Source organism: Hippopotamus amphibius, chromosome 11, assembly GCF_030028045.1.
Source record: "Hippopotamus amphibius kiboko isolate mHipAmp2 chromosome 11, mHipAmp2.hap2, whole genome shotgun sequence".
Taxonomy (NCBI): domain Eukaryota; kingdom Metazoa; phylum Chordata; class Mammalia; order Artiodactyla; family Hippopotamidae; genus Hippopotamus; species Hippopotamus amphibius.
The window spans coordinates 104,693,962-104,838,140 of record NC_080196.1 but is presented as its reverse complement, the minus strand read 5'-3'; positions in this window follow the sequence as shown (position 1 = coordinate 104,838,140).

Here is a 144,179-nt window from a genome sequence, read left to right as displayed (position 1 = left end):
TGTGTGAAAGAGCAGATTTCTATCTCCTGCCTGTCTCTTAAGAGACTTGCATGAGTTGTATCCAGTCCATGAATGAAATGACGGGGGGGGGGGGCAAACTCCTCGATCTATACGTTTTCCTCCCCTTTCTCACTGCTGCAGCTGCTGCTACTTACTCTTTAGCCCAAGTACCAATACTTGAATCCCTATAAGTAAATGCAAATTTAGTGTGCTTCCTTCCATTGAAGTTTTCAAGACTAAAACTTTATTTTTCCTTTAGAAAGAATTTTGAGATATAATTGACATACAATAAAGTGCATATATTTAAAATGTACAATTTTATATTTTTTTCTGGTTAGTTATCTATTTTATACATATTAATGTGTATATGGCAATCCCAGTCTCCCAATTCATTCCTCCCCCGCCCCCCTGCTTTCCCTCCTTGGTGTCCATGTTTGTTCTCTACGTCAGTTTCTTTCTGCCTTGCAAGCTAGTTGATCTGTACCATTTTTCTAGATTCCAATATATGCGTTAATATACAATATTTGTTTCTCTTTCTGACTTCACTCTGTATGGCAGATTCTAGGTCCATCCATGTCTCTACAAATGACCCAATTTCATTCCTTTTTTATGGCTAATATTCCATTGTATATATGTACCACATCTTTATCCATTTGTCTGTCAATGGACATTTAGGTTGCTTCCATGACCTGGCTATTGCAAATAGTACTGCAATGAACTTTGGGGTGCATGTGTCTTTTTGAATTATGGTTTTCTCTGAGTATATGCCCAGTAGTGGGATTACTGGGTTATATGGTAATTCCATTTTTAGTTTTATAAGGAACCTCCATACTGTTCTCCATAGTGGCTGTATCATTTTACATTCCCACCAACAGTGCAAGAGGGTTCCCTTCTCTCCACACCCTCTCCAGCATTTATTGTTTGTAGATTTTCTGATGATGCCCATTCTCACCGGTGTGAGGTGATACCTCGTTGTAGTTTTGATTTGCATTTTTTTTTAGTGATGTTGAGCAGTTTTTCATGTGTCTCTTGGCCATCTGTATATCTTCTTTGGAGAAATGCCTATTTAGGTCTTCTACTCATTTTTTGATTGGGTTTTTTTTTTTTTTTTTTTTTTGATAGTGAGGTGGATGAACTGTTTATATATTTTGGAGATTAATCCTTTGTCTTTTGATTCCTTGACAAATATTTTCTCTGATTCTGAGGACTGTCTTTTCACCTTGTTTATAGATTCCTTTGTTGTGCAAAAGCTTTTAAGTTTCATTGGGTCCCACTTATTTTTGTTCTTATCTCCATTACTTTAAAAACTAAAACTTTTGATGTAGGAGTTAACAAGAAATGATCCTTAACCATTTTTTTTTTTTCATTTTATCTCATCTTGTAGATACAATCCAAATTTTTTAAACCACTTCATTGAGATGTGATTGACATGTAAAAAACTGTATATGTACTGTATACAGCTCGAGTGTGGGGATAAACTCATGAAACCATGAAACCATTGTCACCATAAAGTTGCCTTTCAAAGTCTCCTCCTACCCCCTTTATTACTTATTAAATTATTTTGTGATAAGAACACTTAATGAAAGGTCTACCCTTTGAGGAAATTTTCAGCAAATAATAACGCATTGTTAATTATACGCACTGTGCTCCACAGTAGATTTCTAGAACTTAATTATCTCGCAAAGCTGAAGCTTTGTACCTTTTTACTGTCACCTCCAGATTTAAAAATAGCTATCCTGATCTGTCTGGGCTGCAATAACAAAATACACATGCTGATTAGCTTATAAGCAACAGGAGTGTATTTCTCACAGTTCTAGAAGCTGGAATTCCAAATCAAGGTGCCAGCACGGTTGGGTGAGGGCCCTCTTCCAAAATACAGACTTCTTGTATCCTCACATGGGGGAAGGGACTAAGGAACCCTGGGGGGAGTCTCTTTTAGAAGAACACTAATCACATTCATGAGGGCTTCACCCTCATGACCTGAGCACCCCCTGAAGCCCCCACTTCCTAATACCATTACGTTGGGTATTAAGATCTCAACATATGAATTTTGAGGGGACACAAACATTTAGATCAGAGCAACAGTTGACTCTATTATTCAAATTATCATAAAAATAGTATTTTAAATTAACAATTTGGATGGATTAAAGACCATAGTAATGTAGTCTTGTCCATGCATTTATATAACACTTTTGTGCTTTTTAACTTCAGGACAATCTTTGAGATTATGTATGATTTGATGGGAAATCAAGCTACAAAGAAGTTAATTCATCCAAGCTTACAGTGAATTCTGGTTTTGTTGTTTTCCTAATATTGTACTAAGTTCCTTGTGTCAGATACCTATGGTGTTATTTTTTAACTCTTAATTTTGTTCTGCAGTGTGAAAATAGAAAAATGCAATGGATGCTCCATGTTACCTTTAAAAATTTTTACTATTGACAATAATCTTTGGGAATAATTTAAAGTTTTCGGCTATAATTCTGGATTGTACAATGCAATTTCATGAACAATAACCATTATAAAACAAGTATTCCAGTAAAATCATTAAAATTGTAGTAAAACTGATAGAATATCAATCTGTACTCCAAGTAGGTTATTTAATTTTTTTTTGCTCTAGCTAGAGTGTGAATACATAGAATCCAAATTTTCTAGTAGTCTGATTAACAAAAACTGATGTTCTCTAACCTATAGAAGAGAGTGTAAAATAGCAAAAAAAAAAATTGCTAAGATGCAGAAAGAAGAGAAATCCAAATTATTGAAAAATTTATTCAATAAATAATAAACACATACTATGCCAAATTCTACGCAAGAGGGTAGAGTCATGATGTTGAAGGAAACAAATTTATCTTTTTTTATTAAGGAAAAAAAAGTCTAGCCAAGGCCATTAAGTTACAAGAGGCTTTCTGAGACATGATATTTAATTTGAGGTCAGAAAAATGTTAGTGTTCATTTTACTACTACAAATCAGGGAATAAACACTTATTAGCAGGAGTAACATTTTTTGACCCAGTGTTTCAAAACAGTAAGAATTAAAGGTGCTTGTTTTTTTTCCCCTTGTAAATCTTTGAACAATTGCATAAACTAGAACTGGAATAATATTTATGCTACTTTATTAGAATGAATATATTTATAATGCATGAATATATAAATTCAAAATAATGCTGAGATTTAAAACATGAAAATTCAACATTTCTGTAGAATGTCCTCCCAACTCAACACTATTCATTTCTTCATCGTAAGCTAAGATCTTAGAAAAGTAGATACTACCAATAACAAACAATTAAGTCAATTTTTCTTTAAGATCCTGTCAATATTAAGTTCTTTTTGCAGGAACCAAAAATTACCAAACATTTTCAAATAAGTGGAATGTTACAAGCAAATGAAAATTAAAAATTTAATGACAAATACAGCGAAATGAAGATGTTCTTGTTCTCCTTAAAATCTAAAGGAAAGTTTGAAGTAATTTTATTAATGCAATAGGTTATCATTTTTCTTTAAGACGTTCTATCTGCAATTGAGCCAAATTCTTCATCTGGGTCCTTAATGTCCTCCTTTTTTGTTTTTTATCAGGAGCTGTGTTGCCACTTAAGTTTTATAAACATAGCTGAAAACTTGCAGTAAACAAGTTAGCTTCTAGGTGACATTTATTCACTCAAGAAGTATGTGTTGAGCATCTATTATGTTCTGGGCACATTCTATGCAGTAGAGGGATAAACTACCCAACAAAGACACTCATTTACCTCCTATAGTTTTTACCTTCGTCAGATAATGCAACATCTCAGTCATCTTGGTGTTGGCATGTATTATTTTTTTTAATTTAGTTTGAGATTTTCCTAGTTCTTGATATAAAACTGATTTTCAAGTGAAACTGGGTATTTTCCTATAATGAGACTCCAGATCTTATTTCAATGTTCTGTTTTAGCTGGCTTGTTCTGCCAGATACAGGGGGAGAGGGTAAGGGGAGATGCTGCAGCACTTACTGTCAGGTTTTCCCACCTGAACTCCATTGACACCTAAAGGAGAAGGCACCTTATTACTGTTGAGTGGAGATGTATGTTCTGACTTACATATGGTGCCCATTATCAGTTTGAGGGTGGGTATTATTGGCCAATGATGATAGAAGTCCTGGCTCCTTATTTGACCTTCACTGACAAGAACTAGGCAGGGGCCTTATTACATCTTCATGAGGTTGGACGTTGGTTCCCTAATTGGCCTTAACTGGCATGGGGTTAGAGCCGCAGTTCTCTTCTGTAGTACTTGTCTGAATTAGAGCAGTTATTTTCTGAAAGTTTTCTGCCTTTAAAAGCATATTGTTCAAAAGGCTGCCTCTTTATTCCTCATTTAGCTAGAGAGAGCAGGCTTTTATTGCTTGTGGTTTTTGTCTGTGCACATTGGCATTTCTGGGTTGACAGTTTCTTCAGCTCTAAATCTGGAAAATAAGAGAAAAAAGACAACCCAAGGAACACATCACCACATTTTCCCTGGGTTTTTGATGTCCCTATCTGGTTTGCTGCCTTCTCTCACCTTTAAAAGTCTTTTATTTGTTTTAGTTAAAATGTACAGAGTTTTTAGTTCTACTTAATAGCCGGAATGGGGAAGCATGTCTACTCCTTAGAAGCACTGACTATTCTCAACACAGAGAAGAGCCAATATTTTTTTTCCACTATATCACCCTGTGCTCCAAAAAATATTTTCCAGAAGGGGGAAAAAAAAAAGTTGCACTTCAAAAGCAATCTTATACTTTTGAAAAATCTTCCATAACACACGTATTAGTTTCCGGTAACTGCTAGGTGGGATCAGTTTGGCAATTATGGAATAAAGACATTTTATTTAAGAGCAGAATGAAACATGAGTAATCCCCAACGCATTTCTTCTCTCTAATATATAATTGCCTCACTGCTCTAGACATACTTTGATATATATGAAAAACTCCTTGAAATTTATTTTACATGGACTATCGCATTGTAGTTGATAATTTCGATGTCAATTTGTTTTACTTTTTATGATTCATTTCAATCATTGGAATAGCAGAAGACACCCAGTGAAAAATTGTGATAAATCCAATAAATATAGCAACTGTGACAAGATAAGTGTATTTTTATCCCCCCAAGATTGCTGCGATGTAAAAGAAATGTAATATGTTTAAAAACCAGTAGAATCATCTCCTAAGATAAATGAAGTTCAGGGCATGATACCTTGTGATATGCATGAACATTCCATATACCAGTAATGATGCTCACTGCTAATACTCTTCTTCGCCTCCCCTTTGCTACACCATGAGGCTTATTAGTGTATCTTTCATCAGTTTTCAATGTATATTTTATGTTTGAAAGGTGGTTTTAACTCTTCAAAATTTGTAATTGAAATACTGTACATGTACTTTTCTTGATTCCTGAATATTTTTACACAATTTTAAACAGACACTAAATCTGTAAAATTACTCAATTTGTCATTTGGGACATGTTGTTTAACCTCTGAGTCTCAGTTATGCTTTTTGTAAATTGAAAAAATCAGAACTGAGTCATGTTTTTGTTTTGCTGTTTGCATCTGCTAATGTATTCTAAAACTCCTCGTCAAAAGAGAAATAGTTATATTTGAGAAACTTATTTTCAAATTAATATACTTGTGAAAATCTTATTTCAGTTTTTAGATTTTTTATACTTGCTGGCAAGATTGTTTCCTTATTTTTTTCAGATAAATAACATTGTAATTTGGTTTCCCTACATCACTCTTGGTTATTCCTTTGCTTTCTGTGTTTTGAAGTAAACTTATGACTCTTCCAATCTGTTTTGTAACAACAAAAACAGAGTAATGTTGATATGTTTGTTGACTCAGGGTATATGTGTGTTTGTATATAAAGAGACAGTGTTCAAAGGGAAAAAGAACTACTAGACTTAAGAAAAAACAGATAAAACTTCACTTAACTTCACTTAACTGTAACAAAGCCAATAGAGCAATGAATGGTAGAATCTGCTCCAAACGTGGTAGAAGTAGGGTTGTGCTACATGAATGGAAGTGGGGGAAAATAGCACTTTATGCTCATTTATTCATCTATCTTGTAGTCAAAAATCTGGCAAGATGGTTTATATTTAAAGGATAAACCAGGTATAAGGGTGGCAGCAGATAATTACATCCAGTCTTGCCCTTTCGAATGTGAGCTACTGGGCTGAGACTGTTCTCTGGCTAAGTACTCAGGTGAATATATGAAAGTGTGTGCATGTTTTCAAAAAATTAAGTTTCTCACTGAGTAGAAAAATCTGATAAAAGTCAGGTACTTGACCAATTATGCAGAGTGGGCACTCAGTAAAGACTTGTCGAATGAATGAATGAGTACCCAATTCCTAACAGCTTGGTCAGACCACATTTTTTTTTTTTTTTTTAGTTTCAGATGTACATGTATGACTACATTTTTAGAGCAGTTTTAGGTTCATAGCAACATTGAAAAGAAGGTACAGAGATTTCACATATACCCCCTGCCTCCCACACATACATAGCCTCCCCCATTATCATCTTTTTTTGTATTTTTTGAATGTATTTTATTGAAATGTAGCTGATTTACTATGTTGTGTCAGTTCCTATTGTACAGCAAAATGATTGTTATACATTCTTTTTCATATTCTTTCCTTGTGGTTTATCACAAGATACAGAGTATAATTCCCTGTGCTATACAGTAGGACCTTGTTGCTTACCAATCTACATATAATAGTTTGCATCTGCTAACCCCATACTCCCAACCCATCCCTCCCCCCATCCTCCTCTCCCTTGGCAACAATAGACTACATAATTTTACTGTATATAGATGAAAATCCATGCTAAAAAAGGAACATATTGCAAGCTTCCAAGCACACAGTCATAATGCAGAGCACATTAAAGTTGAAGCTGACAGCTTCTGAAATTAGCCACCATTTGAAGTGCATTGAGTCCATGTTAGAACATTGAAAAAAATCCCTATTTTTATTCAAGGAAGCTTTTGATCTCACATTGATTTTTCTGGAAAAATGACATTCTAGATCTAGAATCATGAGATTTTTTGATACACGGTCATTCATACTTCCTAATATAAATGCCTTGTAAATTTGCCATAATTGTCAAATCACTTTATCCAAGGTAAATTATTCGGTTGAAAGGACCAAGGCTGGAGCAGGGTTCTCTCTGCTATTGGGGAGAATCATCGTACTAAAAAGCATGTGATGATTACAGAAAAATGAGAAGGAGGCTAATGATAGCATGTCAAAAATTGGTGTTCAATCTCAATAAATACACACACAACTAAGATAAAATCTTATGGAATGTACAAAATGCTATTATGACTAAGCGAGTTTAGCGAAATTGCTGGACACAAGATCAATATATAAAAATAAATGCAAGTCTGTATACTAGCAATGAAGAATAAAAAAGAGATTAAGAAAAGTTCTATTTTCATTAGCAATAAAAGTGTAAAATACCTAGTACTAAATATGCAAAGAGAAATGTACAATACCTATGTACTGAAAACTACAAAACATTACTAAGAAACTAGAGTATCTAAATAAGTAAAGAGATATACTCTGGTCACAAATCAGAACACAATATTAAGATGTTGATTCTACCCAATTTCATCTACAAATTTAAGGCACTCAAAGTCAAAATCCCTGCAGGCTTTATTAATGCAGCTGAGCTAGCTTAAAGCTCGTATGGAAATGCAAAGGACCTAGAATAGCCACAGCAACTTTGAACAGGAAGAACAAAGTAGATTGACACACCCTGATCTCAAGTACTGATACTACTCAGGCATGGATATTGCACAGTCCAAATAAAATTTCTTGGTTATTGTAATGAGTCAAGAAGTTTCCACTAAATTATGTTTCATTTACCTGCCTCATTGATGCAGGTAAGGTTTAAGTCATCTTGAAGTTTCAGTTTCTGGGATATTTTTTTCCCCTCAATTTTCTGTTATATCCTTTCTCTCATTTTCTCATTAACCTAAGGCATGTTTTAGAGCACAAAGCATAGATCTTCGGTATAGAGTTTGAACTTTGACAAATGTATATACTTATTGAAACCAACTGCAGAAATTATCAAGGCAAAGAATATTTTACCGCTCTAAATATTTCCTCCAAGTTTGTTCTTTCTCCAGATTTTTTGGGGGATGTTGTAGAGATTATTTTACATTACCATGTATTTCAGAATAAAATTGTGAGTCTATAAAAGCAAACAAATTTGGGAATATACAGTATACAGATTGCACTGAAATTATAGATCAAGTTAAAAACATGACAGGTTAATATAGTCAAATCCATGAGCATGGTATATATCTATATTTAAATGGGGAGTTTGCAAATGTTTTGTTTAAAAGGCAAGATATTAAATATTTAGGCTTTGTGGGACAACATATTGTCTCGGTCACAAGATATGTGTGTGTGTCACATTATATGACAGAGACTGTGTGTATCTTAAAAATATTTTAAAAAGTGTTGGCTTTGGCACCATACACAAACAGACAATGGGCCAGACTGATCTGCAAGCTATACTTTAACAACTCTTGATTTAGATCATTTTAAATTACACTTTACAATATTTGTACTTTTTGGGAAAAAGTCTTGCACATAATTTGCAAACGTATTTCTAAAATTGCAATTTTGGCATTAGTACTAAAGGCATTGTTTTGCACTTAATTTTTAGTTTTTGTTGCTGGTAAATACAGTAACTATCATATTGATCTTGTGTTCCATGCTTTGCTCAATCACTTATTTATGGTAAATTTTTTTAAGTTTCCTTACAAAATTATCTGTATACAGAATTAAGTTTTCTATGAATAGTGGCAATTTTAATTCTACCTTTGTGCCTTTTATTTCTTACTATATTGAGTGCCATTTGTTTTACTAGCAGTAGGTTTTTTCATAGATGATATTTATCATGTTGAAAATGATTGGTTCTTGAGTTCAGAGTTTTTATCATAGATGATGTTTTTTGCTTAAGTCTTTTGAGTGTAATCAGGTGAATATGTAATCTTTATTCTGTTAGTGGTGAATTGTCTAGACAGGTACCTTGCATTGCTGTGATAAGACTCATTTAGTCTTTATATGGAGATGGGTTTGGCCTCTAAGTTCAGCAATTTTTTATGTTGATAAAAAAGGAGTTAACAAATGTTAAGTGCCTTTGTTTTTTAAAACAGTATAACTTTTTTTTTTTTTTGCCATAATGTGAAATGCAATTAATCATTGGTGGCATCTGGGCCTTGGATTTTTAAGGTTTTGTGGTTACAAATTATATTTTTAAACATACAAAACTAGCCTGACTTTCATTTTCTTCTTATTTTCCAAGTTCTGTTTTTACACAAAAGTGCCTTGTCAGCTAGGTTGTCTTGTCAGTAGTATAACGTCATTCCTAATAGTTCTTTATTAAGCATTTTAGAAAATCTCTTGATGTCCTCTGTCATTCCTGGTATTTGTAATTTATATTCCCATTTTCCTGGACTAGTTTACTTATGGGTTTATCAATTTCATTAATTTTTTTAAAGAATCAGCTTTGAGATTTGCTGGTGTTATCACTGTTGCCTTTTTTTAAATGTTATTGTTTCTGCTGGGTTTAAAGTACTGTACATTTTTCTGTAAATACTTAAGGTGGAACATTAATTTTAGATATTTCTTTATTAAATGTTTTTAACGGTATAAATACAGCTGTACACAGTATTTTAATGCATCTCAAACATTTGTGCTATATTTTCATTACTCATTTTGAAATAATTCCTTTTTTCTTGTCTTCTATTTGAATTGCTCAATTATTTTGAAGTTATTTTGCTTAATTTTTAAATATAGGGGGATTTTCTAAATGTATGGTCAATATTTTTCAAAACATTTTTTTAATTGAAACAGTTGATTTACTATGTGATGTTAGTTTTAGCTATACAACAAAGTGATTTGATATTTTTATAGATAATACATCATTTAAAGTTAATATAAAATAATTACCAGTTTTTAATGTTTTTCTGAAATATATTATCTCCATACTTTGAAGGCTATTCAGATATTTTCATAACTTGTTCATGTACACTTAAGAAAATATGTATACTCAGCAGCTGCTGGGTATAGTCTTTTAAACATGCTAGTTAGGTTTAGGTAGTTGATAGCATTTTCAATATCCTATGTTAATTTTACCATTTGTTCATTTACTTAGAGAAAAGTGTTAAACACACAGAGCTAGATCATTTATCTCCTAAACATACCTAATTTTGTTCATTAATTACAAACTATTAGTATTTACATATAGGATTGTTGTGTCTTCTTGATGAATGAGCTTTTCTATTACGAAATGTCCCTTTTTACCCATTGATACTCCTCTTGAAGTCCACTTGACATGCTGTTAAGCCACATCTGCCATGATTAGTGTTTGCATGTTATTTTTTCTCTTGCATTTTTTTCATGTCTTTATATGGAGTTTAATATGTATAAACACTGTATTGTATCTTTTCGTCTAATTTGATGATTTCTGCTTTAAAAAGCAAGAATTTAATTTATATTTAATGCGATATGATATGGGTTGTATTTGTTTTTTTGGAATTTTATGTTGATTAATCAGTTATTTTTAGTATTACATCTACTTTATTGGCTTTTTAGAAATGTCTCCTTATTTTATACTTAATAAATTATCAATTAATTACATTGTATGTTAGAAAAGTTACATCCACTTCACTTTCAGTGTGGGACACCTACAGTCATAAAATTCCATTTACTCCATCAGGAATTTTTTGTATTGTCAAATATTTTCAAAATTATTATTCCTACTATACATTATTTTTGCTATGTATAAACAATTGTCATTTGAACCATTAGCCTAAGAAATTATAAAATATCTGAATCTGGAAAACATTTAATATTACTAAGGAATTATGCTTAATGTACAATGGAGTAGCCTTTTGGTTTCATGTCCCTTCATCCTGAAGAACTTTTAGCATTTCAGGTAGTGCAGATCTACTGGCAGTGAATCCTTTCAGCTTTCATTACTCTGAAAATATCTTTTTTTTGTCTCACTTTTAAATGCTGTATTGCCAGGTATAGAATTCTACCTTTACCATTGTATTATTTTCCTTCTCTATTTTAGACATTTTCCCCCACATGTCTTTGCTTTTATTGAAGTTTCTTAGATCTGTGATTTCATTTAAAAATACAAGTTGGAAAAGTTTAGCCATTCTTCTTCAATCTTGTATAATTTTCCCTTTTTTCATCTGATTTTTTTGGAATCCCAACTGCCCAGATATGAGAGGATTTAATATTACCCCAGTCAGTCATGTTAATGCTGCATTTAAAAAAAAAACAAAAACAAAAACTTTTTTTTCTATAATTTAGGTTTTTTAAATTAACTTCTCCTCAAGGCATCAGTGATCTTTATTTCCCTAATAGCATCCAATCTTTTCTTAAGCCAATTTGATGAAATTTTAAATTTGGCATTTGAATTTTTCAGCTGCATAATTTCACTTTAAGTTTTCACTTTGACGTTCTCTCCAGAATGTCTTATATTTTCATCCATTATTGTAATCATATCCTCTAAATTATACATTTATAATAGTTATTTTAAAGGTACTACTTTTTCCACAAATTTTAATATCTGTATAGTCAATAGATATTCTTCTATTGACCTATTTTTTCCCTCCTGATTTTGGGTCAAGATTTTCTACTCTCCACATTGTGAAAGTTGATCTTATGTTTTGAACACTCGTAAAAGATCAGAGGAGATACCTATTTTTTAACGGCCTTATTGAGGTATTCAGCACCATACAATTCACCCATTTCATGTGTTTAGTTCAATGGTCCTTGTTATATTCACAAATATGTGCATCATCTCCAGGCAGTCTTAGAGATTTCCATCACCTCAAAAGGAAAGTTCATACCTTTTAGGTACCCTATGTCACATATACTCACGGAGTTTTTAGCAAACACATGTACTTTGTCTCTATAGACCCTCTTTTTAAAAGACAGTTCAGGGCTTCCTAGGTGGCGCAGTGGTTAAGAATCTGCCTGCCAATGCAGAGGTCACGGGTTCGATCTCAGCTCCAGGAAGATCCCACATGCCACGGAGCAACTAAGCCCGTGTGCCCAAAAAAAAAAAAAAAAAAAAAAAAAAGACAGTTCATAGAAATGGCATCACTTAGTACGTGGTCTTTGATTGCTTTCATACAGCTTGCTTTGTTCAGTATTCATCCATGTTGTATCATGTACTTCATTCCTTTTATGACTGAGTAATATTGCACTGTATGGTCCTGCCAATTTTGTTCATCCATTTGGAAACGCAGCACCATGTAATGTGGAAGACTGGAGATTTCTCTTTACCAACACTGTTCCGCTCTGGTTTCCTCATGAAAATTCTGGGGTTGGAGGAGAGTGTTGATTGAGGAATTTTTTTTACGTTGAGCAATGCGTTTTTACATGTTAGTCTTTCCAGAGCCTGATTCTTTAAATCTATCCACGGTATTCATTAAAGTCCGGTTACTCTCTTCTTGATCCAGCAGACCCTCCTTCCACTTCCACTTGCCCTTAAGTATCGATGGTTCTATGGCTTTTTACTCCACTGTAAGAGATTGTTGGCTTTTTTTTTTTTTTTTTCTAAAATTCAGTTCATCAAGTCTTTAACTTTTTGTTCAATATTTTCATAGGAAATTATGACGTATCTGTTTATTTAAAGCAAATCAAAGGTCTTGCATGCTCTACATCCTTATTGGAAACAAATTCCAACCTTATGAAAACTTCTGTACCGTGATTTTGGGGAGCAAGCTAAATGGTTTCTAAGCAGAGTGTTAATCATGCTGAACCCCAGTCATGATTCCTGTGCAGACAGTTCCTTACCCTTCTTCTAAAGTGGTCTCCTAGAGGGTAGATAGAAGTTTCATTAACTTCCATTTCAAGGTGGTTTCAACATACAACTACTGGGATTTAATTCCATGTTCAATGAGTCAGTATGTTATTAAAATCAGCAGGTGGATGTCAGTTATTTTCCATGTATTTTTCTGCACACCCTCTTTTGGAAGGTAGGGGTGGTGCTGTGTTGCAGAAGCAGGAAACGCAAGCAGGTAAGCTTTTAACCTAACAGAAACTCATGAGTTGATAAAATGGTAACTTGAAGGGCACTGGATGTGGCAGAGAGTTCATCACTCAACATTTCTTCTTCTTTCCCCCTAAATCAGGCTTATTTCTAAGCTCATTCTATTTTTGTACTGGAATCAAAAATGAAAGTATATATTTTGTCACTGCCACATCTTCCTGACAGCCAGTGATTTCCAAATTTGATCCCAAGTTGACAAATTTCTCAATTCTATTCTAAAGGAGGTCAAGGAAAACTCTGTATTTTTTGTTTTGGTTGTTGGAATAGAGAAACATGTTGTTATGTTTCCCCTGTAATAGTACCTACCATTCGAATTGAGGGTGTATGTGCATCTGGCAGTAGGAGAAAAGTGCAGGTTAATGGGAGCCTAGTGAGTTTTACTTCCACTAGAAATAGTAACTATAGCCAGTGAGAATGTGAATTTGCCATTAGTTAATCCACAGTAGATGAGTCCAGGCACTAGAAGCTGCACAGGGATCACTGTCCTTTAGATTTGCAGTTTATGGAGCATGGCCTTTCTGTCACCCCTTTCCTTAGTTGAGATACACAAACATAGAGATTCTGCTTCAGAGGGATCTCACAGGGCAGAGATTATCAGTGCCTGTTGGACCAGAATATGATATGAAGATCAAAATATTTGGGAAGATAATGAATTGAATAGAGTGGCAGAGTTTTGTAATGTAGATAACAGAATCTGAATAAGTGACTTAAACAAGCAAGAGGGGCAGAAGGCAATGTAAAAAGCCAGAGTACAAAGTCAACTTTGGAAAACTCCCAAGGAAAGAGAAACAGAATGACAGTTCAGATAGGCAAATGGAGAGGCAATGTTGGATGGATGTATAAGACTGTCTACTGACTCTGGTAAGACTTCTCTGCGTTATTTTGTGTGATGTGTTGCCAAGCCAGCTCTGATGAAAGAACTAGGGAGAGGACGTGCAGAAATGAGTTGACACTGCAATAAATAGCGTTAAAATATTTCCTTGCTATACTTGCTGGACAAATTTGTTGCACATAATTAAATTATACTAGGCCATCATGAATTGATTCCAACAACTTATGTAGTGCCAAGAATTGATTAAGGACTTTTGATGTGAATCTAAGCTGGAAGCATTTAAAAGCATGAACATTTTTCCATGCTTTTGTTCTAGGACTTAGAAAAATCTGAAATCTGAAAACAGAAGAGGACCATAAACAGAGGGGTTTGTTTTCTGTAGAATAGCTTTCCTAATGCCTTTATCCCTGGGCATCGTATATTCATTGACAGATCTGAGAGCAGTAGAAAAAAGATTATTTCAGAGCCCTCAGAAATGAAACCAAGGTATCACTGAGACAAACAAATTAGTGTGTTGTGAATGTTTTATATTTTTTTAAGTTTTTATTTTAAATTGGAGTATAGTTGATTAACAATGTTGGGTTAGTTTCAGAGGTACAGCAAAGTGATTCAGTTATACATATATCTATGTACATATACATGTATTTTATTCAGTTTGTGTCCCCATCTATATTTTCCTTCGCTTTTATTTCCTTCCTCTTTATATTTCAAGTGAAAGTGGAGACAGGAATCAAATATGCAAAGAGAGAAAGGTGGATACCCTGAAGGATGCAGAGGTGGGACTGTGAGCACAACCCACTGTTAGTCTATAAGGCGTTTCAGTGGGCTCTTTGGAACACAATTTGAGAATCATTGCATTTGAAGACTGTCATAACTATAATCTTGGCTTAGGTGACTAGACAACTAAAAATAAAGCATGTTCTTGAGATCAGATATAAAACCAACACAAGAAAAATAAGGGACACTAAGAACAACACAGCCTAATACAATGCAATACAGTTGTTTAAGTTACCAGGCAGTTGTTATAGCAGTAACAAATGCTTTCACTGTGCTAACTGAATACTAAGCAAATCCAGATTCAATCTGGTAGTTCTTATGTAGCTTTTAGTATGAACATGACTAGAGAAGAACAGAAAGAGATCCTGTGAATTCAGAGAAACAACTCTAATGACTGAGTGCACATTATATAAGGGCACATCAGTATAGATATATGAAATGAGTTGTGCTCTATGTCTAAATGAATCTTTGTAATATAATGGTATTTCACTTGCCTATAGTATTGTTTTATATTTTCTGTACCGTGTCTTAGCATTTTCTACCTATCTGGGAAGAGCAAAATTTCTTGTTTTTATTTCTATGAGGTTTTTCTTAAGTTTTATTTTTTCTTTTTTTATAAAGGTGTCTGAACTGGAGGAGAAAAAATTTAGGTAACAAAGTTGTCCTTACTCCTACACAGTGCTTATACAACTCCTACATTGACAAGATTTGATATCCATACAAGTTTTGACACAGATTACTAAGCTTAAATAGATAGGTGAAGCAAAATAAAAAATCTCTGATTTTTCAAGTGGAAAAAGCAAATTAAGCAAGATGTAATATTTTCTTTGGTCTTAAAATGTTTACAATTCTGTACTGGTCTCTGCATTGTCAATTTCAAAAAACAAATTTAAGAATGCAGAAAGCAGTATTTTTCAAAGTAACTTCCAACATGCAGTTTGTTTCTTGAATAATTATGCTTCATAATTACTTTAAATGACCCATTTAATATTTCAGTAATATATTCTCCAAAAGACAGTCAGTTTATGAATTGGCAAATCACTTTTTTTACAGGGAATAATAAAATTCTTTTCCTTCAACTGTAGCACTTGGGCTTTTATATTAAATAATTGAATATAATGTACATTATAATGTTTAGTGCTAGTCATATACATATCCTTCCTATACATTTTCTTTGCTTTATTAAAATATTAGCGTTTATTTTTTAATTTCAGAGAGGTAAAAGGATAATTAGATTATCCTCCCCACTTGTTTGTATTTCAAAATTATCTGCAGAGGAAGTTAAATGACTTTGGGTAGAAAATATGGCCTTTCCTCTTAATATGAAATTGGGCTGTATATGAAATAATGTGCCTGCAAAATGAGGCTTTAGTTTGGAGAATCAATGTATGTATAAAATATCTTGTGGCTCAAAGGCCAAACCAAAATTAGGAAAGATGATGGTGAGAAGTAATTTTAAATTACTTAATAGACATAAGTGTCTCAGGGAAAAAATTAGTGGCCTTTTGCAAATAGTTTAAAATGGAAGGCTAGGGTGGCACATTGGGGACTGTAGAATGAGGACATCCATAAACCTATTCTCCATTTTAAAAAAAGGAAAAAAACAACATTGATAAAATGGTCAAAATTACCATTTGCAAAAATCTGAAAAGATGTTAGGGATCTAACACTGTAGGAAATAATTTTTGTAGATTTAGTGTATATAGGTCTCCAGATGATTGGACAGTAGCAACAACGAACAGAGAAACAGCAATGAAAAAAGCCCTGAAAGAAGGGGAAGAAATGATTTCCAGAGTTGCTGCATTGTATAATAAAAAAGTCCAGTTTTTGTTTAAAATTATTAAACATAGACAAATAATGTATGACCATACTCAAGGGGGAAAAAAAGCAGTCAACAGAAAATGTCTGTGAGAGAGTTCATATATTTATAAATAACAGCTACTTATAAATCATCTATTTATAAATATCACTAGAGAACTAAAGAAAATTATAATCTAAAGTATGAGAACCCTGTCTTACTAGATAAATGTCATCAATAAAGGGATAAAAATTATTTTTAAAAATTAGAATCTCTAGAAATTCTAGAGTTAAGTAAAATAACTGAAATTTAAAATCACTAGAGGATCTCAACAGAAGATTTGAGTTAGCAGAAAAAAAATCAGCAAACCTAATATATCAATTGAGATTATTTAGTTTGATAAAAAGAAAAAAAAATAGGGCCTCAAACCTGTGGGTCACCATCGAGAATTAAACATGCATAATAGAATCTCCCCAAAAGAGAAGGGATAGAAGAGGTAAGAATTTCCTAAGTATGATGAATAGTTTTAATCATATACACAAGAAGCTCAAATAACTCCATATATAGGTATATCATAGTCAAATTTTTAAAAGTCACAAAGGAAGTATTTTGAAAGAAGTGAGAGAACATTAGAAAAAAAAAAAGACCCTCAAAAACGTTAACAGTTGAGTTCTCATCAGAAATCATGTAGTCCAGAAGGTAGAGGGATGATATATTTAAAATGCTAAAAGTAAAATAACATCCACCCATAATTTTATATCCAGTATCATTTTGCTTCAAAAGTGAGATATTTAGACAATTCCAGATAAACAAAAACTGAGTTCATCAGTAGCAGACCTGCCCTGCAAGAAATACTAGTTTTTCTGTATTAATAAAGAGACGAGAGGGTAACTCAGTACCACACAAAGAAAATTGAGCACCAGTAAAGGCAATAGCATAGGTAAATATATCTTTCATAACACTTTTACCTTATTTGATTTGAACAAGTGCATAAAGCAATAATTACAAAACTTTTTTTGGTTTACATAAATCTATAAATGAATGGCAATGGGATCACAAAGGAGAGGGGTAGGAAGGAAGCTATCAAGATTTCTGTATACTATTGAAATTAGTATTAATTTGAACAAGATTGTTTTAGATTACGATAACTTAGAAAACTATTATAAGAAAGTAATTTGTGTTATTTGACTAAGAAAATAGCTCAGGAGAATGTAGTAAAAATACTAAGGAATTAATATAATAGAAGATATTTAGTTAACATAAGGAGAGGCCATAATTGAGTAATAAAGTAACAAATATATAAGCCAATTGAAAACAAATTTTGTGTGTGTGTGTAAAATCTTTATTTTCTACCTATAAAACCTGGTCATCTAGAGAGATAATCTTCTTCCTTTCCAATTTAGGTGTCTTTCATTACTTTTTCTTGCCTAATTGCTCTAGCTAGGATTTCCAATATTGTGTTGAATGTAAGTGGCAAGAGTGGGTGTCCTTGTAGTTTTGATATTAGAAGAAAACATTAGGTGTTTTACCATTGAGTATGATATTAGTTATGAACTTTTCACAAATGGCCTTTTTTATGTCAAGTTACTTTCAATTTCTAGTGTGTTGAGTGTTTTTGTCATGAAACAGTAGTGAATCTTGTCTTTCTTTTGAAGTCTGAAATTTAATCTTTTCATGCATCAATTCAGGTGATCATGTTTTCATCCTTCATTCTGTTAATGTGATGTATTACATTTATTGAATTTTAGTATGTTGAACCATTCTTGCATTCCAGGAATAAATCCTACTTGGTCATGTTGTATAATCCTTTTAACATGTTTAATTTGTTTTTGCATCAATATTTATCAGGACTATTGGTCTGTACTTTTCTTGGAATGTCTGGTTTGGGTATCAGGGTAATGCTGACCTCACAGAATGAACTGGGCAGTATTTCTTTTTAATTTTTTGGAAGCATTTCAGGAGAATTTGTGTTAATTATTATTTAAGTGCCTGATAAAATTCCCCAGTGAGACTATCTGGTCTGGCCCATTATTTGGGTATTTTGATTGATTCAATATTTTCACTCACTATTGGTTTGTTCAGAATCTCTCTTTCTTCATGAATCTTAGTAGGCCCTATGTTTCTAGAAATGCATCCATTTATTCTAGGTTATCCAACTTGTTGGGGTTAAATTGTTCACAGTATTCTTTTTACAATCTTTTTTTTTCTGAGGCTTCATTTATAATGTCCCCTCCATTTCTTTTTTTAAGAACTTTTATTGAGATATAGTTAACATACAATAAACTGCATATATTTAGAGTGTACAATTTGGCATTTTTTTTCTTGTTAGTAATGTATATATGGCAATCCCAATCTCCCAATTGATTCCCCCCACCCCCCCTTCATTTCTGATTTCAGTTGAGGCTTTTACTCTAGCTAAGCATTGGTCAATTTTAGTTTTTCAAAAATCCAACTCTTAGTGTCAATTTTTCCATTGTTTTTCTCTTCTCTATTTTATTTCTGCTCCGATCTTTATTTCTTTCTTCTTCTAGCTTTGGGTTTAGTTTATTGTACTTTTTCTAGTTTCTCGAAGTGAAAGTTAAGCTGTTAGAAGATTTCTTTGTATTAATGGTATGCATTTGTAGCCATATACTACTTTCTTTTTTTTTTTTTTTTTTTGGGGGGGGTGGTACACCAGGTTCAATCATCTGTTTTTATACACATATCCCTGTATTCCCTCCCTTCCTTGACGCCCCCCCCGCGAGTCCCCCCCCACCCTCCCCACCCTAGTCCTCTAAGGCATCTTCCATCTTCAAGTTGGACTCCCTTTGTTATACAACAACTTCCCACTGACTGTTTTACAGTTGGTAGTATATATATGTCTGTGCTACTCTCTCACTTCATCTCAGTTTCCCCTTCACCCCCCGCCCCCTCCCATACCTCGAGTTCTCCAGTCCATTCTCTGTATCTGCATCCTTGTTCTTGTCACTGAGTTCATCAGTACCATTTTTAGATTCTGTATGTGTGAGTTAGCATACAATACTTGTCCTCTTTCTGACTGACTTCACTCTGTATGACAGATTGTAGTTCTATCCACCTCATTACATATAGCTCCATCTCATCCCTTTTTATAGCTGAGTAATATTCCCATTGTATATATATGCCACATCTTCTGTATCCATTCATTTGTTGATGGGCATTGAGGTTGCTTCCATGTCCTGGCTATTGTAAATAGTGCTGCAATAAACATTATGGTACAAGTTTCTTTGGGTATATGCCCAGGAGTTGGATGACTGGATCATATGGTAGTTCTATTTGTAGTTTTTGAAGGAACCTCCAAATTGTTTTCCATAGTGGCTGTAACAACTTACATTCCCACCAACAGTGCAGGAGAGTTCCCTTTTCTCCACACCCTCTCCAACATTTGTGGTTTCCAGACTTTGTGATGATGGCCATTCTGACTGGTGTGAGGTGATACCTCATTGTGGCTTTGGCTTGCATTTCTCTGATGATGAGTGATGTTGAGCATCTTTTCATGTGTCTGTTGGCCATCTGTATGTCTTCTTTGGAGAAATGTCTATTTAGGTCTTCTGCCCATTTGTGGATTGGGTTATTTGCTTTTTTGGTATTAAGCTTCATAAACTGCTTGTATATTTTGGAGGTTAATCCTTTGTCCGTTGTTTCATAGGCAATTATTTTTTCCCTTTCTGAGGGTTGCCTTTTAGTCTTATTTATGGTTTCCTTTGCTGTGCAAAAGCTTTTAAGTTTCATGAGGTCCCATTTGTTTATTCTTGATTTTATTTCCATGATTCTAGGAGGTGGGTCCAAAAGGATCTTGCTTTGATGTATGTCAAAGAGTGTTCTGCCTATGTTTTCCTCTAGGAGTTTTATAGTGTCTGGCCTTACCTGTAGGTCTTTAATCCATTTGGAGTTTATTTTTGTGTATGGTGTTAGGAAGTGTTCTAATTTCATTCTTTTACATGTTGCTGTCCAGTTTTCCCAGCACCACTTATTGAAGAGGCTGTCTTTTTTCCATTGCATACTCATGCCTCCTTTGTCAAAGATAAGGTGCCCATATGTGTTTGGGCTTACTTCTGAGTTCTCTATTCTATTCCATTGATCGTCCTTTCTGTTTTTGTGCCAGTACCATACTGTCTTGATCACTATGGCCTTGTAGTATAGTTTGAAGTCAGGAAGCCTGATTCCACCAACTCCATTTTTCCTTCTCAAGATTGCTTTGGCTATTCGGGGTCTTTTGCGTTTCCATACAAATCGTAAGATTTCTTGCTCTAGTTCTGTGAAAAATGCCATTGGTAATTTGATCGGGATTGCATTGAATCTGTAAATTGCTTTGGGTAGTACAGACATTTTCACGATGTTAATTCTTCCAATCCAAGAACATGGTATGTCTCTCCATCTGTTTGTGTCATCTTTGATTTCTTTCATCAATGGAATAAACCTGCCTAAGGAGGCAAAAGATCAGTATGCAGAAAACTTTATGCCATATACTTTCATCTCAGCACTGTGCTTACTACATCTCATAAGACTTGATATATTGTTTTCATTTTGATTTGTCTCAAGGTATTTTCTGACTTGGTGATTTCTTCCACTCATTGGTTGTTTAAAAGTGTGCTTAATTTTCATAGATCTGCAGATATCCCAGTTTTCCTTGTACTATTTATTTCTAGTTTCACGGCTCTTTGATTGGAAAAAATACTTTGCATTATTGTAATCTTATTTAATTTGTTAGGACATGATTTGTGGCCTAACATGTAGCCTTATCTTTGAGAATTTTCCATGTATCTTCTGCTTTTATTGGTTCGAATACTCTGTGTCTATTTTAGGACTTAGATGCTTAATAAATACACAATTGTAGGTTTCTGAAGCAGTGGATATAGAGATCTGGGATTCAAAGGAGTGATCGGAATCTGATATATAAATTTGAGCGTCTCCAGAATATAAAAAGTATTTAATGCCAGAAATCTAAATGCAAATAGAAAAGAGAAGTGGTCCAAAGACATGGTGTCCTGTCATATTCAGAATTGGGGATAGTGAAGAGGAATTACAAAAGGAGAGTGAGTAGTAGGAAAAATGGTAGGAGAAAAACCAGATGGAAAATGACATCATAAAACCCAAGAAAGTATCTTAAAGAGAAACGAGTTATGAAGTGCTTTTAATCAGGTAAGACATCATTTATAAGCTTGAGAAGGCTAATTTCAGCTGGACAGTGTGGGTAGAACTGATTGGAGATAGTTGGAGAAATGAGAGTAAATAATTTTAAGTAACCAGAAAATATTAAATTTTGCTATGAGAAAATTATGGGGATAACTGGAGAGTAATTTTTTTTTAAAACTCATTCTACCTGACATGGTAAACCACATTCATTTAAATTTTAGTCTTTTGGAGACAATAGTTTTGTCTTCAAACTTGAACCAAAGGAGTAATTGTGGTGTTAGAAACTACTAGGCAAGCAAGTAGAGAAATCTGCTCTATGAGAAGGCAGCAAAGGCAGTGTTTAAAACTTTGCCACATAATAGTTAGATAAGTGCTTACGGGACACTGTGTGTAACTCTGTACAGTACTAGAAAGATGTGTTTTCAACATTTCTTATTTTGATAAGTAGACTGTTACTTAACTGCCTTGGCAAATTTCTAAAGCATACAATTTTTTATTTTGAACTTAAATTATCAAGACATCAGTGTTTTGTGAAGCAAATGTATATTCATCCTAATGCAATCTTAATAATATATTAATACTTAAAGAAGTGGTGGATATTGAGTACTTTTTGAGTTGACCAATGATATAGGTTACACTCTGCCAAGTGTCCATTTTGTACACTAACTCTGGAGATTATGATAAAATTACTGTGGATTTCCTGAACCACTCTTACTATTACATGTGTATATAACATGTTCTCTTCCCTGTGTAACGAGTAGACTGAGTACCCTTTATATTCTTAATTGATAAGATAATCTGTGTAGAAAATTGTCATTTATTTTTTACAGAATGGTAGAATCTTTATTTTTTAAGAACGTTTAAATACAAAGTTTGAGGGAAAAGAGTAACAGTAAGGATAACAATCTATAATATGATGAAATTTGTTGTTTTTATATCTTTTTAGTAATCTTTGTATATGTGGTATTCTAACAGAAAAATTATTTCACCAACCCTGCAACAAATCAATGAAAAGTTTGTCAACGACAGGGGAACAATTATCCTTTACATCATGGGAGAACTGCAAGCCAGGTGTCAAACTAAGATTTATGGTTTTAGTAGTTGAAAGACATGTTTTCTTCCTATCCAGGAGATACACCCTCTTCATATAAACTGGTATTATTTGAATGAACTCATGCTCTAATTCTGTCAAGTTGCATTGTATTTCTGAGCTAGTGTTTGAATTGTATATTACTTTGACTTAAAAATATTAATATACAAGGATAAAAGTAACTTTTATGTATGCCATCCTTTGTCTATAATGTCCTATTTAGCTGTAGAACTAAAAACTATAATAAAATTTCAAAAAAAGGGCAAATAATTTCAAAATAATTTCATAGAATTAAGAAAAGCAAGCAGATTTATGAAACAACTGCCCAATGTAACAGTTCAGAGTCTGTTCATCTCAGGTGATGTAAGAAGCATGGCCAAAGGTTGAGCATTAGTCTATAGCTGGAGTGGGGATCCTTTTTGACTCACCCTCACATGTGTTCTATCATGTAAGATTCATGAATTTCTCTTGGTAGCTTCAGATTTTTCTTGCCAGATTCTTTGTTCTTTTTGGTTAGAGTAGATTAGGGCAGCAAGATGTGTAGGCTGATACAATATAAGGAACAAAAATACATTTTTTGCCTTTAGCAACTGTTTTTTTAGTTAGCTGACATGGAAGTTCTGGAAATCGTTTGGTAGTTATCCACAGCTAGACTAACTGCAACCCGTTAAAAACAGAGTGTTTGTTCACACCAAGACAGTTGAACAAAGCTGTTTAAAAACATGTTCCATTTCACCACTGCTCTTTTGTATTTTCTATTAGTAATTCCTACTTTCTTCCTTTTTTCCATTCATTGAAAATCAATTTTATATCCTTCGAGGAATTACATGACAATCTGATGAGAAATACATATTTTTAGTGTTATGATTTCTTAAAATCATACACACATTTGAAGAAGACTTTTTACTACTCAAAGTGCCTACTTTTTTCACAGCATCCCTCTAAGGGAGATAGAACACTATACCTAATATGCATATGCAAGAATAGAATTGAAAACACTTTAGACTCTGAAGTTCTGTACCAAGCTTCAGTGTTGTTTCCTGCTGTTTCAAATGCTGAAATAAAATCTATCAGAAATTAAATAATTTTTTTAAAATATACAAAGGTATGGCTAGGAGAGTCTGATCTACTCAAAACCAATATTTTTGACTCCTAATCCCTAGGCTGTCTTAAAACAGGGAATGAAACATATAAGGCCTGGACTTTTCTTCCCTCCATGTACAAAATATAAAATAGGTAAAAAGCACACTCACTATTTTATTTCCTTAGTATTTTACTTAGTATAAGACAACTTTTAGGAAAACAATATAGTAAGACGGTACACGTCACTTAGAATGTATTGTATGCTAGTCTCCTAGAACTATTTGAATATTACTTCATGTCTAATTTGGGAATAAAATATTTCATTGCCTCAGAACAGTATTTTGATTAATTAAATGCAATTATTCAATTAAATGAACACTGAATGGGAGGCTTCCTATGGAAATTACAGTTCTGGGGAGTGTTGAAGATTCAGCAGAGGGAACACACTGTATGGTGGGGATCATAGTTCTCTTTATTGAGACTCTTCAAGCTCTATCAGGAGAACTTCAGTAGCCCCTAACTGCACCCTCCGTGAAGTTCTGGCTAAATCACATGAGAGACACAAGTCTCTCTCCTGAGCCTATTTATGCAAAACTACTAAGACTTTAACTGGTTGATTCCATCTTCTTAGTGTTTAGGTTTTCCATATTTTTTGCATGTATAAAACAAGATTGTCTAATATATCTGTAGTCATACTTTGCTTTTAATAATGAGCATGATTTGTAATCTCTTAATATTCCAGGGCAGAATATGGCAAATTATGCATCCTTTGCTAAATGATAGGAGCCTGTGCTTCTCAGATACTACACGTCACAGTCACTTTTCATGGAGAAAAGAAACTCTTTAATGAGTGATCATTTCCCAGTGACTCACACAGAGCCTGGTACTTTACTGACGCTCACAACTACTTGTTAACATTGAACATACAAACAAATAAGGGAACAAGCAAATAAATGCAGGAATGGCAGTGTCAATCAGAAAGTTCCAGCTCAAGTGACAAATGGCATAGAGGTCATAACAGGAAAAAAGTACTGGCAATATGATAGGATATTAATTTCACAACCCTCCCCTTGTTAAAAGGGGCGATAATATATTAGCAGAACATGTTTTCATCTTTTATTTGATAAGGACTGATGCTACACATGGAAAGACGTGAGCAAACATGTATGAATATGTAGTATTATATACAATAGGAGTCCGTAGCAGCATTAAAAGTATTGTTTCCTCAATACCTATGTAACCAAAAACTTCAACCAGACCTTTTCTGATCTCCATTTCCAGGTAGACAAATGATGACCGGTCACCTCCAATATCCCACAGGTGCCTGAAATATACAAAAAGTTTTGGTTTGTCAGAGGAGATCTTGACATGAGGGTTTGTGTTAATTTATTAACAGCTGTGTTCAGGAAAGACTAGCAACTGTGTTTATGAAAAAAAAGTACCAGAAAAGTATGGAGGCTAAGAAAGGGTGAAATATCAAGTATGATAGGTAATAACTTTGGCTTAATCCAGCAGGAAAGATCTGGAGACAGTGCAGGCCACACGTCAGCATTGCCCTGCTTAGATGCAAGGGAGCTAGAATATGCTCTCTCGTCCCTGGCAGTTATTGGTTGAAGCCCACCTCAGCTCGAGTGTAAATTCCCTGGCAATCTGACTATGCATGAGTGCCAGCAAGCAGACTCCCAGAGACAGAGGGGATGATTCTAGAAGAGACCCAGGGGCTCACTGTTGAGAGTCAGTGCACTCAAAATGCCAAGGGATCCAAAGGGTTATGGGTGAGCCCCAAAAGCATCTGCTACATGACTCAGTCCAAAAATGTTCATTATTTTCAACTTTACTTTTCTTCACCCCATTATGTTCAGTAACCAAGAAGTCATTTTAATATATTCTCCCAGTTATACTCAGATGCAGACACTCTTTTCTTTACCTGTTCACACTGCCATAATCCAGACTTCCTGTTTGCTTGCCTATTCGCAGTGAAGCCCTAACCTTACCTATAGGCTGTCTCCAATTCTTTCTCCACACCACAGCAGATGTGCATTTCTCGACCAAAAATCTGAACAAATCACATGCTCACAAAAGTGATCGCTGTTTATTCCCTCCCATCACCAAAGGGGTTCTGTTTGCCCAGTTTCCCGGAAAGGCTTCAGTGTCTATATGATCTAGCACTGACAACAAGCTGCATTCTTTCTCAATCCCCCTGCAGACTGTACAACAAGGAATCAGTAATCCCCATGCTGATTCAGGTCTTCCTATTTCACATGCCTTCTCCTCCCTCTCCTGGCCTCACCTCATCCTGGCTGACTTGGACACTACCCTAGTTGTAGTTCAGGAAGCTGTTCAGAGAACATGCTCTATTCCACAGAGACAACTCTGAGGGCTCATTTTACTTACAGCCCCTGCCTCACAATACACACCAGGGTTAATCACTTAGTAGTGTGGTTACATTTCTATACACTTCTATTTTTGCATTTAATAACTTGAGCAAATGATTCTCAAATTAGGGGTGTTTTTTGTCCCTCGGGGACACTTGCTAATATCTTGAGAAATTTGGGGTTGTCTTAATGAGGGGAGTATAGATACTGGAATCGAACAAATAGATGCTAGGGCTGCTGCTGAAAATCCTGCAATGCACAGAGTAGACCTCACAACAAAACATCTGGCTCCGAATGCTGACAGTACTGAGCTTGAGAAACTCTGCCCTAAAATGACATTATTTATGTATGTTTGCTTGTCTCTATTAGTCTTTAGACCTCTTTAGAAAAGAGTTATGTCCTTCTCATCTTTAAGTGCTTAGTACCTAATATACTTCCTGGATCATTGGCTTCTTATAAGAGTTTAGTACAATTGATATTAAAACTATCATAAATGAGAAAATTACATTAGTGGAGAAATATATACTAAGATTACAACCCTAACAATGACAATTTTTTCCCAAGTTTTTGTTATCAAAGTCATTGGATTGGACAAATTTAGAACCTAAGCTCTAATCACAATTTGTCTTGTATCCAATGGGTCTGTTTATAAGCTAATAGTCCCTCTTAGCGCTATTTAGATTGTGCAACTGGAAATACATGCAGATTTATAATCACTATTGGCTTTCAAATAAGTACAATTGAGGAGATCAATTACATTTGCTGTCTGTTTTTGCAAATGTGGAGATCAGGTGTTCTGAAACATGTACGTCTCCTCATGGGGTGGCTGCCCTGCCGGTTGGGGTATAAACCAGCTGTGAATTTCATCATGTGGCTTTCACAGTGGAAAAAGGAGTCCCCAAAATGTCATCTGTACAATTGCTTTATCTTCAAAGAGAAAGCACATATGTTTCACAAATATATAAAAGGGCCAACTATACATAGTCTAATACTTTTTTTTAGCCTTTTCTGAATTTAAATGTACTGTACCTCCTGTATTCAGCAAGTTCAGCAAGTTACCAATGTTATAATGGAAGCAATTAATTTACTACAAGAGATGTGAGACTGCAAAAAGTTGAGCTGACAAAAATAGAAAACATCAGCCAGACATATTTTATGATAGCAATGCAAAGTTGTAACCTACTCACAGTGTGTAAATCTTCCCCCCCAAACTGTATGTAGGATAAATGCAAATTTTGGTAATCAACCTAATGTCAGGTAGGTTGAAGGTTACACATTAAATGTATTAAGGACTATTCTAAGGATTAATTTAGCTAAGAATTTCCTTAACTTCTGAATTTATGTCCACTATGAGAAAGGAAACAATCTAGCATTGAATCAGTCATAATTGTTTTTCTTTTCCTGAGAATGAGAACCAGTATACAAAATGTTTATTATTCCATATTTAAATTTGAGACCACATTACAATATTTAGAATACTCTTTATAACCGGAAGTATCTTCCTTCTTCCTAGCATGATATACCCAGGTTCAGTGGATGCCGGCAAACATAATTATTAATAGATCAGAGAAAACTTCCCCAGTTTGCTCAGTACTTAATTATTTTAATATTTAAATTCTGGTCTTATAAAAAGTCTCAGGTGGTGCAGTCAAATTTTATATTAAAATGCAAATGGGAAGTTAAATAATTGAAGTTATTTAAATAATGTGTTCTTTTTTCATACCTGCCTGAATATAATGTGAAGACAGACAATTTATCCTAAAAAAAAATTGAGACGTTTTGTTAAAAATGTTATTCTCACACAGACATTAATCATCTTTCCTCACATTCTTAATTTTGGACCAATTTATAATTTTCTTTTTATGAAAGATCTTTCTCTGTCAATAACCAGAGTGAATTTTCATTTGAAGTTTTTCACTTGAAAATTGACTCAAATTATGAATGTATGCAAATAAGCTGTGACAAGCATCTATATTTGTCTAAAATAAGAACTATCTGTAAAATGATGGGTGTGTGAATATGTATCATATTAATGTGATGCCTTGAACTCTCTCCTATGCAATAAACAGCTTATAGTCCCCCTATGGTTAACTAAAACATCCTTAAATTGTAGCATATAAATTATGTTGCCATTTTTATCAGCATGATGTTTGATGTCTCCATTAATAAAAAGAAAGATGACTTTTGCTTTAATGAAGGTAAATGAAAACTTTCATTTCTTTAAAAATAATTTTAATATGTATAAGTTGGTAATGTGCTTATGCTTCACTTTGTGAAAACAGAAAATGAGTCTTCTTACAGTATTTTTTGGTATTGTATTTTGTCTAAAATAATTGTGAAACTATGTAATGCCATTATGCTCTTAAAATGGGTAATTTCCTTCTTTTCCCAGAACCTGTGGCCATAGCAAATACAGCAAACACTGCTTAGCAAATTACAGGACTATTGATCTATCTTTTTCTTCAGGGGAGGCACTGACACCTGAATTTTTTTTTTAAGTATCTGCCAGTTCATGAACGTGAGTTTATATTTTCCCATCACTCTTCCAAGAGCCAAAAGATAAGAAAAACATCTCAGGTATCACTGCTGTCAGTCACACATGCTAGACTGTAAGATTGTGCTTGGAAGGGCATATTTTCTGTATGGTAACTACTGCCTCTTCCTTTTGATGAACATTCATGGAAAAACAATGTGATAGCTAAATCCTTGATCACCCCGTAGATAATCAATCACAGTTATACAGCTGGAAAATGATAACAGGGAGGGGGCTGGGGCAAGACATCAACGGTACTTTCTTCCTGTTTAAAATATTCCTTAGGAATTGTTGTTTGTTTCATGGGAGTGCAATTCTCAATGTGGGAGGCAAATATGAATGAAAGAACCCAGATTTCTTCCTCCACGTAGATTTTTAGATGCTATCTTTTGATAAAACAGTGACCCAGAGGAAGAGATTTTCTTGTGTCTGATTAAAGTAGTGAAATTCATGTAAGTGGATTGTAAGTAAACTAACCTAAAACATCTTTGTTAATGACACAAAAGCACAGCTCTCAGACTTTTATTTTGTACACAAAAACTATCAGGTGCCTGTTTTGGACACTTGAGGAAACCCAGAGTCGCGCTCTGCTTCTCACCTGCCATCCTGGCTATCCCATTCAAATCCCCAGGAACAAGTCTGACTCCTAATAATAATGGTCTGGTTTTGAAAAGGTTTTTGTGAATTTAAGAGAGGTGTTACTCAAATACCATATGCTAACACATATATATGGAATCTTAAAAAAAAAAAAATTGGTATTGATGAATCCAGTGGCAGGGCAAGAATAAAGACGCAGATGTAGAGAAGGATTTGAGAACACAGCAAGGGCCGGGAGTGGGGAGAGGGGAAGCTGGATGAAGTGAGAGAGTAGCATTGACATCTATACGCTACCATTAATAGATAGCTAGTGGGAAGATGCTGCATAACACAGGGAGATCAACTCGATGATTAGTGATGACCTAGAGGAGTGGGATAGGGAGGGAGGCTCAAGAGGAAGCAGATATGGGGATATATGTATAAATACAGCTGATTCACTTTGTTGTACAATGGAAACTGGCATAACAGTGTAAAGCAATTATACTCAATAAAGATCTGAAAAAAAAAAGGTGTTACTGAGCTTAGGTGAAGATGCACATGTACTATAGGGATCTTTTCCATGAACTGGTGTTAGGAGCCTGTAAGATTGCAGGGAGCATCCAGTTCTTGGCCATCCTGAGAAGATCCAGTCGAAAAAGATTTCTGAATTGGACAGAGCTGGGTTTAAATACCAAGCTTAGCTATTCACAAGCTTTAAGTGACCTTGGATAAGTTATCAATAACTCTAAGTTCTAACATTCACACTTATAAAATAGGGAAATGACAACACTTGCTGTAATTAAATGGGGTACTCTGTGTAAAGTGTCCAGCATATAGAAGGTTCACAAGTAATATTAGTTTTCATTCTCTCCATTTCCTCCCTTTCCTCTATGAATGAGAAATGCTGCTAAAATGTTTCAGGAGCACTCTAAGTTAAATGACTTTCTCTTTTGGGGGGGATTATTGATCCAGGCTGCACCTCACCAATCTTATCCACAGTCTCTCTGACATGGATTACATTCTAGACAATTGCTGACCAGGCATCTGGAACATAGTCTATAAACCAGTGACTTCCTCTATTTTCTGATACAAGTTGCCCAGTGGAAACAAAAAGTCCCTGTATGAAATTTTTCTATCGTGATTGGAAGTGGAGTAATTTAAATGACTTTTATCACTATGTGCACATCATAACGCAGGAACACACACAAGAAGCTGAAGATGGTACTATTCTAGTCAATGACAAAAAGGAAGGAATAGATGAAGATTGTCGTTATCCTCAAGGCTGTACAATGATTTGTGCTTCTGTGGTGATATCACCCTTCTCCCTGCCTTCCCAGTTGCATTGTCTGCTTTGTATAAGGAGAAAAGAGAAGCACCATGCTAGCCATGAGTCATTCTTTCCTGGGACAGAAGGAGATTCCTTCTATTCGGTGGGCACTCGGGGCTCAGCACGGGCAGGGAGGCACAGCAGTGGGCAGTAATTAGCTCCTCTTCCCCATTCAGCTGTCCTTTTCAGCCTTTCATTGTTGTTCCATGCAGGGGCATTACGCAGGATTCTTTTTCTTCCTAAATAAACATTTATGGGCATCAGTACATTTAAACTAGAATGAAATAGTCACTACATACCTCCTGGTAGATAAATATTTTAAGCAAAAGGTACAGATACATAGGTTCCAATTCTCCTTGGCTCAGTTCACAAGAGATGTCAATGCAAAGAGAAAATTTGTTTCTCCTTTCTGCTTCTTGCAGAGTTTGCGAACTGCGCCGGTAAGGATATCTTCCCTGCTGTAAGGACTGTGCAAGGCTGAACCCATGCTAGGGCTCAAATTAAGAGACGAATCCCACAGATGATGTCTCTGCTTGTCTAATTCTGCTTGTGCAGCTCCCTAAGTCTCTGAGGAGAAGCAGCCTCAACCTTCCCCTGGTGATGCTGAGCCATTGCTCTTAGCCAAGCCTCCCGTGTCCAGAAATCTGCGGTCAGGCCGACTCTCCAAATAAGTGCAGGTCCATTGTACAAAAACTGTTCTGGGCGGGAAGAATGGGTAGCTAACCTCCATTGGAAGAATCCTGTCCATCTGTTTTAAACACTTCCCCCCTGATAGGGCATTCTGTCTGGTTGTCATGGAAAAGAGACACAGAGACAGCTACTCTTTGTGCCCACTCCCAGAGACCCACCTACTTTGCCCCTTTCTCAAGCCTCTTTGGCTGCAATACTCTAACCTTGCTTCTTCCTGGTTCCTAACTAAACCTCTAAACCATTTGTTCAGGAATCCATGTCTATCTGTACCTCAGGCATCCCAGCACATAAAGTGAGTTACTAAGTACACAGCTAACTGCTCTTCTCAGTGGAAACATTTCCCTTGACCATTGCCTGCAAAACCACCCTTGGTAGGCCTGTTGTGTAGCAGAGTAAATAAAACGTACGATCACTGCAATGCATGATGGTAACACAATGAATTTGTGAACAAGGCTGTTCTCCTTTATGAAGTTATTATGGAAAAGTCCCTAAAAAGCTACATACGTGAATTGAGCATTGATGGAGTAGAGGGACGTGACCAAGGAATTGAAGTCACCTAGTCAGCATGTTTTTGCCTTCCGGACTTTCTTAAGGTCAAATCCACAGTGCGTTATTGTCAGTGCTCAACGGTGATTGCTGCCTCAGCTGCCCTACGCTGCCTGATGGACCTCAGGTCAGAATGGGCTGCTCTGGCTGTGTAGCCTGTTATCCCAAGGTCAGATGTTCAGCCCTAATAGAGGCCAGTGCTGCACTGACAGCTGCTTTTTAAAACAATGAGTAGTTCCTCAACAGAGGAGGCAAGACCTGGCTTCAGTGCCTGAGAAGTCTGCTCTGTGACTCTCCTTTTAGGCTTACTAGAGATGCCACACAGTACTTTCTCTCCTGGGGTACCTCTAGCAGTGCCAGATCTGTGGGGTCCCACGCATGAGTGGAGAGGCAGCTTGTACTGCAGAACTGTTTCTTGCTGAGGGACATCTAAATCAACAGGCAAATGCATCGGCAAGCATTCCAGGTGTGATATATGCCACCTCAGGAGTCCAAAGAGGCCCAGCAGGCTTAAAGTGAGGTGATACCAAAATGCAGGAATTATACTATCAGAACCTGAAAGCGGTTGTGGCAGCTCCCTTAGCCTTTGTGGGCCCTAGTTCCCGTCCTCTGCAATGTACATGACTTACTAAGGTACCTAAAGTACCACTTCCTGGTTAGTATGATTGCAATGAATGTAATGGCATCAGCATCATGACCAGTGTGATCTGCAGGATAACAGGGTAGCAAAAACCCCTGCTGACTATATTGAAGCAGGAACAGAGGAAGGAACACAGCCTGGGGCAAGGCAGTGCATGTGTGCGGCTGTCCTTTCCACAGAAGGAAACGAAGTATAAAATAGAAGAAAGTAAACAAATCGGAAGTTTGTACACTGATAAATGTTCAGAGTGGACATGTGCTGATAACCAGCACGAGGGTCAGAAGAAATCAGCTGTTTTCAAGGGCGGGTAACCACAGTCGTGCCTTCTGATACCGTGGACTGGTTTTGCCTTCTTAAGTACTTTTTCGTATCTGTTGTCTTTTGTTCAGCATTACCTTTGTGAGATCCATCCGTGTCACTGTAGGTAGTTGTGAATTATTTATTCTTACTGCTCCATAGGATTCCATTTATGAATATATTACGGTTTATTCAGCCAACTGTTTATACACATTTGGGTCTTCAATTTGAGGCTGTTACACATAGTGCCTCTAAAAGACTATTGTGCATGTCTTTTGTTAAATATTTATAGGAATTTTTCTTTTCTATGAACCTAGGAGAGAAATCATTAGGTGATAAGGTTTGCAGATGTACAGCTTTAGTCTATGCTGCCAAGCAGTCCTCAAATGCAATTGCCCCAGTTTACACCTCACTAAGACATATATATGAGAATTTCATTTGATGCACAGCCCTCCAACACTATTCTTTTTCATTTTTGGCAATGTTGATGGGTGTTTAGAAGTATCCCATTGTGATCTTATTTTTACTTCTTAGATAACAAATGAATTTAAGTGTATTTTTGTATTTATTGTCAATTGGATGTCCTATTTTTTGTGAAGAAACTGCCCAATTAGTTTTGTCCATCTTCCAATTGAATAGCCTGCATTTTTGATAGTCTTTTTGTGTTTGAATAGGAATAATGTGTTGCTGGTAATTATTGCAACAATCATCTCTCTAGGGCTTGACTTTTTAACCTTCTCATTGACGTCTTCTCCTGGAAGTTCTTAACTTTGATCAGTAGCCACACAGCCAGTGCCAGAGGCTGCATTAAGTTACTGTACTTGTATATCAATACCATATGTTGACGTACCAGCTGCAACTGAAGTGCCATCTAAGTTTATGATATTCTGAAATTATTTGGCATAACTTGATTTTTTTTTTTTCAGTGCCCAGCCTGGGAACTAAGTGTTGATTTTTAGGGCACACTGCTGCTGCATCTTTTGTTTCTTTGATGGAGGCATTAATCTTTTTAATTTGTTCTATTTGACTTTGCTTGTGTGATGGAGGGGAGAGGCGGATTTAGGCACTTCCACTGGCCCTTCCCCATCTTAAGCGGCTCTTAATTCACAAGTAAGAAAATGTTTACAGCATTCTTCTCTGGTTATAATGTATCCATCCCAATTATACAATGAAGCCTTCATACACTTTCACTCTCAACATCACAGTGCTTTGATTCTGCTGTGTCAGAATCAGTTCAAACCTGAGACCCAACAGCTTGTCGGTGGCCTGGGTATTCCAATTTCTTCATTAAATATATCCGTAAGTATATGTTTAAGAGGCCTGGATTCTCCTTCAATTAAACCATTTTAGGTCCGATAATTGACTTAGATCTGGAAAGTGAGTGATGGATCATTGTTTCCAATTGCTGTGGCTGACCTCTTCATTTTGCTTATCAGTTCTGTCTTTACTTTCTGCTTCTCTAAGCCAAGTTATATCCCAGCTGGTTTGCCTTCTATCTTAACCCTAAGGTCACTTAGCCACAGTCAAAGATCCTTGCAGGTCAAAGCATCCTGTCTCCAGTCTTGCCTTTATGGTGATTACCTGCACTTTGCCTTGATCAGTTAATTAGCACACGTAGCCTCTGATCTAAAATCCTGTTATATATACTGATATTAGAGAGCCTAGTTTCACAGCAGCATAGCCTTCTATCAACATCAGCATAGAAAAGCAAGTTATTACTTCTCAAAGGTGTTACTGTCTAACTTAACTAATAACCTACTTTACGTATGGCTTTAGCAAAGAAAGTGGTCTTGTATCACTCCTAGAGAACATAGTCAGGTAATGCATCTCCTAGTCTTACATTAAATTTATTGTAACATCCCACATCCACATCTGTGAAACTTTTTTATCTTTTAAGTTTTCTATCAATTACGGCAGCCCCCACTGTGTCCATCACAAAACTATTCTAGCAGAATATTAGGCATAGCTTGGGTATCATTGACAGGATGTTCAGTTTCAGAGCACAAGAATATATATCCATGTCAATAAACTCTCCCTCATCCACCCTGACAGGTCTTCCTCTCTGATCCAACATCTTCAAGACTTAGTACAGCATGTGCTCACCTGTTTTTAGATCCCAAACCCCTTTAGTAAATGAGTGGTGTCTTTTCATAGCAGAGAAAGTACTTATCAGCTTAGGCCCTGCTTAGATGCTACCCAAGGTTTTCATCTAGAGATGATACATAACTAGATAGATGAGGGGAGATTTTTAGAAGCACAAATACCATCTTGGAAAGCACTCATCTCATGCAGGATAATCTGAGGTTTCAGGTTTATTCACCCAAATATCACTGTCCCAGGACTCACCATCCCATTCTTTATCAAAGTCCTGACTTTGGCAAAGGACACCTCCTGAGGCTGAACATTGAGTTTCCTTTGTAGTTTATAAGTTATAATCAACAGGTAACCAATCTGAACTATTGATGATTACAGTTTCCTCGTTTCATTCAAGTACCACCACTAACCAACTAATGCTTCACTTTCCACTTGTACTTTATCAAGTTCACTATCAGTGAAACAAATGGTGATTGTAGAACTACACATCAGAGTTATCACCTCCACACCACTCCTAGTCATAGGGTCCTTAATGACTCTGGTACAAATCAGGGGACCTAGTTATAGAATTTCCCTTTTATGATATTCTTGGTAGGGCCACATCTATAACTAATTTCATAACCTGGGTTCCCTCAAATGTGGAGCCTAAGAAAATACCCTGAACGCAAGGACTTTAATTTTGGAAGTGTTCCTAAGTGAAGGAAAGCAGTTGTGAGGAGCATGAGAGGGAAGGAGGGACAGTTAGTGCAGAGCTGAAATGTTGAGCTGACCACTGCTGTGGATAAATGGATTTCATCCTGCTGGCAACTTTCTAAAAAGCTTTGTAGAATGCACCTCAGGGTTCTCCACCATAATGACAGATTACAAGTGCATTTATTCATCAGATAACTAGATAACGCTTTTGGCAAGTGTTGCCCAAAAAGGTTAACTCAGTCCCACTTCCATGCCTGTGCAAGTTCATGAGAACTGAGAGAGCACCTGCAGAGATGTTCCGATTGGCATCCATGTTGCTCTGAAGCAGACGCTGGTCAGTTGGTTGCATCAGTAATAGCCTGAGTAGATAGTGGGCTGAGAAAATTAACGTGGCGTACGGATGTTACAATTTTTATTTCAAATTGTATTCAATTCCCTGGTCTCAAGTACTGACTGTGGCTTTTTTTTTTCCTTGTTGTGATTCTTATTTTTTTTTGATTCACATTTTCCAAAGACTTTGTGTTATAGAAATCTTTTCATAAAAATGTTTATTGCAAATTGTGTTACCAGAGTTTCATTACAATGATATATTAATATGAGTGATGTAGAATATTATGGAAATTAGACTGTACTCGGTTTAGGTAGCTAGTAAAGTGTATGTAAGACTTTTCCATCTGGTCAACAAGGCTGATGGTAGGGAGGAGAGCTGAATGTGAAGTGGAGGAGAATAAGGGCAAACTAGACTCTGCAGGAGTAAATAGGGACACATGAGAACAAAATGGAAATGAGGGATGGTTCCTGTCATGTTGTCTGACGTACGATAGAACAGGTACCCTTCAACCCACACTTGGGTCAGGGCTCAGAGAAACCAAAAAAGGACCCGTGGCCTTCTGTGCACCCCCTGCCAACCAGGTGGAGAGGCCAAGCCTTGACAACGTGTGTGAGCCAACACTCCACCTGGCACCTCCTCTAAACTTGAAACTATATGAAACGACTTCTTCTTGTCTTTCTTCTAAATCTCATGTATATTTCTCTCGTGACCAGTTCCAATCTAGAATCAGAGGAAATGGAATTTATGAAAAAGTATTTCCAGTTTAACTAAGGTGACCCATAACAGGCACCACCCACTTACTGTCCACTTGGCATCCATACACATCTCCTTTAACACTAAGTAACTTCCAAACAGACCATAACAGGACTGTGCTTGCATCTAATAGGATGCAACTCTACCTGGTAGAGCTGAGAGGAAAATAATCTTCCCCAAAAGAGGGTGCAGAGTGCCTAATACATTTGGGGGCATTGTGCATTTCTTTCCTAATTGAATCACAGTTGCCTTTTGCTTTATTGTTGCTTAAATACAGAGCAGAGATAGGAGGTTTCTGTGAACACATCTTCCACATTCCAGACATTCTTCTCTTTATGACTGTTTTGTACCAACAGTAGCAACCTAGTTTCCCTTCCATGTGAGAACTGATCACCTGGCCAGCACATTAGCACCTGTTGAATCACTGGCACAAGGAACCCAAAATGGACATGTAGTGGTCTCAGCTTCCAGTTGAAAGGATTCACTGTGGTGTCCTTTGATAGAAGCATCCTGCCCTGGAAACGAACATTGCCAGATAAGTAGAAACAAAAGTCATGGGATTAGGAAGCAAACAGTTCACTAGTGGATCACTAGGAGCAGTAATGAGAGAATCTATTCCTATTTTCATCCTCTTAATTCCCAGACCTGTGAATCCTGTCTATGACAGAAACAACAACACACATAAATCACAGGTGCAGAACAGAGACTGCATCCTGGAGGGCGTTATGCTGCCCTTCAGAGGCTGACACACAGTTGGTATAAGAAAGGCATCTTCGAAAGACAGTTCCATTGTTCTATCAGACCAGCTGCTTCGGGATTATGGATAACTTAATAACAGTGATTTCCAAGAGCTGGAGCCCATTGCCACACTTCTGTAAAATGTCTTGTCAGAGGCAACGCTGAGTGGAATATCATTGTGGTAAATAAGGCATTTGTAATTCTACAGCAGAAGATTTTAGCAGAAGCGTTGCACGCAGGGTAGGCAAAACCATGAAGCTACCACCCATTGTAAATATTCAATTTGACCCTAACAGGATTTCTAAGGCATATCAAGAAGTCAATTATTAAAAGCCAACATCACTTCCTTAGTTCGGTGATAGAATTGAAATTAGAAAAAGCCACATATTTCATCGTTAGCCTATTATAAGAATATATTTAATAATGTCTCATAAATTATTGCTTATTTAAATACATATGGGTAAGTGGCTAGACACTTATCCAGTGCCACTCAGGTGTGCCAAATGTGTTTACAATACATTACCTTCTTGAATATTTTCCCTATTAAGAAATTTACTATGTGAATTATTTCAGGTTGATGTTTTTCCATTTACTTTTTTACTGTTGATTCTTTCGCTGTTCAGAGATAATACCTTCATGACTCTACCTCAAGTCATTACTGTATCTTTCCTAATCTACACATTTGTTTTGCTTTCCCCTACTTTATGGCAAACAGAGGGAAGCCATCACCAGTGGGTAACTGATTTCTCTGGAGATCCAGGATAAGGTGAAGATGTAGGGTTGGAAATGATGTCTTTTCTAGCTCTGTGGCAAGTTAGTATTTAAAACAAACTTTGCAAATTATTAGGCTGATTTTTTTTTTCTCCTGAGGGATTTCTGGGATGTTAGAAAATGTGTGATATATTTTTGAATACTCAAGAATTGTTTTTCACCCTGAGCATAAAACTATGATCAATAATGTAAGCTGCACCAATTGAACAGGACCAAATCACCATGTGGTTGCTATGATTCACTGAAACAACAACCCTCAGGTATTTTTCTTAGAACTCTTGAATTTCAGTTTTCGTCTTTTTTGTCCCCCAGTGGACCTTCAAAAGAAGAGGATGCACAGGGAATTGTGTTGTTGGATATTGTGAACATACAGACAAACGATGCTTGCAGTTTGTAACTATTCCCAATTTTCTGCCTTAAGTTATGTGCTTTAAAGAGAAGTGAATGCCACCCGTGACCACTGTCAATGATTACTTATTTCACAATAAAATGATTAACAATAGGGTCAAAAATTCAAAGACCATAGGCAAGTTGTTGCTTCAGTTCTAACTCATGGATGTTTCTGTTCCGGAACACTCTGTAGAAAATGATGGGATTTTGTGTCTAGACGGATGATTTTCCTACTGTATGGATTCAGATTCCCATGAAAACTCAAGCAGTACCTGCCCTGTGCTTTCCAAGTTCAGAGCTCACTGCTCAGCCTGGTGTGTTTGAATCTTTGACCATCTGGCTCATAAAATTTTTCCATTATATCCTATTACTCTCCTCAAAACTCAACCATTGTCAGACTAAGTTTCTCCTTTTTCCATTATTATATCTGAATTTTCTTCATCTTTTACATATTTTCCTTATTTCAAAATATTCTACTTGCATGCCCAGTCACTCTTTATAGAAATGCTGCCTATCATTGAACATCTGTTTCCAAAGCATCTCCTTCATAGAAAGTTTCCTGATCCTTTCTACTGGATATAACCTCTTAAGCTTTTAAATACTCACTCTTTCTCTTACCATGCCCTCCCCAGTCTTCACCTTTATTGTCACTCTATGATTTTTTAAAAATTGTAATTTTCAAATTTAATACTTAAACCAGTTTAGTTTCTTCACATATAATTACCTAAATTGTATGACCCCATATAACTACCAGAATCAGTTCAAGTGTCTGCATTGTATATTAAAAATATAAATCTGAGACAAGTACTATGCACATAAATGGGCATGATGTGGTTAAACTCTAAAATCTCAGTTTTCAGGCTCATATTTGAGAATGTAAACTTGGAAGCAAAGATTTTTTTTTAACTGTGGGGACTTTTTGTGAAATAGTGTTCATCAGCGGTTTTCTTTTCCTGGAAAACTCAAGTCAATTCGTAAACCTCATCCATCAGCTCCTCCTTTGCTATCATTCTAACAGGAAAAAAAAAAAGACATTCATACATATTAGGAGGGAATTGAGGCTATTTAAAAGTGAAGGGAAAGAACCCCAACCTCTTATCTTAGTGTTTGCATGGATATATGCAAGATATAGTAGGAACAGTCACAGTTATAGATGTTTTGCTGACAAAGCCACTGTTCCTCAGTACGAACTGTTGTAAATATACTACAGAAAAATGTAAATTTTTCTATAAAAAATGTACCAATCCTGAGGAAAAGAAGCAAAATGGAGACCAGTGGGTGGTGGATGGGGAAGCTCCCAAGAGCACATTAGAGTTTAAGTAAAGAGAAGAACAGTTTTTTAACCCACACTTATCATGGTTTCAAAATTTCTGCACTTTCTTGGCATTCATAGGGTGTGGATGTATGTCTAAGGTGACTGCTTAATTATTGATATATCATTAATTCCATGTGAAAATTCTTGTTTTAAATTTTGTGTTCTTTTTAAAGTTCCGTAATAAAATATTCTCTCAATATCATTTTCAGGAGATTTTTTAAAGACAAAACCAATATCCCAAAGGCTTCAAAAGACTTGAATCCATTGTAAATGAGCTGGGTAAACACAACAGTTATTACAAAGGTATCTAAGCAAGGCAAATACTTGATGAAGTCACAATGATGGAAACATAATTCTTCATGTTCATCCTATGAAAATATTCATATCTTCGGGAAGATTAAACAAACACTATAATAAGAAATATTAGGCTACAAAATGTATCAATTATCAAGAAACTGAAGAACTTCACACTTAGCAAAATAGGCTATGATTAACAGTGGGAGATAGAGGCGTGTGTCTTACTGCCTTAAAGTGGCTGCTTATTTTGATATAATCAATGGAGAAGTGTATTATTTGTGGAACTTAATGACAAGATAGGCTACTAGTATTCAGGAAAAGAAAGTAAAAGATGAATTAAATAAATGTTTACCTATGACAAAAATCCATTCCCCCACTTCACTGCCCCCCCCCCCACCTTGGAGCTGGTCTATGATATGATGATCATCCTTGTTATTCAAACTGAAAAGGGAATTTATTTGCTTAAAATATTACCACAGTGGCTACGGTTTCATGGCTTCTATTTTTTAGTCATGAATATAAGAGAATAAGTATGAAATTAAGTATGGTAAGATTGCTAATTACATTGCATTTTTGTCTCGCATGCGAAGATCACACCCACATTATGGACGACAGTTGAAAATCATGCTGCCAAATGATGAATATGCCTTTCTCCTTTTTCTAAAGTTAACAACGATATTCTGAGCCATGTATATGTCAAACACTACTTCAGGAATAAAATAATTAGGAATGTGCATCCATTACTTTTGGGGACCGATGAATGTACCCTGATTTTCAAACTTGAGCTAATGTTAAAAATGAACATTTTCCATGTTTGCATTTCTTTGCACTTCTGAGAAGCAGCTGAGGCCAGAAACAAAAATGCTAATACTCCATGAGAACAGCTGTTGTTATGGTATTTCTGGACTAGCTGCTTGCAGAAAGATTAAATCTCGCTGTAAAGCTTGCATTTTCTACTAGAACTCTCAGCTCAATTTCACAAACTCGAAAGGTTGGAGTAGGTGAGATGCAATTGCGATCAGCAACCCCAGGAAGGTTATTTTTCTGAGCTAAAACAAGCCTTTAAGCCTCTTTCAGCTGTAATGCATCTCCATTAATAGTGTTAAAGGCATGAATTACAGTAGAAGCCACAAATATCTAACCTGCAGAAAATAAAGAATTCCAAAATTGTAAAAGGAAATCTGGAGTCAGGGGGAAAAACCCTAGAACTTGCTGTTATTTTTTAGTCTCTGGATGTGTATGTTTATGTTGTATATGTGTGTGTGTACGTGTATGTATATCCGAAATATATTGACAATGAAGATTACTTTAACGTCATCAAAAGATTTGGTCCACAGCCAAAGAGAACCAGCACCAAACAGTGAGATAATGAGTAGCAAACCAGTTCACTGTCACCACCAGCTACAACTGTGTATTTTAACATAATTTCAGTGAACTGGTTGCTGCCTAGCATATACATGGTTTTACTCCCGAAACAAAATTGGCTTGAAGAATCTGTGAATATCATATTCACTCATTCAAGACATAGGGGTAACTTTTATGTCTTAGAAATAGCTATATTACTTTTACATAAACTCTGGTCTAATTTGAAACCTTTTTTTTTTTTTTTTTTCAATGTAAAAGACAGCATTAAGGAGAAAAGGCATTCACAATAGTGATATATTGATATATACATATATATCAATTATATATTGACTGATATAATCACAAATACTTTTAAATATTAATTTTTAACAAATATTTCAAAAAAATAATTGGTGAGGAATGCCAATCAATCAACAAATCTGCAAATGTTAATTACCTGCTGTGTATTTTGGGTTTCCTAATGACTTTGAGTAAAAAAAAAAAAAATACTATTTTAAAGAAGCATTTAATCAATTTAGGGGAGAAAAAGATTTAGGTCTCCCAATTACTCAGCATACTGAGAATTGCTCTCCTGAATTGTTCTCTGTAAACAAAAGTCCACCAGTTCATAAATAGGAATGTCTAATCTGGTTTATAATTGCTAAGAAGAAAGATTTCACAAACAGAAGGTAAGTGCTTGGACTGAAAGTATTAAAATAAGCTGAAGGAAGAGAATTCTGCTAGGATGACTGCATTATTAAAGTGGACAGAGTGACTGATCTCAAATGTGAAGAATGGGTATATCTTGACAAGAATTTGATATATATGTCATTGGATAACAGATTAATAATAACTTATGAAGCAACTATTACTGAATTTCCATATTACATATACCTATATACTTGTTAGGTAATTTATCCAGGCATTATTGTTGTTTACACTGGTAATAACTGTCAGTGCAGAGAGAGGAGAATGATTCAGGGAAGGGTAAGATTGAGTTAGCCCATCAGCGATCTGTTGCCATGAGGTAAGGAAGTACTTGTGACAGGTAGATGGAACAGGGTATTGGAAGCAAAAGAATACATAGGAATTGCTTTCAGGTTATTCTGAATTCTACAGCTACTCTCATTATGCCCAGCATCTATTAGGTGCTCAGTAATAATTATTTCATTTGTGCAACCAAAAGATTGTCACTTCATCTTGAGCTTCTTAATCCAGTTCTTAGAACAAACAAGCACAGGTTCACGTTACAGGGAACAAATTACTCCATAATATGACTTGGAACATCCATCCTGAGTTCAAAATAAACAGTCTTGACCCCAGATTAGAAGGGGACAGCTTTTTCAGTAGAACAAAAGGAAAAAATTACAAGTGTCTGTGTGATTTTGAAATCAAAGAAGAGCAGGCTTTAAGAAGTAGGAAAATGGTCGAAAGGGGCAAGAACTTTTTAAAGACAAAAGATAAACTCATTAGCTAAAATAAATGGCTGTATTTGATTGTTCCTCTCATTTTCATTCCTCTTAAATTATTGAAGGAAAGAAATGAAGTAGATTTGCCTGTAAATTGATCAAACTTAATTGCTTCCCCATCAGGCTTTTACTATAGTCACTCTATTGAAACTTGTTTCAGAAAGGTCATCAATGACATAATATTGATCAATTACATTGTCATGTTTGACTTTTCATCTTCCAATATTTTTCACCCTTTCAGTCTTTGCATCTAAATTAAAGTGGTTCTTTAATCACATATTTATTCATTCATCCAACCATCCATCCATTCATCTATATATAACATTGATGATTCTAGGAATTAAGCACTTGTGATTTCATAATCACTTACCTTTGAAGTCTCACAACTTCAGAAGTTACTCAAATCTTCTTCTTCCTAATTTACCATTTAAAATTATTTTCCAGTGTTTTTAAACTCTCCGCCACTGAGACCTACATGTTTATCCTTTACTCACCATGCTAACATAAATTCTCAATCTTTATTATAAAGATTTATTATAATAAATTCCTAAACTTTTATTATAATAAATTCCTCAGATTTCTCGATAATGGTAATTGTCTTCTAAGAATGAAATAAACTGCTTTCAAAGAATTAAAGAACTAAGAAAGCATTATGGATGAGTTTGTCACCTGAAGACAGTGAGTTCTGAGACTAAACTGTGTTCCCAATTACATATACAAAAGCTCTGCTACAATAGAAAATCCTTGTTTCTAGATAGAAACATGACACATTTCAACTGTATTCTCTATCTCATAATAATTTTTATCTCAGCACAGCGATTATATTTCAGTAAGCTATTTCAAGTTTTCAGTTGAAGGAGTGTCCTTTAATGCATGTGGGAACCGATTTATAATCTATAAAACACATCATTCTAACATTTAAATGTGTAGAAGAGAGATGTTATTATATTGATTTGTAATATCCTGTAAGAGTTTTTAAATCTTTACTGGTATTAATGAGTAAGATTCTAGGGGGAAGAGGCAGTGCACGTCCTGCACTGCTTTGTAAAATCCTGACTGTGCGTGTTTCTGGGCAAAGTGACTTTCTGTCTCGTTAGGTATTGAAAGTGGTTTATAGCACCGCAAGGTCTGAGAACCATCTGTATCATGTGTGCTGACAGCAACATAGTGGATTTCCAGGCCATGAAATAATGTCTGTACTTATAGTTAGGCAAGGTATTTCAGCAATATACATTGTTACATTTTAAATATTTAAAAAAAAAACACAAAGAAACTTCTAGGTGCTTCAGTTGGATTGAAACTTCCAATCTGAGAAATTGCGATCATATTCTCAAGTTTATAACTCCTTATCAAGCAGTACACACTGACTTGTTGATTGATTGGGGTGATAGTATAAAGCTTTTCCCCTACGTTCTGCATTTTTAAGGTTTCTACAAAATAGCTTGTTCTTACATAAAAATACAAAAGGGCACTCAAACCTCATAAGGAAAATATTCAGGACACTGTATACAGTGCCTACACTCTAGAAACTTTGATTCCAGAGAAATAAAAATGCCAAAACTTTTATGTTTGAGGATAATGTGTATTGAATGAAGTAAACTTTTCTTTTAATTTACTAGCTCATAGATTTAAAATATTTTCTAGATAATTGAAATTAAAAATGTAGATAGGGTGGTGCCTAAACAAAAGTAAAAATAACTCAGAAACAAACAGAAATGAAAAAATATTTTTACTTTACAGGTGAAAATAATTCAAATCAATTCCTCATTTTCTTTCCGTAATGAATTTTAAAGTGCTTCTTTCTTTTGATAAGAGGTTATGTAACTCACAATTCCTCTGGTATAAATCTGTTTGAATTTGTATATGTTATTTTCATATCAGGATTATTAAGGTTTACTTTTACATGGTTAACGATAAATACAAAGATATTCTGAGTGAGTGATCAGAAATATGTTCTCAAGTGAAAGGAAAAAATTAAAACCATTTCAAGAACAAAGTATCAAAATTAAATGTTTATGGAATCTGTGGTAGCATGCTGAAGATTTTATGTTCAGAACACAGTGGTCTGTGGAGAACATTAACAAATTTATTTACGTATTCTGGAGACTACATGAGGATGATTCAAAAAAAGAGAAAAAAAATTGGATTTTTTTTTTTTACTATGTTTTTCTCTTTTTTTAGTGAAGTGTAACTTACAGCACAGTGTGTAATCGTGTACAGCTATCTTAAGTGTAAGCTCCATTAACTATTACATCAGTTTTGTCTAAAGAACTATATTTTCAGGTCTTTGGCCATTTTTTAGGTTAGTTTACCTCTCTTTATTTGTAGTTATTCTTCATGTGTTCTGGATATGAGCCTGTGGCTGGCATTTTCAGTATCTATCTTAATACTATCTTTTAAGAAACAAGTTTGTAATTTTAATAAATTCATTTAATCCTATCTGTATGGTTAATATTTGTAAATTTTTGGTATATAAAGTCAAATATTTTCTAATATTTCCCTCTAGAAGTTTTATTGACTTACCATTCAGTTTTATGCTTGGATCCCATTGAAATGAATTTTACAAGGTTCTCTCTAAAGTTTCAGGATCATTTTTCCATGTAAATACCCAGTTTACTTGGCCCAAGTTCTTCAAATGATCATCTTTTCCCATTGAATTTTAGCGGTGCTTTTATGAGCATCAGGTAATCATGCATACCTGTGTCTCTTTCTGTCCTTTCTATTCTGTTCCATCAATTTATTTGTCGAACTTAGTACCAATAATACACTGTGTTAGTGACAATTTTTACATTTACTATCTGGTAGTGTAAGTCATCCGTATTTGAACATATTGAACATATTTTCTTCCAACTTGCCAGGGCTAATCTAGGCCCTTTGCTTCTCCATTTACATTTTGAAAAAAACAGGTCAATTTCTACCAAGAAGATTCTCCTGTGATATTTTTATTGGAGTTGAATGGAATATATAGATAACTTCAATATCGAGCATTCTGTCATTAACATAGTATATCTCTTCATTTGTTAAGATATTTAGTCTGTATTAGGAAGCTGTTTTTAGAGAAGTTGTCCTGAGTATCTTTCCATAGCTGTTCTGAGATACTTGGTTGTTGCTAGTGGTGTATTTTTTATTTTTATTTTTATTTACTAATTGGATGTTGGTAATATATAAAAATACATGATTTTTACATATTTTCTATGAACTCAGAAACTTTAATTTTATGAATTAACTGTTCATAAATTCTTCTGGATTTATACAGACATAATTTTATGCTTTGCAAAATAATAAATTATGTGTTTTGTTTAATCTTTATACCTTATGTTTCTTTTCCTTGATTAATTTCATTAGATCTATTTATAGAAGTGGTGATGGTGGACATCCCTGTCTTATTGCTGCCTGAACATAGAGGAAAGCATTCACTATTTGCTCATTAAGTATGATTTTAACTATAGGTTTTCAGATACTGTTTATAGTTCCATTCCATCCCTAATTTGTTACTGTTTCGGGGTTTTGTCAGATGCATTTTCAGCATCTAATGTGATGTTAGAGAAACCGAAGAATAAGGGAAGCATGATATAAATGAGGTCTGAGAGGCAGTGGGGACCAGCAGATAAGACTAAGAAAGTTGGCTTTACTCAGACAGAAACAAGGAGTCGCAGGGTTTAATCAGAGACATGAAATGATTTTATTAACTATTAGCATTTGATTCTACTTTGAGAATCATTTAGGCAAGATTATTTAGAGACAAGATAACCATTTAGAAGTCATTATCAATAATCCAGGCAAAATACAATGGTGACTTGGAAAGTAGTAGTAGCAGTGGAACTGGTGAAGAATAAACTCTGGATATGCCTAGAAAAAAATAAAATAAATAAATAAAAGACAATAGGATTTTCTGAAGAAAGGGATGAACTCTGAGAAGAAAGGGTAACTTCAAGAATTTAGGTTTGTGCAACTAGAAGGATCATATTGCCAGGAAATGATATGGGGAAATAGTTGGTAGACCAAGTTTTGAAGAAACATTAGAATTTTAGTTTAGGGTATGTTCAGTGAAATATATCTATTAAACACTAAGTGAAGCTACTGAACATGATTTTGGAGTTCAAAAGAGAATTTTTCTGGAGACATAATTTGTTGATTATCAGGAAGTCAGTGTTGCTGTGTAAATGCATTATATCACTACAAGATTGAGTGCAAATAAATAAGAAAATAATTTTACTCTAAACAATTTTGACTCTAAACAATCCAAAATTAAGAAAGGATCAGCAAAGTAAGCTGAGAATGAACAACCAGAATGGATGGAAAAAAAAGATGTTATTTAAATCACGTGGAACAGGAGTTTCGGGTGGAGAGAATAATGGGTCATATCACAGTGAGGTTGATAAGACAAGAACTGAGAATCGCCTGTTGGGTTTCACAGTCAGAAGAGTGCTAGTGATCACAACATGATTAATTTCTGTAATTCTGGTGGCTTGTGTTTGTGTGAAAGTGGATGGGAGGAAAGAAAGTGTAGAAGATTAGCTAAAAGGGGAAAAGAATCAGATGGTGTTTGAAAGCACACATAAGGTGAACAAATTCTTTTGACAAGTCTTAAGAAATAAAAGCACATATTAGCTCAGATGGAAACAACTGAATGGTGAAGAAAAAATTTATGATGAGAGGAGAAAAGGGGAATTGACATAGTATTGTTCTCAAAAGGGTAAAAGGGGAGAGGGAACAGATCCTAAAGAGTTTGACATAAAAAGTAACAGATTATCACTTACACGCGGAAGCAATGTATAGAGGTTTGTGGATATATGAAGAAGTGAAAACCTGGCAAAGTTACTATTTCATTTTGGGTTTTTTTGAGTGAAAAAGGAAATAAACTTATCAGCTGAGAGAGGTTAAAGAGGTATTGGGGCTTGGTTAGAGAAGGTGTGAAATAATTATCCGAAGAAGAGAAGATAAATACATTTGGAAAAGTAGAGTAGAATTGCATGTCATCATTAAGGATTCACTTTGTTTTATGGTCATGATTTTCAGGTTAGGCCAGTCTATTCTGTATACTAATTTTTTCTAGCTATCTTCAAAGTTAACATTTCTTTTTTTACTTTCCCAAATAAGTATAAAGAAAGACTGAAGATCTCTGCAATAAAGTTACAATAATTTATCATGGGTTTTTCATTGAGAAGGAGGAAAGATAAGAGATGAGAGGAATTTAATAGATCCAATGGATTGGGTTTCTTTTAGGTCAAAGGATTATTGAAGTCATGACACCAAAGGAGTGAACTGGAAAGCTAAGAGGTGGTGATCCCAAACTGTCTTGGGTGAAATGAGATTATAAGGGGATGAGGCCTTACAAGGTCAGGAGTATGAAAAAAAAAAAAAAAAAAGAATTACTTAGGTGGGATGAAGAATAAGATCACTGAAAGAAAAGAGACAGAGTAGTGTTGGAGAAAAGGAGAGTAAGTTATGAGCCAAAGCCATAAACGTGAGGAACTAACGTATTGGTTGGTAAAGGATAGCCATGATGGGTCATGGGTGATATGGTTTGATGACATGCGGTACAGAGGTGGGGATTTTAGAGAGGGGGGTAGGAGCATAGTCTGGAAGCAACAATAAAGAGTTAGCAGTCCTTCTTCCCTTTTTTCTCCAAAGGTACAAGTGTTATGAGCAACAAAGAGTAGACACTAAGGGCTGTAGGCAAAGCAGAGATTATGAGAGCCAGTTATCAGTTATAATAATAACAGAACTGTTTAAGAAAATATTTAACATAAGAAAAGTTTGGCCAATAATGGGCCATTAGATACCTTAAGGTGATAGTGAACGTGTTTCAGAAATTAAGAATGGATCAGAAAAAAAAAAATGGATGAGAAACTAGGGTTCAAATGAGGATATGCAGAATTGAAAGTAACAGAGTGAGAGAGAAGGAAATCTTTTATTTTTTTTATTTTTTTATTTTTTTGGGGGGTACACCAGGTTCAATCATCTGTTTTTATACACATATTCCCGTATTCCCTCCCTTCCTTGACTCCCCCCCCTCGAGTCCCCCCCACCCTCCCTGCCCTACTCCTCTAAGGCATCTTCCATCCTCGAGTTGGACTCCCTTTGTTATACAGCAACTTCCCACTGACTGTTTTACAGTTGGTAGTATATATATGTCTGTGCTACTCTCTCGCTTCTTCTCAGTTTCCCCTTCACCCCCTGCCCCCTCCCATACCTCGAGTTCTCCAGTCCATTCTCTGTATCTGCATCCTTGTTCTTGTCACTGAGTTCATCAGTACCATTTTTAGATTCCGTATATGTGAGTTAGCATACAATATTTGTCCTTCTCTTTCTGACTTACTTCACTATGTATGACAGATTGTAGCTCTATCCACCTCATTACATATAGCTCCATCTCATCCCTTTTTATAGCTGAATAATATTCCATTGTATATATATGCCACATCTTCTGTATCCATTCATTTGTTGATGGGCATTTCGGTTGCTTCCATGTCCTGGCTATTGTAAATAGTGCTACAATAAACATTATGGTACAAGTTTCTTTTGGGATTATGGTTTTCTTTGGGTATATGCCCAGGAGTGGGATGACTGGATCATATGGTAGTTCTATTTGTAGTTTTTTAAGGAACCCCCAAATTGTTTTCCATAGTGGCTGTACCAACTTACAGTCCCACCAACAGTGCAGGAGAGTTCCCTTTTCTCCACACCCTCTCCAACATTTGTGGTTTTCAGACTTTGTGATGCTGGCCATTCTGATTGGTGTGAGGTGATCCCTCATTGTGGCTTTGACTTGCATTTCTCTGATGATGAGTGATGTTGAGCATCTTTTCATGTGTGTGTTGGCCATCTGTATGTCTTCTTTGGAGAAATGTCTATTTAGGTCTTCTGCCCATTTGTGGATTGGGTTATTTGTTTTTTTGGTGTTAAGCTTCATGAGCTGCTTGTATATTTTGGAGGTTAATCCTTTGTCCGTTGTTTCATAGGCAATTATTTTTTCCCATTCTGAGGGTTGCCTTTTAGTCTTGTTTATGGTTTCCTTTGCTGTGCAAAAGCTTTTAAGTTTCATGAGGTCCCATTCGTTTATTCTTGATTTTATTTCCATTATTCTAGGAGGTGGGTCCAAATGGACCTTGCTTTGATGGATGTCATAGAGTGTTCTGCCTATGTTTTCCTCTAGGAGTTTGATAGTGTCTGGCCTTACATGTAGGTCTTTAATCCACTTGGAGTTTATTTTTGTGTATGGTGTTAGGAAGTGTTCTAATTTCATTCTTTTGCATGTTGCTGCCCAGTTCTCCCAGCACCACTTATGGAAGAGGCTGTCTTTTTTCCATTGTATATTCTTGCCTCCTTTGTCAAAGATAAGGTGCCCATATGTGTTTGGGCTTACTTCTGAGTTCTCTATTCTATTCCATTGATCTTTCTATTTTTGTGCCAGTACCATACTGTCTTGATCACTATGGCCTTGTAGTATAGTTTGAAGTCAGGAAGCCTGATTCCACCAACTCCATTTTTCCTTGAGAGAAGGAAATCTTGCTATTCAGTCTTTATGTGGTAACTAGAAGTACACAAAGATAAAGAACATGATGGGATGAGCTCCACTAGACTCATGGCAGATAGTGACGGTGAGAATTTGGTGGAGAAGAGGAAGAAGGTAGGTGACGGTGGCTCCCTACATGTTTGACACTGTAATTCTTATTAGTATAACTGTCAGAGGACACCTGGTAAATTTTCTAGGATGGAATAAATTAAAGAAAATCTTGAAGACAAGCAGGAAACCAATAGTTGGTGATGGTCATAAACACAATAGCTTCTCTTCATGTTTTTTTGTGTCAAACACTTCATAATCTTATTTCCTTCCCCTGCACTGTATACTCTCTCATTCTTTCCCTGTGCTCAATAGGTTAGTGTGGTTCCCATGAGAAAAGTATGGAAAGTGTTATGAGTTTTCTACATCAAAGTTAAGTGTATCTTATATTCTGCAATGTCATTTTTACTTCTTGGAAATCAGTATGGTAATAAGAGTTGGTAAATCATAGTTGTTGCTTTTGTATGTTTTTCAAGTCTTGATTTGGCAAAATAAACCTGTATATTGGTTCCTATTTTATTGTTTCCTTGTTTAAACGTTATTACTTGTGAGATACATAAATCCTGGAGGCAGTGACATTCTTAACAAAGTCCAAATGGTACACATTGTCTAAAAGACACTCCATTTTTACCTCTCCCTGTATCTCCTCATTTAATTTCTACCATTCCTGCTTTATATTCTATGGCCCAGCCAAACCAAATTCCTGTTTCCTAATATGCCTAGCAGTTCAAATTCTCTGTAAGTTCTGACACTGGTGCTTCGCTTTACAAAATTGTTCTCCAAGTCCCTGCCTGATAATTCTTGGTTGTCCATCCATGGTGGTGGATTATTTTATCTCAGGTGTTCGATCCTTTAGTTCTTAAAGTACTTCATATTAACTAGAAAGACATAGAAACTGTCAATTCCAATTCTCACTCCTTATTAAAATGCAAAAATAATCATGCCAACAAAATTAGAGTTCATGAGATCTTCCATCTCAAGGGCAAAGTGACAACATCCATTTTACGTCATTAAAATGCATCCCACTGAAGCATTCATGTTTTGGAGCTTAATAAATAATTTGACAGTGATAGTGAAAGCAACTACACATCTTTCAAACTTGATGCACTATCTTTACAGAGTTCCAAGTGCTCTACATTTATTTAGGTAATTTAGTTGTAACCACAGTAACAATATGAACTAGAGTAAATATTTGCCTAGTCTGAATAATGTAAGCATTCAATTGAGGTAAACTAGTTTCCCTGTTTGAAATAGGTAATAATTTTGTCCTTTTGCCTATTTCTTCCTATCACTTTAATTATAGTGTGGTTTGTCAAGGCAATTTTTTGTCTGGGAACAACCCAAACGATATGGGTTACTTAATCTCTATCACAGTAGTTGCTTGAAAAGAAAAAAAAAAAAAAGTATATATGGTTCTCTAAAATGTATTTTTTGAAATAAATTTTTGCTTCAGATAGCCAGAGGAACTATCAGAAAGCACATGAACATTCTTGAACAGTCACCATTTTGGATGAAGGCAGTGTCTGCTCCCAAACAACCCAAGCAAACAATGAATCCACCACAAAAGTTTCAAAAAAAACCCAAATAATAAAACTAGCCAGTTTAAAATATGTGCTACTTTCATCTCAGAACACTCTTATAAGAACATTTTCTGTAATACTTTAACATGTACATTTATTTTTATATTTTCTTCTCTTTATAAAAGTTTTCATTTTCAATTCTCTTGACTATATGCTTATATTTAAAATCATATAGTATACATAATTATTTTTCAATATTTTTGCTTTATCATTTTTCATTAATTTATATCATTTTCATAAATACAAATTTAGTAACTGAAAAATAGGTAATTATGTAAATATATCAACATATTAGATTATTCTATTCATATTAAATATGTGTTTATTCCTTTTGAGTTAAAACAAATATGTTAATATATTAGACTGTTAAGTGATTTTGATTTTGTGGTTTATTCCTATAGGATAAATGTTTAAGTCAATGGTTGTTTGTGTCAAAGTGCATAACATCTTAATGGCTCCTGCTGCTAAGCTTTACATCCTAAGTAGGTTGTACTAAATTACATTACCATCAGCAGTGGATTAGAATACCAATTTCATTGCACTTTCACCTGTTTTAACACTTCAGTTTAAGCCAATGATTAATCACTCCATAAATACTGAAACCCTACAGTATTCTGAAATCCATGCCGCATACTGTGGGAGGAAACATGGGCAACAAATAGAGCCCTGAGTATCCAGGTGATTGTGATCCCTATGGACTAGGAAAAATATTAATATTTCCTCAAAATATCAATTTTGGGGGGCAAGACATGGTTTCTTTTCAAGAAAGAGTTCAATGCGTCCCCTTTGGGGTTCATTGCCGTGTATTTTTATAGCTTCAAATCAAGTTACAAATCAGCTATGACTACTAGGGATGGAGTAGGAAAATAAAATATCACAGCTAAGCAATATTTCACATAATTAAAAATAAAACATCTGTGTGGGTACTGTAGCTCCATAAATACAAGTTTCTCTAGGCTTTCCTTAAATGCTAGATGTTGTTTTCATGACAGTTCACAATGATACAAGAAAACCAGCCTAAGAGAGACTCTCAGATCCTTGTACCTTTACTATGTAAAGAGAATGGAAAGGTTAAATGTCCTCCACTAGAGAGTTCCCTCCTCCACAGAATTAAATGGTTCAAAAATACTTTTGTATTACTTTACATTAAAAAAAAAAACTCCGCTACCAAAAATCACATAGTTTAAAATCTAAATTCCAAGTTATATCTTTATGCAGAATTATTTACATAGAATTAATGTTTCCAACCAAAATATTTTATGTATTTCAAGTGGTATTGAATACATGTTTATAAGGGTCAACCACTACTCAGTATGATCTAGTTGTAGTAAAAAGAAAAAAAGGTAAATATGAGTGAGGTTAAATTCATTCCTTATAGAAATTGATGCTTTCAAATGTATAGTAACAACCTTTCACCTTTGGAATTTTCTTCTTTCTAGAGAAGAAAGGTTGTCACTAAAGAAGGCTTTAAAGTGAAAAACAACTTCAAGCAATACATTTTCCTTTTTCCCCTTGTCAGTCTGAAATCCCATCTGGAAGTTATAGAGTCTCTAAAAGGAAAGGAGATTGGAAAGAGGGTTAGGGGTTGGGGAGGATGAGTGAAGTGGGGAGTGAAAAGAATGAGGTGGCGGAAGGGTCTCATTTACCTGTGCCACTGTTGCCAGCTTCTAGAAGGCGAAAATAAAAACCTTAGAGATTCTAAGGAGTGTTTGGACTTTGAAAAAAATGAGTAAAACATTGCATTTGAAATCCCTTTGTGCACTACAATAAAAAGATGTTTTATCATAAAATAAAGATTTGACAACCTCAGCAGAAGTGTCTAAGGAAACTGAATTTACAAAGAATAGTAAATAAAATTAACCAAAACAAAAAAATGCTGAAAGTTTGCCATGTGTTTGAAGGTTGATAGTATGTTCTTTAAAAGATGTTTTTCATTTAATGATCATGTAGACTTGGATTAATAATTCCTTAAGTAATTTAATCTATGTAAATAAGAAATTACATGCCCTGTAGCAGGTTCAGTTTGATCACTGCAGATTTGTGAGATAATTGATCTTAGGAGACAGTTTGAGGTAGTTTATGTCTTTCAAATATAACTATTTATGGCTTTCCCTCAAAAAAAAAAAAAAAAAAAAACCACAAGTCAAATAGTTCACCAGTTAAAAATTCACCATTAGCCTGGTTAGGTTAGCACCCACATCAGTAATGCATGTTTATAATCTGTGTTATATTCATAATTTCATTTTTGTTTTTTGGGGTTTTTTTTGTAGATAATATTAAATGGACTGAAAGCCTGCCTTTTTTTTTTTTATACTATTGCTGTTATAACTTTAGTTTGTATTGGGTAGGACTGTTTTCCTTAAGATTTTTTTTTAAGAATAAGATAAAGTGCTATAATCTGAGTTTTTGTGTGGTTGAAACTCTGTTCGTGGTTTGTAATACATGAATTATATTTTGGCATTACATGAATGGTTAATACTTTCTTTGACTCAGGTATTCTTCCATTATCATATGTTCAAGAGGGTTTATGGAGATGAGATTGAAACCTGCCTGACTTTATCTTGTTTCGAAGTAAAGCTTTGATACATTTCAGCTGATTTGATTTTTCTGACTGATTATTCATGAGATTCTTTTTTATCTACTGGAGCTCAGTAGTTTATCAGGCATGTCTTATTGTTCATTCTGTATCAGTTTTTCTTGGACACTATTTTCTTTTGATCCACCAAGTCTAAGCCTTCTCTATGTCAAGAAAGTATTTATAATTGAAATATAGTTGATCTGTAACATTTTGTGTCAGGAGTACAGCATAATGATCCAGTATTTTTGCAGATTATATTCCATTATAGGCTATTACAATATAAAGTGTATAATTCCTGGTGCTATACATTATATCCTTTCTTATATATTCTGTTTTATGTATGGTAGTTTGTATCTGTTAATCCCATACCCCTAATTTGTTCCTCCTCCCTTCCTGCTCCCCTTTGGTAACCACAAGTTTGTTTTCTGAGTTTGTTTCTCTTTTGTTTACACATATTTGTATAATTTTTTAGTTTCCACGTATGAGTGATATAAGTCTTTGTCTTTCTCTTATTTCACTTATTTTTCTAGGTCCATCTACATTGCTGCAGATGGCAGTATTTCATTCTTTTTGATGGCTGAGTAATATTTCATTGTGTGTATACACCACATCTTCTTTATCCATTCATCTGTTGATGGACACTTGGATAGAAAGTTTGAAATAGTCTGTTGTCCTCTTTCTCCTTTTATAAATATTAAGTATATGTATTAGAGTTTCTCACCTATCTTTAATCATTTTCACAGAGTTTTATTTATACAATCTCCTCAAACCTGTCTACTGTACCCCCATTGATGATTTTATTCTTTTTCTTGGCTGGTTCCAGTGGGGGCATTATATCTATGATGTTTCCATTTTTGTCTTCTATATCTTTCCAGTTCCAAATTCATCTCTGAATTTGATGTGCTATTTGCTGAATAACAATGTGGTATATGCAGTATGATCTCAATAAATTTAGGTTCAGGTTTTTTGACTTTGGAGCTTGAAGAGCAAATGTTTCTGCTCTATGAGTCCATCTCCTTTGTTTCCCGTCTTTAGCAGGTCAGCGTGGTTCACAGTAAAGTGTTTCAAATAACAGTCTTCCAGTGTTGTGATGTGGCAAAGGTGGCTTCCACTTTCTCCTGTAGCCACAGTCATTTATAGCAATCTTCCCGAGGCTGAGTGCCAGGTTTTACAGTCTGAAAATATTTGAGAGTGCCTGCTCCTTAAGCTCTGCTTTGCCTTGTGTTCTGTGTTCTTTCCCTTCTTTCTTGGCTGGCACAGAGCATTGAAACTAATCACTGTAATCCAAGAATCATCTGGTGTCTCTTTCAGAACTGTGACATTCACTTTCAGGAATATTTGTATTCATCTGACATGCAAAGAATTATGAGGGGATTCTCGCATTATCACTACATCTTGGTCCAAATTTTCTCAGAATTCTTCACACTTCTGATTTCATGTCCAGACTGTTAGTGTTGTCATTTTTTTAAAACTTGAGTTTTATACATCCAATTTGTTTTTATCCTGTTCTTCCACTTTGATTCAGAGGAGCTGGTGGAGTAGAACTATCTTGACTCGGGCATCAGAAACCAGTAAAATTTGAGTTTCCTATTTTTTAAATTAAGGAGAGAGTGTTGGGAACTCTGGTATTGCTTTCATAATATCGCTAGAATATTCTCTGCCCTTGATTTGTTGTTTTAAATAAATCAGAAAGCTTTTTAAGAATTTTTGTGAGTTCCTGAGAGCCAGAGAAGATGGGCTCAGGGCTGAAGGGCCAAGAAGAGAGTTTAGGAGCACTGCATCCCAAAGAGAGACGTAGTGGCAGCCCAGCTCTGCACTGCAAGGTAGTCCCATTTTCCATTTGTGGCCAATGATTGGGTCATGTATTCACTTTATTATTTATGGCCTCTATTGATTTTAACCTTATTATGCGAACACGGGAATCAAACCAATAAGAGTAAAAGCATTTTATATTCATTCATGTAGTTTATATTCATTGGCTGTACCATGGCAAAAATTCCAGGCGTTGCGTTGCATTCCCAAAGAGTTGGAATTATTTAGTTATATATTAAATCCAGTATCACAAAGACTTAAAAAAGAATTCAGTACAGTAACTCTGTATTTCCAGTGTATTTATTTCACAGGAAAAAAATGTTTTATTGTTTCTGCATTCAGTACTGTCAGTGATGCTGTGTTGGATTTTGTCCTGTCATTGGTAAAAGTTGATATGTTATTACTTTATTACATTAAGCCTTTGATATGTAAGGTCTGTACATAGTCAAATAACCTGAATCTAAACAGCAAACTCACTCAGAATGGCTTATCACTTTCTTGGCAATAGATCTTAACTGTCATGTGCTTAATGCCTGACCATTATAGATGAAATACGCTGCCTTCCTGAGGCATACCGCAGGGGAGTACTATGTCTTGAAATAGTGTTTTGGTCTGATATAGGCCTGTCGTCTGATGCCAAAATGGGTCTGAAATAATTTATACATCTCCCAGGTGATATACAAAAAGCACATTGGGAAATAGCTTGCTCACTCATGGTATCTGAAAATGTACTTGATTTATTAAAATGTGCTTTAAGGAAAACTTACCAAAGCTGGAAAATGAAGTTTAAACAGCTCCAAGACTCCTTGCTTTATCTCTGCATCCTTTAATTCTCTCTATGACTCATTCACACTGCTTCTGTCTCAAACTATATCACGCTGTGTGTTTTAATGCCAGTGCTTTGGCAAACTGTTCTGTACAGTCATCACATTTTGAATGAAATAATTCAGTGTATAGAGAGTTCGTGTGTGTGTTTTCTAACATGAGGGAATGCTGAAGTCATGGTGCCGTGTGGATCCACACCATAGCTACCCCAGCCAGTTTTAACTCACATCGTCAGGGTTTTTAATATCATATTTCTGAGTCAGATTTGGAAAGTCATCCTGAGTTTTTCCAGTAACTTTTAAGAATGCCTCACAAGGTACTAATTTGGGCTGATACAGTCTTCTTTCATCCTTACTGAGTTAAAATATGATTAATTTTGGAAAAAAAAACATATGAAATTAAAAAAGATAAAATTTAACGTTTAGTGTCTGCACTATGCCCTCCCTATACTTTAAAATGTTATTTTACTTGAACATTGAAACAGTTAAAGAGCTTATTACTGACCTATTTTTCAGAAACTATAACTGAGGCCAAGAAAAGTTTTAAAAAATTTTACTCAAGGACATGAAGATACTTTATATTATTTTGTATTTCTTTCAAAAAGTAGCATGTGTTCTTAGTTCTAATGGGTTGAATTTCCTTCCATTTTTAAAAAACAAAGTAAGATTTCAAAATAATGGTTATAAGCATTTTCAGTTTGTAAATTAATACATCAACTGAAGCAAATATATCAGTGTGTTTGTAGTACCATATAATTTGTTCCTCTTATATTCCTGCTTCATTTTTATAATTGACTATTTCTAAACTGAGGTATTTTTGTATTTATTAGCCAACTCAAATTATACTTCTGTGGAAATGTCTCCCCAAGTGATTCCCAATTCCCATCTTTCCCTTAATTTTATTTAGATCATCTACTCAGTACTATACAGCTATCACATATTCATTGTCCTAGTTCTAATTTTTGATGTTACAGAATTTAGCCTTTTGTTGAGAATCAATATTTGATTATACGTACAAAAGTCTTATGATGATAACTTCCACTTGTCTGGCCCTCCCAAATAGGTTATAAGTTGTTTGTGGGTAAGGGAACACCACATAAAGATTTATTAAAGCTTTGTTAGTAATTACCTCACTTTAAGGACGTATGAGGAAGAGAATAGCCAGTAAATGGAAGTGTATACCAAATAATTTAAGAATTAATTTGTTTTGAGTAAGAAAAGAAAGTCATGCTGTTTAGATATGCAAAGTGACTAAGTTCCAGTTTTCAATATATTATTAATAATTGTTCTTGTCAAGGAATCATAAAATCACTTAAATGTGATTTTTAAAAATTAATTTTTCTCTCCCCAAGATTGACCCAACAGGCCAAAAAATATTAATTAGATCCTCCCTCTGTCCTCTGAATGGGTCTCAAGAAGTGGTAGAGCCACATAAACAAGTTTTGGCTTCTGCCAGAACAGCCTTTCAGCAGTTAGACCTCCAGGTGAGATGAAAGAAGGAATGGAGTAAATATGGAAATACAGAAAATGCTTTGCCGTAAAGCAGTGGGCAGGGTGCAGACATTGGAATCACATGAAAGTCAGGGTCATGTTACAATGGACACATTGGCCAATATTCCAGTTGTTACTGAGGAAAAAAAGGTGGAGGCAATTGGTTTGTTTGATGTAAAGTAAGTAGATGTATTATCCCAAAAAAGTGCTGAACTAAAAAAATTCCAAATTTTCACAAAGTAGTGAAAATCCTCCCTTACCCTCCTAGTTTCTTCCTCTTACCCAAAGTGTTCACCTCCTTCCTTTAACTGCCACAATATCTGAGTTAGTTATCCATCTGCTCTCAGGTATCTGAAAGTATTGTGGTCTTTTCTCTTTCTTGACATTTTGTCCTCCCCTTTTGCATTATTTTCAAGGACTTTAAGGATAAAATACAGGAAGCACTTTTCATATTCTATGTTTTCTCCTGGTGAAGGCACCTATATGGGGATGAAGAAAGCTGAATATTTGGACCTTCTGTATAAGTCTCCTATAAAAGCACATCCCATCTACTTTTATCTGAACTATATATTGGATTGTTATGGTGTCTTACCAAAATAAAAAAAATAAAAGCTTATGGTATAGCTACCCTGATTATAAATGATAATACAAAAAATGCAGATGCTTAGAAATTACTTGTTTATTGGTCATTAATTAATCACACAGCACTGTCTCTAGCCTATCCAGAAGTGACTAATGGAGATTAAATTTGTTAATAACACATGCATGTAAATAAGAGTATAGCTGTTGAAACCCCCAGAGCACAAGAGTTTGGCTAAACAATTTTTAGCCTATCATTTGAACACAGTCATATGAATTAATAACTTTATTTCTTGTCAAAATATGTAGCTTAATGTATGGTTTAAAAATCACAAAATTTAAAAAAATTAAAATTCAGTAGCAACTAAAACTCATATATAGATTGATATTATCATGTACATGTATGCAATTTAGCAAATATGCTGAAATAAGTGGTGGTACATATGAGAGTCTTTTTCTCTGATTACTCCTTCAATCATGTTTTGTTAAATCTTTTCCATTTTTTAATGATTTCTCAGGTTAAGTCCATGTATCTCCAGTCACTTTCAACCAAAAGTTATATAAAATGTGGTCCTTTCTAATTTATGTAACTTATAACCCCTTTCTACCAGCCACCTTCAACATCAATGTCTAGGGTTTGCTCTGATTACTCAGCAGAGGTGAGCACAGCAAGCTTTTATAATGTTACCACATCTCTTCTCTCTTACTCCTTTAATGTAATGGAAAGGGTGAAGGGCTGGGATTATCTTATTTAACTAATTACTGGTCAGTGTTGTGGGGACAGCGCATGTTCTTCTGGGGCTGCTTAGCGATTTCACCTGCTGCTGGCCTCTGCTTCTATGGTGATCTGCACACTCTGTGCATGATTATCTTGCAAATCTTCAGCTTCCCCCTAGCATACATTGCCAATGATGACCTCCTCCCACAAGGGCCACTCATGTATACTTTGCACCTCTAGATCTTTGTTTGCCCCTGATTTCCACTCTGAGAAGGAGGTTAAGTTACATGGCCTGCAGATGGCTGTGCAAAACCATCCCTTCTGCTTTGTCCTCAGATCTCCATGTAGAACCACAGAAAGGTCTCTGTCCATGTCCTTCAGGGGCACAGGAAACAAGGTGGAAGGAAAAGGCATTCTCTTCCCAAGCATTTTGCAACAAAGTTGTTTCTTTGTCCTGTTAACCTAATGATTAAGAAATATCCAGGGGAGAAGCTTGCAGCCTGGAGGATACTTGTCAGGCTCCGGTAGGGTGTCCTTAGCCAAGCTGCTGTAGCAACAAAAAAGGGGAGGGCCAGAAGGTTAGCGGTTCTGCATGTATTTATCTAGAGAGAGTGTCATCCTCTTATCCTGTAAATGTCCCTGTACTTGGGTATCCCCGGAGGTGGGGAATGCCCTCATCCATGATGCGGAGGGGAAAACTACAGCATTCCTCACTTCCCCACTAGACCAATGGCAATGTTACAACGAATGTTTAACCACTTTCATTATAACCTTTGAGGCTTGTGTAGCCTTTTCTCCTCACTTTAGAATGTGGGGATACTTGGTAACGGTTTGCCTTTGCGTTCGGATGCTCTTCTCCAACTCTACAGTAGAAATCATGTTCAATATCTTCCTAAAGATTAGCCCATGTATATTTTGTTTAAACCAGCATAATAGCAAAGCTGGAGTTCTTGAAAAGCTGTGTTGTCCAAGACATTTTTTGAAAACATATTTTCAAACATCTACCTAAATGTGTATTAAAGCTATGTACTAGGCATTTCTAGGCAGAAATAAAGCAGGTCCTTGGTCTTTAATGAGTTGGGAAAGCAAAAACATTAAGTATAATACCATCAATTTTACAAAAGGGGTGTGAAGGGACATTTGATTACCTGTAGGTGAGCAGATCTTAAGGACACACAGCAGATAAGAGAAAGGGAGTGAATAGAATAACCTGAAGAATCTTCTGTACCACACTTGGAGCTTGAACTTGGTGTTACAGTGCATGAATGTGCCATTCCAGGTTTATTAAGCAGGACAGTTCAGTAATTAGAGGTGCTGTGTAAAACGTCCAGCCATGTCTTATTTTGATACTTTCATGGTTCCATTTCTTAAGACATTGATCTACCTGGAACTCTGTAAATGTTATAATACATATTACAAAGCAAAACTACATAAATTCAAAACATCAGCTCTTTAACACAAACCTCTCATAAAGAAATTTAAAGCTGTGAATAATCAAGATTAATTTCTAGAGCTCTTAAATTCTTTTAAAGTTCTTTTTAGGAATATATCAGAACATATGTTCTCACTTGTAAGACTAGAAATAGTTTGAATTGTGACATAGTCATGAGGTGTAAGGTAGACTAAGGGGACAGAAACCAAAGTCATATGGTTTTGCTTTTCAAGATAGTAGGAAAACTGTAAATTACTATTTGAGTACCTTACTGTGTTCTTTTTTGCCTACTTCTCATTCAGAATATTATAAAATGGCAGGTTCAACAAACTATTATATGCAGAGAGCAATCCTATTCTGATCCTTTGTCTGAATATCCCCATGGAAAATAGACAACTAATGACAACCTACTATATAGCACAGGGAACTCTACTCAATGCTCTGTGGTGACCTAAATGGGAAGGAAATCCAAAAAGAAGGGGGGATATATATATATGCATATAGCTCATTCACTTTGCTGTATAGCAGAAACTAACAACATTGTAAAGCAACTATATTCCAATAAATAAAAACAAAAATAAAAGAATTACTGCCCTGAGCTCAAGCAAGCATGCTGTGGTACAATGTACATATGAATCCTTCCTTGCCCTATAGGCTTCTCTCATAACTAATTTCACATGGAAGAAGTAGTTCTTATTTAACTAGGTGCTTTTTTTCCTCTCTGTTATATTGAATACAATACCCACAGTTGTTCCCATGTCCTCCAGTAACCAACCTCCCTCCTCTTTCAGAGGACTTCTGGGAAGGAAGATGAAAGGCTATATATGTAGCAATATGAGGACCTGAACCACATGTGTCTAGTTGACCTGTAAACTGAATGATTGAAAAAACTTTCTTTTCAGTAAACTCCCATTTGGACCTCAGAGGGTCATAGTAACTACCTGTCAGATAAACTCAGAAAGATTTACATGAGTTAAAACATGAGAGGAGAACAAAATGATTAAACAAGGGAGAACAAGCAGCAACAAAATGCAACTACACGGCAAAATGAGATCTTTAATTCCTACATCTGAAATCCCACACCAGAGTTCAAGGCACAAGATGGGGAGAGAAGGAAAATGCCCAGGACCTCATGAAAGCCATGATGGGAGGAGCAGCCACACTGGGTAGAAAGCGTTTCCAGACATGCTACATATGTTCTTTAATCTTTGAAATTGCCCTGATTAATTTTAAAGGTGAACCAACTAAAGTTCAGCCATTTTTGAGTATATTGCCCAAGTTCACATGGCAATTACATGGTGAGATCCGGATTCAGCCCCTAATTTTCAAAAGCATTCTATCCACCACCAGCTTTCACTCTCAATGAATCATCATTAAAACATACGTATGGCTGATCTTAAATGTCAGAAATGTTTTCTTGGCTATAAAATTAAATAGTTATCAAGGTCTATTGAAAAAGCTACATTATTAATTTTTAGTGAGAGAGCATTATATCCCCACCTTTGCCTGTATCGTTATTTTAATACCTACTCCATGGTGAAGTTTTTGAGTTTTGTTTTGGTTTTCTTTTTTTAATCCCATTATATTTTTTTAATTTATTTTTAATTTATTTTATTTTTGGCTGCATTAGGTCTTCATTGCTGTACGTGGACTTTCTCTATTTGCGGTGAGCGGGGGCTACTCTTCATGGTGCTGCATGGGCTTCTCATTACGGTGGCTTCTCCTGCTGCGGAGCATGGGCTCTAGGCATGCAGGCTTCAGTAGTTGTGGCATGTGGGCTCAGCAGTTGTGGCACACGGGCTTAATTCCTCTGCGGCATGTGGGATCCTCCCGGCCCAGGGCTTGAACCCGTGTCCCCTGCATTGGCAGATGGATTCCTAACCACTGCACCATCAAGGAAGCCCCATAGTGCGGTTTTGTTTTTACTGTTAATTACGTGTATGTATATCCCACCCTTGGGCATTGTATATTACAGGCTCATCTCTATCCACTGTAACACCAAGGACACAATACATTTTAAATTTCATTTATTTAATCTCTATTGGCAGCATTAAATCTAATTCCTGATTTGAATAAACAAAATATAAACTGCAGAAGTCCACAATTTCATTCAAATCTGTGTGGTTTGAAAAACTGTGACCCATTTCTTTCTCTATGTATTTCCTTTGTTTTTCAGTTACTTAAATTTTATTTCATCATAAGTTCGAAATTGTGTATGAGGGGAATTTTAGGGGTTGGTTTAATAGTTTCCCTTTTTGAATTCCAGTATGTCTTCTCTTTGTTTTCTCTCATTTTAAAACCAAATATTTACAAAATGAAGTAATAGTCACATTAATCAAACAGTAGTGAAACTCACTGTCAAGATAATGTAAATAAGGAAAATTTTGCAAATTATTGATAAAATAAGCAAAAGGCAAAGTACAGTAATTTGGTTATTCAGGATTTTGCTTAGAGTCAAATATTGGTCAGTAATTGAATGTTTGAAAAACAATGAAAGGAAATCACATCTATAAACATAGCTCTAAAAAGCATTCCCTTTTACCACTATTGTTAATTTTCTCACATATTTTTAAACCCATTGAGATTGAATTTGGTGCGGAGACTGAAAAAGTCTTACCCACATTCTGCCTAACTTGATTTTGACAACTTAGAACTCTAGTTTTATTTTTTTTATAAATTTATTTTATTTATTTACTTATTTATTGGCTGTATTGGGTCTTCGTTGCTGCACTCCGCTTTCTCTAGTTGCAGCAAGCTGGGGCTACTCTTCGTTGCGGTGTATGGGTTTCTCATTGTGGTGGCTTCTCTTGTTGTGGAGCATGGGCTCTAGAACACAGCCTCTGTAGTTGTGGCGCACAGGTTTAGTTCCTGTGGGGCATGTGGGATCTTCCCAGTCCAGGGCTCAAACCCATGTCCTCTGCATTGGCAGGTGGATTCTTAACCATTGCGCCACCAGGGAAGCTCAGAACTCTAGCTTTAATCTATACACCACGTATTATTGTTTTTCACTTGTCTTTTGCTTTATGTGGATATAGCACCTCTTTAATCTCTTCTTTGACGATATATTTATAAACTAATATTTTTATCCTTTAAGGCAAAAAATTAACAAGAAAAATACTTTATATTTTGTTGGTACAAGAATCAGCAAATCAATAGAACAGAAAAGTCAGTCAAGAGAAAGAATGTGTAATTTATTTAGAAATTCAGTATGTAATGAAGTGACATTTTAAATCTTTCTGGCAAAACTTATTTTGGGGAAGCCTTTCTAAATATGACATAAAGTAGACAATGTAAAGCACAAAACTGACAGATTTAAATATATAGAAATGTTTTAAAACACATTTGAAAAAATATACACAAATTAGCATGGTATTATAGGCTATTAAAGATCTTTTGATATGAATGTGAAATTAATGTACAAGATACGTGAAGAGTATATACAAATGAATAAGAGAGAATCCAGTTTTTTAAATGGTCACGTTATTAATGTATTAATTTTACGTGAGTAAAACAAGATTGATTTTCTACAAAATTAAATTTCAGAAAAGGGTTATAAACAAAGTTATAGAAGTTCTTAGAAGAAAAAGATTAGAGAAAGAAGTTATTTAAAAGTTTTGAAAGTCTCAAGATATAGCATGACTATTTTTTTACAAACTTAGAATATGAAAAAATCTATTGTGAATAATATGATCTTTTTAAACTATGCAAATTATCCCCATTTAAAAGAACAGGACTAGTATGTCATATTTTTATACTCTATCTTAGATTGCAAAACACTTTGAAGAAAGCAGCTGCCATGAATTTTGAAAACTAATTTGCCTTCATTTGATATCTATGCAAAAGATGTTTAAAAGAATTTCAGACAGTATGACTGTCAAATGGGAGTGATCCACATCAGGAGATTTTACTGAGTCAGTTGTTAGTTGGGAAAGGTGAAATCGATTAATCATGTGTTTCGCCAGAGAAACATTTGACACAGAGCAAGTCTGTGAAAAAGTACAAACAGGCACACTCTCTGAAAATGCAGAAGAAAATTACATAGAAGACAAATTGAAAATAAATTATCATTATTAAAATAAATGATAGAACACTGTGCTAGGTGGCTTATTTTTAATTTTCATAAGTAGATATCTAGATATCTTGATAATACTTTCAAATCAGGAAATGGTGACTTAGCAATAATTTTACTAATAGGAAGCTGCAAGAATCATTGACACAACAAAATATTGCTCCTAGGATTAGTTGGACAAAATAACCAATTAAATAACCAATTTTTAGAACTCTTTCTATTATGTAATTTATTGTCAAAACCTTCAAGCTCTTTTTAATACATATGAAATATGTCTATAAAGATATTTTAAAATTCATAGTCCACATGTTATTACCAAAGGGATCAGTCATTAATTTATGAATGATAAATAGTTTGGTAAACTGCAATTACTTGCTAAACAAAAATAGATGGTCTAGAACTTGAAATAAGAATCTTAAAGATTGATAATACAGACTAATTACTTTTTATCCACATACAGGGAAAGAATATATTCAAACATTAAGTCCAACATCATACTTCATATACAATTTTACAATGCTGAGTTACATACATTCTCTTTAACCTTTTGATGATAAAATGTGTCTTCTCTAAGTTTCCTTGATTACTTCTGATCTAAAGAACAATTCGGATTTTTACTTCTTTTGTTTTCTTTGGGAGAGCATTGAGCACTGCAGTCTTAGTTGATGAAATTATAGAATAACTAAAAATGAGCTTGACTGGATTGTGAATCAGATGGTGACTCAGCTGGGTCACCTACACTTATAATTCAAATATGAAGGCTGAAAGAATCACTCTGACAGTGAAAATGTATTGGGATTGTCTGTGATCTTCCGAAATGTACCAAGAAATGGGGAAATGGAGGTATCCAATCCTTAAAGAGCTCTTTTACAAGTAATGGTCTGTGCAGATGCTGTGATGTGTCCCCAGGTCCTCCTTCCGTGGAGTTTTGTTACCCAGCTGCTGAGGCAGGGTCAGCTCTCAGTCCCATCTATACATGTTTCAGCTTCAAACTTCCACTTCACTCAAGTTCATGCTCCTCTGGGCAGCTAACATCCCATGACTGAGCTATGTGGATAAATGTGAACAGCTGTCTTAAAAAGAGTTGGTAGTCTTGGCCCAACTCTGGACAACCCTTCTGGGCCATTTTAGCTCCAGAGCACCATGTGGAGGGTTCTCCCCAGGCAGCAGTTGGGCTGGCACCCTGGCTTTGCTTCTCTCTCTTCCTCCCTGCTCTCTCTTCCTTCCTTCTGCAGGTACTAGTCCCAAAGGCACTCCCTAAATGCTTACCTCATCCCAGGGATGGCTTCCAAGAGAACCCAACCTGTTATGTATCCAAAATCTCTTCCAGAGGATTTCCACTGTCTAAAGAATCACCTATTGTACCATGATGTGTTAAAATTTATATCATAATATTATGAGAAGAGAAACATTATTGACAACCCCAAGAAATACATATAGAATCTCAAGTTCATGACCACCATGGCTCCTACGCTTAGGAAGAAATCAGTATAAATCTGTCTATGGTATGATTTATCCACTGATCTATGTCACTTAGACCATGTATCTTTTATTTCCTCTGGGACCCAAGCAAGTGTTCAGTGAATGTTGGTGGTGTGAGCCAAGAAATCAATCCTGTTCCTGGGAACTTTAGATTATAGTGACAATGTTATTTATCTAACAACTTGTGTAATCAAATTGTTTTTAAGCTTTACCACTGAAGTTTAAATTCGTCATAATCACCGGGGAAATTATTTTATGGATTTTACACTCAATAAAGTAGTTTGCTTTAAAACATACAACAAAAAATGCGGTTAAAATTTCAGGTATTTAATATGCCTTCACAGATATGACAGGAAAAATAGCAAAATTTTTCAACAGGATAGATAGGCAAGCTGGCAAAATAATTTTCATTCACTTTCCTCAGATGTATGTCCCCCACCCTCTTGCCAAAAAAGTGACATTCTGAAACATTTTTTGAAAGGTCTTTAAAGTATCTCTTTTTAAATCTCAGTAAAAGACATTGTATAACACATTTTTGTTTTGAAAATATATGTAGAGTTATGGCTTTTATAGAACACAGATGTACATGTCTATTTCTATCATCTATTAGTCAGCTGCAATTACAGTTCTTTTTAAAACCATATAGTTGAAGGCATACTTCAACACCCCAAATTTCTTCACTTTATGTTAGACGCGAACACAGAATATTTAAGAGGCAAAGTGATATTTCAAACAAGGTGCTTTAAATATTTCTCCTTTCACAAAAAGAACATAGGATTAAAAGTCTACTCACAATACACAAAATCTATTACTTTAGTTTTAATATATTAATTTAAGAATAATCTATTAAATTAAGTAAATATGCTAGTCTATTAGTATAGGAAAGACTGCTTATAAAGTTCTTTCATGCACTTGTTATATTTTTCTCCTAAGATGGAAACGGACTTTAATCATTCATTAATAAACTACATTACCATCGCAAGTAAATGGGCTTTGTTTCACAAATACATTTGATTATAGAAATTAGTATAAGCTTCTAGAATGTAGCAACAATGATTGATTAGGCTCATACCTGACATAAAATTGCACGTGGTTAAGAAAAAAATTACTTAACTGAGCAATATTGTATTAATATTAATAATTGGATTTACATTTATAGCTATATTAAATGTCACTCATTAAAAAGATATTTTTTTCAGGAGGATAATCTAATGTTGTGCCTTAAAATCGAAGAGAAGTAAGCACTTTCTAAAGAACACATTAAAATATTCTTACAGTGAGCTTTAGTTGAGATTGCTCTAGAGCCGAGGCCAAATATGCTTTCATTGGTAAATTTTTAATTTCTGAGAGAAAAATTACAGTGATAACAGAATCATGAAGATCTCTAAAAATCAAACATACAATTGAATTTAGTAACAAAAAGACAGCAGTCAAGACAAAGTTTTGACACGGTGATGATTCATTTAATCAATATATGGAGGTATGTTAGCTAAACCATTATTAAAGAAAAATAAACATATTTGATAAAAAAAATTCAGAAAGTGAAAAAATCCTATTTAAATTACTTTAAGCTCTTTTTCTGGAATAGCCCCTCCCCCATCAAAAAATGATTTTTGAAGTAGAATATTAGAAATACTTCAGTTGATCTATTTAAAAATGCCCCATTGATTGTATTTCAGAAAAATCCATCACTTTCCCCATCATTCTTGTTGCAAGATCTGATACAAACCAATTGACACCATTTTTCACTGTCTGAGAATTTGGTTCCTGCTTTCTCTTTGAATTTCAAGTGTAGGTGACCTGGCTGATTCACCAAATGATCCACAATCCAATCAAGGTCATGTTTCTATTTATTTGTCATAATTTTAAGAGATTTTCCTTTGGAGGTCACTGAATGGGACCTTCAATTTGATTATTCTGTAAATGGACAATTCTAGTTTTCCTAGAATAACAAAACCAGTGAAAATCATTTGCCAGCAATAGCAGGTTTAAGAACAAAACTGTCTGTTGTAGAACTTAATTTGGTCTTCAATTCCCAGCTACTTTTAATCACTTCAAAATTTCCCTTTGATACATGTTTTATTGTCTTATCTCTGTAATTGGTTGTAACATCAAGGCATTGGGGCAGGAGACACACCTGGTACTTAGTGGCATGTGCTGTGATGTCTACTACTTCTCCTATTCTTCAGTCATTGGCATGTGAATTAGTCTTATCAGGCTGCTGTAACAAAATATCATATACTGGGTAGCTTACAAACAACAGAAATTTATTTCTCACAATTCTAGCGGTTAGGAGATCAAGGTGCCAGCATGTTTGGGTAAAGGCCCTCTTCAGACATCTCCTTGTTTCATTAGGTAGTAGAAGGGGCTAAGGGAACTTGCTCAGGTGTCTTTTCTATAAGGACACTAATTCTACTCAAGACTTAATCACCTCTAAGTTTTAGGTTTTCACCTCTTTTCCCAAGATCTCTAGTGTGATTGAACTCATTTCACACACACACTTCTATCTGATATCTATCATACCTCGGTGTCTTAGCTATATATTCCATTGTAACATCCTATTATGTATAAATTGGCTTACTATTTTGAGATTTAACCAAATATTTTTTCTGATTATTTTTTTTGTATCCTTTTCCTTTCCTGCGATTCAAGAAGCTAAGTATATTTTCCATCAGAAAAGTATTTTTAATGGCATAAAAACATAGCTACAGGCTTTCTATTTCAAAAAACATCTGCTTGGCAGTATTAGTGCTCATCAAACATACCAGTTGCTAAACATCTTGCCTGGTATCTTTGCAGTTAGGCATGGCCAAGTGGCTCACTCCATTCAGTATTCTGAGATGAAATGACGTGTTACTGAACAGCTGAAACTTTTTTTTAAAAAAAAGCGACAGGTGGCCCTCTAGCTCTCTTTCTCTCTTGGTGACTGATGAGTCTATATTTTCAGATTATGCAGTTTAAGAGAATTGGGATATGATTCAGCTTCCAAGAGCAACTATAGGAGATTGTACTTTGCCTACCATAGTGTATTTTTAGATTACAAAAGAAAAATCATTTTTAAGCCACTAAGTTTTTGGAGGGTTACTTAGCCTATTCGGATTGCTACATGGCAACCCAGGTGGATCTCCTGAATTCCATAACCCATTGGGTAAAAGGGTGACACTTTCCCTGGATGAACAGAGTCAATTTCTCTGGAAGATGTTGACTCCTCTTCTCACCTACTGGTCTGTAGATTCAAGAAGTACCCAGTTCTCTGATGGAACTTTAAGCATGTAAAGCCCAGAGTTGCAGGATTGGAATTGTGATGGGTCACTGGGAGTTGCTGTAGGGAGCCCCTTTTTGCTTCCACACCTTGGTTCTTGAAACCATGAACGCATTCTATTCCAGATGCAGTGCAGTGGCCCGGGTTTAATACATATACTGCATCCTGAAAAATGGTACTCATGCATTCAGAGAATCCCTTCCATGCTGGTGCTTCAGATGTACCTCTAGTAGGCTACTTTAGCATTCTGTGAAGTTAACTACTTCTGAATGTCTTGGTACATGACACAATAAGCGAATTTCTTGGTCATAGATCCTCTCCTATATACCTCCTTGCTATGAAGTGAATCTTCTAGTTGGATGTGATGTTGTGAATCACATATCCATAAACCTTCAAATAGTGGTGCCGACTGAGTCTTTGCAGAAAGGAAAGATATTTATGTTAAGAGTAAGTATTTATACCTGAGGAGATACTGATGGATCTTCCAGGATGGGAGAGGTTTATTGTAATTAACTTGCCACCTAATGACCTTTTGGACCATTATATCTAATTTTCACTAAGGATAATCAATATCTCAGGGTAAGAAGTACAGTGATTTTACAAAAACAAGATAAAAAAGATGAAATGTAGCCCAGGGAGTAAAATTAATATTATATCACCATCATAGTACCAATGTTCCCAAAGGTTGAATCTTTGAGTTTGATGCTTATATTTAAACATCTCTTCGATGTTGGTGTGAGAAATTTTGTGATCTCTCTGATTTTCCCATGGAATCATTGTGGAAGAGTTTCTTACATTCCCCTGGCCTTTAACTTTTCTCTAGCTCTGAACTGTTGCACAAAGCTTAACATATTATGTACTCCTGAATCTCATTTTAAAGCCTGAGCATAATTGTTACTGACCTTTTCCCCTACTTCTTCCACCCAAGTGTAAGCAGAATCCCACGCCCCCCACCTTTCCACCCAGTTCTACAGGCACCACCACTCATGCTAGGCTACTGTATCTAAGAGATCTTTCTGATGGTTTGAGAGCCTCACTAGTGAAGCCTGCCTGCCACCATGTGGCCATGGCCTTTTGCTTGATACTTTTTAGGCAGTTTTCCCAAGTCTACAGTTTCTTCCAGAAATTTTTTTTTTTTTTTCAAAAGGAAAAGAAGAAGTATTTTCCCTCACAGTTCTACAAGAAAAATGTCAGTTTCTACTCTGTGGAGCTACTAACACCAATTACTTTCAACTTTTCTATGGGGACTTTTGATTCTTTGTTTCAAACCAAGATGGCTACTCTAGGGTTAGCCTCTAAAAATGGCTTCTGCTCCAAATTTCTATGCTTGGAGACATTAAGTGATGAAAGAAACTCTGAAAAGGCATTTTTAAAAACTTTTCACATGCATGTACCAGTTATCATTCTGTCATTTTCCTTTGGTAGATTTTGTGAGTAGAAGTGAGGATGACGAATGTCATGCTCTCCCTTCCAGGCCGTGCAACTTTCAACTTCTTTACTCTCAGTCTTTAATAAAAAGTTTATTTGCTGTGAACCTCTGGACCTTAATTTTTTTCCTTGGTACTGAGTGGGAAAAGTACAATTATTTTCTGAATAAGTTATTTTGTATGCTTTAAATAGCTTTGACATATTGTGTGTGTGTGTGCACACGCACGCATGCATTTTGGACTTTAAGCTAGAGGTGCCTATGGGGAAGCGGGAATGGGTGTTTAGATGGACGAGTTGGCACAAAGGGAAGAGGCTTCTTTAATTCTAAAATTACCTGCAGAGATGGATATATAGGCCTGGTAAGCAATCAGTCTACCTTGGCTGGTTCTTGGCAGAAATGACCATGTTTTTCTGGATCTCTAAGAAATATCTCCATAATCTTTACCCACAACTCCTCCTTGTAATGGAGCTATTTTGACATGGTATCCCCCCCTTGTAACCAAGTGGCCTCTCACTAACCTAATTGCTATGAAATATGTTAGGGTGAAAAGAACAGTTAAAGAAAGAGAATGTACACAGTGGGGATATTGGGGGAACAGCCGGAATTTTTGAAACATGAATGAAAAAGAAAAATGAGAAATGTATAACAGCCATTTTCCTTATGAAGTTGTACTCCATCTGTCTTGTTACTATTAATTTAAAAACAATTTATAAAATTTCAGTTCTTAAAAATAAATTTGTTTGAAAACTACATGAAATACCTCAGGTTATACAAGAGTTAGAGAAGTACCTCTGTTTTCTATTACATCTGTTATCGCAGCTCACTGGTTCTGATCATATTCTAAGTCAATTAAAACAAAGGTCAGAAGGCAGGGCAGAAAAGTGAGATTCATGCAAGCTCAACAGTCTGCAAAAACTGGCTGCAGTTATAGCTTAAAAGGTCAGATAAATCACCCCATTTTCTAACTCACTGGGAGTTACTGATTACAGAAACAGAGAAGTGACATTGCAGTTGCTTATACGGCTGTCTCATCCAAATGTAGTATAAATAGAGAACTTCAGCTGATGGGACCACTTAGAACATTTGATGTTTTTCCATTTAATTATGCAGTATTATATTGACATATTTGTTGTATATATCCTGTATTATGTTACATACAATCTTTAAAAAATTCTACCTTTTTATGCAACTATCTAAAAGTCTATAAACAGTATGAGCCCTCCCTACTTCTATATTTTGCCCTTGTATAATAAAATATAGTACCTATTTCCTGAGGACTCTGTTCATTAAAGAGTTGAAAACAATGCCTGACACATAGTAAATTATTCACTAAATAGGAGTTATTGATATTAAAGGGCATATTCATTTTTTTGGTTTGTTTATGAGTTAAACAACAAACTTGCTCACAGTTCTAAAAGCTTAGAAGTTCAAGATCAAGGTGTCAGTTGGTTGGATTTCTTCTGAGGGCTGTCTGTTTGGCTTGCAGATGGCCGCCTTCTCACTGTGTCCTCACGTGATCTTTCCTCGGTACACGTACATCTCTGCTCTGTGTCCAAATGTCGTATTAGATTAGGGCCCACCCTAAAGGCCTCATTTGACTTTAATTACCTCTTTAAAGACTCTATCTTCCAATATCGTTCCATTCTGAGGACTTCAACACGTAAATTTTAGGGGACACAATTCCGCTCATAACACCATCTATAAACAAATACTAATATATGTTAACTTTCCTATCAGTGTGTTTCTGTGCTCTTTTGATATTCATTTTTTTATTGTGGCAAAAAGCAAGACACAAAATTTACTGTCTTAACCATTTTTAAGTGCACAGTATGGTACTGTTAACTCTAGGCACAGGGTTGGGCAATAGATCTCTGGAAATTTTTCATCTTTGTAAAACTGAAATTCTATGCCCATTGCATATCAGTTCCCCATTTCACCCTTTCCTTGGGATATTCATTATTGGCCCATCCCTTTCTTCACCTTTCCTGCTATACAGCTGTAGTTATAGAGCTCAATTCATAAAAGTAACCCTATTTCTGAGATGACTGTGGGAACTGTTCCTATGCAGTACTGAACAGCATGTCAGGCAGCCAGCTGAGGAGGACTTCATCCTTGGTACCACTCCATGGACACTCTTCCCTCCCTGCCAGCTGCAGGAGGCTGCAAGGATCAGGTCCCCTTGGCTTATAGTGCAGGCAACCTCACTGCCCTTAGGACTGAGACTATTTAATTGATGAGACTTTGTTCACAAATGTCTGTAGAGTAATTACAATATAACATGGCATTTCATACCTATGTGTAAAGTGAAGAATGAATGAATGAGGTTAACAGTGGGATTTGAGATTAGGTAGTATGTGTATAAGAGCCATGGAACAGAGAAATCCCTGAAGGTATTCAGTTTGACTGATGCCCCAAGATAAGTGGTGGTGAATAGGCCAAACAAGAGTTTGACATCTGGAAGTGCTCAATGTAATTTTCACTGATGGAAAAATCAAACATGTAAATTGCCTGGTATTGCTAATTCAGCAAAATAACAGATCTGTATGTAATTTTTAACCATTCATTTTTTTAATCTCACTCATGTTTTTGAATAAAAAGAGGATGGAAGAAAAACAAGGCTTCCTCATGATCTTCACACTCATTCCATGACTATTTGAAAATAAATTACATTTGAGAAAAATCTAGATGGATTGATCTCCCGGTTTGGTCAAATTTGGTATTCCTTTCATATCTGTGACATTATATTTGACCTCTTCAGTTTTTAAACCTGGGGTGTGAAATTCTCTCTGGCACATGATTATTAGAGACTGCTCTTATCAGCTCTGAAGATGCTAGCGCGTTCTAAAATTACAGTGCCTCAAGATCTATCAGATGGCAAGATTTTCCACACCCTGTTGTTATTTGATTTAAAATCATTTTCCTTTGGTCACATCCAGCTGAAACCAAGTGCTCTTTAAAGGTAGTGTCTGCATCCATAGCTGCTAAAAGTAGGCTTGAGTAACACCTCCAGTTTCTAACAGAGAGAAAATTGGCTGTATTCTTCTTGATGGAATGGTCCCATGTATCTTTCAATCCAAAATAGCTCTTTATGGTTTTGGCATGGTGGTCACATGCAGAGGTAAATGGTGGAATGTGTATGTATCAAGGTAATTACTAAATAGGGGTTCCTTTTACTTTTGGGGTTCCTTGGTTGAAAAGTACCTTCCTTATGTGGAAGGAGAGTTTAGTGGGTCAAAATTAGCTTGGTGGGACAGGCTGAAATTTTTCTTGATATTCTTCTCCTATTAAATGCGTTTCATCCATTACTAAACTGTGCCATTAGCATACAGCAGCAGGGAAGAAGCCTGGAATTGCTTCTGTGAAGCCAGCTTCATCAAAATGATGAATGAATAGAGGTTTTATTTGCTGTAGGTTTTTGAGATCATAAGCAACTTAGCATATATTTGAAATGATTTGAATAAACACCATGATGTGTGAGGATAGACTCAGATTACTATGGAGACTCTTAGGCATTGAAAACAAAGTTCTGACAGACTCCCTGTGAGTGGATTTAACCATGGAATCCTTCAGGGCAGTGCCTCCAGCTCCAAGTATAATTGGCGTCATGAGATAATTCAGGGTGTGACTTGATTTTTTACAAAAGGCTGGTGCACATGGCATCATGGCCACGTCCACTGCAATCCAGGCTGGAGGATCATAGTTACAATCCTGATCATGTTATTTTTACTCATGACAGTAAATAAGGTAATGAAACACAGGGCAGGGTGACTTTATTTGCCTAACAGTTTTATATAGAGAAGGACCCTGCTTTAAAAAACAATTGTCGGTGCAGTTTTATACAGAGTGATAGGCTCTTGTAGATAAAATAGTACTAAAGATACTCTCAGATTATTTTTCACAAGAGACCACAGACACAGAGCTAAAAGAAAGTCGTCTATTGTAAGGCTCCTCTTTAAAAATTTCTTGTCAGTAACTTACTTTAGATACTGTTTCTCTTACAAATGATATTTTAACTAAAATCTTGTGGGATATGGAAACAAAATTTAATTAGCTTGCTTTAATGCTGAGAACAAATACCATCTGCTTCCATCCTATTTGCCTGTAACTGTCACAACACCCAGTACTGGTGAGTCTGTCCCTCAGAGCTCTGTATCATCTCTCCCCTTCTTTGCTCAAAGACCCTGTCCAAAACCACAAGTCTCTCTGCTCCGGTCATACGCACCTAACCACCACCTGGCCCTTTGAACACCAAGCATGTGGTCTGGGTCTTGTATCAGTTTTGTGCCTTGTAATTATCTGGTCCAGGTACTGGTGCCTGTACTTCAGCATTTCGAACAACACAGTCTTGGCATTAGAATGGACCTTGCATTGTAGCTAATCCACTGCCTGCCAACAGTACAGCCCCATCTCGCCTTGGTCATGGCTGGATATCCATGTCCCAGTCTCCCAGAGCTGAGTTCTGTCGTAGTTTGTCTAGGGATAAATAGCCCTCACCTATGACATAACTTCTACCACCATTCCTGTTCAATAATTGATATTGCCTTTCCTCTCATGGTTTCAAAATCAATCTCAGGCCCAGGATTTCCACTGATAGTAATTACAGTAATGGGAAAGTCAGATTAGACATCAATCTGTCTGAAAATATTTAGAAATCTTAATAAGCCAGCTATTGGGTCTGAGTCAGAGGTACAGTGATCAAGCTAAGGGTGTTTTCCAAAGTGAGATAAACCTCTTTTGTGCACAATTCTTTAGAGTTTCGTGGAGAGATCTAGAAAACTTAATGATCCAAAGGAGAAAAATAAGTGATTAAAATATTTGGGGAAAAAAAAGAAAATCTTGAATCCAGAAAATTAAAGATAACCTGGCATTTAAGTGATATTACATACAACTCTCATCAAGAATAAGAAAAAAAGAATTATAGCAAGTAACATTTATTTTGTTCTCAGTTTAAAATTTCTTGACTTATGGGATATAAAATTATCAAATACTTTAACGAAGACAATTTCACAGCCTACTTCTCTAAAAACACACAGGTACAGACAAACGCAAAAACATGCTTCCACACAGCCATAGGTCCTATGAAGATGCTTAAATAGGTGATTTTAGTTTGTTTTCCTTTTTAGTGTGTTTTATAAATAATAGTCCTTATAAAATCAATACTCCAAATGATTCCAATCTGATGAGTCTATGCTACTTGAAATTAGTATTATACATATGTTCCAATTTAAGTTGAAATTCATTGGCCCTTCTGGAAACTTATTTTAAAAATTTAAGTTTTTAACATTTTGGTATAGTAGTAATTTATTAGAAAGTATTCATTTGTTCCTCAAAGAATAAATAGTATCATACCCTGACCTTTAATCCATGCTTAAGAATTCAGTGACTTTTTAAAGTTTACTGAGATTTTATTAATCTCCAATGAATTAAGCTCCCCTACTTTATTATATGGCTGGGTAAAACAGTGTTTGAGTCTCAGTAATTATAGGAGACCCTGTAAAATGGTCAACGTTATCGCCCCAGCACAATCACAGTGGGCTTTGTCACCTGCCACCAGACATCCACCCACTAGGCAATACATTGGAGTTTTGCGTTGACTGTTATTTTTGAGAAGTGCCCTTATAAATTTAGGCAAGGCTCATAGCTTAAGTGTTTTTCAGTAGCAAATATCATGGCTTAAATAATATTGTAACATTACTTCAATCTGCCAACACACACACATATGTAGGTTGTATCCAGACATTATAATCTTCCACAATCATATCAGTGAAAAGTCTTTGATCAGAGGCCCCCATGAAAGACCCCACTTTTACTTCATCATCAAATTTTAAGACATAGATACTTGGGATCTTATTTCTCAAAGTAGAAAAATGTTCAATTTATGGGAAATGATAAGGCAGCAGAGATTTAAATTGGTTTGGACCTGTACTTAAAGGTACTTAGGCTGTCTCTGCAGCAGATGATGTAATCCTTAAATGAGGGGAATGCGCAGCTATTGACATCTGATGAGGCACTCCATCGGCTGCAGAGATTGATAATGCTTTGCTAAAGCTATTGTTGGTAATAAAATTACCAGAATTGGTGGGTTTTCTGTGCCTGTGACAGAAGACTCAATTTTTCAACAACAGTATCTGAGATCATCTCCTAGAGCTTTGGTTAATGTCCTCCAGATTCAGATAACAGGGTGGAGATAAATATTTGAGAGAAAGATTTGAGTATACTGTACACTTGTTGCATTTATATTTGTAACATAAATTGTGATTTTGTACGGTAAATTGACCAAATTATGATGTAAAAAAGAGATGACGGCACTCGCCCCCAACACACACACTAAATACTAGACATCAAGGAAATTGAGCAATATGAAATAAGAACAAAGCCAGGCTGAACAAAATTAAACCACTCCTTTAAAGGTATAATTTCTTAACATTTTAGCATGAAATTGAGGGTTGTGTCTATAAAGTGAGGTGGAGTTGACTTTTACCTTAGATGCTGCTACACTGTTTGAAAAAAATCTCAACATTTTTACTACTTTTATAGGAAAGGACAAGAAGAAAGAAAGGAACTAAGGACAGGCAAGCTATAGGAGATGTACCAAAATCACTCAGTAGTAAACCATTTTTTAATGATAATGCTATATGTAGGATACTTATAAAGTTGGAAAGTAGAAAATAGTTGGAATTTTTATGTACCCAATTCTGCATGGTTGAAAGTAAGGGAAAGTGAAATTATATTATTGCTAGCAAGCATATAAGATAGCTAATTGGAAAAAAAAATAAATTCAGTGAGGGAAATGTTTGTTTATCCTTACATGCTTCTGGATAATTGACTTCTTCCAAAAGCAGTAAGTGTTCCTAAGTAAGTCACAACTGGTAAAGCTTAGAGATCAATATGTAGAGAAATAGCATGAAGGAATTATTGACTTTCTATTATTACCTTAATAAAGTTTATTTTGAAAAGTGCTTTCTTCCTCATTTAAAAAATATTTCAAAATTAATGTGTTTGTTGAATATTGAAAACTATACACACACACTGTCCCCATGGCCAAAGAACACAAGAATCATGTTTTATTCATCAATATGCAAAAAATTATCTCAAAATGATATTCTATTCCTTGGGGATTTCAGAACTCTGCAAAGATCATGTGAAACAACATGAACAATGCAGTAGAAACAAATAAACATGGAAAATGACAAATAGGTTGCTTCCTTCACCAAATGAGCAAACATAAGGTGTGTTTGCAGTTCATTCTCAAATGTCAAAACTTCCAAGGAGAGATCTACCAGGACCATGCTATATATATGCAAATGTCCTCCTTCATACTCTGTGAGGCGGCCACTCAGTTGTTAGCAGCATCCTTTGTGCTCTGGATCATTTCACCAGAGAATGCTTTCTTTGTATCTTTCATATCCAATTTCATTTTGTAAGAAACAATAGGCGTGTTCAAGAAAGCTGGGCAATCATGAAAAGGAGTTTGAACAAAGCAAAATTAATAGGTTTACTTTGTGCCCCTCCTGCCTGCAGTGGCACTGCCTCTAAGTATGGTGCTTAAGGGAACTTTTCTTTTTTTTTTTTTAAGAACTTTTATTGAGATACAGTTAACATACAATAAACTGCATATATTTAGAGTGTACAATTTGGTATCCCAATCTCCCAATTCATTCCACCCCCCCAACCCTACCCGCTTTCCCCAGTTGGTGTCCATATGTTTGTTCTCTACATCTGTGTGTCTATTTCTACCTTACAAACTGGTTGATCTGTACCATTTTTCTTTAGTCCACACATATGTGTTAATATACAATATTTGTTTTTCTTTCTGACTCACTTCAGTCTCTATGACAGTCTCTAGGTCCATCCACGTCTCTACAAATGTCCCAGTTTCAATGCTTTTTACAGCTGAGTAATACTCCATTGTATATATGTGCCACATCTTCTTTATCCATTCCTCTGTCAATGGACATTTAGGTTGCTTCCATGTCCTGGCTGTTGTAAATAGTGCTGCAATGAACATTGGTGTGCATGTGTCTTTTTGAATTATGGTGTTCTCTGGCAGTGGGATTGCTGTGTCATATGATAACTCTATTTTTAGTTTTGCAAGGAACCTCCTTGCTGTTCTCCATAGTGGCTCTATCAATTTACATTCCCACCAACAGTGCAAGAGCATTCCCTTTTCTCCACACCTTCTCCAGCATTTACTGTTTGTAGATTTTCTGATGATGCCCATTCTAACCAGTGTGAGGTACCTCATTATAGTTTTGATTTGCATTTCTCTAATAATTAGTGATATTGAGCAGCTTTTGGTGTGCCTCTTGGCCATCCATATGTTTTCTTTGGAGAAAAGCCCATTTAGGTGTTCTGCCCATTTTTTGATTGGGTTGTTTGTCTTTTTTGATATTGAGCTAGATGAACTGTTTATATATTTTGGAGATTAATCCTTTGTTGATTCATTTGCAAATATTTTCTCCCATTCTGAGGGTTGTCTTTTCGTCTTGCTTATAGTTTCCTTTGCTGTGTAGAAGCTTTGAAGTTTCATTAGGTCCCACTTATTTATTTTTGTTTTTATTTCCATTACTCCAGTGGGTGGAGCAGAAAAGATCTTGCTGTTATTTATGTCAGAATGTTCTTCCTATGCTTTTCTCTAGGAGTTTTATAGTGTCTGGCCTTACATTTAGGACTTTAATCCATTTGGAGTTTATTTTTGTGTATGGTGTTAAGGAGTGTTCGAATTTCATTCTTTTACATATAGCTGTCCAGTTTTCCCAGCATCACATGTTGAAGAGGCTGCCTTTTCTCCATTGTATATCCTTGCCTCCTTTGTCATAGGTTAGTTGACTATAGTTTATCTCTGGGCTTTCTCTCCTGTTCCATTGATCTATATTACTGTTTTTCTGCCAGTACCATACTGTCTTGATCACTGTAGCCTTGTAGTATAGCCTGAAGTCAGGAAGCCTGATTCCACCAACTCCGTATTTCCTTCTCAAGATTGCTTTGGCTATTAGGGGTCTTTTGCATTTCCATGCAAATTGTAAAATTTCTTGCTCTAGTTCTGTGAAAAATGCCATTGGTAATTTGATAGGGATTGCGTTGTATCTGTAAAGTGCTTTGGGTAGTATAGTCATTTTCACAATGTTGATTCTTCCAATCCAAGAACATGGTATGTCCCTCCATCTGTTTGTGTCATCTTTGATTTCATTAGTGTCTTATAGTTTTCTGAGTACAGGTCTTTTACCTCCTTGGTTAGGTTTATTCCTAGGTATTTTATTATTTTTGTTGCAATGCTGAATGGGATTGTTTCCTTAACTTCTCTTTCTAATCTTTCATTGCTCGTGTATACAAATGCAAGAGATGTCTGTGCATTAATTTTGTATTCTGCAACTTTCCCAAATTCATTGATTAGCTCAAGTAGTTTTCTGGTGGCATCTTTAGGATTTTCTATTTATAGCATGTCATCTGCAAACAGTGACAGTTTTACTCCTTTTCCAATTTGGATTCCTTTTATTTCTTTTTCTTCTCTGATTGCTATGGCAAGGACTTCCAAAACTACGTTGAATAGTAGTGGCGAGAGTGGACATTCTTGTCTTATTCCTGATCTTAGAGGGAATGCTTGCAGTTTTTCACCATTGAGAATAACGTTTGCTGTGGGTTTGTTGTATATGATCTTTATTATGTTGAGGTAGGTTCCCTCTGTGCCCATCTTCTAGAGAGTTCTTATCATAATTGGGTGTTGAATTTTGTCAAAAGCTTTTTCTGCATCTATTGAGATGATCATGTGGTTTTTATCCTTCCATTTGTTAATATGGTGTATCACATTGATTGATTTGTGTATATTGAAGAATCCTTGCATCCCAGGGATAAACCCCACTTGATCATGGTGTATGATCCTTTTGATGTGTTGTTGGATTCTGTTGGCTAGTATTTTGTTGAGGATTTTTGCATCTAAATTCATCAGTGATATTGGTCTGTAATTTTCTTTTTTTGTAGTATCTTTGACTGGTTTTGGTATCAGGGTGATGATGGCCTCATAAAATTAGTTGAAATTCCTCTGAAATTTTTTGGAAGAGCTTGAGGAGGATGGGTGTTAGCTCTTCTCTAAATGTTTGATAAAATTCACCTGTGAATCCATCTGGTCCTGGACTTTTGTTTGTTGGGAGATTTTTAATCACAGTTTCAATTTCATTACTTGTGATTGGTCTGTTCATATTTTCTGTGTCTTTCTGATTCAGTCTTGGAAGCTTATACTTTTCTACGAATCTGTCCATTTCATCCAGGTTGTCCATTTTATTGGCATATAGTTGCTTGCAGTAGTCTCTTACGGTGCTTTTTATTTCTGTGGTGTCTGTTGTAACTTCTCCTGTTTCATTTCTAATTTTATGGATTTGAGTCCTCTCCCTCTTTTTCTTGATGAGTCTTGCTAAAGGTTTATCAATTTTATTTATCTTCTCAAAGAACCAGCTTTTAGTTTTATTGATTTTTGCTATTGTTTTCTTTGTTTTTCACTTATTTCTGCTCTGATCTTTATGATTTCTCTCCTACTAACTTTGGGTTTTGTTTGCTCTTCTTGCTCTAGTTTCTTTAGGTGTAAGGTGAGATTGTTTATTTAGGATTTTTCTTGTTTCTTGAGGTAGGATTGTATTGCTATAAACTTCCCTCTTAGAACTGCCTTTGCTGCATCCCATAGGTTTTGGATCATTGTGTTTTCATTGTCATTTGTCTCTAGGTATTTTTTTGATTTCCTCTTTGATTTCTTCAGTGATCTGTTGGTTATTTAGTAGCATATTGTTTAGCCTCCATGTGTTTGTGTTTTTTACAGTTTTTTTCCCGTAATTGATTTCTAATCTCATAGCATCGTGGTCAGAAAAGATGCTTGATACAATTTCAATTTTCTTGAATTTACCAAGGCTTGATTTATGACCCAAAATGTGATCTATCCTGGAGAATGTCCCATGTGCACTTGAGAAGAATGTGTAATCTGCTGTTTTTGGATGTAATGTCCTATAGATATATGTTAAATCCAGCTGATTTATTGTGTCATTTAAAGCTTGTATGTCCTTATTAATTTTCTGTCTGGATGATCTGTCCATTGGTGTAAGTGGGGTGTTAAAGTCCCCCACTATGATTGTGTTCCTGTCGATTTCCTCTTTCACAGTTGTCAGCATTTGCCTTATGTATTGAGGTGCTCCTATATTGGGTGCATATATATTTATAATTGTTATCTCCTCTACTTGGATTGATCCCTTGATCTTTATGTAGTGTCCTTTCTTGTCTCTTGTAACATTTTTTATTTTAAAGTGTATTTTATCTGATATGACTATTGCTACTCCAACTTTCTTTTGATTTCAATTTGCATGAAATATCTTTTTCCATCCCCTCACTTTCAGTCTGTGTGTGTCCCTAGGTCTGAAGTGGGTCTCTTGGAGACAGCATATGTATGGGTCTTGTTTTTGTATCCATTCAGCCAGTCTGTGTCTTTTGGTTGGTGCATTTAGTCCATTTACATTCAAGGTAACTATTGATATGTATGTTCCTATTACCATTTTCTGAATTGTTTTGTTTTTGTTTTTGTAGGTCCTTTTCTTCTCTTATGTTTCCCGCTTAGAGAAGTTCCTTTAGCATTTGTTGTAGGGCTGGTTTGGTGATGTTGAATTCTTAGCTGTTGCTTGTCTGAAAAAGCTTTTGATTTCTCTGTCAAATCTGAATGAGATCCTTGCTGGGTAGAGTATTCTTGGTTGTAGGTTCTTCCCTTTCATCACTTGGAATATATCATGCCACTCCCTTCTGGCTTGCAGAGTTTCTGCTGAGAAATCAGCTGTTACCCTTATGGGAGTTCCCTTGTATGTTACTTGTCATTTTTCCGTTGTTGCTTTTAATAATTTTTTCTCTGTCTTTAATTTTTGTCAGTTTGACTACTATATGTCTTGGCATGTTTCTCCTTGGGTTTATCCTGCCTGGGACTCTCTGCACTTCCTGGACTGGGGTAGCTATTTCCTTACCCATGTTAGGGAAGTTTTCAGCTATAATCTCTCCCAATATTTTCTCAGGTCCTTTCTCTCTCTCTTCTCCTTCTGGGACTCCTATAACGCGAATGTTGGTGCATATAACATTGTCCCAAAGATCTCTTAGGCTGTCCTCAGTTCTTTTCATTCTTTTTTCTTTATCCTTTTCTGCATCAGTGATTATCACCATTCTGTCGTTCAGGTCACTTAATCATCTTTGTTTCCGTTAATATGCTATTGGCTCCTTCTAGTGTATTTTTCATTTCAGTTATTGTGTTGCATATCTCTGTTTATTCTTTAAATCTTCTAGGTCTTTGGTAAACTTTTCTTGCAACTTTTCAATCTTTGCATCCAGTTTTTTTTTCAAAGTCCTGGATCATCTTCACCATCATTATTCTGAATTCTTTTTCTGGAAGAATGCCTATCTCCTCTTCATTTAGTTGTTTTTCTGGTGTTTTATCTTGTCCCTTCATCTGGTACAAAGTCCTCTGCTTTTTCATTTTCTCTATCTTTCTGTGGCTGTGGTTTTCCATTCCACAAGGTGAAATACTGCTGATACTGCTGTCTGACCTCTTGTGGAGGAAGCTATCTAGGAGCCTCCTGGATGCTTCCTGATGGGAGGGACTGACGGTAGGTTGGGCTGAGTGGGCGGAGCTCAGTAAGACTTTAATCTGCTTGCCTGCCAATGGGTGAGGCTGTGTTCCCACCTTGTTGGTTGTTTGGCCTGAGGCTACCCAGCACTGAAGATTACAGGCTCTTTGGTGGGGCTTATGGAGGACTCTGGGAGGGCTCACACCAATGAGCCCTTCCCAGAACCCCTGCTGCCAGTGCCCCTGTCTCCTCGGTGAGCCACAGCTGCCCCCCCACCTCTGCAGGCTACCCTCTAACACCAGCAGGTAGGTCTGGTTCAGTCTCCTATGGGGTCTCTGCTCCTTCCCCCTGGGTTCTGGTGAGCACACTATTTTTTGTGTGCCCTCCAAGAGTGGAGTCTGTTTCCCCCAGTCCTGTGGAGGTCCTGCAATCAAATCCCTCTGGCTTCCAAAGTCTGATTCTCTGGGGATTCCTCCTCCCATTGTTGGACCCCCAGGTTGGGAAGCCTGACATGGGGCTCAGAACCCTAACTTTAGTGGTTGGACTTCTGTGGTATAACTGTTCTCCAGTTTGTGAGTCACCCACCCAGCATTTATGGGATTTGATTTTAACGCAATTGTGCCCCTCCTACTGTCTCATTGAGGCTTCTCCTTTGTCACTGAATGTGGGGTGTCTTTTTTATTGAGTTCCAGTGTCTTTCTGTCATTGATTGTTCAGCAGTTAGTTGTAATTCTGGTGCTCTTGCAGGCTGGAGTGAGTGCATGTCCTCCTACTCCACCATCTTCTCTTGATAAACTGACTTTGGGAATTTTCTTTACTGACCTAGAGTAGAATAAATCTTAATCCCAATTATACCTGGTAGTAGCCCTTCCCCAGGGGCTTTTGTCAGCTCTTCATTGGTTGATGTTCTCAGGGCACTTTATCTACTGTAATTTTCAAATGATTCATTTTCCTATTGATATTGAAAGAGGTTTTTTTTTCTTTTATTTTTTAATTGACAGTTACAGTAGGTGGGAGGGAGATGAGTTGTCTTTCAAACCACTTGAGCAGGGCTGAGCACTAGTGCTTATGTATCTCACACCTGGGTTTTGGGACCTAAGGCTTCTACTCTAGCATTCAAATCCCGTTCTGAGTCGGAAACTTGGCTTTAAGGTGAGTATCCCTGTGGCGCACTTTAATTCTCCAAATTCCCATAGAAACTTCCATAATTGAGTGCACCAGATGTTTTTATTTTATTGTCTGTGAGCTCAGCTCATTAGACTGACCTTAGAGCCAGGCCATTGGCTGTGGCCTGAGATATGGTAAATAGTCAAGCTCTCCCTGCAAAATCTTGACACTAATTTCCTTGTACTATTCTACTCTCTGTGCTAACTCACCCTCTCCTCTTTTCATCAGTTTTACCTTCTCCATGCCCTGTTGCTGATTTGCAAACAGTATACTCTCAGTCCAGAGTCCCTCATCAAAAAAACCAGAGTAATGAGAAAGGAAGTCTTTGGAGGGCTGCCCTATCATCTGTACCAGCAGTGACACAATCTGTTCACATAAGTAGTGCAATCCTCCTCAGCTTTTCTTAGGAATATACCTCAGCAGTGGATTTTACTGGGATGTGTTCTCTCTCCACACCGATGTCTCTCTGACTCACCCAGCTCAGTATCTCTGAGCTAAGAATTTTCTAATGCCCTTCAAGTCACAGGAGTATCAACTCTCCTCCAGCAGGAAGCTAGCAATTGCCTTTCACTTGAGCTATACTGAGGAGTTACATTTGGCAGCTTTAGAATGCAAACTCCCAGTGCTCTCTGCTGCTAGCCTTACTTGATTTGCTGAAGACCCCAGTCTGTGCATATTCTCTGCATATGCTACTAATATCACACTGACTGTTCATAAGAACCTAGTAGGACTTTGTAAAACTTTAAATGCTTGTTTTAGCCCAGCCTTCATTTATATTGAGGCTTCTTTCTGTCCCTTGGGAATAGGGATCAACAGAATTCCTAAATATAAAGTCTGAACAGCCAGCTAGTCTCTTGAGATTTTTGCCTGGTGACACAGTCAGTGGGAAATAACAGATTTCTTAGAGTTTGAAGAATGGTTGCTCCAGGAATTGCACAGTTTGAGTTAAGCCTCGGATGTAAGCTGTATTTATCAGAGAGCTTCTATTTGTCACCTAGATGATGACAGTCCTCAAGCTTCACTTTCCAGTCAGCTTTTTTGATATTATCAGTGCATTGTTCTAACAGCCTGAATAACTGTGAAGCCCAAGACCTTCTTCACTAGATTATGGCAACAAGGCAGCGAGTTCAGATATCCTTGTGGTGTTACGGGAAACGCAAACCGGAATTCAGTCCCCCAGGATGCAGATTGTTCTGGCTGGACTCCAAAATTACTAATGAAAATAAACCTTAACCAAGACTATTATGGCATACGAGTCCCCTTGGCCTGAGCATTTCCTATGTAGTGTCTCCCTTGTCAGGTACAGCTGAGATGATTGCAGGACAAACTTTGTTAAATTTTTAATAGTCTACTATTAACATACAAAAACCATATGCCTTATAAACTCCCCAGACAAGCCTACCCAAAAGGTAGCTTTTGCAGTCAAAACCTCTACTCCGTACATTGCCGTAATCAAAAGCAGCTTACATTTGTCCAGCACCAATTCTGTATTGTTTATATGTTGCTTAAAATTGGCTACTTATGAAAGGTTGATCAATTCAGATGTTTCCTATTATAAATAATTAAAACGAGACAAGAGTGGGATCATTTAAGACTTGCTGTAAAAAGCGTAAGGCCAAAGTGGCCGGTTCATATATAATATCTATTCTAATTAGGCATTCAGGTAAATGCAAAGAAATTTCTGAATATTCTCGCTAGTCACACATTCTAATTCATAACGTAGCCTTCATCCTAGTGCCTTCCACTGCAGCATCTTCATACTCTCCTTACTAATCTCCACACTCTAGACTCTCAGTTTCAGTTTGGGGGATGTCACAGTGCTATTCCAGAGTGGCCACTGAACACAGGTACCTAGAAAGCCTAACAAGTTTCCCATATGAACCCATCTAATTCACCCAAATCATGAGTATGGCCCAAGATCCCTTGTCAAAAGCTGAGCTACTGAATTTCAGCCTTAAGTCAATCTTACTCAGGTTTTATTAATTTAAATGAAGATGTACATTTTTTATTTCCTTTTTAAAAAAAAAATGAGTTTACTTTTTAAGGCAGTTTAAGATCTGCCTCACAATTGATGGGAAGCTGTGGAGATTTCCCATAGCCCCTGTCCCCACACATGCACAGCCTACCTTATCAACATCCCGCATCAGAGTGGTACATTTGTTAAAGTCAATAAATCTACATTGAGGCATTGTAATTACTAAGTCTATAATTTACATTAAGGCTCACTCTTAGTGTTGTGCATTGTGTGGATTTGGACAAATGTATAATCTCTCATGTCCACAAATATAGTATCATACAGAGTAGTTTCACTGCCCTAAAAAGTGTATCTGTTCATCCCTCCCCTCTCCCAGCCCCTGGCAACCACTGATCTTTTAACTGTCTCAATAGTTTCACCTTTTCCAAATTGTCATATAATTGGAATCATATAGTATATAGTCTTTTCAGATTGGCTTCTTTCACTGAGGTACATGTATTTAAGTCTCTTACATGCCTTCTCATAACTCGATAGCCTTTTTTTTAACACCAAATAATATTTCACTGTCTGGATATACCATAGTTTATTTATCCAGTCTCCTACTGAGAACATCATGGTTTCCTCCAGTTTTGGCAGTTATAAATAAAGCCACTATAAACATCCATGTATAGGCTTTGTGTGGACTTAAGTTTTCAAGTTATTTGAATAAATACCAAGAAGCATAATCATAGGATTTTATGGTAAGAGGATCTTTAGTTTTGTAAGAAAGCACCAGCTGTCTTCCAAAGTGGCTATAGAGTTTTGTGTTCCCACCAGCAACATCTGTGTTCTTGTTATTCCATATCCCCACTGGCACGTGGTGATGTTGTGTTCCAGATTTGGGCCATTCTAATAGTTGTATAGTGTATCTCATTGCTGTTTTTAGTTTCCATTTCCCTGGTAGCATATGATATAAAGAATCTTTTAATATGCTTACTTGCCATGTGCATATCTTCTTTGGTGAGATACTTGTGCAGATCTTTTGCCTATTTTTTAGTCAGGTTGCTTATTTACTTATTGTTGAGTTTTAAGAGTTCTTTGTATATTTTGGGTAACAGTTCTTTATTGAATGTGTCTTTTCAAATATTTTCTCCATTCTGTGCTTTGATTTCTTATTCTCTCACATTCTTTTGTAGAGCACAAGTTTTTAGTTTTAATGAAGTCCAGCTTATTATTTCTGTCATGGAAAAATTGTGCTTTTTGTGCTGTATGTAAAACATTGTAGCCATACCCAAGGTCATCTTGGTTTTCTTTGTTATCTGCTAGTACTTAGGTAGTTTTTCATTTTACATTCCATTCTGTGATCCAAATTGAGTTAATATTTGTGAAGGACATGAGGTCTGTGTCTGTGTTCATCTTTTTGATGTGGATATCCAGTTGTTCCAGTGCCATTTGTCAAAAAGACCACCTTTGCTCCATTGTATTATCTTTGTTCCTTTGCCAGAGATTGGTTACTATATTTGGGTCTATTTCTGGGCTCTCTGTTCTGTTCCAGTGAACTTTTTGTCTGTTCTTTCACCAGTACTACACTGTTTTGATTGCTGTAGCTATATACTAAGTTTAGAAGTTGGGTACTGTCAGTCCTCCAGATTTTTTCTTTTCTCTTAATATTGTGTTGGCTATTCTGGGTCTTTTGCCTCTCCATTAACTTTAGAATAAGTTTGTTGATGCACCTAAAATAATGTTAATTGGTATTGAATTGAATGTATAGACTACGTTGGGAAGAACTGACATATTGACAGTATTGAGCCTTCCTATCCATGAACATGGAATCTCTCCATTTATTTAATTCTTTGATTTCATTGATCAGTTTTGTAATTTTCCTGATATAGAACTCATTTTGTTAAATTTGTCCTAAGTATTTCAAGGCTTTTGGATGCTAGTGTAAATGATAGTGTTTTTAATTTTAAGTTCCGCTTGTTCATTGCTGTTATATAGGAAAACAGTTGACTTTTGTATATTAATCTTGTATCTTGCAAAATTGCTATAGTTGTGAGTTCCAGGAATTTTTGGTGAATTCTTTCCCATTTTCCACATAGAAAATCATGTCATCTGCAAACAAAGACAACTGTTTTTGTTTTGTTTTCTTTCTTTCTTTCTTTCTTTCTTACCACTCTGTATATCTTGAATTTCCTTTTCATGTCTTATATTAGCAAGATTTCCAAAAAATGTTGAAGAATAGTGAGATGGGACATCCTTGCCTTATACCTGACCTTAGTCAAAAAGCTTAGAGTTTCTTGCCACAAAGTAGGGTTTTTGTAGACTTTTTTTTAACAAGTTGAGGAAGATCCCTTCTGTTTTTTTTTTTTTTTTTTTTTTTTTTTTTGTGTACTGGGTGTTTTATCCTGGATAAGTGTTGAATTTTTTTTTTTAAGAACTTTTATTGAGATACAGTTGACTTACAATAAACTGCATATATTTAGAGTGTACAATTTGGTATTTTCTTTCTTATTAGTAAGGTAGATATAGCAATCCCAAATGAGTGTTGAATTTTGTCAAATGCTTTTTCCTTATCTATTGATATGATCATGCAATTTTTTTTTCTTCGCCTATTGATGTGATGGATCGATTGAAGTGTTGAGTCAGCTATTCATAACTAGGATAAATCCCACTTAGTTGTGGTATATAATTATTTTTATACATTATGGTATCCCATTAACTAACATTTTGTTGAGGATTTTTGCATCTACTTTCATGAGTTATTTGCCTGTACTCATACTGTTTATGTCTGGTTTTTGTATTAGAATAGTGCTTACCTCATTGAATGAGTTAGAAAGTTTTCTCTCTGCTTCTATCCTCTAAAAAAGATTGTACAGAATTGATATGATTTCTCTTTTAAATGTCTGGTAGAATTCACCAATGAACCCATCTAGGCCTCATGCTTTTCATTTTGGAAATTTATTAATTGTGAATTTAATTTTTTTAGTAGATATAGACCTATTTAGATTTTCTTTTACTTCTTGTGTGAGTTTTGAAAATTGTGTCTTTCAATGTATTATGTATTGTTCCATTACATCTAGGTAATCAAATTTGTGAGCATCCAGTTGTTCACAGTATTCCTAATTATCCATTTAATGTCCTTAGAATCTGTAGTGATATCCCATCTTTCATTTGTTACTAATAATTTGTGTCCTTCCTCTTTTCTTAGTTAACCTGACTTGTTGATTTTATTTTATTGATCTTTTAAGTGAACCAGGTTTTGGTTCCATTGTTTTATCTCTATTGATTTTTTTTTGTTTTCAATTTATTGATTTCTGCTAATTTCTTATTTTCTTTTGCTTATCTTGGATTTAATTTCCTATTTCTAGTTTCCTAATGTAGAAATTGAGTTAACTGATGCTAGGTCTTTCTTATTCTCTGATATAAACTTTCAATGCTATAAATTTTCCTTTAAGCTCTACTTTAACTACATCCTACAAACTTTGATAAGTTCTGTTTTCATTTTCATATAGTCCAAAGTATTTTTAAATTTCTCTGATTTCTTCTTTGACTCACGTGTTATTTAGAATTGTGTCATTTAATATCCATGTGTTTGTGTATTTTCTAGTTATCTTTTTGTCTTCGATTTTAATTGCATTTGGTCTAAGAGCAGACATTGTAGGACTTCTATTCTTTTAAATTTGTTAAGGTGTGTTTTAGGGACCAGAATGTGATCTGTTTTGGTAAATATTTCATGTGAGCTTGAGAAAAATATGTATTCTGCTGTTGTGGATAAAGTAGTCTATAGATGTCCACTTATCCATTTGATTGTTGGTGCTGAGTTCAACTATGTCTTTACTGATTTCCTGCCCATTGGACCTGTTAGTTCTACTATAGGGGTTTTGAATTCTCCAACTATGATAGTGGATTCATCTAGTTCACTTTGAAATTTTGTCATGGTGGTGTTTTTTGACTCACATACTTTGACACTGTTTTTAGGTGTGTACACATTAAAGATTCTTTTGTCTTCTTGGAGAATTTACACCTTTATTATTCTATAATGCTGCCCTTTATCCCTGATAACTCTTCTTGTTTTGATGTCTGCTCTATCTGAAATTTATATTGTTACCCCTACTTTCTTTCAGTTAGTGTTAGCATGGTATATTTTTCTCCATCCATTTACTTTAATCTATATGTATCTTTATGTTTAAAGTGTATTTCAGGCAGACAACATGTAGTTGGATCATGTTTTATGATCCACTTTGTCAGTCGCTTTTATTTGATGTATTAGACAAATGATACTGAAAGTGATTATTGGTATAGTTGTATTAATATCTAACATATTACTCTTTTCTGTTTGTTGCCCTTGTACTTTGTTCCCATTTTTATCTTCCACTCCTTTTCTGCCTTTTCTGGTTTTAATTGTGCATTTTATGATTCCATTTTCTCTATTTTAGCATATTGATTATACTTTTACTTTTTTTAATGGTTGCCCTAAAGATTGCAGTATCCATTTACAGTTAATCCATGTCCACTTTCAATTAATACTTCACTGGTAGTATTAATTACATACTCCACTATGTAATATTTCACTGGTAGTCTGAGTACTTTATAGCAACAAAATAATCCTGATTCCTCTGTCCCATCACTGTTGCCATTAACTTCACCTACACGTAAGCATAAGTAAGGATATGCATGTATACCTCATACACAATTCAGTACATTTTTGGTATTATTTTGAACTATTATCTGTTAGATCAATTAAGAGTAAAAACATTAGTTTTGATTGTACCTTTACTTGTTCCTTCTCTGATGCTTTTTCAGATGGCTGACTGTAATAATCTATTTTGTATGTGGACCTGAGCATCCATGGATTTTTGGTACTTGTATGGAGTCCTGAAACCAATCCCCATAGCATACTGAGGGGTAACTGTATTTTCCTGGTTCCACTTGGAACACTAGAGCCAGGTGGAGTTGGGTATTTACCTTCCCTCACGTGAGGAGGGCTATGATAATACCCTAGTAGGTTAGCCTTGGGTTAGGTAGTTTCCGCTAAAGCAGACCTTTTTAAGAAGAAATGGTTCTCTTTCTCCTCCCTCTACCAGAAGTAGAGGATTTTTCTTTGATATTTACTATGGGAACCTGGTTGAGCTCCTGGAGGTAAATCTCACAACATTGTGGGATCCTTCTGAAGTTTTTAACTTTCAGACTTGTCCACACAGGGCCTCCAGCAATTTGTCAATTACTGTTCAGGTTTTCTACTCTGGCACTGGTTCCCAAGGAAGTTTCTGTTTGTCTCTGCTCCAGTGAGCCCTGACTCCCTGTATTTGTTAGTTTTCTCTCTTCTCTGATCTTGTGGGGAGCAGTTTTCCCTTATCTTCCCCTCTCTAATAAAGAGTTGTTGACTTTTTAGTCTATTCAGCTTTTTATGTGTTGTTAGGAAGGAATGGTGACTTCTAAGCTCTTTATATGTGGATATAAAAAACCCAGCACAGCCATCTTTTAAAATATTTTTCATTCTGAGTCATGATAACCATATTTTGATTGAATTTTTGTAACAGACTAATTAGAGTAAATTCAATGAGGCAATTTAAGTAGTGGGAGGTAGGTGGGTAATTTGTTCTCACCCCCAAGCTTTGAGTGATTGATGCGTTCTCAACACCTTCCTGGAAATGCTGGCAGTTCTTTTAAAATTATTACTATTATTACATCCTTTTGAAAACATTAAGAATAATACACATACCATATAACTCACCTGATTTAAGTATATAATACAGTGGTTTAGTATATTTCCCGAATTGTGTACCATTACCATAATCTCATTTTAGAACACTATTGTCACCCGCAAAAGAAACCTCATCACTCCAATTTCCCCCACCACTTCACAGCATTCCACTCTATAGCCCCCCCTGACTCCAACTGCCCAGGCAATCACTAATCTATTTCCTGTAGCTATAGGTTTTGCTTGTTCTGGACATTACATATATGTGGAACTCTTCAATATGTGGTGATTTGTGAACTGTCTTTCACTTAGCATTATGTTTTCAGGGCTCATCCATATTGTAGCACGGATCAATACTCCATTTCTTTTTATTCGCACATAGTATTCCATTGTATGGATATACTCTGTTTTTATCCATTCAACAGTTACGGCATTTAGGTTTCCTCTTTTTAGCCATTATAGATAATGCTTCTGTAAACATCTGTGTGCAGGTTTTTGTGTGAACATGTGTTCATACCTCTGGGGTAAATAATTAAGAATTACTGGGTCATAAGAGTGCTTGGTTAATATGTTGAGAAACTGTCAAACTGTACTCTAAACTAGCTGTATCTTTTTATATTCCTATTGGCAGGGTATGAGGGTTCCAATATCTCCACATCCTCCTCAACACTTACTAATATGGCCTTGAGTTAGCCAGTCTAATGTGTCTGACTTGGTATCTCATCTTGTTTTTGATTTGCATGTCCCTCTTGGTAATGATATTGAGGGGTTTTTTGTTTGTTTTTGAGATGTTCTTGTTATTTGTATATCTTCTTAGGAGAAATATCTATTCAGATACTTTCCCCACAAATAACTATTTAATAGTATTCTCTGTATTTTTATTATTGTTCTAATTCCTTTATACGTTCCAAATGCAAGTCCCTTAATACATATATTTTTGTAAACATTTTCCCAATTTTACGCATTTTTTTCTTTTTTTTATGGTATACTTTGCAGCACAAAAGTTTTTAATTTTGGAAAAGTCTAATTAATTGTAATTTTTTGTTGTTGCTTATACCTTTGATGCCATATCTAAGAAGGCTTTGCCTCACTCCAAATTAAAAAGATTTACTCCAAAATTTTATTCTGAGATGCATATAGTTTTAGTCCTTATATTTATGTCTGATTCATTTTGAGTTCTTTTGTGTTTAGTCTGAGGTATGGTTGCTACTTTATTCTTTTCCATGTGGATAGCCAGTTGATCCAACACTATTCGTTGAAAAGACTATTCTTTCCGTTGAATTGTCTAAACATCCTACTCAAAAATCAATTGACAATAAATGTAAGGGCATATTTGGAGATTCTCAGTTCTATTCCATTGATCTATATGTTTATCTAAATGCCAACCCCATACAGTCTTGATAATTGTAGCTTTGTCGTGAGTTTGAAATCAGAAAGTGTAGTCTTCCAACTTTGTTCTCTTTCAAAATTGTTGTGGCTATTGTGAGTCCTTATACTTCGCTATGAAGTTTAGGATCAGCTTGTCAATTTCTGCAAAAAATCTAACCTGTATTTTATTAGGTATCATGTTAAATAGGTAGATCAACTTAGGAAGTATTTCTTTATTAACAGTATAAGTCTTCCAATCAGTGATCATGGGATGATTTTTCATTTATTTAGATTTTCTTTGACTACTTTTAACTTTTTTTTTTTTTTTTTTTAGTTTTCAGTACACAAAATTTTCACTTCTATTGAATTTTTTCCCAAGTATTTATTTTTTGGATGCTCTTGTAAATGCAATTTTTAAACTTTATTTGTGGGTTGATCGTTCATACTAGAAGAACAATTTTTTTTTGTTGTTGGTCTTCTTGAATTTGTTTGTCTTGTTGCAACTTTGTTGAATTTCCTTATTGTAATACTTTTTTAAAATTGTGTGTGTTTTAAGCTCTTTATTGGAATATAATTGCTTTACACTCTTGTACCAGCTTATGAGGTACACCAAAGTGAATCAGCTGTATTTATATACATATCCCCATATCCCCTCCCTCCCTCAACTCCCCCCCCACCCTCCCCATCCCGGCCCTCTAAGGTATCACCCATCATCGAACTGATCTCCCTTTGTTATACAGCAACTTCCCGCTAGCTATCTATTTTGCAGTTGGTAGTATATATATGTCTATGCTACTCTCTCACTTCATCCCAGCTTCCCCTTCGCCCCCCACTCCCCCAACCCCATGTCCTCCAGTCCATTAGTTGTAATACTTTTTTAAGGGATTCCTTAATATTTTCTCTAAATAATACTGTCATTCTCAGAGATAGGTTTAATCTTCTTTTCCAGTGCAAATGACTTATTTTCTTTTGTATTTGCCCTGATTATAACCTCTAGCACAATCTTGAATAGAAGTAGAAAGACTAAACATCCTTGTCTTTTTTCCTGATCTTAGGAAGTAAATGTTCAAATTATTTGCCACTAAATATGATGTTACCTCTTGCCTTTTCAAAGATATCTATTATCAGTTTAAGAAAGTTATTCATTATACCTAGATTGTTGAGTGTTTTATCATAAAAGGGTATTAAGTTTTTGTCAATGATTTTAATGTCTTTTGAAATAATTACGTTCATTCCATTCTCACAAAGCCATTTAAATAGCTACAAATGAATGAGACAGCTAATTTTGTTACCTGTCTTTTCACATCTTACTTTTGTGCTCTTTTTATTTTAGATTGCATAAGTATTTGTTGTTTGTTTTTAATAATAAGGTAGGTTTTATTACATGCAATCAAATAGGCTTAATGGTAAATTTAACAAGTAATACAGGATATATCCTAAATTAAAAGTTTACACTTGTGCTATGATTCCAACTATTCTTACCACAGATACTGTGTGTGTGTGTTTGTGTTTAAAAATGGCATTTTCTAACAAATGGGTACTAATCATACATGCTTGTTTTTCTGTTGCAGTCTGATCAAGTAAAGCAAACCAGTAACTATGGTATGATTTTGGTTTGTTTTTCTTGGTGGTTTCCTTCCAAAATACTCCATCCTACTTATTATATCATCATCATTATGGAATTTCCCATAACTTAATAATTTTTGTGACTCTTAAAGCTTTTGAGAATTGTATGATCATATACTTTCAAAAATACAGAACAAGAAACATGATATTAATGACCAAAATTCTTTAGTCAAATATGGTTCTAAAAATAATTTCAAAACCATTATCTTTTGTTAAACATTTTTCAGTGGACCATTTGTCCAAAATGCATATGGAGCTATAGATATGAAGAATATGATAATTGGATTGCTACTCTGAGATCTTATATTACAATTGGACCACTACTAATTTCACCATTGTGTTTAGTTCATTTAGATAGTGATTTTACCATAATGTCTAGCACCTATTTTAATTGAGATTTGGCAATGTGTTAAGCTCTTCTGCAGTCTAAGTTCAAAGCACTAACATCTGAGGGTCCAACCTTAACTTGGAAGGACTTGATTAAATGTGCCATTTCAGCTGTCCCTCCCTGTACCTTCAACAAAAAAAGGTGGAGAAGAGAGAGTGGGTGAAGTAGTGTTTGGAGAAATAGAGAATTTGTGAGTAGATGCTATCAATTCCCTCTCTTTTCTTCCTTGAAGATTTGGCTGTTGCTCCATCTCTTTAACTAAATCAAGCACCTATAAATATATTTGGATAAATTCTAGTGAGCCACAGAACTAGAGTGCCCAATACTGCTGGGACATGGAGTTTTGGGGTAAAGGAAGCATGAAAGAGCTGAGAGGAAATAATCCCATTTCACAAGGAGAGGATAATACAATTTTTCTCGCTCTAAGTGTGTCTGCCCAAAGTGGTTGAGAATTAAGTAATCTTGGTCCAAATGAGAGCAAAGGATGCCAAGATCAAGAGCAATTATGGCCACTGTAAGAGAGAACTGGAGCTCACCAATTCCAGTCAGTTGAGGAAACATCTTTCTCTTCTTTCCCAATTACAACTTCAGCCCAGTAAGCCCAGGAAAAGGGGGGAGGGGGTCGGTGAGAAAGCAACCCACTGGAGAGCCAGGTCTAACCTGTGCAGAAGGGAAAGAGGACTTTAAATTGAATTTGAGGTTGAAGCATTCAGCTTCAGTGTCTTGGTCAATAAATTGAGAACATTAAAAAATACTGTAGAAGTAAATAGAAAGTTTTTAGGGATAGTGACCATTCTTCTTGATACTGAGGTGCTGAGTGATTGTACAGAGCAAGATCAGTAGAAGTTAGTGCATAAATACAGCTTTTATCTGTTTATCATGCAGTGATTGCTTTGATTTATGTTAAATTATTTACATGCAGTGAAAAGCATCATAATCTAATATATTTAGGTAAAATAAAAAGAACTTTATCTAAAAGCAAGAGCATTTGTCAGTTATTATATATAAACTGATATACTGAAATGACTAGAGGAATGCCTACACACACAAAGCAAATAGATCTTGTTTTCAAATATTCAGGCTTCTATATTTATAAATTGCTTTGGTTCTGCTTGATTTCAGGTGAACTTTAAAATGTGAAATCAATTCTAGAATTAGAAAACTTTCAGTGAAGTGAAAAAGACATATTATTCCTTTCTCCCTGCTACCTCTTATTCACCCACTTCTGCCTCCATCCCTCTTCATTCTTTGATACAGTTATGAGAAAGAAGTTAATGAGTTGATGTTGGGAGAAGACAGTGTAAAGCTTTTGAATAACAGAAAGATTAAAATGTAATCATGGAGAATATATGAGAATCTTGTGATCACATAGTAAAAGATGTCTTTTAAAAATTTCCTATTGACAAGTTATCTTAAATGGTATTTATTCCGTTCTATCCATAAGATAACCAGGAAGTTATCTTGAAAATCAAGTTAAATTATTGTGGGTACTTTTTATTTAATATATTTACTTAGTATATTTCCACATGCACTTTATTTTAATTATGATAGTGACCTCTGCTATTAGGTTCAGTTTTACTTTAATGTGAAAAAATAGTAATAAAACAATTATATTAAATGTAATATAGATCAATATAAAAATTTATATCACCTAGGTAAGCTTAACTATTGCATGTACTCTATTTTTAATTTTCTATACTTTCATGTCCCTACATAGTCAAATTTTAGCCTTTATCAGAAACTTCCTGATTCTCCAGGAATCTTTATCAGAATGTTCTCTGATTCTCATATATTTTCTCTTTTCTTAGAGTGAATAACTTCGACTAATGAGAAAAAATGTTACTGTGGAGAGCAGTGAACAGGAAATACAAAGACTTGATTTATTTTGCTTATGTGAGCCTATTTATGTAAGTTGATTTTGAGTTAATAGGTGTGTTGGGATGTGGGGTGAATTCAGAGCAAGCGTCTCTAAAAGGCAGTACCTAAATTATGCATCATCAGGGTTATATAATTCATGACAATTATGAAAGTTCAAAGCCCAAGAGTTTTTTAATTCCAGTCTTTGGCTAGACAGCTCTATTGATGATCCAGAAATATAACATTGGAAGGTCTTACATGGAGCTTAAAGGAACTTTACTCTCCAAGGTGGGAGTTGTTATCTGGACCAATTGAAGGTGCTAGGTTCAGAGGAGGGAGTGAATCCAAAAAGAGTGAAAAGCAAGCAAGTTCCAAATCTTTGGGAGCAGTGAGGGTGAAGAGAAAGTCACTCAAGGCCAGAGACAGTGTCTAAATTTATAGGTTCAAAGAGACAATATCAAGGAAAAATAGGTCATGATTTAATGGGAAAAAGGAAATTTTTAAAATCTAAAATCTGAACAGTTCCTAGATAAAATATTGTCATTTGAGGCACCTGTTTCTTACATCGGCAACATATATTGCCTAAATAAATTACAATAACTTAGTGCTATAGGGGTTAATTGCTATAGATAAAATGCATAAAATATGAGCGTATAATTAGGTGATATTAACCCCAAAACAATCTCAAGAAGTTTGAATGTGGATATTTTAAATTTTGCATTTTAACTCCACATAGATTTGGAGCCTTTTTTCTTTGATAAAGAAAGAACTGAATGAAACTCAGTTTTTTTTTCATCCTTCACTGCCACATTGGTTTGGATTATTTTCATTTGAGAAATTCTGAAGTCACCTTACTCCAAGTACCTCTCAGGTATAGAAAACTGACATCTAGAAAAATTATGGGGTTATTTTTTAGGTTAAATATGTTCATTGTTGAAGCATCAAAACTAAGTAATTACCGTCTTTTCTAATTGCCCTTTATACTATAAAAATATTTCCTCTAAAAATCCAAATCTAAAATTATTTCACCTCAATAGACAATCATATTCAATCATTTTTCAACTTCTAATTACTCAACATAAATTTAGTACATGAGGCTAGCAGAAAGCATAAAGACCATTAAAAATTTTGTATGCAAATATTGAGATCAGCTCTGCCTGAGAAGAATAGAACTTTACCAGGGTTGCATATGATACTGAAATTCTGGAAGTTATACTGATTAAAGGACTAAATTGTCAATATGGGAAGAAAGGTTAGATTAAGGTGGAAAAAAATTCAACTATGTCTTTTTTCATCAGTTAATGACAAATTACTAAAAATGCCCTTTTATGATGACAGACGCTTTTCTGTGTTCACTTAGTTTGTAAAATCATCATGACTAAGATTTTTAAACCGAATTGCAAATATTTGCATAATTTTAGAGAGACAGGAACTCTTTGGTTCAGGAGTGAGAAGAGAAGGTTGAAATAAATCCACTTTTTACACTCACAAAATATAATCACACAGCAATTGCTATGGCTTTCCATCTTTCACACTTTCACACACCCCTCAGTGCCCAGAAAATTAAGAGTAAGCAGCTGATAAAGGCTCATTCAATCACGTTAATGGTACTGCACACTAATCATGATGTAATATGTTTTCTTCTCCAAAAGTGAAGGCACCAATGTCTAATGATGAACACTTGCTTGATGAATAGTTTGTCTTTGTCAAAAATTCAATGGCAGAATTCCACTGATGTCAGTGCCTATGCATTCCATCTGTTGCCTGAAAGCTGGCTGACTTAGTATACGTAGCCTAAGGGAATTCTAGCATATGTGACGCTTTCTTCAAAATCTAAATTTTTATCCATTGTACTTTTCATTTTGTTAGTATCCGTTGAAAAATGTATCAAATAATTTAAAGGAGGTTGTATGTAAAGTATAAGCACGTGCCTCACACGTAGTTGTTCACAAATACTGAATTATCTCCACCAACCCCATGTAAATATTAGCATATATTGAACATTTTTTTGTGCATTTTATTCAAGAAAATTTAGAACATTTATTATAAAGTTTATGTAATTAACTTATTTTCATACCAAAATATCTCACTATCATCACTTTCCTCCAAGGTGGTCTGCCAGGATTTATTAGCCATAGATTGATTAAAAATCCACTGAGAACAGAAAACCTTAGAAAAATGGGCCAGGTAGGGAGGCAGGGAAAAATTCTGATATTTCAAGACTGAGCTGGCAACAAAATTAACTTAAAGGTGTTGTGTCTCTCCAATTTTTGGAAAATGAGTATTGACTTGGGCTGGAATAAAAGAAAGATGGCCTCCTGGTACCCAGAGAACCAACCTAGCAATTCAGAGAAAGTAACACACAGCAAGACTTCTATGTTATTGTACGGACTCCGCATGTGGTCTCTCTTCTCTAGGATTAGAAGGATAGAAACCACAATCCAGGTTGCTACCAAAGACCTTTCTATGCTTGTTGGGATGTGTGCATTTCCACTTGTAAACTGTCACTGTATGACATACTTCTCATAATGGAGATACTGATGCTCTTTCTTCTCAGCAATAGGCAAAAATAAATGAATAAATTAAGTACTTAAAGGTCAGAGAAGAAAGTTAATTAAAATTATTAGTGTTTTGTTAAAATTTCTGCAAATGATCATTTAAAGTTACTTTTTTAAAAGCTTTAAAAAAAGCAAAGTTTACGTATGTGATACCAGTTTGTCAGTTTGTCAAATTCTGTGAGATGTTCAGTTTATCAGAGGATTCTAGGTTCAAATATTCTTGTGAACAAAAAAAAAAAATAAAAAAAGCATAATTACAAGGAAGACAAAACAAAAGTAGCCCTGAGAATACATTTGCAATATGGGTCAAGACACTCACACTATGAAAGAGATATTGAACTCGATTTCTCTGAAACAAAGGATGGGAGGATTTTTAAACAGGTGAACTAATAGAAAAGTTCTGAAGGGCTTGAGGAGAGAGGTTGGTCTGTTTTCTAATCTTCCTTTATTGAAGGTAGGCTCTTACCCTCCCTCAGAGACTTGGGGAAGGGGATTATGTTTCTTGATGATGACATTTCAAAGAGTTGTCTCCCAGGTTCTTGAAAAAGACATTTCTGAGTTGTAAAACTGGCAGGAGGCTGGGAGAAGATTCACATTTCAAAGGGATAGAGAAAGAATTTACCATAGCAACTTATCTAAAGTAAATGCTCTAAGAAGAGGCGAGGTCAAGGGCCTAGAGTCAGGAAGAAGCTGTCTAAAGTTTAGTCAGGCTGAGGGGACGTAAGGCCATTTTGGTTAAAAAGAAGTGGAAAGAAATGGATATTCAAGTTTTCCTGCCATTCATCAAATGATTTAAAAAAAAAAAATCTTGTCTCTGAAAAAGTTTTAGAACTTGTAAATCCATCATGTAACTTAAAGTTTTACAGTTCACATTAATGATGTGGAAAACTAATTTGACTGACCAGATCTATTGAATTACTTTTTTGTTATAAAAATGACAAAAACAAAACAAAACCCTGAAGCAAGTAGTTCAGGAAATATCCTTTTAAAAAACTATTTTGACAAGTGCCATTTAGTTTCCATTATTTTTTTTAACACTTGATGATATATTGTTAAATGGATTTGCTATATTTAATGCCGGTAATGAAGTCTTACCCTAAATCTTCATGGCTAGCTTTTTGCTATCAAATATTTGCTTGGAGGTGGGCTGAGACTTGAAGAATGTGTGAGAATAACCCAGCTATTAGGTTAATGAACTGAAGGTCAATCATCTTGGCACCAATGCCCACATACTGTACTGTGTCTTACGTTAGAAAACACTGAGTGATGAAAGATGGCTCTTCTCAGCCTATCACAGAAAAGAAGATTCTCTTCCCTTATAGAACTAATTGATTTGGAGGATACATGTGTAATGATGCTGTACATTGTTCACAATAAAACAAAACCCTAAAACTAAAGAACAAAGTCTAATCCATACTTGAGAAGTCATTGAAAATGCAAGTACTGTATTTCAAATTGATCAGTAACAAACCAAAAGGAATGGCAAGATGGGCATTTTTGTAAAACTAATTACCATGTCAGATGCTTAACATATAAAGTCAGTGTAGTAAGTGCAAACAGTTCCCAAGGCAATGTGCATTAAGGAAGAGTCCATTATTTTGTTGCTCTATTGCTATAATAGTGATAACAAGCTTTTCTTAAGCACATGCACCTCCCCCATCCTCCCCACCGGCTTCCTCGGATAAGTAGCTTAACAAAAATCTAGCTAAAGAGCCAGTTCAGAGTGGATGAAGTTAACACAAGATTTTCTACAGAAAAGATTAATTTCACTGTCTTCACTATTGTTTTAATTATATTTGGCCCCTTTCTCTAGTAACTTGGGAAGCAACTGGGGACAAAAAGGTAAGCAAAGGCAGGATTCAAGAAAAGTATAGAATTTGACCTTCTCACTGAAAGGAAAAGGAAAATAGCATTTTTCATGCTAACACTGTCGACTGAAAAAAATGCACAACAGAGTTGTGAGTTAAGTTTTATTTGAGGCAAAATGAGGACTATGGCCTGGGAGATAGCCTCTCAGAGAGCTCTGAGGAACTACTGCAAAGAGGTAGGGGAAGATCAGTGTTATATATGATGTTAGTGAAAGGGGTACCTGTAGTCAAGCTCACATTTTGGCAGAGGCTTTGCTGCTAGTCACAAGGAGCAGGTGTTTCCATTACTGATTTTAGTGCTTTTCTAAATATGAGAAGATACAAGAATTTGGGCTCATAAAAATCTTTTCCTGAAAATATCTATTTCATGTCCTGTTCTGCTAGTTTTTTCCGAAGCTCAGAGTGCCTCTTTCCTGATCTCCACCTTGAACTCCTCTCAGGGTGTTTTGAAGGCCAGCAACTGCAGTATCTAGTGACCTAATCCTTGTAGAGGCAGATGGCAAGTGACAGTTTTCATTTGGCAACACTCATTCACTTATTTGCCCACTCATCCCTTCTTTCATTGTGAAAATGCAGCTAGCTTATGGAATGGGAGACAATATTTGCAAACTATTGATCACATTTTTCACTTATATTATGTAATTCTGAAATATGAAAAGAACTTGTGTAACTCAATTGCAGAAGAACTAATAACCTGATTGAAAAATGGGCTAAAGAGTTAAAGACTTAAATGAATATTTTTCCAAAAAAGACATACAAATGGACAACAGGTACATCAAGAGAAGCTCAGGGTCACTAATCCCTAAGAAGGAAGTGCAAATCAAAACCACGAGGACCACTCCTTAGGTCAAGGCTGAGGGGATGGACCTAGAATGGTACTATAAGGGGCTCCTGGACTGTCCCCTCCCATGACACACCAAATGTCAGCTACACACAGCTGTTCACTGGGAGGAATCTAGAAACTAGCTGAGTGAGGCCTACACATGAGTAAATGAGGAAACCCCCACGATGGAAAGGGTAGGAAAAGCTGAGTCACATTCTTGCTATAAACCCCGCCCCTGGCAGAGCGCCCTGCAATCCGGACAGTGTGCCCAACTTCCAGCCTTTCCCTGAGTGAACGGTTTGAACTGCACTCCTAACACCTCTGTTATGGAATGAATCAGTCCTGCCGATTCGCTGCTTGCAAAATCAATGACATACTCACGAATGTCGGTCAGGATCTTACCATGATAAATATATATGCTTATTTATCTTAAAAATCTGCTCCTATATGCCTGGCCCTGAGCTAGATGTGTGGGATACAACTCCATCTTCTAGAAGCTACAATGTTTACTGAGAGAGGCAGTGTCTATCACCTCAGACTGGGTTACTACTGCAGTGAACATAAGCAGAGAGGCAGGGAGCCAGGGGAGGGCATCTGATTAAACTGGAAATTTTAACCAGGAAATTTCAGCTAGGAAAAAAAACAGCAAAACTGAAAAAGGTTATTTATAGAGCTTAGGCATCTACCTTTCTCCTTTAAAACACTGGTACCTGGGAGGGTAAGGCTTCAACGGACAGCTCACTTTTCGTTCACAGTATCGGAAAAAATAAGTCTCTGGGGGAAAAAAATAGATGTATTACAGTTAGTGAATTTTTGCTTGCTATGAACAATAGATCTGCTTTGCATTTCAGTTAGGTGAAGTCATGTTGAGACATTATTTGGTTGAAAACATGGATAACAATTGAGCTAGGGTTGACTGTTCATAAAAGCAGCAATGACAGCCTCTGTATTGACTCAGGAGGCTCCTTGCCATGAAATCCATGTGGTTTACAAACACAGCGCAACTAAAACAGCTACAATTTCAATGCCTTTTCCATTAAACCCTCAAGAATTTGAATAACAGTGTTATCCCATTGATTTTATCCACCGTGAGCTTATTAGTATGTTAGAAAATCTAGTTGTTCTTATTTTTAAGATTTTATTTTTGATGTGGACCATTTTTAAAGTCTTTATTGAATTTGTTACAGTATTGCTTCTGTTTTATGGTTTGGTTTTTTGGCCTCAAGGAATGTGGGATCTTAGCTCCCTGATCAGGGATTGAACCCAATACCCCCTGCATTGGAAGAAGTCTTAACCACTGGACTGCCAGCAAAGTCCCAAAATCTAGTTGTTTTAGAAAGACTAACTTCATGCTAACACTTTACACTGATGAAAGACTGGTACATGATTTCAGCGCAGTGTAGGTGAGGCTGTACATACATACCTGTGAATTTTTGTTATAGTTAATATAAATAAATCAAAACAAAGGAAAGTTAAACAAAAGATCCTAAGCACCTTTAATTTTTAATACACTGTTTCTCTCTAGATGCTGTTTTGTGTGTTAAGAACAGTTGCTGCCTACTGGCCCTGTCATGGTCCCAGCCATAGCTTCCTACATCATGGCCACCTGGCAAGGGGGCAGGTATCTCAGAGCAAATCTGCTAAAGCTTGTTAACTCTAAACAGCATGGCCTGTCTGATTTGATCCTTGTCCTACCTTGCTTAACAGTGAGAGTGAGTAAGCCAGACTCAACCAAGTTTTAAGATGATAAATAGATTTATTTTAGTCTTATAGCTGATATGATAAACAGAAATTATACAAAAATGCAAGCATATTAAGCTCTGTAAACCACATACTGACAACAACATAATTTCTTACAGGATCAGAAATTGACCTTCCAATTGACCTGTGAACATACAAGTTAATAGGAACATTTTCCTCAGGCTTGGATGTTTTAATGCATGTTGTTTTGGTTTATGGCCTTTATTTCATATGAAAGGATATCCAAACAAGCTCAATTGCCCTATTTTTATTTGTACTTAAAGAAGCTAGAGGTTAATTTAAACACATCAGATGCATTTAAAAGTGTATTCTTGATGATTGAATTAGATGTTTCCCAACTGAATTTGAGTTCAGTGATACTGGGAAGGAAAATTTCTTTTTCTGTCATACATATTTTTAAATGTAACAAATAATGATAATGGTTGCTTGGGGACTCTGACCTTTGAATTCTAACAATACATTTAACCAATCTTAAATTTAAATTTCTAAGATTAAAAATCCACATAACTGTTATAAGCACCTGTGGATTTAGAAAGGTCAAACAAGACAACTATTGCCACCCTGGCTATATGTATATATACATAAAAACACAAAACGCTTATTGGACTGATGAAAATACCATTCATTCCAAGTACTGTGGGTAGAGGCTTTTACCCACATCTCCTGATTAAATTTTCACAAGCATTCTCTTACATTGAGATGAGGAAACTAAAGCCCCAAGAATTTAAATGAATTTCCTGGGGTTACATATCCAGCTAATGGTCAAGCTGGGATTCTAAACCTGTCATGCCTGTTCATAGAATCTATGATTGGTTTTTAATCACACAGGTACCTGTAGCACACTTCTGACAGTGTTTTTTCTGCACACATTGTGGGTGTTCTCATGTCAGTGCTGGGGCTTTAGCCCCAGTGAACTTCCTTACTTCCTATATTGCTGTTTAAAACTTTTCAAAACTATATCCACATGGGAAAGTAAAAAGAAGCACTTTATAACTTTCATGTTATTGGTGTAAAGGTCATTAGAAATTCTAGTTATTTTCCTTGTAGCTTTGCCCATTTCCAGGTAAATTTTCAGTCATTCTTGACCTTTGAAAGAACTTAGAAAATTTGCTGTAATTGTTATCTGATTCCACAGTCTTTGAAGCATGACTGTGTTCGCCTCATACACATATAACTAAGCTTCTAAATAGAACCAAATATTCTCATGTTTAAAATACGTTATTAGAAAAATGGGAATTAATTTAAACGCAGTTGGAGGCATTACCTCACCCATCAATCGAGCTGCTTTGACTGGATATGACTGACCTAATTTTTGAGTTGCCTTTTAACAGAACAATAGGCCATCAATAAGCAATAATTGAAAGAAAGGAATTTAGATGCTGTGCTGTTAGAAAGTCTAAAGGTTGTTTTCAATAAACTCAAATTATTGAGCAGCTTTTATATTTTTCTGCCATTTGCTTCAATGACAACTATGTACAAGAGCAAGTGTATAGCATGACGGGTTTCAATCTTTCACTTTCCTGCTTCAAAAGGTAGTGCCATATTTTTGGAGTCAGAATTGGTTTGAAAGAATCTTTGGGCACGTAGTATATTTGCTGCAATCTGCTCCCTACCAGCCAACAGTTATAGAGTAGTGGCCTAGGATTAATGATGCATTCCAGAATGATTTACCATTAAGGTGTTTAATTACATACCAGAAAGAATGATGTCTCTAAAGAGTTCCTGCATTATGAATGCCCAGGACATTACAAATGTATATATAGTTTTTCTTTGACCCTGTGTTCCTTAGTTTTAAATGGCAACCACAACATTTAAGCTTGGTGGGAATGCTGACTATGATTTAGTTGGTGGAACAAATTTATCATTTCTGTTTTTTCCCTAATCTGATATACTCATTGATATAGAATATATTTTTAAATGTTAGCAGAGTTTCCAAGAATTTAGAGAATGGAATGAAAGCAGTGCCAGTTTTATTTATATGCACTTAATTCAATTAGTTGCAAAGTAGCTTTTGTATGAAGTCACAGATATATTCAGAATTTTCAGTTAAACAACTTACAAACTTCATGATCTTAGAAAAGTCACTTCAGCATTCTGTGATTTAGATTTTATATATGTGTATTAGGAAAATAATATCAATAGTCAGTATGGTCACAACTTATTAAACAGGGTTCCAGATGTGGATGGATCACATATTTTTTTTTATCCTATCCTCACTTTAATCAACATTTTATTGGATTCAATGAGTAGATTAAATATAAGCCCTTAATAATGAAAAGCACAAGAATGAGACTATCAAAATTAAATTCAACAAGTGTATGGTGCAAGAAAATGAAAATGAGTGATAAATAATGAAGATTGAAGAAGGAACCCAAAATCTAGAATGACACTGTAAATACGAATCATACCACAATAGCACGTATATTAAATATGCTCGCATACTTTGTGACAGGACTGTTGTTTCTCATCAGTTAAGTCAGTCACCAAAATACACATTCATTCTACTTGTGCACTGGTTTCTCCTCCTGCCATGAATTCATCTCTCTCCTTTGTTAGGAGTGGTCCCTTCTTCACTGCTTCTTTCCTTCAGCATAAAATGTTGTTATATCGCCCATCTTCAACTATCTTGAGTGAACCTTGGTACCTACAGCCTAATTGCTCCTCTCTCATTAATTGCAAATGCTTTGGAAGAATGGTCTGTATTCATTCTGTCTGTTTCCTTACGTATAATTAATTCTCTGTGCTGATCTTGATAATTCGACAGCATTTGACCCTTTGCTTACTCTCTGTGTCTTTTAACACTTTCTCCTCATACCTCGCATAATACCAATCCTTTCAGGCATTTGTATTCACTGCTTAATCTTTCTCATAAACTTTTGCTCTATTGTTTTCCATTTTCTAAACTTTATGGGTATTAAATATTGGGGCACCTCAAACTCTGCCCTTGAATCTCTCCTTCCTTGTATGTACACTCATATCCTACATGATTTCATTGAGTTTGTTGGACTTGAAAATATACGCTGAAGACACTTAAAAATAGCATGTTGAAATCTGAACTCTTGATATCTACCTAGAAACTGTGGCTGCTTCGTTGTTTCTTATCTCACTGAGGGGTATCCAGTTCAGGCTGCTGCCAAGATGATGGTTTTGCCCACAGTACAGCCTCCTTCTCCAAAGTCAACCAAAGAGAAGCTAATGAAGGAAAACATGGAAACTAAAATAAGAGCCAAGGCTATGAGATTTTTTTAAAGATAGGGTTTAAATTTCTCTTTCTCCCTATTTTCTTTGCATTGGAAAAAAAGCAGTACTTATTCCCTTATTGCAAATAGTGTGGCAAGGCTACAATCACTTGAATAGATGTCAACAGGGGTGAGATCAGTGTAGCTCAAAAGTCATGCTTGGACAGAGTAACAGAGAAAACAAGTAAGGAATGATGAGCTTTTAAATTTTCTTCCAACTCCTTTCTCCAAACTTCCATAGCTGATACACAATAATCTACAATGCTCCCTGCCAAGGTGCTTTTTTCAGAGTATGTAAAGCTGAAGTGTTGAGCATAATAGTGGTTTGATGAGATGACACAAAATGGGAGTGATTTACTGCAGTAGGTGGTACCTGTGGTTTTCCACCTAATAACTCATTCAGTCATCTTTCTTTGAACTACCCTTTACATCTGAAGTATTCATCTGCTGATCAGCCTTTGGCCTTTCCATATACATCCAGCCAAAAAATTCAGTATCCCCAACATATGTAAGCTAAAGTAGATGAATACTTAAGATGTAAACCAGCAGATGGATTATAGATGCCACCCAATAGCAAACATGTTAACATAGATGGACCTAGATTTTAAAGCAAGAGCGATAAGCACACGAAAAGACGTAAGGGAAAATGTTAGCAACATGAAACCAAAGTAAGAAATCACAAGGAGAAATAAGCAGGAATAATAGGTAAGAAACAATAATCGCTAAAATAAAGCGCACCATAGATGGAATATATGACATAATGAATAACTGAAGAAAACATTATTCTTCCAATTCTTGCCGAGGAGAATAGTAAATCATTGAATGAATTTAACCAGGGAAAAGATAGGAAGAGCTTTTAATTTCTACTCTTAGCTAAATTTGTTCCCAAATATATTTGTTAGTTTGTATTAATCAATCTGTCACCTCCCAAGCCCCCTCTCCATATTAAGAATTCTCTTGCTTCTATTATTTATTAATATAACTTATAGTTTTATTTCCAAATTTTTGCTTAGGTCATTATTTTTGTTTTATATATATTCATTTTGTGTTTATTTCCTTTTATAACATATGAATTACAGACATACAATGTTGATTTGAATTCTTTATAGAGCTCACTACCAGTTTTTAAATTACATTAAAATTATATATTCATGGTGTTTTATTTTAGTTCTATTGTTAACATATTCTACACATTGAAGAAAGATTTCAAGAGTGATCCTAGAAGCTATAACACCGAGGGAAATCTAAGCCCCTAGGATTTAACCAAGATAGAGGTCTGGGAGGAAGAGTATTCCTGTGGTATGATCATGAAGGAGGCTTCAAGCCTTGATTTTAAGAAGTAAATGTATTAAAAAAAAAAAAAAAACCAGGATAGCTGACAGGAGGGAAAGACAGCAATTCCTTACACAAACATTTATAGGGTATTTGAAGAGCTCATTCAGATACTGAATTTAATAATGTTTTCAATATAAAAATAATTTTATACTTTCAAATTACATAAGGAAATGACTTCTCAGTGTCCCTGGAGCATGTAGAAAATTCTACTATTGATTACACCACACAGGAGGATGGACATTTAAAAAAAAAATCAACAAATGCACAAGCAACATTTGAAAGCAGGAAAATGTATTCCCATATAAATCTTTGCTTCACAGGGAAATCAAAATAGCAATATCAGCTGCTTCTCATACTACTGCTTTCCTACAAACTTCTTGAAATAGAAGCATTCTTTTGCCTGAATTTCCTAATTCCTCATTCATTCAACTCTGGTTTATTGTTCTAGCCCACTATTGAAATTAATCTCTCTTTAGTTACAATAACCTGTTTCAAGGCAAATTAAGTGGTATTTACTCATAATTATTGACTTTCTGCAACACATGATATTAGTAGCCATCCTTAGATGATGACAGTCTCTTTACCTTTAAATTTCAGGTTATTATTCCATATGAAAATATTTTCTTTGCCTTTCTGATTATCCTGCACTTCTTCAATCCCAAAAATGTTTTCCCAACTTTAAAATATCTATTATATGTCTCTATACCACTGAACATAAATACCATCGGCTTCTATGCATTAATTTGATTTTAACTCTTCTGGTGATTTTATGACTTAGAGTTTGAGTTACAGCTCATTTTTAATACATTAATAAGGTAAGGGAGATTATATTATAAAACCATCAACTGGAAGAATATGTTCACTTTCATATACATCAGAATGTAAATTAATTCCTATAAATCAGTAAGAAAAATGCAAACAGCTAGATAGAAAAAAGATCTAAATACTTGAACAGACACTTTACAATAAAAAATATCTAAAGAGCCAAAAAACATGAAAATGTGTTCAACTTCATTTGTCAGTAAGGGACATGCAATTGAGACCGAAATACACTACCACTATACCTCTGCCATGATGGATGGCTGAGATATAAAGGACAGATAAAACCTAGTGGTGGGACAGAGATGGAGCAGCTGAAACTCTCATACATTGTTGACGGGAGTATAAATTTGTATTACCTTTTTGGACTAATGTTTGGCACTAATTAATCAAAAAAATGCATGCATAATTTCTGACACATGAATTTCATTTTTAGATACATACTCAATAGAAGCATGTTTAATATATATTCTTAGTGCATATATATTCACCAAAAGAAACTATAGGAATATTTATAGCAGCATTACTTGTAATTTCTCAAAGCTAGAGAAAACTTAGATGTCCATAAACAGTAAAATGGATAAATTGTGACTTTTTCATACAATGAAATAATGAGAGAAACAATGAGAGTGCTCTGTCTATAACTACCTGAAAAACATGAATGAATTCCACAAACACAATGTTGATATGACAAGGCCAGGCAGAAAAACCTATATGACAAATGATTCTACTTGTATAACATTCAAGAACAGGTAAAATTAATCTATGCTATTAAAGGATTGTTCTAACTTTTGGGGTAGAATAATGAAGATTTTATTAACTGTCAATGAAATCTTCAACCTAACTTCTCTTCCAACTCCATTAAAATGCTTTGAGTTTACAGTGGCACACGTGCATCTTGCATTAGTCTAAAAATCTGCTCTATTTTGACCTCCCTGTTTCAGGTGATGTCATAATTGCATCATTTACTCCCATTTAAAACAATAGATAATTTTGTTACATTTTTTTGCATCTTTGTCCACTTTATTGCCAAACAAAATGTGTCAGGACAATGTCTCTCAAGTACATCTTTTTTTCTTTCCAAACTGTCATCTGTCCTCAGTTCTACTCATTTTATACCGTAATACCAGATTAAACTTTGTAAGATTCTATCATGGTTACGTAAATTCATACTCAAAAGTATGAGGTGGATTGGAATTTTATCCACTATCAAGAATTATTTCTTCACTTCAGTAGCATTCAGGACTCATCTCAGAAGGGTCCGATTGGTCCCTCCTGCCTGATTGGCAATCCGCCCACCTTATCAATCGATGACGAGCCTGCAATCGATGGGAAGCGGGTCAGCAGCCCACAGATTCAGCCTGGCCAGTCATGTCAGTCATTCTGCCTGGAATGCCTTTCTTAATTCTACTTTAGCAAATCCTTTGTGTATGAATTTAAATATAATCTCTTCCAACAAATATTTTGATTTTTCCTAACAGAAATACAATTGATCTTTTTAATCTTCATTCTATGACTGTCTTGCTTTTCTGTAGTATAGTTATTTGCAATAATTATTTCTAATGCCATCTATTAGAATAGTGTTTTGCGACCTTTAGCCTCTATGAGGGCTCATAAAAAACAAAAAAAAAACAAACAAGAAACAGCTTGTTAGGCTTCACCCCCCGACCCCACCCCCAAACAGTCTGGCCTAGGGTGATATGGAATTTTTATTTTTAGCAATTTCCCAAATGATGCTCTTGCCATCTAGCTACCACACTTTGAGAACCACTGTGTGAGACTGAGTCAGAAAAACATAAGTCATGTCTTATTAGCTTTTGGTTTCCCAAATGTACATGGTTTTGCCTATTTTTAAATGCCAATTTTAGATAAGCATGTACATAAATACAAACAAAGAATAGAAACTGTAAAATATTTTATCATTTATAAACAATATTAAAGATCTTAAAAGTTTTGATAGTTGTAAAATATTAAATATATATTTTAATATAAATAAAATATTTTCCATAAATTTACATTTACATTTAATTCTACTTTATAAAGCTTTTGATGAAGTAATACAACTTTCATAGGATTTTCTAACATAGAATAGGGTTATGAGTAGTTAGATGAGAAAAAATTAATGTTTTAATGAAAGTGGGTGCATGAGCACAAAAGCAAACTTTCATTCTATTCTAGAGAGAATAAATTTCTAAATACAAAAATTTCTTACACATGCTAAAATATTTTGTGCAAGTCAAAATCAAATGAAATCAAAATGAGAATTGAATTGAGGATTCAAAATCAGGATTAATATTGTACCTTACCATAAATATTTTTTAGTGTTTTATTTTAGTACTATGTTAAATTATACCTTGCAGTCTATGTCTGCAATAGACAGTCATTTATTTGCATCATCAGTTTCGGAAGAAAACAATTTTAAAGGTTATATAAAATGGGTGGCAGTAACAGAAACAAAAGGGACTTCAAACTAGTTAAGGCATTGAGATGATTTGAAATTGAAGGAACTTTCTACAGTTGACTGTGTATTTCCAGTTTCCCTTCTTCTAGGGCACACTCTCTCACCTTCCTAATCCGAAACAAGAAGTTTACATGGTGCCCCTTCTTTTGGCAGTCTCTAGACTCCAAAAATTTCTCCTAGTGGTTCACATGAACAGGGGGCAAGGGAGAGGGAGCAATTTTGCATTCTCAATCCACAGACTCAGGGAACATTCGGCAATGTGTGGAGACAATTTGGTTGCCACAGTTGGGAAAGTGCTACTGGCCTCTGGTGGATAAGAGGACATGGTATGCTACTAAAAATCCTGCAAATCACAGGACATGCCCCCACAACAAAGAATTCTCTGGCCCCAATGTAAATAGTACAGAGTTTTAGAAACCCTGAGCTAGTCTCAGAAGGCTGATATAAGTGATACCCAGCCTTTCAGCTGTATATGCATTATAGGATTAGATAAAGTCTAGAGGATATAAACCACTCCAAAACTTACCCTCATCTTCAGGGTCCCCTCATCTCTTTATTACTGACCTGATAAATCTTCATTATCTTGTTCACTCTCTAATGCCCTCAAGCAGATGAAATCAGTACACATTTTTTCTTTTCGGTCCAGAGTTTCTAGTTTTTCTCTATAGTAATTCTAAATTACCTTGTGTATCATCATGAGAATTTGAAATCCATAAATACTTTTTCAATTTTAGAAGATCTTTTTTGATTCTTTATCAAGTCTGTTCATTCTCCATTTTAGAAGGTATATTTGATCCTTTATCGAATCTGCTCATTCTATATACTCATTGTAATACAATTCTTTTCACTCAAAATATTTTACATTGCCTTTTATTTCTTCAAGTACATCTATGATACATTGTGTTTGTTATGTCTAATATCTAAAAGCCCTTGCTGATCTGCCACACTTTCCATTTCTTCTGCTGAATCTTGCCTATGGTTACTTTTTCTTTGAGTACCTTTGTGATAGTTAACTGAAAAAAAAAAAGTGAAATAGCAATGAGACATAATAGAAGTAAGTGAAGATCAGGGTATGACCTTTCTAAGTATAAATATGAAGTGCTTCATAATTCAGCAAAGCGAAATTATAGGGCTTGTTTTTTTTGTTTTTTTTGCATACACTATTTTTTGAAGATCAATACTAATGACAAAATAAGGACAGAAAACACTTTTGGAATTGCGTGAGGGCCTTTGGAAGAAAAAGTGAAAAGGTGATTGTGGAGGGCAGCCCCACTCACCAACCTTCAAAAGCAAACTTAGTGAAAACTGTCTCAGAAACCATGGCCAGATTTACTTTTTACTTAAAACACGTATTTATTATTCACAAACCATTGAAGTTCCTACTGTGTCCAGTATCACACCAGGCAAGGAAGAGACAATATTGAAAAAACAAAAAACCTACATGCCTTTATCCCATAGTGATATCTCCTAAAGAGACATTGTAATAGACACAATAACAAGCAGAGCCAGAGTTCAAGTTCAGTAGGGGTGCTTGGACGAACTTACATCCAGATCGAAAGAACGAGTTAGAATAAATGTGCTCATTTTCCAATGTTTCCTTTTTTCAGTAAATGGCAATTTCATTAGAGAGTCGCGTAAACCAGAAACTTTGGTTTTCCTCATTAACCTCTCTTACCCCTTTATATCAATAATTGATATTTAACCCATCACAGGGTCCTGTTGATATTTGACTTTGTATGTAATTCTGCAAGCATTTCATCTCTTTTCAGCTCCACTTTCACCACTCTGGAACAATTTTCTGTCTTTTTACCTTGTCTAATGCACCAGCACTGATAAATCTCCATGTGCTCTGGATTTCCTCCAATCCTCTCTACAGTTGTAGACAGAGTATTATTTTTAAAATGAAAGTCTGGCCGTGCTTCCAATGCAGGGGTTGCTGGTTCAATCCCTGGTCAGGGAACTAAAATCCCACATGACTCAGGATGCGGCCAAAAAGTAAAAAAAAAAAAAAAAAAAAAAAAATCTGCTGAATTTGACTGCAGCACTTTAAGCAAGCTTGGAAATACCATCAAATTCAATGAGAGAAGTCACCAAATACAGGAAGAGTTTCTTGTTTGTTTTCCTGATATTTAGATATTTAGTGGCAATTCACTGTTGCTATTAAAGTCCTTTTTCGAATGTCCTATGTAGAGAGATTTTTTATACACTGTTTTTAAGTTCTGTTGAAAATACTTCAAAGTTATTTTCCCTTTAAACATAAAAATAAGAATTAAAAATGTCAAAACTAAAAGGGGATGAAGAGGGACAGAATATGCCACCAGAAAATATGTCTCTGACATAAGGATTATTTTGAGAAACAGAAGACACAGGGGAACCTCTGAAAATACAGCAGAAGTGACCCTTTTTGTAAGCAAAAATTTACATTTATGAAGGAAGTTTCCATTTGTGAGTGTGTACCAAGAAGAGGATGACTCACTAGAAACTCCTTTCCATGGAGAAGGCACAAACTTAGATTGTGTAACAAACCTCATTCTTATTTACCATACTTTTCCTGATCACTTCCATATAACTGGCCTCCTTCACACTGTTTTCCCCTTGTCTTTAGCTGAAGATGGTATTTAAACCTGAATTTTAAGCTGTGTCTGAGAGTTATTCATTTTTTCCTTGATATCTCCCATGTATACGTGAGTTATACATGTTAATAAACTTCTGTTTGTTTTCTCTTGAAAAAAACAAAAAAGTAAAAGTCTGACCCCATCAATGACTTCTCTTGAATATTTCAAAATGTAAGTCTGACCCTTTGAATAACTTCCTGTTGCTTTTAGGAAATGCTCTTCAATCTCCTAAAACCTGTATGGCCTATGCGTTGCCTGCCTTATCAGCAGTGTCATGCAGCTCTGTCCCCTCATTCTTCTGGGAGTCAGAAGGGCCTACTCTTTATCCCTCCAGAACACTTTTCCTTGCACTACATTGTAAATCTGATTTCTGGTTATAATTTAAACTGATAAATTTTATATTGAAAAACTTTATATTTTTAATTTTTTTATATTGCTGAACATCTGAAAGATGTTTTCCAAACATCTGAATTTTTGAACTATTTTAAGACAGCCTGCCTTTACAATGGGGCAATTCCATTTTGCTCACAGGTTTTTTATTTTTTAAGGCTTTATTTTTTAGAATGGTTTTAGATTACAGAAAAATTGAGAAATTACCACAGAGTGCCCACGTAACCTCCCTTTTCCCTGTTAACATTTTAGGTATTATGGTACCTTATTATAATAATGCAAATGTATACATTATTAACTGAAGTCCGTATTTCTTATTTCCTTAGTTTTCACTTTTTCTGTCCCAGGATCTTACCCAGGATACCACGTTACATCTAGTTATCATGGCTCCTCAGGCTCGTTTTGGCAGTTTCTCAGACTTATTTTGATGTTCACAAATGTTTTGAAGCGTACCGGTCAGGTATTTTGTAGCAGGCCTGCACTGGCATTTGATGTTTTTATCCTGAGATTGTGGATGTGAGCTACTGAGAGGAAAACCAAAACCAAAGAGGTAGAGTTTTATTTTTATCACATCATATCAAGGATACATACTATCTGTGTGATTTAGCATTGCTGATATGGACCTGATGACCTGTATGAGATAGTAAATACTTGTCAGGTTCTCTACCGTAAAGTTATTCCTCCCCTGCCCTTTCCAGACTGTACCCTTGGGAAGAGAGTCACTATGCCCAGCATACACTTAAGAGGTGGAGAGTTAAGAGAATTAAGGACATAAATTATTTGGAGTTATTCTGCACAGGAGATATTTTCCCCCATTAATGGATTTGTTCAAACTTTTATCAGTATGGATTCATAGACATTTATCTTAACTGTGGGTTAAAATCCATTAATACTTCATTTATTTTGTTGCTCAAGTTTTTCCAGCTTTAGATCATGAGAATTCTTTTGATTCCTGTGCTCCTTTGACACACCCTCATCAGTGTGTGTGTGTTGAGTATTTTCTTTCTTTTTAACTTATTTTTTAAGCTCTTTATTGGAATATAATTGCTTTACACTCTTGTGCCAGTTTTTGAGGTACACCAAAGTGAATCAGCTGTATTTATACATATATCCTCATATCCCCTCCCTCCCGTGACTCCCTCTCACCCTCCCTGTCCCGGCCCTCTAAGGCATCACCCATCATGGAGTTTATCTCCCTATGTTATGCAGGAACTTCCCACTAGCTATCTATTTTACATTTGGTAGTGTATATATGTCAATGCCACTCTCTCACTTCATCCCAGCTTCCCCTTCGCCCCCTCCCAACCCCATGTCCTCAAGTCCATTCTATACAACTACATCTTTATTCTTGCCCTGTCACTGGGTTCATCAGTACCTTTTTTTTTTTAGATTCCATATATATGAGTTAGCATACGGTATTTGTTTTTCTCTTTCTGCCTTACTTCACTCTGTATGACAGTCTCTAGGTCTGTCCACCTCATTACGTATAGCTCCATTTCATTCCTTTTTATGGCTGAGTAATATTCCATTGTATATATGTGCCACATCTTCTTTATCCATTCATCTGTTGATGGGCATTTAGGTTGCTTCCATGTCCTGGCTATTGTAAATAGTGCTGCAATGAACATTATGGTACATGTTTCTTTTTGGATTATGGTTTTCTCTGAGTATATGCATAGCAATCCCACTAGATTGCTGGGTCATATGGTAGTTCCATTTTTAGTTTTTTAAGGAACCTCCAAACTGTTTTCCATAGTGGCTGTACCAACTTACATTCCTACCGACAGTGCAGGAGAGTTCCCTTTTCTCCACACCCTCTCCAACATTTGTTGTTTCTAGATTTTTTGATGGCCATTCTGACTGGTGTGAGGTGATACCTCATTGTGGCTTTGACTTGCATTTCTCTAATGATTAGTGATGTTGAGCATCTTCTCATGTGTTTGTTAGCCATCTGCATATCTTCTTTGGAGAAATGTCTGCTTAGCTCTTCTGCCCATTCATGGATTGGGTTATTTACTTTTTTAGTATTAAGCTGCATGAGCTGCTTGTATATTTTGAAGATTAATCCTTTTTCAGTTGCTTCATTGACAAATATTTTCTCCCATTCTGAGGGTTGTCTTCTTGTCTTGTTTATCGTTTCTTCCACTGTGCAAAAGCTTTTAAGTTTCATTAGGTCCCATTTGTTTGTTTTTTATTTTTCCATGATTCTAGGAGGTGGGTCAAAAAAGATCTTGCTTTAATGTATGTCATAGAGTTCTGCCTATGTTTTCCTCTAAGAGTTTTATACTGTCTGGCCTTACATTTAAGTCTTTAATCATTTTGGAGTATTTTCTTAATTCTGGCTCTACAAGAAGTTCCAGGTTCATCTTGTATATTTCCTGCCCCAGTTCTAGAATCAGCCATCCCTCCAAGGAACTTTGATTCTTTTTAGTGGATAATGGTAGTATTAGAAACCAAGGTCTAGGTCCTAGGTGTATTTGTTTCTACCAGGGTACCGTTTCTTTTAGGCCTGCTCAGCCTACAGTTACAGAAATAGGTGTTTGTGTACTGACCCACATGTATACACATATTTATCGATATTTCTCTATGTAATACTCTAAATCTATATTAAGCAATACATGAGTTTATATTGATGTTTCCAATTTTAAACCATTCATCCCTCCTAGCCTTTCTCCTTGTTTATCTGTCAGTTCACACTCTGAAAGTGAGAAGTTTCCCACCATCCAGCATCCATTTATTTTTTAATTCTGTTATGCATGTGCAGTGGTTTCAGAATTTTTAAGCCACACTTTGTGGAAAATATCTTCATCATCTAGGGTACAGTGCTTATGTGCAGTTCTTCTCAACTTTAGTCTTTCAGATTGACCTGTTTCCAAATTTACTTAGGTCAATACCATTGTCCCTCATCTACCTCAATAAGGTGGTTTCATAAATTTGTAAAACAAGTAAACTCTCTTGTCACAGTCTGCACTCCTTCCTGGGATTTTCTTATCTTCAGAATGACTTTTTTTAAGTGTGCATATGTTAAAGTTCAGTCTTTAGTTGTAAAGTTCTATGGGTTTTCACAAATGCATAGTGTCTTATATAGATCATTAAAGTATCACACAAAATAGTATGCTTACCCTGAAAACCCTCTGTGTTTCACCTATTCTTCTTTCTTCCTCTCTCCCCAAACCCCTGACACTCAATAATTAGTATATACTCTCAGTAGTTTTGTATTTTCCAAAATGTCATATGACTGGAATCATGAAATTTGTAGACTTAGCAGACTGGGTTTTTTTTTATTTTTTTATTTTATTTTGTTTTGTTTTTTGTTTTTAACTTACCAATATGCACTTAAGTTTCCTCCAAGTATGTTTGTGGCTTGATAGTTGATTTATCTTTATCATTGAACAAAATTCAGTTATATATTTATATACGTTTCATGCTTTGTTTTTCTGTTCACCTGGTGGAGGACATCTTCATTGCTTCCCATTTTTGGCAATTATAAGTAAAGTTGCTACGAACATTCATATGCAGGTTTTTCTGTGGATAAAGTTTCAGATATGTTGGGAAAATACTTAGCACAATTGCTAGATCTTTGGTAAGACTATATTTAGCTTTGTCTTCAAATAAAAGCAGTACAGTTTTGCATTCCCACCAACAATGATTTGAGTTCCTATTTTTCTATATCCTTGTCAGCATTGGTATTGCTGGGTTTTTTGTTTGTTTTTTTTTTAGATTTTAGCCAGTATAAGATGTGTATAATATCTAACTGTTTTAATTTATAATTCCCCGGTGACAAGTGATATCAAGCTTCTTTTTGTATACTTATTTTCTATGTATTTTTTCTTTCAGGAGGTATTTGTTCCCATCTTTGGCCCATTTTTTAATTGGAGCATTTTTTAAATAATTGAGTTTTAAGACTTAGCTTATATTTTGAATACAAATAATTTATTAGATAAGTGTTTTGAATATATTTTCTCCCAGTTTGTGGTTTGTGTTAAATTTGCCTTTTGCAGAGCAGTTTTTAATATTTTAATTTATCAATTTTTTTCTTTCATGGATTATGCTTTTGGTGGTGTATATAAAAGCTCCTCACTAAAACCAGATCACATAGATTTTATCCTATATTTTATTCTAGAAATTTTGTAGTTTTACATTTCATATTTAGGTCTATGATCCTCTTTGAATTAATTTTGGTGAAAGTTTAACGTTTGCATCTGTATTCATTTTTTTAATATGGATGTGCAGTTGAAAAGATTATCCTTCATTGAATTGCCTTTGCTTCTTTTTCAAAGATCAGTTGAGTATATTTTTATGAATCTATTTCTGGGCTATTATGTTACATTGATCTATTTGTCTATTCTTTTGACAATATTGTGCTCTCTTGATTATAGTAGCTCTATAAGTTCAGGTTGGGTAGTATCAATCTTACCCTTTTCCTCTAATTTATTTCTTATTTCTTTTGTTTTTTAATTTTGTTTTGCTTCTTTCAGAATTTTCTTTTTGTTTCCCTGCAGTCAGAATATGATATGACTATGTGTAGATTTTTTGGTATTTGTCCAACTCAATTCTCTGAGCTTCCTGGATCTATGGTTTGGTGTCCGTCATTAATTTTTGAAAATTCTCAAGTATTATTACTTCAAATATTTCTTCTGCTCCATTGTATCATTCTTCTTTTAATAGTCCAATTATATTATGCTACATTGTTTGAAGCTGTCATAACATGTTTGATAGTCTGCCTTTTTTTTCTTTCGATTTCACACTGGGAAGTTTCTATTTATATACCTTCAAAGTCACCCATTCTTTCCTCAGTGGGGTCCCCTCTACCAAAGAGCACACCAAAGGAGTTTTTTAAACCTTTTTTTTCCCTAGCATTCTTAAAGGTTTTTGTTTCTCTGTTTACATTATTGATATGATCTTGAATGCTGTCTTTCACCATGAGAGACCTTAACATATTAATCATAGTACCTTAAATTTCTTGTGTGATAATTCCAAAATCTGTGCCACTTCTCAGTATGACTCTGTTGTTTGCTTTATCTCCTAAGACTGTTTTTTGTTTTTGTTTGGTTTTTAACCAGAAACTTATTTTATTTCTTTTGACATACAAACAACTGCATATATTTAAAGTGTAAAATTTGATATTTTTTTCTTATTAGTAATGTGTATATGGCAATCCCAATCTCCCAATTCATCCCCCCCAGCCCCCCACTTTAAATTTATTTATTTATTTACTTATTGGCTGTGTTGGGTCTTCATTGCTGCATGTGGGCTTTCTCTAGTTGCAGCAAGCAGGGGCTACTCCTCATTGTGGTGCACGGGCTTCTCTTGTTGCCAGGCAAGGGCTCTAGGTGCAAGGGCTTCAGTAGTTGCAGCACAAGGGCTCAGTAGTTGTGGCTCATGGGCTCTAGAGCACAGGCTCATTAGTTGTGGTGCACAGGCTTAGTTGCTACGCAGCATGTGGGATCTTCCCGGAGCAGGGATCGAATCCATGTCCCCTGCATTGGCAAGTGGATTCTTAAGCACTTCACTGCCTAGGAAATCCCTGTTTGTTTTTTTCTTTTTAAATGATGTGTTAGTTTCCTGGAATTGCTGTAATAAAGTACCACAACTTAGTGGCTAAACCATCAGAAATTTGTCTCACAGCTCTAAAGACTGAAAAGACCAAAATCAGGTGTCAATAGGGTTAGTTTATTTTGGGAAAGGAGGAGAGAAGAATCTGTTTCATGCCTCTGTCCTGCTTCTAGTAGCCTCAGACGTTCCTTGGCTTGTACTGGCATTTTCCCTGTGTTTTCACAGTCTTCTATCTGTAACTCTCTATGTACAAATTTCCCTTTTTATAAAGGCGTAAGTCATCTTGGATTAGGGCCTACCCTAATGACCTAACCTTAATTTCATCATTTACAAAGACTGCTACAAAGACATTCATGTAGTCCTAAAGAGGAACAAAACAGAGAAGGTACAAATGAAAACAAATTCTCATATAATAAACTTCAATCCAAATTTACAGTAATTACATTGAATGTAAATTGACAAAAATCTCCAGTGAAATAACAGACATTCTTAGACTAGATAAAAAGAAAGATCCAACTATGTGTATATTTGAAGATGCACTTTAAATAGAAAATTGACAGATTGAAATTAAAATATAGAGTTTTTTAAGTAAACAAATTATTTAAAATCTAAAACCACTAGTAAACAATCTGATCAAAATAACATTAACAAAATATTTTACTAAATAATTGAAGAACTCATGTTAGTTGATGTGTATATTAAAATTAGGTAATCCATACACTGGGCCATGAAATTCACACTTAATGTCAGAAGATCGAAGCTTACAGAATCCGTTCTGTGATTGCAACAGTATTAAATTAGAAATTAATGAAAATACAATATTTAGAACCTCCAGGTATTTGATAATTAAACAACACATTTCTAAGTAACCGAAAGGTTAAAGAAGGGATCACAAGGAAATGAGAAAATATTTCCAAATGAATGATAAAGAAAAGAACATTTCCAATTTTGTAGTATAGAGCTAAAATGGTGTTTATAGGGAAATGCTACATTTTTTGGGGGGGGGGAGATCAAGAGGTATTTATTGAGAATTTTCTCCCCTCCCCCAGCTTTGCTGAGCCATTATTGGCAAATAAAAATTGTATAAGTTTAAGGTGTACGCTATGATGATTTAACATACATACTCACTGTAAAATGATTATCACAAGTTAATTAACACACCCATTATTTGATATAGTTATTAACTTTCTTTTTGTGTTGAAAGCACTTAAGATCTACTCTTATAACAAATTTCCAGTGTGCAATCAGTTTTATTAACTACAGTTACCATGCTATTTAATTTTGAATAATTAATTAGATGAAACATTTAAAAACAAATGTATATGCAGTTTTCACCTTATGAAGATAGGAAAGCACATTATCCCTAGGGGGTAGAATAGCAACACTAAAGGGCAGAAGTTAGCAAAGTGGAAAACACAATGGAGAAACTTAACAAAGGCAAAAATTCATTCTTTTAAAAGGATTAATAAAAGTTATGAAAAACTAGCAAAACCAATTAAGGGCAAAGAACACAATTGCCATTTGATGATATAAAAGTAAGGATATTAGCACATATCCTATAGACATTAAAAGTAATAGGGAAGTATTATCACCTGTGTGACAAAACATTTAATGGCTTAATGAATGGAGAAGTTACTTGAAAAACATCTCACAGTACAAATTCAAGAAATACAAAAACTGAATAGCTCTATCTTTAAAGATACTTAAGTCATAAGAAGTATCATTCATCTGAAGAAATCTGCAGGGCCATATGACTTCATGGTAAATTCTACCAAATTTAAAAAAATTACAATCTTGTACAACCTCAGAAAATGTAAAAGGCTCATACAGCTACATTAGGAACTTATTTTTATTGAATATTTTTAGTGGCATAGCTAATTAGGTATCTATACTTAAGTTTTTTCATGAAACTGAGCAGTGTATACTTCTACAATCAGACTGACTATCCTTAAGTGCAAAGGATAAACAATGAAAATTCATTTCCTGACTATACCCTTGCAGTTTGCATTCCAAAATGAAATACACACACAAACACACATCCTTTCTCTCCCCCCCCCACCCCTGCACCCCCCCACACAGACACGCACAAACTGAAAAATACTGACTTCAGTCTATCAATCAATCACTGGTTGCATAGGATTTTTCCAATACTTTTGAATTGATAGACTTAGCGAAGAGGCCATCTTGTGATTTAATTCTAATTTTTCTTCATATTTTGCAATAATTATTTTGAATGCCTGTGGAGTTTCTGACTCTACAATGCTGAATACCCACACATAAAAGATGAATCCATTAGACTGCAAACACACTGGGATAAAAGTTTCATTCTCTATTCACTGTAGATTTAAAATTACAATTAAGTCTCCATAGACATTAAATAATAATGTGATGCAGTACCACCCCAATTATACAAACAACAGGATAACGAAGGCTGCTACCTAGGGAGAGGAATCCATTCATTGATATTATGTGTAATTTGCTGATTCAGACAAAAAATCCTTTTACAAACACCCCCTGAAGTTACTTGCCTGTTCTTTCATTGTTACATGCAAATATATTTCACAAACTACAGAATTATTTGATAAAATAAAACACAATTAAACTAATTGGTACTTCAGCATCACATTGTATAATGTAGGTACAGTTTGAAATTGAAATATATTTATTCATGCACATGCATTTATTCATTATTAGAGTTTTATGAGCAAAGATTTAATACCTATTAAATTCTCAGCACTGAGCTAGGATGGAATAGTAAGGCAACCTTAGGCATGGTTTATACTCTATTGAGTATTGAATATAAGGTGCCACTTTGAATTAAAAGACATTTCCATTTAAACTTGTATGTGCATTTACAAAATGCATTTTATGACAGTTTATCCAAGAAAACCCAAAAGATGTAGGTCTTGTTTGCTTTCTTCAGTTATTATGTATCTTCCTATGCAAAGAATCAGTCATCAACAAATTCCTTTCAAAATCTACCTTTGTGACCAAGGTACTTCCCTTCTCATCCTAAAGTGATACGTCCCTTCTTTAACATTTTATATACCAACACAAGAGTCTAAGGAGATGTATTATATGATCTCTAAAGATGGACCCCTGTTGAACCTCACCTCCTGGTATCCATATTCATGCATAGCTCCTCCCCTTCCATTTGAGATTTGACCAGTATGATACAGTGAGGCTTGTACCAAGTTTGTTCCAAGGCTAAATCATAAGATGATTTGTATCTTCCACGTGGATTTTTTGAAACACATGCCCTGGAAAAAGCCAACCACCATGTAAGAAGTCTGACTACCCTAAGCAAAAGTAGAAGCTTTGTAAAGAGAATGAGATACTTAGCCAGCTCCAAGCTGTTTCAGCCATCCACATCAGATACAAAGGCATGTGAGGGAAAAAGCCATCTTGAACTTGCTACATAATCCAGCCTACAGCTGACCCCAGTTCCAGCTGCCATCTGACTGCAACAACATGAGAGACATCAGGCAACGATTACCTAACTCAACTTAATAAATCTTCAGAACCTTGACATTATGTTATTAAGTCAAACTTTTTGGATTCTTTTTTTTAAAGCAGAAATATATAACCAGCTTCTTATATAACACTGATGAAGATTCAGGATAGATCTCAAATCATAGTTTGAAATTCAAATTATGTAATTGAGGATCTAAACACTTTGGGTTTTATAATAATGTTCAGTTCCTCTTTTACTGACACTTTAAATTCAAAGCCAAGTCCTAAAATACAACTTTCTTTTGCATTACCAAAATATAGAATGGGATAGTATATAATCAAAATATTTACTTTTATTACTTTCTTTTCATACTTCATTAATGAAAGCAAAATATAATTTATACCATACTCTATTTAGAATAAGAGGCGTGAAGTTTCCTTGGTGAATCTGTGATTTCATGTCAACTCTAGTCAACTAGATCCAAGATTCCTCTACTATGATAGATTCAGAGACTGCTCTGCATTCAGGTTGGAGAGAAGACCATGACAGATGCTGAAATTTGCCAATACAGGAGAGAGGCTATCATATCACACACATAACGTATTTACTATCCATCAACTCTGAAATAACTTTCATTTTCAGTTTTCCTAGTATGTAAGCAAATGTTACTGTCTTAGGAATAAGTTAGAGCCTTCTTTGGTCTTTCTATACATGAAGTAATGTTAATAAGAATAGTTGGGCCCATGTAATAGGACGCCTTCTCTTAGAGGCAGTCAAAATATGTAGTTGAGAGGGGATGCACTGTTTCCCCCATCTAAGGTATTTCAAGGAAAAAAACAATAATAGTAACATGAGAGACAAGTGCCCATTGGAGAGGATTTCTTGAGTAAAGTCTTTATATTTAATCTCTAACACAAAGGAAGTATATGACTCAAGTCAAAGCACTCATCCCCTTATTCTCATTAGTCCAACTTCCTTTCCTTTTCTTCTCCTCTCTAGGTGGCTGTCTTGCCATATGCTTTAATTTCCTCACCTTTTTTATTTTTATTAAGACTTTATTTTTTTTAATTAAATTTATTTATTTATTTTATTGGCTGTATTGGGTCTCCTTTTTGCTGTGCGCCGGTTTTCTTTAGTTGCAGTGAGTGGGGGCTACTCTTCGTTGTGGTGAATGGGCTCCTCATTACCGTGGCTTCTCCTGTTGCGGAGCACGGGCTCCAGGCACATGGGCTTCAGTAGTTGCAGCACATGGGCTCAACAGTTGTGGCTCACGGGCTCTAAAGCGCAGGCTCAATAGCTGTGGTGCACAGGCCCAGTTGCTCCGCAGCATGTGGAATCTTCCTGGATCAGGGATCGAACCCATGTCCCCTGCATTGGCAGGTGGACTCTCAACCACTGCGCCACCTAGGAAGCCCAAGGCTTTATTATTTTTTTTAGAGCAGTTTAAGGTTCACAGCAAAGTTTGAAGATATAGGGATCTCCCCTATAACTCCTGCCCCGCATATGCATACGCTCTACCCTTATCAATATTCCCCACCAGAGTGGTACATTTGTTGCAGTTGGTGAATTGACACATCATAATCACCCAACAGTTTACATTATGGTTTGCTTTTGGTGTTATAGATTCTATGGGTTTGGACATGTATATAATGACATGTATCTATGATTATGGTATCATACAGAGTATCTTCACTGCCCTAAAAATCCTCTGTGCTCCATCTGTTCATCCCTCTTGACCCCCAACCTCTGTCAATCACTAAAATTTTTACTGTCTTTGTAGTTTTGCCATTTCCATAATGTTATAGTTGGAATAATATATTTTCTTTATCTTTTACTTTTTAAATAAAGATATTACTCATCACTACATAGCCTAAATAAGGCTTTTGAGTAATATTCACATAGGAACCAATCAGGTAGCATACATGAGGTCAGGAATGAAATAAGCAGAAAAATTAAAGTTATTTCACAGGTACCACGTTAAGGTCTAGAGGCCTGGGAGTGTAACAGACTTAAGGTGTATAAGAAAGTGATAAGAGGCTGACTAAGAATCTCACTGTTACCACTGTGGATATGCCAAGGAGGGAAAATTATGTTTTGTCATTTGTGTTATGAAAAGAATACCATTCAAAGAGAATAGGAAATGTATTAGCTAATACTCAGTGAGTGATGGGTGATACAGTTTGTGGTCCCAGCTTCTTTTGAATAATGATATAATAATAAACTATAATTCTGTTTGAACTGGTTTTGAACATAGCAAAGCAATGAAGTAAAATAGTATTATTTACTATGGTAGACAAAAAAATAACATGATTAACAAGTCAAATCCAAATCTAACACTGATTTAACATAATCCTTATAGTATTCTGCTCTAATTTCACAATTATAATAGACTGAATTATTTGTTATTAGAAAGGCAATCTTTCATTAGATTATTTAAGATAACCCTCATCTAAATAACTTAATAACTTTACCATTTTGTCAATTTACTAATTTTAGAAGGTAGTACTCAGCCAGATCATGAGCCTTTATCCTAACTCAGTAGGGTCAGAATTATAATTTCAATCTTCCAATTTTAAAACCAGAGGTTAAAATATTATGCTGAATAGTATGTTAAAAAGGTCTAAATGCAAAAATTGAGGTCTCTGACCTCAAATTTTTTTTTTTTTTTTATTGAAAGAGTTTCTCTATCTTGTCTGGTTGAACCACAATGACCCTTCATTACAGAGATTAACTTATTAGACTACAAACACACTAAATTCAACTGATTAAATTCTCCCCATATTAAACCAAAAACTGAAAAGGGAAAGAGAGAGGCATAATAAATACATATAGTTACCATTTTAAGGTCCATATCATGCTAAGAGGGAGAAAATATATGTATTCCACCAAAAAGTATCTACCATCCAGTCTGTTTTAAATATTATGTACATATCTTATGCACTGATTAGAGACCCTCCTAGGCAAGCCATGGACATTTCAGCTTTGGGAGTGGCTCCTATACACTCATTCTTTCATCAACTTCTAGGGTAGCCTTTACATTTCACTTCTACCGAACTCTTGGTCTTGGGATGTTTCATAGATTTCAACTGCTCTGTTGTTAACAATCATGCTTTAAGACAGACTCTTTTCCTTTTGAAGTGAGCCACTTATTGAGAGTCTAGAGTAGGATAGCCAGAGTAGGAGGAGGTATGGTTTGTTTTCAATATTTATCTTCATTGATTTTATTATGAATGTAAACACAGGTGTTCTGAATCAGACAAATGATCATTATTCACTTAAAAAACAAATAATGACTGTATGATTCCCCATACATCCCCTGACTGCTCCTCCTGGGAATATGTGAGGAAAAGTGAGGGCAAATCTCTCATGCATGCAACCAGTAGATAAATTAGTCCTAGAGATCTAATGCACAGCATAGTGGTTATGGACACAGTATTGTATTATAAATGTCAAAGTTAAGAGATTAGATCTTAATTGTTGCCACAACAAAAATGAAATGATCATGTGACGTGAGAGAGGTAGTAGCTTACCCTCCAGTGGTAATCATATTGTAATATATAAATGTGTGAAGTCGATACATTGTATACCTTAAAATTACACAACGTAATATGTAAGTTATCTCTCAATTCTAAAAACCTCACAGGTAAAAGAGTTGTCCCCTTCCCTTGCTAAAAGAAGTAATAGAAACCTTTGTTCCTTGGACAGGGGGTGGAAAAGATCTTGGATTCTTAACTCTTACCTTTTGGAATGTCCCTAAGGAACAGACAAGTACTGCTGTCAGCATTTCTGGTTCTTATGACCTAGAAATGTCTCCAGGTTTGCAGGTTTCATTTTCTGTTGAAATGAAAATAATTCTGGAGTTAGGTAAATCTCTGAGTTCTCTCACTATCTGTACAGCTGTAAATTAACTTCTCAAGGCTTGATGCTAACCCAGGAAGCCAAGTTTTCAGCAGAGTTTATTCAGAAAGCTGTAAATCTGAAGAAACACAATAAGATTATTTTTATTCCAGAGTTAACTTGCCTAAGGTGATATAGAAATAAGTAGGGAAAAACATTTTAAAAAGTATATAGATGCTCTGCTACTTTTCTTTCCTACTAACAACATATGGGAATTGGAGCTGCTACAAATCCTTGTCAAAATTTGGTATTTTCAGTTATTAGCTTTTTTTCTAAGCCATTTTAATATGTATAATAATATCTCATTTTGGTATCAATTTGTATATCTCTAATGACATTGAGCAGATTTTCGTGGGCTTATTTACCATGGTATATTTTCTTTGGTAAAACATTCATTCAAAACCTTTGCCCATTTTTCATTGGTTGGCTTGTTTTCTTATTGTTGATTTTAAAGAGCTCTTTATATATTCAGAAATTCTTTATTAAGTGTGTAATTTGCAAATATCCTCTACAAGTTGTTTATCTTTTAATTCTGTTAACAGTCTTTTGAATAGCAGTTGTCTGAATATGTTTTGATTTGTATCTGGACATCTCTTTTGTTGGCCTATGTGTCTATCCTTTCTTCAAGGTGGCAATTCCTTCATAACTCTAGCTTTATAGTAAATCTTAAAATTAGGTGTTGTGTGTTCTCCAACTTTGTTCTTCTTTTTCTAATTTAGCTATTCTAGTCCTTTTACTTTCTATTTAATTTGTACATGAATTTGTTAGATTTATTTTTTAAAATATCTTAAATCAAGGAGAGATTTGGCTTGAAATTTACAATTAAGTAATATTTGTTTTAAAATTTATAAACATAGCTTGTTGCTCCAATTACATAAATCTCACATTTCTTTTACTAGTGTTTTGTAGTTGGAAGTACGTATATTCTGCACATATTTTGTAGAGTGGTGTTTTGTAGATGGTACTGTCTTTTATGATCAAATCCTAATTAATCATTACTAGTCTATGGAAAAAAAAATACAACTACTTCTGTATATTGTCCAGTATCTTGAGAACTTGTAAAATCCAAGTGGTTCTAGGCTCATTTTGCTATATTTTCAATCTTCCTCTCATCCTTTGTGCTATTGTTTTATATATTTTAATTTTATCTTTGCTATGAACACAAAACACATCTCTACTCTCTTTAGTTACTTATCGTTTAGATCAACTAAACCTGGGGAAAAACATGAATTTTTATTTATTCCTTTTCCAAAAATCTTCATTTATTTGTAGATATTCATGTTCTCTGTTGTCACATTCCTACTATGTGAAAAATTTTCTTCAACATTTCTTGCGATAAAGGTCTGCTTGCACTGAATTTTCTGTTTTGTCTGAGAAAGTATTTCTTCCTAGTTTGTGAACTATATTTATGCTTTGAATAAAGCTCAGTGTTAACATTTTTTATCACCTTAAAGATGGTCTATTTTCTATTTGTTTGCATAGTTTGTGGTGAGATCTTACATTTCTTCCTCCCGGTGTCTTTTCTCTGTGCCTTCAAGTTTTTCTCTTCGATATTTTAGCAGTTTGAATATGTTCTGCTTAAGTGTGCAGGGAGTGGGACAGGGATGTTTCATTTATTTTTGTATTCATCCTCTTTGTGTTGTCTGAGTTTAGGGGATCTGTGATTTGGTATCAGCCATTAATTTGGGAAAGTCTGTTGTTATGTTTTTAAATATTTTTTCCCATTCTCTCTCTCCCTTCTCTTTTCAGAATTGCTGTTCCACAGTGGTTAGACCATTTGATAATGTTCCAAATCTCTGGGATACTTTTTTTTCTTTATTTTTATTTTTTTTCTCTTTGAGCTTTGATTTGAATAATTTTGATACCGTCTTGCCAAATTCATTTATTCTTAGTCCACTGATTACCTTGCCTAACAGTTTTTTTCTTTTTTTCTTTTCATTTGCAGCATTGCTACTTTATTTTTTCTTGTAGTTTTCTTGTAGTTTTCATCTCTCTTCTAGAGAGCTCTGACCTGCATACTGTCTACCTTTTAACCAGAGCCTTTACCACATTCATCCTAGTTATTTTAATTTTCCTGTCTGATTTTTCTAACAAGTGTCTCATATCTGAATCTGGTTCTTTTGATTGTTTTGTCTCCACCATGTATTTTTGTTAGTCCTTGTCTTTTTCTATGGCTAATGATTTTTACTGAATGCTGGACATCTTCATAGGACAGTGGAGACTGAAGTAAATAGATTTTTAGCTTGAAAATTGGCCTTTTTTTCCTTCATTAGATCTTTAGGGTGAGTCACATAGTTAAGTGCTACTCTGTGTTTCTATGGTTATTCTTAGCGCACCATAGGCTTCCTATTGCCTTTACCTTGAATGTTACCTTGTATTTAACCTGAGGGCTATTTTGCCAGAGGGTTTTTCTCAATGTCTTTTTCTACCCTCATCTTTAGGTCTTCCCTTTGTGCTGTATCTTAGAGAGGGTTTGTCTCCATCCATGTTGTTTACCTTCCCTCAGCAGTAAACTATAACTTGCAGCGTGACACATGTTAGCCTGATGGTGAGGGACAGAGTGGGGCAAGTTCTAGGTTGTTCTGAGTAAGCCTCATTCATAGGCAGTAGCTGTCTTCCTGGATCTTCGGAGTGTGGCTTTGTCAGGGATTTAGCCCAACCCTGGTTGGACATTTTTGTTTAGCTTGTATTCTTGCTCTCCTCATGAAAGAGGGTTTTTATTTTCGTGTTCCTTTTCCCGAGTTGAAGTGACTTTTTACCAGTTCCTGAAGTATGACAGTGTTTATTGCCATTTCTACAGAGGCCTAAGCCTTTATTTCTGCATAGGAGAACTGGAAGAGAAGGATCTAGGGGCAGGTTTTATTTCTCACAGGCGCTGCTCTTTCTCTATCCCAGCTCCATGCCATGAAAACTGCTTCCTCAAGGTCCTTGTCAATAACTTTTGTGAGCAGCTACTGACATATGTGCAAATAAGCCTATGAATGAGTACAAACTTTCCCAACGCTTTCTATCCCTAGGGGTTTTATTCTATGGCTAGCAAACACTTATCCTTCACAAATTCATTAAAAATGTTAGGTAAATTTTTCTAACAAATGTCTGGCAGCATCTGGTACAGTCAGTTAAGCAAGGCCTGATGTCCAGTCTCACCTTGGAGGCATTTGTCTGTCCTTACATTTTTAACTAGTTGGTTGCTCTTTGACCCCAGGTCTCTGGGTTCAAGAAAGACTGTAAATCAGAAGATTATTTGGCTGATGTTTTTGCTGTTGAAAGAATGGGAGTGACACCCAGTCCAGGCTTTCTACAAATCAGGAGAAAGCCGGAAGTCCACCTGCAAGCATATTACATTTTAAATAAAAGTTAAAGTTGTTTCCATGGTAATGGGAAAATTGCCAGGTCGACTAGCTAGGTATCCCTCTATTTTTTATGGTAGCCCCTAAGCATTCATTTAAAAATTGTTAACATAATAAAAAAGGTTTTAAATAATTTGTCCAAATTTCAGTTATACTTTTGAGCATGGTTGTGAAGATAGTACTTAGAGAGTAAGGGTTCATTGTGCACTAAACGGATACACAGTAGGACATCATTGTAAAGCTACCATTCATTGTATGTTTCACATAGATAAGCAGTGCAAATGTGGTGATGAATGTGTTACCCCACCCCACCGCCCTCAAGTACAAAGAGTGCATGTCTATAGGGAGACAATCACACAGATAAGTATATGAAAAAGATACTGTGTGCTCTCATAATCACGTGTATCAATATAAAGCTGTCCAGGGAAATGTAAACAAGGGGACCGACCCCAGTATTAGATATTTAATTCCATTGCCCTGTTGGAGCCTAGTCTAATATTAGAGTCTAGTCTAATATTGTACAATTTAAACTGTGATAAGGCTTAGCTTAGAAAAGATTATAGAGAAAAAATGAAGTTTAACTTTATCCTGACATAGCTTGGGGTAATTCCTGTCCTCTGGAACTGCCAGAGAAAGGAAAAACAAAGGGAAAATGGTAACATAGAAACAAGCAAGGAGAATATGTTGAGAGGTGAGTCTAGTGTTACAACTATTTGGTTCTAGAACACATTTCGTACTGTAACCATTTTCTTATGACTTATAGTTGAAAAGTACAAAGCTTGCCCTCTTTTCCACACTTCTGGGAAGTCAGAATCCCCACTGACCATTCTGTAGTTTTCCAGAGCAAGCAATTCCCTGGCACAAAATGCAGATTATTGGCAACAAGTTGATTATTTTAATAGCAACATAGAATGCTGCTCAGTGATTTCTATATGCTGATGATCTTTATTTGCTAATCAGCATATGATTTCCTTTCATTCACAAAGGTTCTTAATGAAAGGCGATTTTTAAACATGATATTGGAGTCTGCAAAACCTCTGCAGATCAAGATATTTACATTTCAGAAATGCAACATTAACATAAAAATTCCATCTTCATGTATCTTCCTGTCAGGAAAAAAACTCAAAGGAAAATTGTAACTCACAGGAGAGTCAGGCACAGCAGTCTTTGAAGACCCCACATATGAAAATCAATGTATGGATCGCCCATCATTTCCTCCTACATGAAAAATACAATATGGAGAGTGGTATTCTTTTTAAAATCTATTCATTTCTGAACACATTGTGAAAGAAAGAAAAATAAGATGGAAATCTCAAAAAAAAAAAAGGAAGTTATTTAAAACTTACGGCGTGGTATGTATTTGTGCAGTAAAAAGTACAGAGAGTTCTATGCCTCAGGAGTGCTGGGCAAGAAGCCGCTAAAGATTTTTAAGCAATAATCACACTAACATTGCTGAATTTATGAGCTATAAATAAGATAACTTTTAAAATAATATGCCATCTTATTATATTGGCACCCAACATGTTCAGTCTTCAATTCACTGAATTATTAGAAACTACAGGAGAGTGTGGGTAAGAAAAATTACCCATAATTCCCATGCAGAGAAAAACATAATTAATATTTGATATATTTCTTTTGGCTTCTTTACAAGTATGTGTGGAGGTATGGAGTATATACTTATGCAGGGCATACTTTTATTTTTAATAACTGCTCCTTCACAAGTACTATTTTAAATCATTTTTCATTTAGTATTGTATTATGTATTTGTATGTGTATAAAATAAAAATATTTAATTGACATTTTATTGCATCTACCATTTGCATTAGCTTTCACTTAGTCTTATGCCAACATCATTTTCCAAATTACCATAGAATCATAAATGTTATTTTTTAATGTATGCTCACCTTTACATTGTATCACACTGTGTGGATATACTAATTTTATATAATTTTCACGTTGCTTATGCATTTACTTTTTTTTCTAAGTTGTATAATATTTAAGGTGTTGGGTTTACCTATGTTCATAGGAAGAATTATTAGAAATTGAATTACTATATAACGTAATCAATATGTACAAGGCTCTTGATCCATATTACAAACATCCTTTTCAGAAACATAATAGTGACTTATATTCTCAAAGTGTATGAAAGTGATCATCTGAATCTTGTTTTAGTGAAGATTTATCAGTTTACTTGGAAATCAGGTAATCCTCAGGAAGAAGAATGGTATACATATGTATTTTAATGACCTCATCCAGATCATCTATCTCCAGCTCTTAGTGACAACAAAATCATGCAGATAAGTCGCAAGAAGATAATTTAAAATGATACTAACACAGACATTAATGCAATCAAGACTAAGTAGTACAACCTAAGTCCTACTATAGATCCATATTGAGATAATGAAAATTAATACTTATTTTTCATGACATTTATTTTATACAGCCTAATTATACAAAAATATTACAACAAACTCTAATGAACATATGTTACATAGTGAATCCTTGGTGATACTCTCTATTTTGAATTGGTTAAAAAAGATAACTCAGAAAAATCCATTGAAAATAATACCTAAGCAACCAAGGGAAATCTGGAAATTAAAAATCTACAGTGAAACCCATAGATAATTTTAGCTGCTCAAATGCAAGACAAAAAATTAGTTGGATGCATTCAGGCATTCTTTAAGTTGCTATTTCCTGAACACATCCTAGGTACCAGATCCTATAAAAGGTCTGGGCAATTGTAAATATACAGATGAGATAACTGTGTTACAATCTAATGAAGGAAAGAGATAATAAATCAAAAATAGATGAAATTATATATTATATTAATATAATTATTAGATAATATGCAATAATATAATATGCAATTATTCTATATTATATATAATGCTGAGGTATGTTTTCAAGAACTAGTCAAACTAGTACACTGTGTTATATGAATATACAATAGGAAATTCTGATCTTAACATGAGAGGTTAGAAAAGTAAAATTTGCATTGAGTACTGAAAGATACATAAGACTATGCGCAGAGGAGAGCAAGAACTTCTCAAGCACTGAAAAGAACTTGTGTAAAGATTTGAAGTAGAAAGGAACTCAGTATATTTGGAAAATGAAAATAACATCATTGTAAATAGGATGTAGTGAGTTAGGAGTATAGGAGTTAAGATTGTAGCTCAAGAGTTAGATGTCCAATAATGGAAGGCCAATCAGACCATGCTAAGGAATTCTATCTTTTTAAAAAAGAAAACAAAGGAAAGCCCATTCACAAAAACATTAAAAAAACAACTAAGTAGTCTGATTGAAATTCTACACAAATGGTGCAGACTATAAAGAACATCTCTTTAAAGTCTAAAGTCAGTATTAAAAATATATATATAATGATAAAATAGAACTGATCAATGGAAAGAAGTTTTTCAAAACAAAGCAAGTCCCCACCTTTGCAGGTAATATAATAACACGTAATTTTCTCCATGAAGTTCGGAAAGATATGAATAAACAGGTTTATTCATCTAACAGGTTGGTCTAAGCCTCTGTGAGAGTTAATATTGTATTTCTCACATAAACAATTCTGATTACTCAATGTCAGTTTCTAAAATGTCTTAGCTTTTACTTCAGTAACCATGGTAGATAAATTCCTCCAAATAATTTTTGTATATTTTAATAGAAATACTGTGTATAAGAGGATGGGTAGGGGAAGGCAGAGCCTCCTAGAGATGTAGACAATAACCAACATCACCCAGTCACAAATTTTTGGAATAAAAAAATTTTTTGTCTCAGTGACACTACTAATTTCTTCATGTTATTCTGAAAACCCTAGTTATTTACCAAAGTATTAAATACTAAATATTAACCCTAAATACCAAATATTAAATCTTAAAATAGCTAGTATCATCTTGATTCTATTTAAAATTTATTGCGACAACATTATGTGCTAATACATAACTAATATGTAACAAATAGGACTTCTGTCTCCAGTTAGATTGTAGAGGTTGATGAACACTAAGAAAACACTAACAATGAACAAAATCAGATAAATTTAAAAACTTATTTTCTTAAAACATGTCAGAGAGCAATGGTTGCAAGTGAACTTAAGGAACAGAAGTCTAGAGAGGCCAGGTCTCTAGGTCAACTGGAGCTGAAAGTCTGTTTTCCTGCCTGAAAGAACTTGAACCTGTGCAGGGGCTGGCATTGGGGCACCTGCCGTAGTCATAGAGACTCTAGATGAAAAAGAGAACCAGAGAACCAAGAAGACATGCAGAGGAGTTATTTTTCCATCTGTTTACTCTGCTCCCCAAATCTTAGACCCTTGGGCCTTTCTTACTTGGAGTAAAATCTTAACTCTTAGCTGTTCACGTATTGCCTTTTCCTAATTTCTGTGTTCTCTTTTGAATCCTCAGTTGATGGGTTAGATGATTCTCTCTTTAACCCGTGTTTCACTAAAACTTTCATATTTTCTTTTTCTAACTTTCTGCCATGCATTAATCACTCCTTTAAGGTCAGGACTAACTAGTGAGGGCTGGTTTTTGTTCTAGAGGATAGTTTTGAGAAAACTCAACCTGCAAACTGTCTCCTTGGTGATATGAACAGCTGTTCTTTCTCTCTACTCAGCTCTAAAGCTTCGAGCTACTGCTTTATTTATTGTGGCCTCCGCATGATCACCCCTGGCCCGCACAGTTGAGTGCTGAAGCGTTTCGCAGCTTATACACTCAGAATTCTGTGCTCACACCAACTCCTCTGGGATTTTCCCAGCCAAGTTTCTAGCTATTCTGCCAGCCTCGGTATTTGTCATCTGATACTTCAAGCCCATAAGTCTTCCACTTTCTGCTGCTTAAGCTGCATATGGGCTGATGAATGCATTCAAAAAGGAAAAAACTAGAAAGACTCAGTTAAATTCTGTCCTTCAAGGATAGAATCTTCCTCTGTTTTGGCCTGCTTTCCCCTGTGTCCCAGGAGTCTCCCCATTTATACACAGTTTAGCAATCAGCCAGGGTTTGGGGGAGTTTCTATTCTGATTGATGTCTTGTCCCTTCTTCAGTTAACTTACTCAGGATCAAAACTCTAGGACCTGGAACAGTTACCTAGTGGCCTATACTAGGCACTCACTAAATATTTATTGACTGAGTGGTTGGTCCCTGTGAATACAATGCAAATATCTGTCCAAAACCTGTGTTCTCATTGGGAAGAGATTGGTTGTATTTTATGGAATTTGAAGACGATTTGATAGGAATGCTAGAAAAAGAATGTTTCTAACAGACCAGAGCAAGTACCCTGTTTTATAGTTCCTGGGATTGGAAGATTGTTAATAAGATCAGGCATATTATAAGATTAATAGTTACCTTTATTAATGCCATCATAGATGAGCTAAAGAATTTGCTCTCCTTGCAAAAACCAAAGACGTTCTTCAAACACTAAGAAATGGGTTGGTCTGAAATTCAGATATTTAGTCAATGCTAACTTTTAATCTGTTGTACTATATCCAACTCTAGTTATTTAATTAAGAATTATATATGACAAATGAGCAGCATGTGATATTGTATGGTTTTTTGGTTAATATCTTCTAATATCTACTAGTTTGGAGACTTTCCTTACAACTAAATTGTGTAAAATATTAGGTTAAAGACTTAGGTAAACTTTTAGGTCAATGAAACAACAAAGCAAAAGAATGTTGCACATTTAGTATTCATTTACAAGACAATAATTAGAGAGTTATTTCTATTTTTTACTTTTAATTTTTTTGTTGGAGTAAAATTGATTTACTGTGTATTAATTGCTGCTGCATAGCAAATATATTCTTTTTAAGATATTCTTTTCCATGTGGTTTATCATAGAATATTGAATATAGTTCTCTGCTATACAGTAGGACCTGGTTGTTCATCCATTCTATATATAAAAGCTTACATCTACTATCCCCAACCTCCCACTCTATCCCTCCCTCAATCCCCTCCCTCTTGCAACCACAAGTCAGTTCTCTATGTCCGTGATTCTTTCTGTTTCATAGATAGGTTCATTTGTGTCACACTTTAGATTCCGCATGTAAGCGATATCATATGGTCTTCGTCTTTCTCTTTCTGACTTAGTGTGACAATCTATAGTTGCATCAATGCTGCTGCAAATGACAGTAATTTCATTCTTTTTTATGGCTGAGTAGTATTCCTTTGTATTTATGTACCACATCTTCTTTATCCATTCATCTGTCAATCGACATTTACGTTGCTTCCATGTCTTGGCTATTGTGAATAGTACTGCTGTGAACATTGGGGTGCATATCTTTTTGAATTATAGTTTTGTTCAGATATATGCCCAGAGTGGGATTTCTGGATCATATGGTAATTCTATTTTTAGTTTTCTGAGGAATCTCCATGCTGTTTTCTGCAGTGGCTGTACCAACCTGCATTCCCACCAACAGTATAGGAGGGTTGCCTTTTTTCCACACCCTCTTCAGTGTTTGTTATTTGTAGAACTTTTAATGATGACCATTCTAACCAGTGTGAGGTGGTACCTCATTGCAGTTTTGATTTGCATATCTCTAACAATTAGTGACTATTTCATGTGCCTTGTTTCATCTTTTCATGTGCCTATTGGCCATCTGTGTTTCTTCTTTGGAGAAATGTCTATTTAGGTCCTATGCCCATTTTTTGATTGGGTTTTTTGTTGTTGAGTTATATGAGTTGTTTGTATAGTTTGGAAATTAAGCCCTTGTCAGTGACATCATTTGCAAACATTTCCTCCCATTCTGTAGGTTGTCTTTTCGTTTGGGGGAGTAATTATTTCTAAATCACAGATTTATTAAATTTCTCAAGGGTTAATTTCATGCTCTTCTAGTATTTTATTTCAATGCTTGGTATAACATGATTGATTCACAATGTATGAAGGACAGAACAAATTCGAATTAAAATATATAGAGCCACTATTAATTATCAATCCAAGTGAAGATGAAACCACTTAAATTTCTTGGAAATTAATCTGAAGTTATAATTTTGCTTATAAATGCTAAGTTCTTATTCAGGAACACAAAAAACTAAGAAAAGTATATATATATATATATGTACATATATTAAATATATAATTTTACTTATTTATACATATATTTAATGTATGTATTAACTACATGTATAAATATTTTTTCAATGACAAACAGAGCTGAGTTATTTAAAATATTAAGAGACCCCAGATAAATTCAATTTTCCTAGGTCATATTGTTTAGAATTTCCAAATCACTTGTCCAGGAGCTTCTTCATTATTTTGCTCAATTAAATAGCAACAGCAGCATAGTAAGTATTGGGTTAAAACCTCAGTTTTTGAAATTCACCATCTCTTTGACCCATTAAAAGCAAATTAAGTTTTTTGATCTCACATTCTCATTTATTAACAGGAACAAAAATCACTCTCCTTGGGCAAGTCTGTGAATCAATTCCATTTACTTTTGTAGAACACCAAACAGTGGATGCAGTCCTTAGTGAGAACCGAGACATATTTTAATTTGAATCAGTAAATATTTTATCATGGCTCACAAAGTTATTCACATATTTTTTAAAAATCTTAGAAGTTCTATACCTAACAAGAGTGAAACCTAAGTCAGTTGGCAAAGCTTTTCACTGAAAACACAGGTGGCAGAGGAGTAATTAACATCAACAACTTGTGTTGCTCCAGATTGTAAAGCTGAAAGATTACTTACATGTACGTTGGTATGAAAATAACTTGGTTTACAACCGTGAAATACAAGAAAGCAAAATATAGCTAGGAAGATAATTGGTATATGACCCATTTATACATTCAAATGATGAAACATCCAAACCAGCAACAGTGCGCAGGACTTCCATAAATAAACTTGGAACCCAGGCCAACAGAGTGCTGTCTCTTCTGGCTCAGTCCTACTCTGTAAATTCCACGACGGGCCATACACTGCAATACACTGCATTTTTCTTTGTGTATTTGAGCTTCTCTTGTGATTCATCCAACACAACCATTCATCCTTTATCCTTAAATATTCTTCTATGACGACTAAAACTCACATGCTTTGATCCAATATTAGGATCAGGACCTTTAAGAAACTCTTAATTTCCATTTCCTCATATTCTATGTTGGAATAAAATGGTTCCCCAGTGGACAATTGGATCCTACCTATTGTCTTCAATTTAATGCTTGAAGAATAAAAACCTTGACCTTCACTTTTTTTCTAAACAAGATACTGCATCTATTTGAGAAAAAACTAAATTTTATTTCTTCAGTATTAAGTAATAAAATTTCACTTTCTAAGTCATAAGAAATGGGTAAAATCCTGTAACAAGAAAAGCTTTTTGATTATAACAATGATGAATGCTATAAAAATTCACAAGTGTGTAATGAATGGGGTATTTTTTGAAAATTCTCTACAAAATAGATGATACAAGAGGATAAATTATTGATGCATTTCCACTGGTACTGTCTATAAAGTCAACAGACAAAAATACCAAGTTTATGTTAACAGAATTTATATGAATTTTTAATGATAAATGAAATAGGATTACTAAAAATATTTTCAAAAATAATTACAAACTCTAGCAAAATATTAGGAGCATAAGAGACTGATTCACTTTTCATGGTAGTTTTTATAAGGTCCATAGAGGAGAGCCTGACACGGGATTCAGATAAATGTGTTTTATTGAAGTGTGGCAAATTGTCCAGTCCAGATATGTCATTTTAGAACCTTGTTTGTATCTCATTTCAATAGCTGAAATTAAATCAATGTCCCTTCTCCTTGAACCTTCTTAGGCTTGTGATGGCTCAAACCAGGAGAATGTGGTAGAGGCAAAGTCTTGTGACTTTTGAAGCTAAACTGTGAGAAAGCTAGAGCTTCTGTCTGGCTCTCTCTCTCTTGTGATTCATACAATACTTCAGAGTATTAAGTTAATATGTAAGAAGTCACCGTGCTGGAGGTGACAAAAACACTACACAGAAATAGTAAGAGATGTCTAATGAGCATCTCTGCTCCAGCTTGCAGTTGTTTGAGTTTAGCCAGCATCAGCAAGAACCAGCCTTCGGATGATTTCATTTCTGTTTTTATTTCATTTTTTTTTTTTTTTCTTCAAATGATTTTAGCTACTCAAGTTACAGATAAGTAGAACAGATGAAAAGCTGTCCCCGAGCCCCACCCAAATTTCAATTAGGGAGCAAAATAAATGTTATCGTTTTAAAGCCACTGAACTTGAGGGCGCTTGTAGCACAGCATTATGCCATGAAGCCCGCTCTTCTAGCAAAGTTGAAAGGGAGTGAGAGCACCAGAGATGGCTAAGCAAGAATGAAGTCTCAGGTTTGTCTACCCCTTAGGCTGATCCAAATAGGATGACGACTCGGGAGTATAAATTATACTGCACAGCTGTCCTACCTTGAGGTGAAGAAGCTAACCCTTTTTTTTTTTTTTTTTATTCCCATAAGAGTTAGTCATTGGCTGCAGGATACCAGGTGTGGGAGACGTCTCAGATGAGGAGGCTTTAGTTAGTCAAGGGAAATACTTTGTAGAAAGAGGCTCTATGAGCCATTAGTAACATCAACAGAAACTAGGGGGCCTGGGTCAGTCACCAAAAGCATCTGTTATCCCAGAAGACCACAAACTTGAAACAACTATCAGTGAAACTAAGTAATAGTAGTGTAAGAGCTACCTCAAGAAAGAAAATATCAAAATGTGGTAGCATGGCAGAGTGAAAAGAGCACAGGGTCACAAGACCAAGATTTGAGACTTGGCTTAATATTAAGCTGAGTTCAAACAAGCTCTCCTTTCTTCTTTCATTAAACACCTATTAAGCTCAAAATCTGGTCAAGAATTTCCATCTATGATTCAGCTTCTATATTCAGCCACTTATCTGTCATAATTGCTTGAGAAGACTTCAAGTACTTTTAAATCGACATGCTTAAAATCAGTTATGGCTTTCAGGATCCTCAATGGAAAGCTCAGTCCTCTCTTACTGCTCTGTATTTCCAGTTGTTTAAGTCAGAAACATGAGGGATTCTTGACACTTGTCCCCCCCATCCCATTTCACCAAGGTAATTCTCATCTTTCCTTCTCTACTCCCACAACAACCTCAACTTATGATCGTTCATCTTGAGTAGCTTTTTAAATGGCTTCCTAGATCTCCACCTAGGTAATTTCAAATTTGATCATACTTCCAGCATGTTTAAAACCTTGAAGAGATGCTTTGCTAATCTTTGCATAACTAAAATCTCTGGCATGGCTTGCAACAGGTGTATTTCTCTTACATCTTGTGTCAGATCCAGCTTCCCTTTCTGTGAGCCTGCAATACATGTTTCTTGAATTTTTTCCCCAAACCAAATTCTTTGCTGAGAATTCTCTTAGCAAACTTGTTTCCTGTTCATCTTTCACATAGTGAGTCAGTGGTCAATTTTCTCTTTCCCCTAAACATGGACTATGTCAAACCTCCACATTGTATCTGGCACTCTGTACCACCCCTGTTTAGTATTTTTCAAAGTTGCAACTTTAATAAACTAATTATGTGATTATTTGATCAATATCCGTTTACTCCACTGGGTTGAAAAAACAATGAGAGCAGGAACCAAGTTCATTTTTGTTTCCTGATGTATTCCCAGCATTTAATACTATTCCTGGCAAATGGTAAACATCCAATAAATATTTGTCAATGAATCAGTGAAAATAAGCTAACATTTTCTAACTTCAGAAAAGTGTATTCGTGGCTAATATTACTCTTCTTTGAGAAAATCAAGACCGCTTTTGCTGAACAGTCATTTTATGTTTTGAAGATCTTATTAGTTACACATGCACTTAATGCTTTTTATGTGCAAATGGAGAAAATAGAGTACAGATGCTTTGCAATACAGGTCTCTTTCTCTTTCAAGAATCTCTTCAAATGCTTTAATATCATGAATTCTAAAAACATTAGATGTTAATATTTGAAAGTACTTAGTAATGTCAGGAATAATTATCAAGTAATCTGTAAAAGTGTGTAATCACTTTGTGCTGACATGGTGCTTGTAATGTAATTACTTGTGGGGGATGAATACTTGAGCACACACAAAAAATGAAATTACAGAACCCCGAGTTGAAAAAATACACAAAGGCTATTTGTTCTGTGCTAAAAAGAATAATGTCATAAAAAGAGGAAAAAGAGTGAGATAGACCAAAATGCAGCACAAGGAAGAGTATGAAGAGAAGACAAGGGAAAGAACAGCAACCCCCAAAAAGAAAAAGAACTAATTTTAAGATCTCAGAATCTATACATTTTTTTTTTTTTTAGATTTTTTTGATGACCATTTTTAAAGTCTTTATTGAATTTGTTACAATATTGCTTCTGTTTTTTATGTTTTGTTTTTTTGGCCCCGAGGCCTGTAGGATCTTAGCTCTGCAACCAGGGATCAAACCCGCACCCCCTGCACTGGAAGGCGAAGTCTTAACCACTGGACCCCCAGGGAAGTCCCTAGAATCTATGCATTTTTGAATTTCTATATGAGACTAGTTTCCCCCTCACTTTCTTCTGTTTTTGAGAAAACAAAAACTAAATAAGGGTATTGTCAATGAGAATAGAAGCGTGATATTCCTTTTTCAAATATGTATAGGTATAAATAACATACAATATTATTTTCACATATATT